Raw genomic sequence first — 140565 nt, 5'->3', positions numbered from 1 at the left:
CCAAACCAAGGGGGATGCAGCCACCCTGTGTCCCTGTGCTCCATCTCCTCACACTGCAAGGAAAAACAGACAAAAAAACCCCACAGGCCAGGAAGGAAGAACAAGAACAAGGAGAGGGAGGGAAGGGATGCTCAGAGGTGCTTCATGGATTGGGCAGGACAGACTCTCCACCCCTGTCCTGTTTCACCCAGACCTGGAGAGGGGTCAAAAGTCCCCAGAAGCATCACACAGATCCCATCCCATGGCTGCAGCCCCACTGAATGGCCCCAAACAGCTTTTTAACCCCAAACCTGCATTTTTGGGATGTACCAGTCTCATCCTTCTGCAAAGGGACGTGGCTCATGTGCACACAGCATTTTGAGCACCTCAGTGGTGACACCCCTGAGGCCACCAACAGCCAGTGCCACCCTCAGATACCACTCCAGGCTGAGCCTTCACCCACTGTAGGGCCACCATCCCACTCCTTCTCCTCACAAACGGGCACCAGCCATCTGCTGGGGCTGGACTCAGGGCTCAAACAACTCTGCAGCTGCTTCTCCAAGCCATTTACTTCCACTATGCTCAGCTGAGGAGGTCTCTTCTTCCTAAATCAGGGCTTAAGGTCTGGGGAGCTCTGGGTATGCTCAGAATTAATTTGCAGGTGAGCTCAGAGACAGATTTAGGGCTGTTTCTTTCCTCACCACATTCAACATCACCACTCTGCAGCCTGACTCCCAGGCAAGGAACCAAGCCTGCCCTTCATCCCCACATCCAGGGCTCCCAAAACTCAGGAGCAAGAGGAAAAGCCAGCCCAGATTCCAGAGAAAGCCCCTGCCTAGCTTTGTGAAGGATGCTTTATTAATTTCTGCTGCAGAGAAGGGGAGAGCTCTTGAACACAAACAAGGAGCACCTGAATTAATGCTGAGCCCAGAATAATATCCAGGAGCTGCAGGATCAGCTCCTCTATCAACCTTTAATAAAAAATAATTCTTGCTGTTATTCAGCAGTAATGAAAGCAGAGCTATTGTGGCTGCAGATAACACCAGGTACAAGGCACTGCAGCTTTATGAGTGCTTGAGTTTCATGACTCAGAACTGTTAATGGTGCACAAATCACCAACCTGAGAGAAAAATAGCCCTGCCTGGTCCAAGCCATACCCTGCTGGAGCAGAGGCACAAGGAGCCAGTGCTGGATCTCTGGCCAGAGCTGTAAAGCCAATTTTAGAGGGCCAGGGAGGAATCCAAGGGCTGCAGCTCCAGGAGAGGTGTCCTGACCCAGCCATGGGTTTAAAGGCCCAGAATTTCCACCCCCTTAAGTGGTTCACTGGTCAGAGGAGGCCTTGGAAAGATCAGTGTAACCCAGCAGGGCTGCTTTGACAGGCAGGACAGCTTTTAATAAGCCTGACATTAAGATCCCTGACCCCAGCAGGGTCTGGGAACCAGGACAGCTCCCTCCCCCTTACCTGCCTTCCAACTCTCTGGGATTTTGAAGTCCCACTCCTTCCTGCAGCCCACAGGAGCTGGGACACAAGCACAGCCTTGGGGTAGCTCAACTCCTCTGTCCTCTCAGAGGGTTTATGCTCCTTCAGAGGCTGTGGCGTGGGGCAAGCACAGACACAAGCACAGGCATTTCTAAGCTGGCCTGGCCCACCCTGGTTAAACCAAGCTGAGGGCTCAGCTCATTCAGCCCCACATCACTGCTGGAGGGTGCCACGGTTCATTTTAGCATTTGGATTCCCACACAAAGCCAGCTCCAGGCAGTGGTGCCAGACACAGCCTCCAGGCATACCCTGAGCAAGGGATCCAACCCCCCCAGGCTGTTCCTGTTCCCTCACCCACATTTGGAGGAGTTGCTGCTCTTTGCAGCCTCAGATTTTGGGACTTGAGCCAGGCAATAGCTCCAGCACTGGGCAACCTCAGGCCTCTCTCCAGAGCTTGGGGTCACATTCAGGCACTTCCTGATCCCACTCTGCTTTCCCAGACCCCAAAATCCCCACTTCCTCAGAGGATCCTTCCCAGCATGCATGTAGAGGGAGAAGGTTCTGTTCACAACTCCCAAGTAAAGCAGACAAAATACAAATTGAAAACCTTAAAGTGTTCATTGAAAAACATGGCCTCTGTGTTCAATTCCTTAGTTTATTCCAAGGGGTTATTCCAGTGGTTTTGGGGAAGCCAGAAGGGAAGGGGAGGCACCAGGCAGCCCAGGGCTATCCAGGGAGCAGCCTGGGTGTCCAAGCTCATGGGCTGCCCATGGAAAGCCCCAGTGCTGCCCAGCCTCACTCTGCACCTTCACTTCTCCCCTTCCAGCATTCCCAGAGCCATCTCCCTCCCAGGCACCCTGAGGAAGCTCTCCCCAGGAGGGATCAGAGGGAAAGGCCACCCTGGCAGCCCCACACCCTGCAATGCCAGCTCCAGGTACTCACAGCCAACAGAGCCCAGTTCATGTGAAAAAATAGGGTGATTTTATTATAAACTTCAGAAAAAGGAAACAAACAACATGAACACAGCATTTAACTGGACATCTTCCTCAGGGACACAGCTGTCCCAGGGAATCAGGCACTTTGCAGCCCCAGAAGGTCCAGCTGCACAAGTCAAGCTTCCTGGTTTTCCTGGAAAACAGATTTTCCCCATAGCACTGCCTGCCCTCACTGACACTGGGGACAAAGCAACCCCTCCCATCTCTCTCCTCACCCTCCACTTCTCAAGGCAGCAGCTTCCTGGGAATTGGGAGGGTACCCAGCAGTGCTTTGGGACCAGAGCAATCAGGGGGCTGTTGCTTGTGGTGAAGAATTCCCACATTCCACAGAATCCTCCCTATTTTCTACTGTAAAATATCAGGGCCAGGGAATCATGAAAGGCTTGTGGCAACCTGCTGGCAGCAGCCCCAGGTCAGAGGTGCCAGAAGCTGGCACCTGGCACTGCTGTCACACGCTGGTGCCTGGGCACACACAGCACCACCCCACCAACACCTGGGACTGAGGCTGTGTCCCTGCACAGGGACTGGAACCCCTCGGCAGCAGAGCTCTGTGACAAAGAGCCTGGGGACATCCAGGGGACTCGTGACTCCTGCCCTGCTCCACACTCAGATTGTCCCAAGGGTCCTTACCCCATCGTGGGACACGCTGGTGTCACAGGCTGTGTCAGCCTCCTGCTCGCTGCCATCCCCGCTGCTCGCATCGGCTCGTGGCTTCTGGGCATCACCACTGGCCACATCTGGAGCATCTTCCCCACTGCTGGCCACAGCTGGATCCTCAGCTCCTGGTGGCAGCACGGAGCCCTGGGGGTTGTATGGCACAGGGACACAGTCAGAGCAGCACAAAATCCATAAGGGATTCACGGAATTCAGATCAGAGCAACCCCAGACTCCCTCCCCCTGCAGCCAGGGGCTGGGGTGGATCCTTCCAGCCCAGGATTGTTGCTGTTCCCAAGAATGGAGCAGGAACACCCACCTGGACAGCTGAGGGCTCCAGCACAGTGACCCCACCCTGCTCCTCCAGCTCCAGGTCAGTGTCATTTTCAGACTGGTACTCATTACTGTCCGACTCCTCCTCAGAGGGCTGGGGGAGAAGAGGCAAAGGGAGGCTCTGAGGAAGGGACAGTGTGGGGAGGGACACCCCAGTCCTGTCCCAACAGCACTGGGAGCCACAGGCAAGGGTGACAGACACTGCCTTGCAGGGACATCGGCCAAAGGGAAAGCTCGGGGATGAGTGGGGCACCCCCAGCTCAGACTGTGCTGGTGATGGTCAGGTGCTCCTCAGACACCCTGTGCCCTCAAAGAGGGGATAGGGAAGGAAACCTCTGCAGGTTCCTTCACAGGGACACTCCTAGAGCATCCCAGGCCCACACAGAGGCCAAACCATCTTGGACTTGCTCAGCAGCCACAATATCTCACCTCATACGTGGGGTCTTCAGAGTCATCCTCTGGCAAATCCCTCTCCAGCACCATAAACCAGGACTCCTGCTCCTCCAGAGCCACATCATCCCGTTTCCTCTTGCTGGCTTTGCTGGCTGGGTTGATCAGAGCCTCCCCAATCTCTGCAGGGATTCACAGGAGGTACAATCACCACACCCATAACAAACACAGTGGTTTTCCCAACTCCCTGCAGGAATTCCAGACTGTGTTCTTTCCAGCTGCAAAGCCTCCAGGTGTTCCAGGAGGCCCCAGCTCTTACCCTTGGACATGTTGGTCTGGCCCCAGTCCACTGGGAGGTAGCCCAGGAAGTTCTGGATCCTGGTGGGAGTCACAGAGAGCAGAAGGCACACGAGCTTCCCCCGGCGCTTCCTGGCGAGGAGCCCAGGCCTGCTGGGGGACTGGGGGCAGAGTTTGCTCCTGAGGGTCCCAACAGGGAACACAAATCCAATCCAGACAGATGCTTTCTGAAGGAGCTTCAGCTGCAAAAAGAGGTCCATCAGCACATGGGAGAACTTCCAGGTGTTCAAAGTCCTCAGGGAAAGCCTTAAACTCTGCTCTATCCCAGTGTGGAGCTGAGATTGGGACCAACTTCAGACAGGACCTGTTGGGCTGTACTTTGTTCCCAAAACCCTCACATTTCTTCTGGCTCAGAGAGGGAGAGAAATTGGAATGCTGCAGCCACCAGCAGCTGAAGGGGCACAAGGCAAGGCCAGGGAGAAAAAGTTGGGAAAGAGAGGAAAGCAGAGGACAAGTACATGCAGAGGAAAAAAATAATAGAATTGTTTGGGTTGAAAGGGACCTTAAGGACCACTTACTCCACCCCCTGCCATGGCCAGGGACACCTCCCACTGTCCCAGGCTGCTCCAAGCCCATCCAGCCTGGCCTTGGATGCTTCCAGGGATCCAGGGCCTGCCCACCCTCACAGGGAGGAATTTCTTCTTAATATCTAATAATGTGAAAAGACTGAAAGAAAATGAACAATCTGGCAGAAAAACCCCAGAAACTGCCAGTGCTGAAGTTTTAGCCACCCCCTCCCCAGCCTCACTCACTGGGTACTTGACTAAGCTGAGCTGAAGGATCTGGCCCAGGAACCTGCTGGAGAAGGAGTCACTGCTGGTGGGTGGCCTCATCTGGAGAGAGAGAAAGGTCAGAGCCTCCAGCCCAGCTCTGAGAGCACTGCCAGCAGAAACCACCTCTTGGGCAGTGCCCAGACCTGCTTTAGGCTGGGCTTTGGGGGCTAATCCATAGACACCAGACTGCCCTGGCTTAGACCCCTGTGTTGCCCTCAGGGTACTTATAGGTCCTGCCCCATCTGCTCCTCTTTACCCTGACGAGCTGCTGGCTCTGCTGGTTGGTGGGGCAGTCCAGGCCCTCAGCTGGGGCTCCCCTGCTATCAGCACTGGGCCTCAATTAAGGGCTCTCACTTAGGGGGTCATTTTCTCTCAGTTTGAGGTTTCCTCCTGGAGCTTTGACTTGAGATCTCTCCTCTTGCTCTGTGCAGGTGCAAAGAGCTGAAGGTGATGAGAAGCCAGAACTGCCCTGCTGAGCGCCCCAGGGATGGGAGAAATGTGATCCCAGGGGAGGGGAGGCCCCTCTGCATCCCCCCTGCTCCGTGCCCGCACAGAGATGGAGCTGCTTTTCCTGTCTGCATCATTTTCCCAGCAAGATCCACCCTAAAGCCAAAGTTATCCCCTGATAGCAGAGGGGCTTCCTTTGCTGTGGGGAGAGTGGTAGGAAAGCACTGCCAGCCGTGCCCCGCTGGGGGAAAGGCAAAGCTGAGAGCTTCATCCTCCTCACCCCTCACCTGCAGGAGGCACAAAGCCTCTTTCCCCTGGCCTGGGCACTGCCTGGGGCTGTTCCCCCTCATTCCCAGCCCAGCGGGATGGGAGCACAGGGATGCTGCGGGAAAGGAGCCAGCACAGAGCCCCGGCCGGGGTGGGAGGAGGGGTTCGGGGCGCGGTGCTTGGAGCTGCCGCTCGCTCTGGGGAATCGCGTCCCGACGGGAGCTTTGCTAGACAGAGCTGAAGTGTTTGTCTGCCGCTCCCGGCTGCCCCTTCCACCTGGTGCCCACGGCTGGTGATTCATCCCGCTCCTGTCGCGGCTGACAGAGCTGCTGGCCGTGTCCTCACCTGTCCCCTCCAGCCCCGTGTCCCGGCGGTGCCGTCACCGCGCGTCACCAGCCGGGGGTGGCCGCGGAGCATAAATGGGCAGCGCTGCCCAGCGAGCCCTCGGGGTCACCATGTCCCTCTGTCCCCCCGCGCTCCAGGGAAGCAGCTCCGGCGACATCTTCTTCCACGTGGTGACCCCCGACCGCATCCCGCAGTTCATTATCCCGTCCCTGGACACCCACAAGAAGCGGAGATGCTCGGGCAAGGCGGCGGGACAGCTGGAGGGGACGGCTTGGAGGAGCAGCTGGGAGCCAGCGGTGCAGGATGAACACGGCTCTAACTCATCCACCTTTAACTCATCCTACTCCAACCCAGATCCCACTGCTTGGGCAGCTCTGTCCCTGCCGCACCTCCCCAAGGTCACCACCCCGTACGGCTTTGTCACCCTGGGGCGGAGCCCGCAGGTCACCAGCGAGGAGGCGTTTTTCCACTCGGGCTCAGGCCAGCCTCGGGCTCCCGCTGCCGGGACACGACCCAGCTGGCAGGAGGAGCCGGGATGCTGCAGACATCCCGGGATTCCTGCTGCTGAGGGAGACTCCGGGATGGGAGGAAGCCAGAGGGACCGCGAGCAGCCGAACCCCCGTGCCAGCGGTCACAGGGACGATGGAAGCTGCCCGGCCCCAGCAGGGCTTCCCCTGCCCAGATGTGCCAGAGACATCCGAATAACAGAAGCTCTGGAAAGCCAAGAGGCAGAGAAAAGGGACAGGAGGCCCCTGGGCATGGGCTGTCCGAGGAGCAGCTCCGGCCTGGAGCTCCCCGCGGCGACAGCCAGGAAGAACTTGTTCCAAAGGATCCTCAGGAGGCACCTTGTCCACCCGCGGCAGCTCAAGCCTGGCCATTTCACTCTCCACTGATCCTGCAAAGCAGCTCCGAGGAACTGAGATTCCCTAAAGACCTGGGGAAGAGACGCTTCTGTCAATGGCTCAGAGCATCAATGCAGAGCAGCCAGGCTCAGCCGGCAGCATCAGGGTGTCACCTTCCCCGAGGGGACCGCCTTGAGGTGACATTGCCGGTGGCAGGGCACAGCTGGGAGGGACACAGCAGTGCTGGGGAGCCGAGGGGCTGTGGGTTTGTGACTGTTCAGAGCCTGAATAAAAGTGCAAACATTTCATCTGAGCTGTTGTCCTCTCCTTTTCTTGTGCCAGCACTCAGGTGTCACCAGGGGGTTTTGATGACCCCAGCACCCTCTCCTGTTGTACCCCCAGGCTCAGCAGCTCCTGAGCTGAGAGCAGGTTCCTGATGGGCTGGCACTGCTGGAATGCAGAGCAGGGGACACAGCCTCGGGAGCTGCAGCAGGCCAGGAGGGAGCAGTGACCACATCCCCTTTCCAGCTTCGTGGCCGTAACCTGGGGTGTTATGAACGTGTCAGGGTCCCCGTCCCAGCCTTGCAGAAGGGACCTCAGCTCCAGGACACTGCAGCTGTCCTGACACAGTGACCCCTCACTTTTCCAGACTGTGCAGTTTCCAACCACTCCTAACCAGCTGTGATAAACAAGTCTCACTTTATTGACTGTTCCCTCATAAACGGCTTTTTTTTTTTTTTTTTTTTTTTTTCTTTTATTGAGCAGCAGAACCTGCAGTGCCAGAATGAAAGAGTTCATGGTCAGCAGTGTTTGGGGGCTGCTGAAGCAGTGTCCGGGGTCAGCAGTGCTGGGCTGCTGCCAGCTCCCCTTCCAGGGGCTGATTCTCCAGGAGATCCCTGAGAGGTGGGACTGGGAGGGCTGGGCCCAGTCCAGGGGGGCTGGGAGTCGCTGAGGCCCCTGCACCAGCGGGGATTTGCATGTGGGTCATTAACCAGGCAGCTCAGTAACCCGCTGTGCCTCCCAGCCCTTCCTGGCTGTGTCACCTGGGCCACCTCCTGCTCCAGTCAGTGACTTTGTTTTCCCCATCCCTCCAGTCTGGCTCGGCTCTCAGCTCTCTGTTGGAACTGCCACTTCCAAGGGAGCTTTTCCTGCAGTGTCTGAGCACCAGTGAGCAACAGAGACGAGCACAGAAGGCCCTGGAGTCCCTGCTCTCCTCCAGATGGGGCTGCATGGAAGCACCAGTACCCAGAGGATCCGTCCCAGTGCTGGTGGAGGGAGTGGGAGCTGGTCAGATGTGTCCCCCTGCACGGTTCCTGTCGGTGACTCCAGCACAGCAGATGTGGCAGCCAGCACTGCTGGAAGGGGAGCTGGGATCAGGGATTGACAGAAAATCCACTCCCAGGTTATTCTGAGGAGCACTGGCACTATGGACTGAGTCAGGGACCGAGGCTCTGGAAATTTAAATTCGTCTCCAGCTCCTGAGAGTATCATCTCTGCTCGGCACTTGGGGCTGGGAGGGCAGATTGGGTTACCAGGGATTAATAAACGAGCTCTTATCAGTTACTGGGGCTGTGAGAGCTGCACATGTGCGTGCTCTGAGCTGACAGGCAACTGGGAATTACGCTCCTGTAAACCTCTCTCCTTTGATGCTCAAGCTGCTGCAGAGCAGTGGCTCTGTCTGACTGGCTCAGCATCTCCTGGGCAAAACATGGCAACAACTCCCCTGGAGCTGACTGAACCTGCTGTATTTACCAGTTAAACCTGGACACGGGGACCCGAGACTGCTGGGGTTTATTCCTTTTTTGGGGACCTTCCTGAGCCCCCAGAAACTTTTTGAAATGTCCTTCACCTTGTCTACAAAATAGAAACAAATCCACTCTGCTTCCCAGGTGGGTTAAAGGGCTGAGTTCATCCTTGTTCCCAGGACATCCCCAGGACCCCTTCAGGAATTGCCAAGGGAAGAAATACTGTGTGTTCCTGCAGGCTGCCATGGTGCAAGACTCATTTCCTCTGGGTGTGCCAGCATGGGGACGATCAGCTGGAGAGGATCACTGGTTATAGGATTGTTTAAAATGGTTGGATTGTTTAAAATGGGAATTGCTGGCAGTGGGAATTGTGTGGCGGGAGTGGAGCTGGGGCTGAATGAAGAGGGAAACAAATTCCCTGCAGCACAGCAAAGGTGCTCTGTGGTGGAATTGTGCCTCTGCCTGCCAGGTTCCAGCTCAAGGCACCTCTCCAGCCTGTGAAGTGAGAAGGACAATATCTCCCAGTGCCTCTGAGATTTACAGGATGCCCTTTTCCCTGCAAGCCAGGCAGGGAGGACATTACAACAGGAGACATCATGATGTGACAAGATAAATTGTCATTACCAGCCACTGATCATCCTGCCTGGGCCTGCTACATTTTCTAAATGTTGTTTTGGTCTGACTCAGAATTTCCTTCCAGCCTCCTGCAGGTAGAGGAAAGCTCAGGGCTAATTATCCCCTCCTCATCCCACGCTCTGAGCAGCACCAAGCACGCCTGGCTGCAAGGAGGGGGAATCAGAGGAGGAAACAATTCCAAGCTCCTGAATTTTTGAAGCTGGGTTTGGGACAGGACTCGAAATCCTCTGCAGCTCCCCAGCCCCTCTGGCAGGACTGTGCTGAGTCCTGTCCCCAGCTGTGAGACTGAGACCCTTCTTCCCTCCCTGTGACCCTTCTGGAATGTTCTGGCACCAGTTTATTTCAATAAAACCAGTTAAACTGGGCAGGTATATGGAGTGTTTCCCAGTGCCTCATTCCTGCAAACTGTATCAGGAAAAATCGACAGCTCTTCTCTTTGGTTTCAGAGGCTCCAGTGTATCCCTCAGGTTCTCTCCTCCCTGCTCTCCAGAATTCCCACTGAAACCTATGGAAATCAGGATCTATTCCTTCTCTTTTCAAGCCAGCCCAGTGACCCCCTAACCAGTTTGCTGCCATCAGGGGTCACACCCTGCTCAAAGGGGGTGACAATTTCTTGCTGTCAACAACCTCCAGTGCCACCAATGTCACCTGCTGGAGGTGGCTCTTGGCCACACTGGGCACGAGGAGGTCTGGTTCTCACAGGCACCCAAGCAACAGCAAAGAAATCCCACGGAGAAATCCCATTTCCCTGTGGTTTTTATGCTGGGGAGCACTCGGCCTTGCTGGGATCGATACGGAGCTGCTGCCTGTGCCAGGAATTTTACAGCCAGTGTCGGTGCCTGGGGCTGAGACAAATCCCTTCCTGGGCTCATTAGCTGCACAGCTCCTCTCCCAGCTAATTGGGGCTCTAAAGGTCAGGCTCTGGCTATGACCCAGCCTGCTGCAGCCTGGAGATCCAGCAGGGAGCACACAGGGATGGATGCTGGGATGTTCTTCATTCCCATGGACCTGGGGATGCAGTTTCCCCCCTGCTTTCCCAATGTGCACTTCCCTGGCCCAGTTTATCCTTTCTTCCACCCCTCTGACCCCCTGACACCCCTTCTCTGCCCTCCAGCACCTCCAGCACCACTCCTTGGCCGCAGCTTCAGCGGTGCCTGGATGCTCCAAGGCCACCAGCTTCTCCAGGGGGTTGGATTTCATCTCCTCAGCTGGCAGGCTGTTTGTGAGCAGGTAGAAGTGCCTGGATTTATCCTCATTTGTTCCCTGAATGGTTTTGTTTGTTTCTTTCCATTACTGCAGACACCTGACAGCCGGGCTGTGCTCGCTGCCCGCGCGTGGCTCTGGAAGAAGCTCAGCGTTCCTGCTGGGCAGAGCCCTGGGAGCCTCTGCCAGGCTCAGGGCAGCAGCTGCTCTCTGCTCAGCCGTGCTCACAGGCACAAACCACTTTTCCAGCCTGCCTGGCGCAGCAGCAGGACCTCTGTCCCCAGCTGGAAGTGCAGCCAGGTCTGTGCTTTTCCCTTCAGATGCTCCAAGAGATCTGACTGTGGCTCTTCTGAGCAGGGAAAATCCTGCCTGTGCTCCCTCTTTGGGGTTTAAACCTCACCATGAGCACCTGATGCTCTTCACAGAATCCCAGATTGGTTTGGGCTGGAAAGGAATTTAATATAACCTCATTCCACCCCCTACCATGGTAGGAACACCTCCCACCATCCCAGGCTGCTCCAAGACTTATCCAGCCTGGCCTTGGACACTTCCAGGGATCCAGGGGCAGCCACAGCTGCTCTGGGCACCCTTCCTTACAAGGAAGAAATTGTTCCTAATTTTCAATCTAATCCTACTCTCTGGCAGTAGAAAGCCATTCCCCCTTGTCCTGTCACTCCAGGCCCTTGGAAATTGTCTCTCTCCATGTTTCTTGCAGGCTCCCATCAGGTCCTGGAAGGCCACAATGAGGTCATCCCTGAGTCTTTTCTTCTCCAGGCTGAACAATCCCAGCTCTCCCAGCCTCTCATCCCAGCAGAGCTGCTCCTTCCCTCTGATAATCCTGGTGCTTCCTCTGGGCTCTCTCCAGCAGCTCCAGCTCCTCCCTGTGCTGGGCCCCAGGGCTGGGGCAGCTCTGCAGGTGGGGTCTCACCATCACCATCCAGTGCAGCCCCTGGCCCTGCCCAGACCCCCCAACAAGCCCACCCTGAGCATCCCTGAGAGCGCTGTCCAAACGCTCCTGGAGCTCTGGCAGCCTTGGGGCCGGGCCCATTCCCTGGGGAGCCTGGGCAGTGCCAGCAGCCTCGGGGGGAAGAACCTTGCCCTGAGATCCATCCCAAGCCCTGGCACAGCTCCAGCCATTCCATAAATCCACCTGGAACAATCCCTTTCCTTTGGCATCTCCAGCTCCGTGCTGAGCCGGAACACGAGAGAAGGCAAGTAATGATTTTATTTCCAGCCAGAATTTATTGATTTGTTGGACACAGGAAAAAGAGGAGTTGACATGGATTAATGCACATCCTCCTCCTTCCCACTGTCCTTGGGCAGCTGCCTATGGGGTTGTGAAGCTGCTCTTGGGAATCATCTCCCACCCTGGGATGCTGAACTGGCACCAGCAGCACCACAGAGCTTCCCAGTGCTCCGTGCTCCTGGAAGAACTCCTGGTTTAACACCAGGAGAGGCTTTTCCAGCATGGCCTGAGCCTGGAAAGGTTTTCAGGCTGTGCAAAAATCAACCCCAAGGCTGGGAAGTGATTTCTTGCAAATGCTGGTTTTCCTGAGGGTGGGCAGAGCTGTGGCCTGTGACTCCCCCATGTCCAGACAAGCTCATGGAAAAGGCATCAGGAGAAAGGAAAACAGCCCCAAATAAACCAGCCAGCTCCTCTGAGGGTCAAATCATGGCAGGTGTCAAGGCAGAGTGTGGAACAAAATTGTTTGTTTTATCCACATGGATAATGAGCAAAAGCAAAGGAAAATTCAGCTCCGTGGCTCTGCCCTGTGCTGAAAACAGGAGCTGCCCCTGCCGATGCTTCCCTGCACTTCCCTGGCTGAGCTGGAGCATCCCCTGGGCTGATTCCAGCCCCCAGCAGTGGGAGCAGCCTTGGAACAGCTCAGAGGAGGTGGAGGAATCCCCTGCCAGCAGGACCCTGCTGTGGCTCCAGGGATGGGTGGGAATTCAGCTCCAGTGAGGGCCCCAGAACCTGAGGGGCAAAGCAGCCAAAAGCAGAGTCTGGAACAAATCCTGCTCCAAGGATCCCAGCTGAGTCCTGCAGAGCCACGCTGTGCCAGGGGCACCTTCCCAATGCCCCCAGAACCCTGGCAGCACCCAAGGCCAGCTTGGACGGGGCTTGGAGCAGCCTGGGACAGAGGAAGGCGTCCCTGCCATGGCAGGGGTGGGATGAGATGGGATTTAAGGTTCCTCCCAACCCAAACCAGTCCAGGATTCCATGAGCTCACACCCTGGGAGGGCCAGGCCCAGGGACAGCTCTGCTCCTACAGAAATGGGATTAATGGTCCCTTTCAAGGTGGTTTTGCTCTGTGTGAACAACTGCCTTAGTTCTAGACAGTTTTAAGTGCTGGACATTCTAAAGTGACTTCCCTTATAAATTTAACCCATCCCTTGCCACCATCAAGGAGAAACTAATATGAATAGATAGAAAAGAAAAATGTCATTTCAATTTCTTTAACCAGCCCATCCTTAGAAGTTGCCGGCCTTTCTCAGAGTTATCCCCAGCCTCTGGACACTCCTGGATCCCTGGCCCTGGGATCTCTCCAAAGATGTTTCCCCCTCCCTGTCTGGGCCAAACCTCTGCCCATCAGCCTTCTCTCCACATCTCTTGGCAGGATTTGCGTGAGAGCAGCCAGGGAGAGAATTGAGAGGCTCAGCAGAGGTGACAACTGCCCATCTTCATCTTCAAGGCTGAACCGTGGTGCCCCAGAGACCACCTGTCCTTCCTCCCCATCTGTGCATGGGCAGCTGCACCTGAAAGTGCTACAAGAACTTCTAACCCAGCAGTGCCTCCCCTCCCAAAGCTGTTTTGGAGTCATTTTTGGAGTAATTTTAAAAGATACACGGTTCACCTTTGTAGCTGCTCCACGTTAATTGCCTTTAAGAAGAAAAAAAAAGAAAAAAAACTAAAAAAAAAAGAGCAGATTCATTAAGTTTCTTTAATTGCCCACAGGGCTGGGTGTGCTGTGAGGGAGAATTTAATTTAGCTTGGAGATGGTTTTCATTAGTGGGTAAAGGAGGACAGAGGAGAGGTGGTGTGGGCTGTTCTGTCCCTGATCAAAACAATGTTTTGTGAAGCTCTGGAGAGCCTGGAGCTGCTGGGGGATGAAATAACCCAAAACTCTCCTCGGTGACACCTCCTGCACTTTGCACCCAGCTGCCCTCTGTATCCCACTGGAGAGAGACCAGGTTCCTCCAGGGGCTTGGAATGCCTGGGATATCAGAGAACAGGAGGGGATGGAGCAGGGGAGCAGCCTTTGGGCTGAGGGGGACAGGGAGGGCTCCACCTGGACTCACCTGAGCTCTGCAGAGACAGCCAGAATTCCGGGGAAACTGAGGCACACAAGGTTTAATTCACCCAGAGATGCCCAGTAGGAAGAGGGTTCTGCATCACCACGAATATCCCACCCAGCCCTGCCCTCTGAAAGCCATTCCCTGTGTCCTGTCCCTCCAGGCCTTGTCCCCAGTCCCTCTCCAGCTCTCCTGGAGCCCCTTTAGGCCCTGCAAGGGTCTCTGAGCTCTCCCTGGAGCCTTCTCTTCTCCAGGTGAGCACCCCCAGCTCTCCCAGCCTGGCTCCAGAGCAGAGGGGCTCCAGCCCTTGGAGCAGCTCCGTGGCCTCCTCTGGACTGGCTCCAGCAGCTCCACGTCCTCCTGATGTTGTTCCTCAGCTCTGCAGGTGGGAGGAGGAGAGAGGAAGGAGAAACAAGGGGATGTTTTATGCCTTCAGTAGCAGGGAATGCTTTCATGGATGGAACTATCAGGGAATTATTTCTCCTCCCTCTCTTTCTCCCTCCCTCTCTTTGCTCTTCCCCCAGGGTTCGGTGGCACTGCAGGTGACCTCTGAGAGCAGCACTTCCCTGTAATTCCAGTGGAATCTCCCAGCCTGACAGCAGGAGAGGAACCTCTGGAGGCAGCTGAAGCCCCAAGCTCCTTTGAGGATTACACTTCTGTGAGGCACAGAGCTCCTCTGGCTCTCCTCCTCTGCAGGAATTTGCAGCTGCCTCCGGGGCTCCTGCCAATAATTGCGATTTGTGGAAAGAAGATGACTTTAGCCAAGTTTGCTTATGCTTTTGGTGTAGATTATGGTTCAGTCAAGGTTTTTATCTCAGAAGGGCTGTGCTGAGCATGCAGAGGTAGGTCCTATATCTACCCAATTAATGAGATTAATCTTAGTGATTTTAATTGGGGCGATTCACTGGCTGGAGACGAAACAGCAGCTGATTTATCTGCTGGATCCAGGCCAGACAACACAGCATCTCAAGGATCTGGCCCTTCAATTTCACAACCTGCTGCAGTCGGAGCAGCAATGCTGTCCATTCAGTGCTGTGAGCCTGGAGTGTGTGGTGGGGGTTTTACTGCTGTTATTTCAGGCAGAGTGCCCAAGAGGGAACAGCGTGATTGATATCCAGGGAACAAATCCAGGGGTAATGGTCCCTGGGAGCCCGGGGCCAGGGGAGCTGACGGCTTGGATCGCTGGGCAGCCAGGTGGAACTGCTGATTCCTGAGCTGCACTTTGGATACACTGCCAGGAACATCCAGGGATGGATTGGTGGGCCTGGGAATAAAAATTGTTTACACACAGAGCTCCTCACTCTGCTGAGAGGGACCATTAATCCTGTCCTATTAGGCCCCTGGGGTCCTGCCTTCCCAGGGTGTGCAGGTGTGAACTCATGGAATCATGGAATGGCTTGGGTGGGAAGGGACTTTAAATCCCATCCCATCCCATCCCATCCCATCCCATCCCATCCCATCCCATCCCATCCCATCCCATCCCATCCCATCCCATCCCATCCCATCCCATCCCATCCAGCCCCACCCCTGCCATGGCAGGGACACCTTCCACCATCCCAGGCTGCTCCAAGCCCCGTCCAGCCTGGCCTTGGGCACTGCCAGGGATCCAGGGGCAGCCACAGCTGCTCTGGGCACCCTGTGCCAGGGCCTGCCCACCCTCCCAGCCAACAATTCCTTCCCAATATCCCATCCAGCCCTGCCCTCTGGCAGTGGGAGCCATTCCCTGTGTCCTGTCCCTCCAGGCCTTGTCCCCAGTCCCTCTCCAGCTCTCCTGGAGCCCCTTTAGGCCCTGCAAGGGGCTCTGAGCTCTCCCTGGAGCCTTCTCTTCTCCAGGTGAGCACCCCCAGCTCTCCCAGCCTGGCTCCAGAGCAGAGGGGCTCCAGCCCTTGGAGCAGCTCCGTGGCCTCCTCTGGACTGGCTCCAGCAGCTCCACGTCCAGGGCTGGGGCAGGTGGGGTCTCACCTGAGAGGGGCAGAGGGGCAGAATCCCCTTTCCCTCGGTGCCCTCCCTGCTCTGTGCCCCAATGTCCGTCCCAGTGCCCTTCTCCAGCCACTGCTGCCCCTTTCCAGCAGTGCCAAGAGAGGAAAGTTGCTGTTTGCCCTACACTTGTGGGTTATCTGTGGGTTTGTCATCTTTGTGACCAGCTCAGAGCCGCTCTCCTGGTTTTATTTCTCTCCTCCAACATTTTATATGTGATTTCTTTCACCATTTCCTTCTTTTTCTTCTTCTCCTTTCCCCTCTGTATCTTAGTTTAACTCCACCCTCCTTTAGCTAAGGCACAGATCAGGGGATTTTTAAGGAAAAACCTTCACACCTCTCCTCCAGGTGCTGCCTGTGAGGCCCCAGTCTCCCTCTCAGCTGCTCCCTCCCAGACATCACCACCTTTGCAGAGAAGCAGGGTGGATCCCAAGCCATTCCAAGGGACTGGATCCATCCTGCCCTGTGCTCAGCCCCAGCCCCGGCCCTGGAGCTGCTCTCAGATCCATCTCTGGCTCCAGAAGGAGTTTGCATTCAGCTCCATCAGCATTTCTGTGCCAGGCAAACAATCAAGAGAAAACTTCTTTGGGGTGGGATGTTCCATCTTCTGAACACGATTGATTTTGTTAGGAAAAGCTTCCCAAGGAACAGGATTTCCTGCTGTTCCTCACCCTTCCCCTGAGGGCTGAGCTCTGCTCCATCTCCAGGAGCCCCTTGCTGCTGCCCAGCACAAGAGGCAGGACCCTGGTTTGGGTGGGACATTGGCAATTCCCAAGGTCTTTGGAACTGAAGAGTCCCTAAATCTGTTTGTAGTTCTCAACACTTTTTGGTTGGTTCCTGTGGGAATGCAGGGAGCCAGAGCAGGCAGCTGCCAAATATAGAATCCTGGAATATGTTGGAAGGGATGATCAGTGCAGCCCCTGGCCCTGCCCAGACCCCCCAACAAGCCCACCCTGAGCATCCCTGAGAGCGCTGTCCAAACGCTCCTGGAGCTCTGGCAGCCTTGGGGCCGGGCCCATTCCCTGGGGAGCCTGGGCAGTGCCAGCAGCCTCGGGGGGAAGAACCTTGCCCTGAGATCCATCCCAAGCCCTGGCACAGCTCCAGCCCTTCCTGGGCTCCTGTCCCTGTCCCAGAGCAGAGATTGGAGCTGCCCCTGAGGACATTTCATGTCCCCAGAGAGGCTGAAACAAAGCCCTGTGACAGCTGAATGACCTGAGGGACTTTGTTTGTCCCCAGCAGTTTTTAATAAATGTTCAGGTGAGACATTTGAGTTCTCTCAAGAGAACAGAATTGCTGGGGCTGAGCAGGAGCTGCTGTGGGAGTGTTGGAGGTTCAGACCCTTCTCGATGCCACTGTGGCAGCAACGCCTGCTCTGCCCTGTTTTGGCTGACCCTGGTCCTCCTGAGACGTGTAAAAACTTCCCAGAGCCATGGAAAAAGGACAGATTCCACTCCAGGCCATGCATCTCCCAGCAGAGTCAGCTCCCACGGGAATACAATCGATCCTTCGTGGACAGGAGTTCAGGAAGTGGGAGCAAAATATTGGAATTTTCGTTGAGGGCCAGAAGACAACGCAGTCTTAAATTATTCATGGGACCCTCCTGGCAGCGCACACCACACAGGAGAGAAGCCTGCTTAAAATTCTGAGCCTGCCTATGCAAGGGGAATAATGATTAGACTCATGTAAATGTTAAAAAAGGAATGTCTTACCACTAATTAAACCTATTTATCTTGCACAGCTCGAGCAGTTAACAGCCCAATAAAAGGTATCACCGTGTAACAGGGTGTTTATCTATCAGATGATTTTCCTGAATGTGAGGGCCTCTCCTTTACAAATCTTTTGATGAAAGAGCAGATGGCACATGAAGATAAAAAAAGCCTGACTGTTGCCCTGGATGTGAGCGCAGAGTGAGGCAGCTCCACTGAACATCATCATTAATATTTAAGGGCAGAGCGAGGCTTCCTCAGGACACGGAGCTGCCTCCTGCACCAGGGGAATGTGAGAATCCCAGGAGGCTTTGGGTGAGAAGGGACCTCAAAGCCCATCCAGTGCCACCCCTGCCATGGCAGGGACACCTTCCACCATCCCAGGCTGCTCCAAGCCCCGTCCAGCCTGGCCTTGGGCACTGCCAGGGATCCAGGGGCAGCCACAGCTGCTCTGGGCACCCTGTGCCAGGGCCTGCCCACCCTCCCAGCCAACAATTCCTTCCCAATATCCCATCCAGCCCTGCCCTCTGGCAGTGGGAGCCATTCCCTGTGTCCTGTCCCTCCAGGCCTTGTCCCCAGTCCCTCTCCAGCTCTCCTGGAGCCCCTTTAGGCCCTGCAAGGGGCTCTGAGCTCTCCCTGGAGCCTTCTCTTCTCCAGGTGAGCACCCCCAGCTCTCCCAGCCTGGCTCCAGAGCAGAGGGGCTCCAGCCCTTGGAGCAGCTCCGTGGCCTCCTCTGGACTGGCTCCAGCAGCTCCATGTCCTTCCTGTGCTGGGGGCCCCAGAGCTGGAGGCAGCAATGGGGGGTCCCTTGGCTCCAGAGCAGAGGGACAGAATCCCTCCCTGGACACTTCTCTGGACTCAGCCCAGCACAGGGGGGGTTCTGGGCTGCCAGGGCACAGCCAGGACCTGTGGAGGTTCTCGTCCCTCCTCACCCCCAGGTCCTGCTCCCCAGGGCTGTGATTTCCCTGTGCCAGAGCCTCCCCCTCCTTGTCCTTGGTGTTGCAGCATCCCACAGTGATCCGGAACCAGCACGAGGAGCTGGAGGGAATTTCCTCCCAACACCCCTCTAACCCTGCCCTTGTGAGGACAGGGCCTGTCCCGTGGGGTGGCTCAGCTGGACAGGCAGCCCCACAGCAGCAGGACAGTCAAGTGATCACCAAAGGTGAAGAGATGCAGGAATCCCCTGTGTGTGTCAGGACACACAGCTGGGTCACCCCACAACTGCTCTGCAGTCCTGGATGAGGTTGTCCCACATGTAGAGATGTCCCAAACTGTGGGACTTGGCATGGCACTGACTGGAACTGCTGCTCCAGGCTGTCCAGGCTGTGCAGGACCCATGGCCTGGCCCACAGGACAGCTGCCAGCAGCCCCTTTGTCTCCTGGCTCCCAATGTCCAGCTCTCCAAGGCCCTGAGCCTTCTTGCAGCTCTCTCCAAGGACGTGGAACAAACACCAGCTGACTTCCAGAGCTGGAGCAGAGGTGACCTCCTCTCTGAAAGTGCTGACTGAGGCAGGACCTGCCTGCCTTGTCACCTTTGTCACGCTGCGTCCCCACCCTGGGGAGGGCCAGGCAAGGGCCAAGTCAGCAAATGGAAAGGGGCTGCTCCATCCCCTCTGTGCCAACACCTCCACTCAGCTGTTTTTTTCCAAGGACACAAGTTCTGGAGAGATGATTCCAACTCCTGGATGTGGCCTGGAGGGCACTGGCTGTTTGCTGCAGTGTTCCTGCTGACGTGGGCAGGGGAGGGGGTCCAGAGGGAACAGGAGGAGATGAAAGGCAGTGCTGAGGAGCAGGAAAGAGCTGCAGTGTCTCTGGGGAAGCAATGAGGAGTGAGAGAGGAGAGAGCCATGTAGGGAGAGCTGGAGTTACAGAAAGAGCTGGAGCTTCGGTGTTGGGGTGTTCAGAAAAACAGGCTTTACATTGGAAAGGCAAACCTTCCAAAGAAGGTTTGGTCTCTGAAACAAAGAGTAAAAGCCAGTCAGGAGGGATCCTGAAGGATCAGAAGGTGTGGGAACACAGGCAGTGATTGATGTTTGTGTAAAAGGAGTCAGGAGAGCTCCTGCTCAGCAGTGGCCTGGGCCCATGTGGCCACACTGACCCCCCACCTCTGACCAGAGACTGCCAGCAGACCAAACCAGAAGAGAAATTGTGTTGCAGGTACAGCTGCAGCCCTTCCTGCTGGAGAATGGAGAGGTTTGGGGGTTCCCTGTGCTGGGAGGGCACACCAGGACCATCCCTTTGGGTATTCCCAGGTGACCTTTCCAATCCCCAAGCCCCTGGACCAGTTTGAGAACACCTGGCTTGGTTTGGAAAGATCCAGTGGCCTCTGCCCACAAGGAAGCAAGTGGCTGTAAATGCAGGAAAATGCTTTGTTCAGAGAACATAAATTTATCTGCTTTTATTTATTCATTTGATGTTCAAACCTCAAGAATCACACTGGCTCCTTCCCATGAAGTTGCTAATCCCTGTGGAGTGCCTGGGAATGACAGGTCTTTTTAGGACTGTGATACCTCAGGAGAATTTCAACCAGAATTTCATGCAAACGTTGTGATTTCTTCTGCACAAGATGATAAGGTTCACCTTTCTTGTCCAGGCTTTTATTTTTATTTTTTTCCCCCTGAAAGAAAAGCCCCCATTTACCTCAGGGTGTCATTCTTCAGGGTTGGGTTTTGTAATTTGTTATGCTGTTGAACTCCACACTGATCCATTGTCAAATTCTTGTCTTGAGATCACAACTGTGACAAACTGCAACAGCCTTCAAGGTTCTTGTCAAAATCCATCTGGACTTTTCATGCTGATATTGAGTGTTCCAAAGACTGACTTTGTTCCTATAAAGAAAAAAACCAGGAAAACTTCTTGGTTCTGCAATGGAGGAACATGTTAGGGAATGGATCCTGTCTTGATTACATTGATCCTGGAAATGAGAGGTTTTATAAATTTCAGCTGGATATCTCTCTCCCAAAGCAGCAGAGCTCTCTGGAGAGGCAGGAGGGGATAATTCCCCATGTTCCCAAGGGATGTGTCAGATGTTTCCATCATCTTCGCAGGCCTGATCCTCGTGCTGGTTCCGGATCACTGTGGGATGCTGCAACACCAAGGACAAGGAGGGGGAGGCTCTGGCACAGGGAAATCACAGCCCTGGGGAGCAGGACCTGGGGGTGAGGAGGGACGAGAACCTCCACAGGTCCTGGCTGTGCCCTGGCAGCCCAGAACCCCCCCTGTGCTGGGCTGAGTCCAGAGAAGTGTCCAGGGAGGGATTCTGTCCCTCTGCTCTGGAGCCAAGGGATCCCCCATTGCTGCCTCCAGCTCTGGGGCCCCCAGCACAGGAAGGACGTGGAGCTGCTGGAGCCAGTCCAGAGGAGGCCACGGAGCTGCTCCAAGGGCTGGAGCCCCTCTGCTCTGGAGCCAGGCTGGGAGAGCTGGGGGTGCTCACCTGGAGAAGAGAAGGCTCCAGGGAGAGCTCAGAGCCCCTTGCAGGGCCTAAAGGGGCTCCAGGAGAGCTGGAGAGGGACTGGGGACAAGGCCTGGAGGGACAGGACACAGGGAATGGCTCCCACTGCCAGAGGGCAGGGCTGGATGGGATATTGGGAAGGAATTGTTGGCTGGGAGGGTGGGCAGGCCCTGGCACAGGGTGCCCAGAGCAGCTGTGGCTGCCCCTGGATCCCTGGCAGTGCCCAAGGCCAGGCTGGATGGGGCTTGGAGCAGCCTGGGATGGTGGGAGGTGTCCCTGCCATGGCAGGGGTGGCACTGGAAGAGCTTTGAGGTCCCTTCCAACCCAAATCATTCCATGATCCTCAGAAACTCCCTGAACGTTTGCTTTGGTTCCAGCAGTGTTTCCATCCTGGCCAGGCAGTGGCTGGGTTTGGTTTCAGCAGACAAAGGTGCAGTGACAGTGACAGTGAGGCTGACACAGGGCTGTGTGTGGCAGTAGTAACTCTGTAGTAATCCTTGGGGAACCTGCATCTACTCTCCCCTCACAGCTGAGGCTTCACATGACTTCCAGCCTCCACCAGCAGAGATCTGGGTGGCCAAAGGGACAGTGTCCATCAGGATGGAAGGTGAAGGAAGTGGAGGAGGAACCTCTGAGCCTCCTCTCACACCCCCGAGGTTCCCATGGCTGTAAATCCCTGTTTTCTGAGCAACTGATGGCACAGAGCTCATCCAAAGGCAAACACAGGGTGGATTTCCAAGCTGACACTCTGGGCTGAGCAAACTTCTCCCCACCACAAAGGTTTCAACACTTTCAGTTCCTCCTGGGGCTGAAGTTCAGGTGGAGGTGCTGGAACTGGCACCTCGCCCTCTCTGTAGACACTTTCCCCAATGGAATAAACTCATTTTTATATCTATCCTGTCTTCTGTTTAGTCCAAGATCAGAAAAGTGAGTGAAAGGAATCTGTTCTTGGAGGGTTGATGTTCAAGCTCACAATGTCCACAGAGTTATGGATTGGTTTGGATTGGTATTGGATTGGGATGGAATCTTTAAAAGATTTTTAATAACCCACCCCTGCCATGGCAGGGACACCTTCCACCATCCCAGGCTGCTCCAAGCCCCGTCCAGCCTGGCCTTGGGCACTGCCAGGGATCCAGGGGCAGCCACAGCTGCTCTGGGCACCCTGTGCCAGGGCCTGCCCACCCTCCTTGTAAAAAAATCTTTATCCTTTTATCTCATTGACCTTCTTTTAGTTACATGAGCTTGGGAACTCAACCCTTGGGATAATGGAAGCCAGCTTGGATCCCATAAAAGCAAAGGCATCTTTCCTCTTCGGCCATTCAGATTGCCCAGGAAACACCCTGATAAATAATATCCAACATCCCAATGAAGTCACAGGGAATCCTACTGGGACAAGGTTCTGAACAGTCAGAAGGGAGTTGAACCTTTGATAATTGGTGTAAGAATTCCTGGCTGAGCCCTTGTCCTGTTTAGATCCATTACAGGAAGGTTGGAACCCTGGCTGTGTCTGCCTGGCTCAGTACAGACATAAAACTCATTAGCTCTACTGAGAAAAGCTTTCAGAAATGCGCATAATTCAATTAGACCATCAAAAGATGATCTGATCATGTCAGCTCAATTATTCAGACTTGGTCAAGCTGAAATCTTTCATGTCACCTAAACTGGGAGCTTTGTGCTGTGCCAGCCCTCCCCTACCAACAGCTCAGCTTGGGAGATTTATCCAGACCTTATTCCTGCTTTTCAGCTGACCTTTTTGGATAAGGAAATTCCCTAAGTTTGATATCAGAGAGACACAGGATCGTTAAGGTTGGAAATCACCTCCAAAATCATCAAGCCCTACCGTCAACCAAATCTAAGCCTGATTTCCAGGGATGAGGACTCCACCACGTCCCTGGTCAGCCTCTCCCACTGCCTGGCCACTTTCAGTGAAGATATTTTTAGGAGATAAAGGAATATTAATCAGAAGGAGCAAAGGTATCCAGGGCACCACAAGGTAGGAACAGATGTGGTGTGGGCTGCAGCTCCTGCAGCTCAGGATTCTCCCAACAGGGATCTGGGCACAGAAGCTCTGCCTGCCTCCCGTTTTGCCTTTGGCAAAATCCCCTTTCTCCACTTCATTTCATGGTGGTGATGCCTCTGTGTTCCCTTTTCCTGCTGTTCCTGCTCATTTCAAACTTCTCTATCCTCAGGGCAATTCTGCTGTTCTTTCCCATGATCCCCACAAACCCAAATGCAAGATGACAGGGTTTCCCACCATTTGCTGGCCTGGCAATCCCAGTGTTTCTAATCCAGGGCTAAGGGAAAGAGGGATATTTAATGCACTGGCAAAGCAGTCACTGCTCCCTCTCCTTTGATTGCACCATAAATAAAGCAGTAAATGTGACTCATCCTGGACTTTCAGTGAGATGTTGAATGTAAGCCCAGCTGTGAAGTTAAAATTTGGGTGGAAGACCCTCAGTTGGTGATAACTGGACATGGGATGAAGGGATTCTGATCCTTAATTGAAGAGGAGACAAAAATCTGCAGCAGTTTTATAGCAACTTCTGGCCAAATGCTGCAACCATTTGTGTTTTGAAGAGTTTTCCTGTGGTTCTTGTCCTGGGATGATTGGCTTGGGCAGAAAAAAGGGATATAAAGGAAAAAGAAGGATAGGAAGATATTGAAATATAAGGTATTCTGGGGGATTTCAATTGGCAGCTACTCTGGGCCAGGAAATCTGCAAAAGGAGAGGCAAAAGATGAGTGTGGGTAATGGAAATTATATGTGACAATTATGGGCTCATGGAATATCCTGAGCTGGACCCCAGGGATGATCAGTGCAGCCCCTGGCCCTGCCCAGACCCCCCAACAAGCCCACCCTGAGCATCCCTGAGAGCGCTGTCCAAACGCTCCTGGAGCTCTGGCAGCCTTGGGGCCGGGCCCATTCCCTGGGGAGCCTGGGCAGTGCCAGCAGCCTCGGGGGGAAGAACCTTGCCCTGAGATCCATCCCAAACCTCCCCTGAGTCATTGCCAATGGGGACACTGGAGTCACTGGGGTCTCAGGATGTGCACATCCTCTTCTCACCCCTCCTGTTCTGGGACAGGAGCTGAGATCTGGCCTTGAGCAAACCCCTCTGTCCCAGCTCTGCTGTGTCATTCCTGACTCCAATCTTTGCCTGGTCTCCATCAACCCCACACTTTGAGGTGAAGGTGCTGTTCTAACACCCAGCTCCCACCAGGTTCTTGATTTTCCCAAAAACCTCTTCTCCTGAGCAAGGTGTTGCCGCTTTTCCCCCCAGAGCTGCCCTGCAGTCAGTCCTGAGAGCCAAACCAGTGAAACCAGTGGGTGGCTGAAGGGTGCACAGCCCAGCCTTTCAACCTGAAACCACCCCAAAGATACAGAGAGCTCAGCCCTGACCAAACAGAGCTCTGAGAACCTCTCATTGTTCTCGGGCACAGCTCTGGGAATGAGGATCTCGGGAGGAGGGAGCATCCCAGAGCTGTTGGAGCCACTGTTTGTGCTCCTGTTTGTTCTCTTCATCTCGGAGATTTCCCAAAGCCTCTCACTCTGGCAAAGCAAATAAATGACAAGTGCTGAAGGAATCCTGAAGAACACAGGCTGTGGCAACCACGAGCCAAATACTCCTCACAGGATGGGAATCTGCTCCATCCACAGCTCCTCATGGGCATTTTTAGATCTTTGTTTTATCCCAGGGACCACTGGTGAGGAGATGGAGGCTCAAAGCTGCTCAGCTGAGAGCAGTGTGCTGCTGTCCCAGTCGTGTGATTGAAGATCTCCACAGTGAAAACTTCTCTCTCTGGTTGGAAATGAGTCATGGAGTCATTGTAGAGTCATGGAATGGTTTGGGGTGGAAGGGACCTGAAGGAGCATCTCATTCCAACATTCCCCTCATTCCAGGGACACCTTCCACCATCCCAGGCTGCTCCAAGCCCCGTCCAGCCTGGCCTTGGGCACTGCCAGGGATCCAGGGGCAGCCACAGCTGCTCTGGGCACCCTGTGCCAGGGCCTGCCCACCCTCCCAGCCAACAATTCCTTCCCAATATCCCATCCAGCCCTGCCCTCTGGCAGTGGGAGCCATTCCCTGTGTCCTGTCCCTCCAGGCCTTGTCCCCAGTCCCTCTCCAGCTCTCCTGGAGCCCCTTTAGGCCCTGCAAGGGGCTCTGAGCTCTCCCTGGAGCCTTCTCTTCTCCAGGTGAGCACCCCCAGCTCTTCCAACCAGGCTTCAAGCGATAAAACCCCAAAATGTAGAATTTAGAGGCAAACTTTCAGTATGGAAAGAGATGAGCAGCTCTAGACCCAGCAATTCTTGCAAGAGGCAGAATTCCTGCACAGATTTAGTGAGGAGTGAATAGGGGATGGCAGCAAATTATGGCTTAGAGAAAATTATTTCGATATGAGAGAGTTTTGAATAGTCCCTGATAGAGAGGATTTGGAGGAACTTTGAAAGGACAGAAAAAAGGCTCAGCTGGGCAATAGGATGGCAGATGAAAGTCAGTGCAATGTGATGCATGTGGGAAGGAAGAGTTTGAAGTGTTCCTGGGTTTCATGCATTGTAAATCGACTCCAAGGCCTCAGTGTCACTGGAAAGAGCTCATTAAGAAGCATCTGCTCAGCAAAGTGTTCTGGCCAGAAGAGCAGGATATTTAAATGTGGGGTTTATGTAATGATGAAAATATTATAGAGCCGTATATTCCATTAGTGGTGAGCCTTCATCATCTGAAACAGGGTTTTCAGTCAGTTCTGTTGGGAAAATGTAAATCAAGTTCAAAGAGTGCAAGAAGAAATGCTAAAGACTTGGAGGATTTCCATATGAAAAGAGCCTTCTTATACTATTGCAACTTCAGATAAGACATTACTCATGGTAAAATCTGAATTTCTTTCATTAATGAATAGGATGGGATGTTTTAAAAATGATCTTCCAAACTACTCTGCCACAAGAATGAAGAGACACTGCCATAAATTCAAATAACCCTTTTATGTCGAGCACCATTAAAACTCAGATGAGGCACTTTTGATCAGCAGACTCATTAGTTCAGCTCAGTAATTCGTGCTCAGGAGCTTTGTTGGATTCCAGGAAGAGTGTCCTCCTCCTGCCACAGACCCTTGCACTCAGATAATGCCAATTCTCACAAGTTCCTGTGGAATTTGCAGTCCTGGATTATTTCTTGAGCCAGAGCTCACACTCCTAATGCCCCTCTGAAACTGGGATTCACTCACCAAGACATTTCCTCCAGGGAACATCCAGAAAAGCTCTGGAACACAAAAAAAATCAGGTCTGCTGCCATCCCCCTGCCAGTTCAGCTCCACACAAACAATTAAGGAGAGGAAAATTCAATTGACATTCACAGCCTTATTCCAAGCAGTCCCAGGTAATTCCCAAAGCTCCAGCGAATCCTTTTACAGCCTGGAAGAATAATCCATGACATTCCACTGCAGACACTCCTGGGCCTGAGGGAAGAGCCAGACATTTGTGGGAACCTTTAAAAGCCCCTTGAGGGAATTCCAGGGGTTCTGCAGGTTTTTTAGGTACACCTTTGCTGCTTTGCGTGTGAAATTCACCCCAAAATCTAAATGCTGAGTTTTAGGATTGAGTTTAAGATTTAGGGCAAATTAGTGAGATCTACCCCAAAAGCACCTTCATTTCAAGGATGCTCCAGCACCTGTGGCACAAGGTGACCATGACAAAGCTGTGGCACCCACAGGGACATGAGTGAGGTCAGATGGCCTCAAGTGCTACCTGGAAATGTTCAGGATCTGCAGCAGGAGGTGGCTGAAGCTAAGCTTTCCTTCCAGAGCCTGGAGCTGAATCCTGGGAGAGCTCTGGAATTTGGGTGTTCACAAAAGCAGGCAGCTCAGGTGGAGCAGAAAGAGCAAGAAAAAGTTCTGGGATTGCTGCAGAGCTCTGAAGGGATGGGAACAGTGGGGATTACACAAGAAAGTCTCAGTGTTACAATTTGTCCCAATCAGCTCTCCAAAGAAACCTCTGCTTTGCAGATTTCCCCCTGTTGTTCCTGCACAATCCTCAGGAATCACCATGAGAGGTTTTATTTCTCACAGAGAAATCCACACCCCCAGGATCACAGAGCTGCCCTGACAACACATTTCAAACTCAATTTCCCTCCCTGCCAATCTGCAGGCTCCAAAAGCCACTCTCCTTCCCAGAGAGTATTCCCAAACCCCTCTGCTCAGGGAGTTTTTGTCTCATTTTGGTTTTGCTGTTGTTCTTTTAATTTTGTTTGGGATTTTTTTTTTTGTTTTTGGTTTGCAGGAATCCCACTTGTTTTCAAGCCACTGAAAAGCTCCCTCAGAAATGCAAGTTCAGTGTTCCTTTTAAAACAAGGAAGATCATCATGGAAAAGCTGCCCTAGGGATGTCCTGAGGGCACAGGGGGTTCTTCCTGTCCATACACCTGCAGTGTGTGGAGGGGAAACCTTGAATATCATCCAGCTTTTAGAGAATCCTGGAATGGTTTGGGTGGGAAGGGACCTTAAATCCCATCCAGTTCCAGCCCTGCCATGGCAGGGACACCTTCCACCATCCCAGGCTGCTCCAAGCCCCCTCCAGCCTGGCCTTGGGCACTGCCAGGGATCCAGGGGCAGCCACAGCTGCTCTGGGCACCCTGTGCCAGGGCCTGCCCACCCTCCCAGCCAACAATTCCTTCCCAATATCCCATCCAGCCCTGCCCTCTGGCAGTGGGAGCCATTCCCTGTGTCCTGTCCCTCCAGGCCTTGTCCCCAGTCCCTCTCCAGCTCTCCTGGAGCCCCTTTAGGCCCTGCAAGGGGCTCTGAGCTCTCCCTGGAGCCTTCTCTTCTCCAGGTGAGCACCCCCAGCTCTCCCAGCCTGGCTCCAGAGCTTTGAGCCCCCAAGAAACTCTTCCTGTCTCTGGTAAAACAAACTTTATTTCAATATTTAGAGACATTTACAGACATTTTACACTGCAATATTTTAAGCTGATCCAATTTCCATGTATTTATACATTCAGGGAAGGAGCCATTTCCTGTTGTTCATATAAAGGGGAATTAACATGAAACAATAAAATGCAAATTAAAAGTTTCCATCTGGGTATTGCTGGAAACCAGCCTTGCACAAGAGCCACTCCCTTTGCCTCCCCAAGGCTGTGGAGTGACGCCTTTAAGAGATGAAGTCATGAATTTAAATATTATCTGAGCTTAAAAACCTCTAAACTTCATTCTCAGTGAAAAACATCAAAAGTTCATTCTCAGTGAAACCAAGCTTCAAGCAGGGGAAGAGGACTCTGTAATCTCAGCTCAGGGCATTGCTGGGGACTTCTGTAAGGACATTTATCCATTAAAAAGTCAATATTGACCTTAAAAAAGCCAAATATTCTTTGGTTTTTAGGGCAGAAAATTTTCAAGGCTATAAAAGGTTTAAAAAAATTCTAACTGATATTTTCTCTGTGATATTTTAGAGCTTTCAGAAATTGTTTTTGAATACCTGGTGCCACCCCATCAAAGTTTGGGGTTTGAAATGTTTGATGCATTAAGGCTACACCTACGTGGGAACTGAAATGTCTCTATTTTTCTGTAATTTCAAACTCTATTTTCATTCCAGTGTGGAGTGAAATGTCATATTGAAAAATTCAGCACAGAATGTGGTGTTTCAAAAGTTTTTCGAAGTTACTCTGCTGTCATTTTGACAGCCCTCCTTGATGTCCTTATTGTACTTTATCACATCAGGCAATAATTTTCATTGCAAAAATTATTTTGAAAGGAGAAGTGGAAATGCAAAGTTCTTGTCATGTGAAAATGGAACATTTCAGCCTTATTTGCATTTGTTTGAGTTTGCATTCAGAATATAAAGGGCAGAACCCAACACAATCCTGCTGAAAGCTTGGATTTCAGTAAAGCAGATTTTGGTTTTTTTTAAAAAAGAGGAAAATGTAGAAAATCCTGGTCAGCTCCACAAGAACTCTGGATTGAGCCATTCCTGGCTGATCCCATTTGGCGATTCCCAAATCTTTGCCTTGGCTTTGCTCTCAGTGAGGGCACAAACACTCCTTGGGGTCAGGTGGAAGATGTTCACCTCAAATATTCCATATATTTAGTAATCCCCAAAGAAGGTTTGACCACATCAGAGGATCTCTGGGGTGGCTGGACCCGGGAATGGCTGGGAATAAAAACCACTTGATAAAATAATCAAAATAATAAAATAATCTTGATAAAATAATTTTTTAATAAAAAATCTCTTGACCAGTCCAAGATGCCCTGGGGAGGGGGTGGAAGATTCCAACCTGCTCACATCAGGCCTGGCTTGCTGGAAAAAAAACCTAAAAAAGGCCACTTTAATATTAAATATTTCCACTACCAACCCTTGCTGTGTTACTGAGGGTGTGACAGAGCTGGTTCTTGTAGTCACAGCTCTCTTTTGAAGAGCACCAGCCCATGCTGCCCTAATTCAACAGGTGGAAAACAGAGGTGCATACCAGGAAATCCTTGGTATCAGTGACATTTTCGTCTCACTTCAGTTCATTAAATGTTCACATTTTTGTGCTTTACAGCCTCCCGGCTCTGAGCTGCCTACTCTGAACTCACCTGTTTTGGAGCACGAGGACAAAACTTCACTCAGCTCATTCCTATCTACACCTGGCACCAGCCACAGCATCCAGGCTCTAAACTGGCAGGGGTTTGTTAAATCCTTGGGAGAACTTAAATCCCATAAATATCCGTCTGCAGGAACCCCAGAGGATGCCCTGGCTGCTGCTGAAGGAGTTGCAGAGAGGGGAAGGACTCCAGTCCTCTCCAGGTGAGGTTTCCCAGCACTGAGGGATCCATCAGCAGCACCAGGATCATCCATGGGCAGCTTCTGGCAGGGAAAAGTGCTGCACATGGAAGAACTCTCTGGAAAACAGTGACAGGGCCCCAGGAAGGGCTGGAGCTGTGCCAGGGCTTGGGATGGATCTCAGGGCAAGGTTCTTCCCCCCGAGGCTGCTGGCACTGCCCAGGCTCCCCAGGGAATGGGCCCGGCCCCAAGGCTGCCAGAGCTCCAGGAGCGTTTGGACAGCGCTCTCAGGGATGCTCAGGGTGGGCTTGTTGGGGGGTCTGGGCAGGGCCAGGGGCTGCACTGATCATCCCTGAGGGTCCCTTCCCATCCCCAGGATATTTTGGGATGCTAAGAAAGGCATGGCTCAGGTGATACATTGAAGTCATCGACTCACCTGAGATCTCTTCAGCCAGGGAAGTAGTGAGCCAGCAGCTCCGTAAGGCTGGGGGTGCCAAAGGTCCCCAGGACATTCCTGCCCTCACTGTCCTCCTGCCAGGCCTAACCTGAAAAAAAGATCCTGTTCCCTCTATAAAGTCATAGAACTGTTTGGATTGGAAGAGACCTTGAAGATCATTCCATCCCACCCCCTCCATGGGCACAGACACCTTCCACCAGACCAGGTTACTCCAAGCTTTGTCCAACCTGGTCTCAGACACTTCCAGGGATGGGACATCTTTTCTCTATTCCTCAACACCTGGAAAGACATGAACTTAACTCCCCCAGGCATCTGTGGTGATTAATCCCTTGAAGGTGGCAAGAGATTTTAGAAAGAATGAACATTATGAACCTTTGGGTCACTAATAAGGATCTGGTTCCTCACAGCCTGCTGGCAGACAGTCTCCTGTGACTCACAGCCTCGTGAACTCTGCTGTTGCTCCTTCTCCAAGGATTTTTGCTGTTATCTCTCATTCCTTTCAAGGTTGGCCTCTGACTCCTCTCACACCAAGAATGATTTGGCATGGGCAGGGGCTCAGTGCTGTGCTGGGATCACTGAATTTGTCCTTCCTCAAACAGCTCAGCACAGGTTTGTGTCACACGGGGGCCAAAATTCTGCGGTTCATGCTCTTTCCTGCTCAGCCAAGGAGAGAATTTGGGTTGAAGATACTTTATATTAACATTACATCACCTGCAGCATCATTTCAGCGAGAATTTTTGGGCTGGAGAGAGAAATGGGCTGCAGGGATCAGACTGCTCAGGGATATCTGCAAGAAGATGCAGGAGCCTAAAAACCAGTCCATAAACCATGGGGGCAATGACACTGCCACAGTTCTGTGCCCTCCCCTGCTCAGAGCCCCTCCGTGAAATCTGGAGCTCCTTCCTGCTGATGGAGAGGAAAAGGGAAGACAGATTTCCCTCTTCCTGCAGGGAATATTCCCTGCTGGAGCAGGTTAGAGCAGGAAGGGAAATCTGCTTTACCTTTAATTTAAGCCGAGGTAGGGCCTTCCTGAGGTGTTATAAACAGAACACCTGCAAATCCTCTGCCTGGGCCTGATAACACACAATTTAGATAACTACGTGCTAATGGCTCCCTGGAGTTCCTTAAAGGAGATTCCACCAAGGGAATCCCTCAGAAGAAAACACCCTGCAGCCTTCCAGAGCAAAGCCCCAATCAGGAGGCGTTAATTACCCCGAGAGAAAAGCCTCTGTGAGGAATGCAATGCCAGCAATGAGGGTGTGCAGGATCCACACACAGAGCTTGACCTTCACTCGGCACTTCTCACCACACCCCAAGGCAGGAGCATCCAGTAGAACTTCATGCCTCAGGGGTTGTTCTTCCCTCTGCTCTCTGAGCTGCAACATCTCCCTGTCTGCTCTTTCCTTCTCTCGCCTTTTGTATTCCCAAACTTTCCCTCGGTTATTCCCCTCTTAACCTTGGATTGCTGAGGAGTGGAGATCACCACTGGCAGAGCAGACCTTGAATTTCAATATTTGTAAAATACAAATTTTTTTAGGGAGGGGTCTTGGACTTTCACAGAATCACTGAGGCTGGAAAAGACCTCCAAGATCATCAAATCCAAATTTTGACCTAATCCCCACCTAATCCCCCTAAACCACATCCCCAAGTACCCAAGTGCCACATCTGCCGGTTTCTTGAGCTCTTCCAGGGATGGTGACTCCACCACTTCCCTGGACAGCCCATTCCAATGCCTGACCACTCTTTCAGTGGAGACATTTTTCCTGATATCCAACCTGAACCCCCCCTGGCACAGCTTTGGGCCTTTTCCAGTTCGATGCAGCAGGGAAAGAGGCGACACCTGAAAAACCAAGAGGCTGAGCAGGGTTCGTGAGTCACAGATTTCAGTGAAACTCAGGTTTTAGGTCAGGATTTGGGTTCAAGACCTCCAGGACAACACAGCACTCGCACATCCACATCTGAGTCCATTGCCTGGGGCAAGACTGGGCCTTTCTACAAAGAGAAAATGCACCTGGAAAAATCTTAATCTCCTCTGTGGGATTGTGATCCCACAGAACTCCAGGCATTTGTACCATTTTCTTTCAGAAAAGCCCTTTGGACTCGTATTCAGGTCTAGGATTCAGCTGTATTATTTCCAGGTGAATGGAGGGAAAGGCTCCAGCCAGCAGGTTCTGGGTGAGACAATGCAGAGCCTCTGCTCCCACTGACCCAGCTGGGCTGGGAACCTCCCGAGCCTCTGCTGCCCCAAATTCCTGGCTTTGAGAGCACATCAAAACCACCAGGGAAATGTTATTTGGGCTGCTGCAAGGTTTACAGCTCATTTCTTGTGAGGGGGAAAGCGCCCTCAGGGGATGGCAACACATCCTTGCTCCTTGCCTTGGAATCAAGTGACTTTTCCAAGAAATCACTGCAGTGAGAAGAGCTGGAGCTGTGTCCGGGAGCGTCACCTGGGTGCTGTGCGTCCCCCCTTGTGTTTCCCATCGTCGGGAAAATCAATCCACAAACACCAGAGATTTATGTCCAAAAAGGAGACAGAGGAGTCCTTTTACTTTATTCGAATAAAGGGAGAGGCCATGGGGCATTCCCCTGGGGTCTCTCAAAATTTTGGAGGGTGCAGACTCCTTTTTATCCTAATTCCCAGCCGCTTGTCCCTTCTCTCCCCACAGGCTGAGGGACTTGAGAGGTACAGACTGCCCGGAATTCCTGATACCTGGGATACCTCCCCCTAACAATGCATAATTCCTTTCTTAATTCTTAACTCTTGTGGAATTCATGGTGCTCTTTCAGTGCCTCTTTCATCTTTCAGTGGAATCCATCCCATTGTTTCTGTTGTCTCTCACTGAGAGCTGCATTTTATCAGCAGACCCACAGCTTGTTTGTAAAGACAAACCCGTCATCCCTCTCACCATGGAGGTGTTCATGTCTATGGAGACACGGAGCAGAGATCAATGGAGAATTAAACATCAATTCTGCATCCTCAAAATCCAGGGCCACAATTCACTGAATGTCTTGAGGAACCTTGGGATGTGAGTGGGAGCTGGGAAGGGTCTGGAGCCCCAGGAGGAGCTGAGGGAGCTGGAAAGGGGCTCAGCCTGGAGAAAAGGAGGCTCAGGGGGCCCTTCTGGCTCTGCACAAGTCCCTGGCAGGAGGGGACAGCCGGGGGGGTCGGGCTGTGCTGCCAGGGAACAGGGACAGGAGGAGAGGGAACGGCCTCAGGCTGGGCCAGGGGAGGCTCAGGGTGGACATCAGCAGGAATTTCCCCATGGAAAGGGAGCTCAGGCCTTGGCAGGGGCTGCCCAGGGAGCTTTGGAGTGCCCATCCCTGGAGGTGCCCAAGGAACACCAGGATGTGGCACTCAAGGCTCTGGGCTGGGGACAAGGTGGGGATGGGGCACGGGATGGGCTCAATGACCTTGGAGGGCTCTTCCAAGCAAAATGATTCTGGAATTCTGTGATTCTCTCCTATTTCCTGGTTCTAGACCCACCCCAGCTTTGCCTTTCCAATCTGCAGTTTGGGAACTCCTGGGATCATTTTTGCTTTACAAATGCAAATCCCAGATCCTTTTGTGTTCTGGGGCAGGTGCTGCTGAACCAGAGACCTGAGGCTTTCGTGTTCTCCCAAGTCCAGCAATAACATCATTCCTGCCCCTGGAATGGCCTGGGGAAAACGGGATCCCAGGAGCCATTTCTGGCTGCTGCTGCTGCTTCCCATCGAGGTTCACACAGCAGGTAACAAAATGGATTTATCTCAATAATTTTCTTTAATTCATTAATTAGTCAGACTGGCAATCAAATATTTTTCAATATTGTACAATCAAATTATCTGTCTTTTCACAAAGCTTTCCTGTATAATAATTTCTCCAGGTTTTTGTCCTCGTGCATTTAAAAAAGCCCAATAAATCAAGAATTTATTTTCTAGATATTTGTTACCTGCAAACAATCCCTATTGAAGGCAACTCTGCACAGTTTCACTGTAGCTGTTTTTCTGATAGAGGAGCTTAAAATAATTCTAAAATTAGCATAGGAACAATTAATCCTCAAAATCCCACTGTCAGTAAGGGGCCAGAAAATAATAATTTACATACAAAGAAGTGGGTGGGAAAAGCTTCAGGGTGTTATGATGGGCTGATCCATGTGTGAATAAATGCTCCCCCCAAAAAAAGAGCATTTCAAGGTTTTAATCAAGAAACAAATTTACCTCTAAAACCATTCAGCCTTGAGCAACATTCCACCTGTAATTCCTTTGAAGTATTTAGTGGTAAACTTGTGAAGGTTTGGTAATAATTGTCATGTTTTCAGAGATCTTGAGAGGGAAGGTTAAAGAAATACTTATCTTTTGGTCAGATATTTATGCTAAAAAGTTGCATGGAAATATCAAGGAGCAGCTTTTTTCCAATCAGTTTGAAGTCAGTGTTGTAAATGGCAATTTTAAGGTTGCCATCAGAGTAGCAGATTATTAAAATCCTTATTGTTGGAATTAGTGTGAAATAAAGGCTGTAAAGACTCTTAGAGAAAAGATATTTATGTGTTGGTACCATCATAATGCATCAACCCTTGGCATTACCACTCTCTTCTGGAAGAGCATTGTTTCACTGTTTTACTGCTTTTCATCTGTAAAAAGAAGCTTCTCAAAGAGAAAATTAGTGCACTTTCTACCTAAAACCTTGAAACTTCAGGCTTGAAACTTCAGTTATTCCTGTGCATCCTCTAAAGACATGGAAAGGTGCTTTTGGGAAGCTTTAGGATAATTTTCAGGGATGTTTGGAAGAGATGAGAATCTCAATAAGGGATTTATTTCATTATTCTCTATGTCAGAGTGACCCTCTGGGACTGAAACAACTCTGACAATAATAATTTTCTGATCAAATAATGTGGGAACGAGAGGCCCTCAGCCCACAGGTCTGAGATACCTCACTGGAAGGGCTTTTCCCCAAATCCCAGAGGAAAAGGCTGGATGTGGATCCAGAGAGGTCCCTGGATCCATGCTGGGAATCCTTGACAGCATTTCTGGGACCTGGAGCAGATCTGGAGGAGCCTTGAAGGTCCATTGCCTTCAGTGACATTCCCAAGGAATTCCCTCAGACACATCCTCCTCCCTCTCACTGCAGGAATGTTTTCTGGGTGGATTTGTGCAGTTTGCCACAGCCACGGTGCACAGGGGGATCTTAAATAGGAATTTGAGGTATTTTCTCCCTGAGGATGCTGGGGGAACCAAGATGTTCCAGCTGGAGATTGTAGGTGAGAAAGGAAACCAAAAGGATGCTCAAGTTCTTTTTAGAATTAATTTATCCTTCCAAGCAAAGGTAGGGATCCACTGACAAAGGGAAAGGACAATTCCCAACCAGCCAAGCCTGCTGACCTCTGGCTTGCTTTTCCCAGAGCTGTTCCATCTGGAATGAGTTCACCTCAGCCCAGAAGCAGAGGTCAGTAAAAAGCAAGGTAACAGAAGATTCCTAATCCTCCTGGAGGCTCCTTTGTCATTAAATCTCTTTATATTTGGCTGTGAATTGGTCACGTAATTCCCCTGACCTCGGGATGGTCAGTGGAGCATTAAGGAAGAAAATTCCTCAGTTTTGGGGCTGTGCCAAATCCTCCTCTGCTGAGAGGCAAAGCCAGTCCCTCTCCTGGGCTGCTCTGCCAACACTCTGGGAGCTCTGGGAGCTGCTTCTGCACAGGATTGAGATCCTGGAATCCCAGCCTTTCGCATGGAGAATCCCATCCTGTTCCATGTGGAGAATCCCATCCTGTTCCATGTGGAGAATACCAGCCTGTTCCATGGGGACAATCCCAGCCCGTCCCAGAGAAGGGATAATCCCTACTCTGCTGCATTTATTCCCCTTCCCTTCACAGACAGCCCAGGGCTCATTTGCCCCAACATTGAGACATGTGGGCTCATCCACTTGTTTGAGGAGAATCCCAGAATAGTTTGGGTTGGAAAGGAACTTGGAGATCATCCAGCCCCACCCCTGCCATTCCAGGGACACCTTCCACTGTCCCAGGCTGCTCCAAGCCCTGTCCAGCCTGGCCTTGGACACTGCCAGGGATCCAGGGGCAGCCACAGCTGGCTGGGAAATCCACTCCAGGCCCTCCCCACCCTCACAGGGAGGAATTCCTTCCCAATATCCCATCTAAGTTCCACTTTTTCAGTGGGAAGCCATTCCCTGTGTCCTGTCCCTCCAGGCCTTGTCCCCAGTCCCTCTCCAGCTCTCCTGGAGCCCCTTTAGGCCCTGCAAGGGGCTCTGAGCTCTCCCTGGAGCCTTCTCTTCTCCAGGCTGGACAATCCCAATTCCCTTGGTGTTTAGCCAGGTTCTCCATCACTCCAATCCTCTCTGCGGCCTCCTCTGGGCTCTCTCCAGCCAGTCCCTGTCCCTGCTCTGTTGGGGAACGCAGACCTGGCCCTGGTGCTCTAAGTGGGGATTCACCAGAGTGGAGCAGAGGGACAGAACCAAAGCTGTTTTGTTCCTCTCTGAAATATCCCAAACTCCACAGGAAAACTTGGATCTTCTCCCAGGAGAGAAGGGCAGCAGGTGCATTCCTTGTATCTGCATCACTGCCATGATTATTCACGTTCGCTCCCTGTGCAATAATTCTATATTTGTGTAGGAATTTCACACTGCAGGGAGGTTTTAAATAATTCTCCTCACTGCAGAGCTGATCCCAGCACGGAATGTACTGGGAAAGGAAAGGAATGAGTACAGTCAGAGGCACAGACCCTGGGAAGCACATCCATGTGTGCACAGCCATGGCCCACAGGAGTTCCAGGAACAGTCTTTGCCTCCAGCTAAATTGGTCCTTACTGGCTCTAAACATGCTGGGGTAAAATATCATCATTTATCTGCATTGCTGAGCTGGTGACATCAACACAACTCGTCATGATTTTGGATTATTTCCCCGCTGACCTCACAGATTTAATTGGTTGGAAAGGGCTGTGGATTTCTTCTGTCCACCTGCATTTCCCAGGACAGCTGGGGGGGTCTCTGCTGAGCTGGCCCTTGACTGAGGCAAGAAAAGCCTCAGATAATTGATTATCAGCAGCATGGAGATGGATTCCTTCTCATTTATTTCAAAATCTGCAGGAGCAGCTCCTTCCCTGGGACCTCGCTATCCCTAAACCTCAGCCAGGACAAAGATGTCATGACAAGATTCACTGGAGGCTTAAAGCAGGACAAATATTTGAGTTTAGAATGTAGCCGTTTCCTGATGGGTCCTTTCTATCCCTGAAGGGTCACACGGGGCCAACACAAACTTTTCCTTGTAGAAATATTTAGTTTTGTTTGCAAAACGGACCAATTGTTTCAGATGGCAGTGAGATTAAGAGCTGTGCAATCCACAGATTTCCTTAAAACTAAGAAAAAAAAAAATATCAGTAAATCCTGTCCTTTGATTCCAGATATAAAAAACACCCACAACTTTCTTGATATGAAAAGTGGATTTAAGTTGAAGAGAATTGCCTTCCTTGCAGGTTTTGGGTTCTACTTTTTCAGTCAGCAGGACAAACACCCAGCATCGTGTTCTGGCCTCATCATGACTAATTTCAAATTAAGTATATATAAGAAGCCAAACTAAAGGGTAATACAGAAATGGGAGGTTTTATCTCCAATTTTTCATCAGTTTTTGCTGTCTGAAACAGAAGAAATGCAGTTGGCAACTCTCGGCGCAGAGATTTGCTTGGACTAATTTCTGTTTGTATGAGCTAAATCTCAGAGTAATGTGATATAAGACAGATTGATGTTCAACCAGAGAGGAACAAACATCCTTTGATAGTGTTTTATCCCCTGAGTAAATAACGCTAAGAAACTGCTGAGAGTCCTTTAAGACATTTCCTTCTTCTTTCTTGGATCTTTCCCACATTAGGGACATTCTGCTCCTTTGAACTCAATTTATGTTTCATTTAGTTAGGCTCAGAAAAATCCTTCCAGTTTGGAAATGTAAAATGGGAGGTGAAACAGGACAAGCAGAATATGGACTGATCTTCTCATACTTTTAAAGCCTGTGATTGCTGGATTATTGTTGTAAGAACTGCAAGAGGCAAGAAATGGAAGTCCATATATTAATTTCAAGGAAGGCTTAGTGAGTTTTTTGTAATACTGTTTGCACTCTTGCATTTGGAGAATTCTTTGCTTTCTATATTTATTTATTCCCAGTTGGAAGGAGTCTGTAAGGACAACACGTGGCCAAGAAGAACCTGAGCATGAGCTAAGACACAAACATAAAACAGGGTCATAAAATCACGGAATTAAGGCTGGAAAAGACCCTTAAGATCATCCAGTCTAACCATTACCCCTGCACTGCCAAGGCCACCATTAAACCACATCCCAAAGTGCCACATCCACACCTTTTTTGAAAAATTTTTGAACAATTCCCACCACTACCCTGGGAAACCTCTTCAGTGCTTGAAACCATGAAAAAATGTATCCTAATATCCAATATCTGAGCCTGCCCTGGTACAGCTTGAAACTATCCAGGGCCTGAAGGAGCCGGCAGGAAAGATGGACAGAGACTATTTCCAAAAGCCTGGAGTGCCAGGACACAGGGAATGGCTTCCACTGCCAGAGGGCAGGGCTGGATGGGATATTGGGAAGGAATTGTTGGCTGGGAGGGTGGGCAGGCCCTGGCACAGGGTGCCCAGAGCAGCTGGGGCTGCCCCTGGATCCCTGGCAGTGCCCAAGGCCAGGCTGGACGGGGCTTGGAGCAGCCTGGGACAGTAGAAAGTGACCACCTGGAACAAGTTCAGTGATCATCACCAGCTCTTCCAGGACCTTTTCCAGCTTTCCAGCCCCTCTTCCCCTGGCCTGGAGCTGCAGGGGAATGGTGTGACCCAAGGCCAGGACCTGGCCCATGGCCTTGTTGAACCTCTCAAAACTGGCCTCATCAGCTGAGGGATCCTGGCCTTCTTTTAAACTGCAGAGCAGAACTGAATTTTCCACAGTGTCTGTGTCAGGTATGGAATAATCCTGGGATCCATCAGCTCCTACAAGCTGGCATTTTGGATTTCATTGGAACAGACTGGAAGGATCCAGCTAATTCAATGATGCCACAAAAGAAAGACTCCCTTTGAACTGTGCTGTTATAACTCATTAGACAAAGTGTCCTTACTTTAATTATTCCAGATGACGCCAAAAAGATTAATTTAATGTTCTACACAAAAGATGTCAAGGTTAATGATTCAATCAGGAACAAAACTGCTGGCAGGGAGAAGCCTCCATATGAGGGATGTTTTGTTACGAAATGAATGAAGAGAATTAAAGATTTAAGAATTTAAGATGGCACAATAACCCAACCTCCTCCACAAATGCTGTATTTTCCATTGAGGTTCTTGAAGTAAACAAACCTTTGCTCTCTCCATTACATTTTTCTCCAAACAAATTCACTCAGACCTTTATTTATTCCACAAAATGCTGGGAAAAAACCCTTCAAACATGGAGCTGGTTGCAGGGGGTGGTGTGAAAATCAGCCTGTTCAACGGCAGCGTGTGTCACCCAATCTGTCCCTTGGCTCTGTGCCTGCAGGGGCTGTGCAGAGCCAGGCTCAGGGTGGTATTTAAAGCTCTAATTCATCCCACAATCTCCGTACTACAGGAGTTGAGTGGAATGAAGAGTTTTTTCCAATCAAATCTGACTGTCTGTTTTCCATGAGTGAAGAAATCACCGGGTTGAATGCACCAAGGGGAACTCCCCCACTGTGGGAATTGTCACTGCTCCCTGAGTTTCTCACTTCTGCTTAATTGGAGCAAATTCAGATGAGGCCACCAGGATGTTCAGAGGGATGGAGCAGCTCTGCTGAGAGGAAAGGCTGGGAGAAATGGAACGTTCAGCCTGGAGAAGAGAAGCTTCAGGGTGACCTCATTGTGGCCTTTGCTTCACGGGCATCTGCAAGAAACATGGAGAGAGACAATTTCCAAGGGCCTGGAGTGACAGGGCAAGGGGGAATGGCTTCAAACTGAGAGAGGACAGGGATAATTGGATATTAGGAAAAAATTCTTGGCTGTGAGGGTGGGCAGGCCCTGGCACAGGGTGCCCAGAGCAGCTGTGGCTGTCCCTGGATCCCTGGCAGTGCCCAAGGCCAGGCTGGATGGGGCTTGGAGCAGCCTGGGATGGTGGGAGGTGTCCCTGCCATGGCAGGGGGTGGAATGTGGTTGTCTTTAAGATCCCTCCCAGCCCAGGCCATTCAATGATCATATGGTCCTAATTAATTATAAAATCACCTATAGGATCCTGATTTTAAAGATATGTTTTCAGTAGAGCACTTCAAAGATGTTTAGATGTTTAATTATGGAGGGATTGAAGCCTCACTGAATTAGAATACTGACATGCTCAAGGCTGGGCTTTGGCCCAGGGATGGTCACCAGGGCCGTGCTTTGCCTTGTCCCCAGCTGACCTGGATCTGCCACTGACCAGCTGGGCTTAAGGGGGAACAAGAACCAAGCTCTGGTTTCACAAGCTGAACATGAGGTTTGCCAGGTCCCTTGAGTTTTTGAAATTGAATCATAGAACCGTGGAATATCCAGAGCTGGATCCCTCAGGGATGATCAGTGCAGCCCCTGGCCCTGCCCAGACCCCCCCAACAAGCCCACCCTGAGCATCCCTGAGAGCGCTGTCCAAACGCTCCTGGAGCTCTGGCAGCCTTGGGGCTGGGCCCATTCCCTGGGGAGCCTGGGCAGTGCCAGCAGCCTCGGGGGGAAGAACCTTGCCCTGAGATCCATCCCAAGCCCTGGCACAGCTCCAGCCCTTCCTGGGCTCCTGTCCCTGTCCCAGAGCAGAGCTCAGCCCCTGCCCCTCCGCCTCCCCTCGGGAGGAGCTGCAGCCCCTGAGGAGCCTCCCCTCAGTCTCCTCTGCTCCAGCTGAACGAGCCAAGTGCCCTCAGCTGCTCCTCAGAGCCTTCCCCAGCTCCGTGTCCCTCCTCTGGACACTCTCCAACAGCTTTGGATCCTCCTGATCTTGTGGTGACCATTTTTAGTTAAGTCTGTAAATTCTGGTTGTAAAATATACCCGAAAACCTCCTTATAAAGTCCAGCACATCTGACTGAGCCTCTTTTCCTGGTTGCTTTTTCCTTCTGGTAAATGTTTGCCCCTTTCATTCTGAATTGCTCCAACAAAGCCCCAACACTTTGTGTTTTCCTGCTGCGTGGTGACAAGGGCCAACCTCTCCCTGCACTCCTCCCACAAAGGCCTTTGTGTTTGCATGTTGCTAAGGAGGGAAGGCCTGGGAGCTCTGCACCTTCTTGGCTTTCCCTTCTCCCTCACACCCCAAAGTGCTCGGTGTGACTTCAGTCTCTGCCCCTCAGCAGCCTCCATGAGAAGGAATGGATTCAGGATGGAATTTAATCTGTAGTTAAACAGCAAGGCAGAAGGGAATGGGCAGAGGGGAAGGTTTCAGTGCTCTGCTGTGAAACTACAACAATTCCCGGTGGAACTGAGGTGCTGCTGAATTATCCCACTAAAGGGAGCCCAGGTAGGGGCAGTGCAGGGCAGGGACACCTTCCACCATCCCAGGCTGCTCCAAGCCCCGTCCAGCCTGGCCTTGGGCACTGCCAGGGATCCAGGGGCAGCCACAGCTGCTCTGGGCACCCTGTGCCAGGGCCTGCCCACCCTCCCAGCCAACAATTCCTTCCCAATATCCCATCCAGCCCTGCCCTCTGGCAGTGGAAGCCATTCCCTGTGTCCTGGCACTCCAGGCCCTTTCAAACAGTCTCTTTCTTGTTCCATATTTCTTGCAGGCTCCCAGGAATGCCACAATGAGTTCACTCCAAAGCTTCTCCTCTCCAGGCTGAACGATCCCAATTCCTTCAGCCTTTCCTTACAGCAGAGCTGCTCCATCAGCAGCAAATCCAGCAGGAAAAACCACACCAAACTCATGAGGGTGCAAGTACAGGACAGCCAATCCTGAAATAAACTGCTGGCTCAGCTTTAAAAATACCTGAGCTTTAATTAATCTTTTGTGATTTATGCTGTCTTTTATTTCCACATGTTTTATTGCTTTGTTTTCTGAGGTTTAGGATGGCCTCTAGTGGCCCACAGGATGTGCAAGGTGAGACCCCGTTTGGTTTGGCTGAGCAGAGCAGGCACGGAGCAGGGACACGGGGACAAAGCCAGGCTTTGCCCAGAGAGCAGCTCCAGACAGCAAATCCTCCCCGTGTCAAATATTAAATAATAGAACAACTTGATGGGAAAAGGGGAATGGATTTAAGGTGAAGAAAGGGATATTTAGATGGGTTATGGGGAATTGTTGGCTGTGAGGTGCTGAAGGATTGGCGCAGGGAGGCTGTGACTGTCCCTGGATCCCTGGCAGTGCCCAAGGCCAGGCTGGACGGGGCTTGGAGCAGCCTGGGTTGGTGGAAGGTGTCCCTGCCATGGCAGGGGTGGCACTGGGTGACTTTAATGTCCCTTCCAACCCAAACCATTCCATGATAACCTACGAGATGCATTTTTCTCTCTGCAAACAAACTCTGAGTGTTTCCCAGCTATAATTTAATTTCTTCTCTCTGAAAAAGCTGCCTTTGCAGAATCTCTGCCTAATTAGGGCAGCAGGGACGTGATCAGGTTTAAGGTTTGTGTTTACTGGCATCACTTGGGTATGCAATGAGATCAGTGAGCTCACTGTGGCCCGAAAGGACACATTTGAACATCTCCAGGCACTGCTGGGACATTCAGGTACCTGAAGATCCCCTGGAGCAGGGCCAGAGGGAGTCACAGCCCAGTGGGTTCATTGCAAAGCTGGAAATCAGGAGGAAAAGCGGCTCCTGTTGTGGAACTCATCCCAATTAATCCCTCTGTGGTCAGAATGGAGCAGGGGAGGAGGTGATGAGCATCCCAATCTCCTCCAGGATCCCTGGCTCAGCACATTTCTGTCCCAAGTCTGTTTGAGTTGGATTTTAATCACAAAATCACTCAGGAATATTTTTTTTCATTGGCAGTTTCCTTTACTTGAGGAAAAAGTGGTACAAGGGATTACTCCTGCAAAGCCAAATCATCTCCACATGCTCTGGGAGAGGTTTTTGGGGAGAGAGACCCCCTGAGTGACCACCTGGCTCTTCTCCCACAGTTATTTTTTGTCACCAACACATTTTCTCATGGTCAGTAATGGTAATGCTGCTGTTGGAGGTCAACTCATTGCCCAAAATTCATCCCATTAACCCCAATATTTATTTACTCATTTAAAATCCAAATGCTTTTCCATTAATGTTGCCACAACTCCATTTTTACACCCGAAATTTCCCCAAACAAAGCCTTACATCCAGGCGATGTGGCTGCTCCTGAGGTTTTGAACTGGATTCCCAACCCAAAGTACATTTTTGTGCCTCTAGTTCAGCCCACTGGGCCCCCAGTTCTGCCCAGATAACAACAACTTCCCAAACTAAGGAGGGTTTAAGGTGTGTCAGCTGCTCAGCCAACCCACCTCAGCTTGCATTACCTGAGTGACTTCCATAACATTTGGAATTTGCTTGCAGAGGGAGCAGAGTTGTGAGGAGCCCGGAACAACTTTTCACTTGGACAAGGAGTCTCAAGGCAAAAACATGACTTGGAAATGTTGCTCTGGGAAATATTTGACACAAAATGTATTCCTAGTCCTGGCATTTTATTTCAGCCTGTGCACAGCAACAGGTAGGATGGACCTTGTGGTAATTTTTTCATGGAATGCTCCAGGGAAACTGAAATTTTAATTGAGGTGTGGGGGGGTGAAAATTTTTTTAAAGGGAATTATGAATGTGCATATATATGTCAAATCAATGTATAAATATTTTTATATTTTATATGTATATTATAGATTTATATTATGGGATTAATATTAGCAGAATGCATTCAAAATGTATTGAAAAATATCTGTACCTGCACGTGCATGCAGTGCAGAGGCAGGAATTCAAGGCAGAAGGTAATTAAACAGTTTCTAATTATTGTGGATTATTTTGGGAATGAAAAAGAGAGAAAAAAAATCCCAAATAGTAAAGACTTGAGCATATTCCCCGTGATGGGAGGTGAGGTTTGCTGTGTGTTTTCAAAGCTGTTAAAGGGGACAGGGGTGGCACAGTCACGCATGCACTGGATCCTTTGGAACTGGAAGTTGTCCTTGCTATTTTTCCCTCTGGGTACCCAAGAGAAGGAGACCTGAATCTTCCAAATCTCTTTCAAACTGAAAAAAGGGAAATTTAGGTGAGATATTAGGAAGGAATTGTTGGCTGGGAGGGTGGGCAGGCCCTGGCACAGGGTGCCCAGAGCAGCTGTGGCTGCCCCTGGATCCCTGGCAGTGCCCAAGGCCAGGCTGGACGGGGCTTGGAGCAGCCTGGGATGGTGGAAGGTGTCCCTGCCATGGCAGGGGTGGAATGAGGTGGGATTTAAGGTCCTTTCCCACCCAAACCATTCCATGATTCCATGAATGTAGCTGCATCAGGCAGCAGTGAGGCCCAAACTTTTTCTAGAAAGAGTTCAGGGAGAGACTTTTTAACAATTGCTGCAATTGTGCCCAAATTCCATTATTTGAATAAGCACAAAACCCAAACCCATTATCTGCAGTGATTTCTTTTCCCCTGACTGCGAATATCTGATATCTGTGAGTTGAGCACAAGAAAAAAAAAATGTTCCTGAAATTTCTTCCTACATAAACTGGTCTTGATGCTCCAGCACTCAGGGGAAAAACTGCAGTTGAGTCTAGCAATACAATAATATAAGAATTATTGTGGTGTAGGAAATAACTCCCAGAAAAAAGGTTTAATTGTATTTTTAAAGCCCTAAACCCCCCAAATTTCTTTCACATAAAGGTTCTACCAATATCTGACATCTTAAAATGCTAGAATTAGGCGACTAAAGCAACAGCTATGAGGTGAATATTCAGAATGGAAAGAAAAAAAAACAAAGCAAAAAGAGAAACTCTTTACATGAGATTATAAAACAAACAAAAAAATAGTTTAAATCCAGACAGGTTGGATGGGGCTTGGAGCAAGCTGGGATAGTGGAAGGTGTCCCTGCTCATGGCAGGGAGTGAGACTGGATGAGCTCTAGAGTCCCTTCCAACTCAGTTCTTTCTATGATTCTATAAATATATAAATTATTGCAGAGAAGCCTCTGTCTTCTGTGGGGCTGAGGAGGAGCTGCTCCCTCTAATGTGGGAGATCCCACTCCTGATACTGAAGGATTCCTTGGGGAAGGGGGATTTGAGTCCCTGGCTGGAACAGTCTTGGCTCTGCTACATCCAATGGCTGTGTTTGGAGCAGATCCATCCCAAAAGAAAAACAGCAAGCTCAAATCTCCCCAAAAACTCCAAAATCACACAAAATCCCAGAATCTCCAGAGCTGGATCCCACAGGAATCATCAGTGCAGCCCCTGGCCCTGCCCAGACCCCCCAACAAGCCCACCCTGAGCATCCCTGAGAGCGCTGTCCAAACGCTCCTGGAGCTCTGGCAGCCTTGGGGCCGGGCCCATTCCCTGGGGAGCCTGGGCAGTGCCAGCACCCTTTGTAATTAATTAAATAAATTAATTAACTGAAAAAATGAAAAAAAAAAAATTACAGAAGGTTTCTCCTCGTATTCTTAACCCTTTAATTTCTGCTGGTTATTGAGCCCTCTCTGTTTCCCAGCAGGTCTCAGGAGGTTGGTGCTCGGCGTGAAGGACCCGGCAGTGATCAGGGAGAAGCTGCCAGAGGCCAAACCCCCCTCGCTGGGATTTGTGGCAGCATCAGAGGAGAACTGCGGGTCTGGAACGGGCACAGGGACAGCCCTGGGTGACAGATTTCAGCCCTGGTCCCCTGCCCTTGGGCAAAGCACCGTGGATGAGTTGGTCCCACAGCCCCTCAACCCCTCACTGGTGCTCGGCCCAAAGCCCCCCATGACACAAAGGGCACAGGCATCGCTGTCCCTCCGGCACCAGGGTGACAGTGGGGACCATCCCCAGCCTCCCCCTGCTGCAGCTCCTGATGCTGAAGGATCTTCTCCCCTTCCAGACCTGCACATCTCCATCAGTGCCAGAGCCCAGGGTCCCCAGCGCAGGAGGAGCAGAACTTGGGACCCTTCTGCAGCCGCCCTGTGGGCACTGACAGGTCTGGTGGCACCTGACACTGGGGACACTGGGAATCCTGGAGGGACCCCCTCATTCCTTGGCCCCAGGGGGCTGCCCAGACCCACTCGGAACACGAGGACTGAGTGCAAGAGGCCACTGAACTCCAGGATCCCCTCTGGGACGGATGTCCTGTCCTGGCTGCACAACATCGTGGCAGGTGAGGGCTTTTATGGATTTATTAAGAATGATCAGCTGATTATTTTATTTTATTTAGTGTTTGAAACAGTTTAGCTGGGGGCAAATCATCATCCTTTTAGTGGAAAGTGTCCCTGCCCATGGCAGCTTGAGGAATGAGATTGTATTTTAGGTTTCTTTCAACCCAGCCCATTCTGGGATCCACTGAACTATGTCCTCAGGAATGTTTTCTCTCCTCTCCCAGTGGCACCTGAAATGTGTTCATACCCCTTAAACCAGGGAGATTTCACACGGTTTTCTGGACACTTTTCCTCTGTGGTGCATTATCTGTGTCTGGTTACTCCCTCAGAAACTCTCCCTGGGCCATGGAATTGCTTCAGTTCTCCATTGCAGGCTCTGGATTCTCCCCATGCACACCAAGGGATGTTGGGGTCACTCAACAGCCAAAGGTTTTTGTTTGAGCACCCACTCACAGGAAACATCATCCAAATTCTCCTTTCAGCTTTCAAGGCTGACATGTTTGAATTTTAGGGAGTCACCTGCGTCACAGGTGGGTTTGGGTGTGGGGCACACCTGGCAGAGGAGCTTCTGAGAGGATTTCTGTTCAGACAGCAGTGACACACTGCAAGCAAGCCCTAAAGCAGAAGTAAATGAGAATAAAATACTCTTCCACAACCTTCCTTCTAAATGAGAATAAAATACTCTTCCACAACCACTTCCTTCCACAGCCCTGTGGTGGCTGGATTTTGGATTTCAAATGCAGTTCTCGGTTAATGCCAGCAGAAGGAAGTATTTGGTTACAAAACCAACTGGTAAAACCTGATAAATCAATCAGAGTTTAGTGAGCATTCATTGACACGGGACAGACAAAGAATGAAAGTTGTTATGAATTCCTTCTCAAGCTACATCATACTGAGCTTTCCTTTGCCCCAGCGGCACAAGTGCAGGAATTATCCCTGTTTCAGACTGAAGTTCTCTTAAGGAAGTTACTTCCTGGTTCAAACAGCGGGTTTGAAAAAGAAATTATAAATTAACCCACAGCTTAAGGTGCTGCATTCCTCCCAAAGCAGTGAGAGCTTTCCCTTCACTTTCATTTACTGGGTGAAGTCAGGAGTGTGTCAGGTGTCCCTCCCAGGGGGGTGCAAACACCCAGTTCTGATAAAGGGAAACGATGCTGGGTTATGTAAATGTGACTGCAGAGACATCATGAAAGAGCAGCTTTTGTTTCAATAGCTCTCATTTCATCCCCATCACCTTTATATCACAAAGGTGTTTGGGATAGAACCTACTGCCATGGGGAGGTTTTGCCTGCCAAAATTAATTGAAATCTTAATTTTTAACAGTATCAGGCCTCCCTCTTGGTGCAGGTGTGTGTGGAGCTCTTCCATCCGGGAGTTTGAGCAGAGTCAACTGGGCTGCTTGTACTTAAAATTCCAAGTGAAAACAGGGGGGTTGTGCCTTTTGGCTTAACCTTGGAGACCCCCAGAATCATCCTCAAAGCTCCTTTGTTTCAATTTTATTCTTTTATTTACGTCTGGTTTATTTACCTCCAAAGCTGGGATGATTTCTCCCCAAAGTTGGGATGATTTTTCCCCTCCCCTCCAATTTTTCAACCTTTTTTTATGCAGGAAGATGAAGCCAAAGACAGATCACGTCAAAGAGGCGACCCAGGCAGAAATGAGTCGTGAATCACAAATTGTTTCTCCCTTAGTAACACTTGAGGAAAGGTCAAGGATGTTCAATTTACCCAGTTCTTGCACAACCAGGCAGGAGCGGGCGCACGTCAGTCCCTCACATTGTGACAGGTGTGCTTGAGGTAATTTCAGCAACTCTGGGAGGAACTTTTAATCTTTCTGTGTTATCCAAGCAATGAAGAGGGTCTTTGTATCATAGAAATTTTACAGAGAAATAACATTTACGTGAATGAATCCAGGCTTCTAAAACCTATTTAGTTCCTCAATTAGGAAAACTGAATTTGTATTAATTTTGTTATTAATGTATATGCCAGTATTTACTGGTTCTTTACCTGTGAAAAAGGTATTTTTAATATAAATTATCTCCATCATTTACAAAAAAACCCTTGGGTATTCAAAACAGAACTGTCCCCTACAAGTTTTACAAGTATAAAATAACTTTTCAATCCAATCAAACTAAACATTTAATTAATAACTCATAAAAACCTCCAGCTGAGTGAATTAGAGTTGATTTCCAGAGAACTTCCAGGTCATCCAGACAAACATTTACTTTTCTTCAGCCATCTTTTTGGAAAACTGTCCCTCTAAACCTGGAACTGAGCTGGTGATGAAGCCTCTCCATCAGGGATGAAAAAAGTTTTTGGCCTTTCCTGAGTGCAGGGTTTAGTGAGAATTTAATAAAAAGTGATGGAAAATGCAAATAGGAATGTTTTTATTTTTCCTGGGTTCACCTTGAACAAGAAATGTTGGGTTTGGAAGAGGTGTGAGGGGAAAGAGGAGCAGGATTCTGGAAAGAGAACAGGAACAAGGGGATGAGGGAACCCAAACCCAAAGACAGTCTGTTCACCTGTTGATCAATCCTGATCAAGAATTAAAAGGATAAAGCATCAAACTCAATATTGGTGATGGCTCAAAATAATTGGAAACCTTTTTAATTCTCAGCTGGATTCAGGGGTGTGGCAGTTCCTCCTTCAACTTTACCCACTACCCCATGGATCTGCAAAAGCCACACATGGATTTGCTGGATTTTGCCACTTTATCCGTGGGTTTACCCCTGGGCATCCCCTCAGAGAAGTTCTCCTAAATCCCTTTGCCCATTCTCCAGTGGAGAAATCCCAGGGGACGGCTGAGACTGTGCCAAGCTGTCAGTTTGCAGTTTTGGCAATGGATGTACCTGAGGAATGAGTGCTGGGAAGGAAGGATGAGCCCAATGGGCTTCTCGTACCAATCACCCTGGGCTCTTGCTGCTCACAGCGACCCACAAAGAGCCTCAGGAAATGTTTGCTCGCCATTCAGACCCGACTTGTGCGAATGTAAACTCAAAACCCAGCCAAACTCCTGTCTCCGTGTCCACCCTGAACTTAAATATCTGCGAGATGAATGTGTGATTGTGGCCTTCAAGGGTGTAGACCTGTCTCCATTCCTGCTCATTTCATGCTCAGATTCACTCCCGCTGACCTTTTCAAGCAGAGAGTTTCTTATTTACCTTCCCTAGAGGGAAAGTACCAGGCTCTAATTTGAAAATCCTCAGGCTGTCAGGTACAGGTGTGGCCCAAACCTCCACCAAGGGTTGGCGTTATGCAAGGGGCTGGAGTTTAAGAGCATTTCCCCCTTGACCATCACACTCACCTTGTCCCCTCCCGTGTGAGGGTCACTCCTGCTCTGCCCAGAGCTGCGGGTCCCGAAGGGAATTTGGGAAAATTTCTAATCTTGCCAGAAAATTCTGATCTTGTAAGAAAAAAAAAAAGGATGGATTGGACGATAAATTTATCCCGATCTAAGATGAAGGTTTTGTGTGTTATCATTGTATTGTGCTGCTCTTTCGGTAAGTAAAATTTGTTTTATTATTTAACTTATTGAATACTTTGTTGAATTACTTAATTGAAAAAAATTATCTAATTTACTTTTTTATTAGAAAAACTCAGTGTATTTTTGTACAGTTGAACAGGTTTTGTAAATGAAATGATGATCACTAAAACTAAAAACAAAACGGGTTTTATTCCCATCTAATCACTTCAAACAACACTGATGATTAATTCTATCCAGAATTTGTGATACAACTGAAAAACCCCAAGTCACTTTGGAGTGATGGGCTGATCTTGCTCATGGTCTTGCAAATTTTTAGCACTACTACTCATCAGTTAAAAGAAAAAAATGAGAGAGAGGACAACATTTATTTTTTAGATTTGTTGAATATAAATACAGAGGAATTGCCCAAGCTGAGCTGATCTAATTTAATGTAGCAAAAGCCGAAATATAAATTGCAACATTTGTTTTAGCACACAAAGTTAATTTTGTTTTCTGAAAAGAGATGAATGAGACGTTAATATTTACTTTACGGACGGCTCATCTACATTCCTCAGTTGAGTTTTGAAATCAAAAAAGGGGGGGGAGGAATCCATATCATAATTGTTAATAGAAAATAATCAAGCTAAAAGTATTTTGAGAATTTTACAATATTCTCCAGTTGTGTATTTTTTGAAAAAGTGGATATAAATGACATTATTAATGGCAATGAAATGACAGAGGGTCTGGAATGCTCCAGTCTCTGAAATTATATTTCTTATGACATGACAATTAGCTTTGGAAATGTCTCTGAGTTTAAAATCTAGAAGGCATTTAATAATCTAAAATGTATTTTTTTTTTTTTTTAATTGAGCTGGAATTACTTGATTTCTATATGGAAAATCAGTTTTGTGGTAGTGGTTACTCAAAGGTTTATAAATTATTTTCTGGAATGAAAAGGACACTTAGGACTTGAAGTGCCAGTGACTTACAGAACTCTCCTAGGGTTAATTAATTAATTAATTCAAATTACTAGAGACATTTTAAGTGCATTGGTACCAACATATAAAATGTCTTTGTTCACACAACCAGCAGCTTAATTGAAATTAGTTTTAAATTAATGGTAATTAAGGCTGTTTTAATTTTCAATTAGAGGGGAAGCACTGGAGCTAAACCTTGTTTTAAATATGGGCTCAAAAACATTTGAGTTTTTATTATTAATAAAATTATATTAAATTCAATTCATTTACCATATCTTGGTAAGATTCAGGCTGCTTTTCTTTGAGCTGGTGAATAGAAATCTGCATGAGAATTCCCACCCAGAGCCAGATTTTAAGTGCAGGTGGACGTGAAAATATTCCACTTTCCCCCCTGCACTGCAAAAGAAAAGCGTCTTTGATGTAGAGCATGGAAATTCCTGTTAGGAATTTCTGACTGGGATCAGGAAATCCCTGCTGCTTTGAAGTGAGGGAACTTTGGTATTTTGGTGAATTATTGGTGTATTTACCAAATGTTCCTTTAGAAAGGCAAGGGTCACTAATTCTAGAGTTTGCAGTTCAATGTGAATAATGTCTGCAAAATTGCTGCTTAAATATGAATATATCCAATTAGTGTTAGAAATGTGTGGTTCCAGGTTGCTTCCCAGAGTTTGGGATAGAGAGAAGTGGGAAACAGACATCCCCAAATCCCTCTGCCAGGGGAGTGTTTGGTGCCCTCTTTCAGTATTCTGAAAAATCCCTCCTAACAAGTCTATTAGGCATGGCCAGGAATGGCTTAAAACCTCCAGGTAATACAGAAAAAAAGGAATTTAATCATTTTCTAGATATTTATATAGCAAATAATGTATATGTTAATATAGAAAATAATATATAAAAATATTAATGTACCAAGGTACAGTAATTCCAGTATTACACATTTTAGGAAAAACTCTATGCATTACTGACATTTATAGATATTTGTGCCCTTTTTAAAATAAGAAATATATATATTTAAATATATACATATATATATTTATTTTTATTTTTATTCTTATGTATTTGCATTTATATTTGCATTTGCATTTACATTTATTTATATTTATATATATATATATTTTATAGAACAGAATGGTTTGTATTAGAAAGGACTTAAACCCATCCCATTCCACCCCCTGCCATGGCAGGGACACCTTCCACTATCCCAGGGTGCTTCAACCTCCATCCAGCCTGGCCTTGGGCACTGCCAGGGATCCAGGGGCAGCCACAGCTGCTCTGGGAATTCCATCCCTCCCCACCCTCCCAGGGAACAATTCCTTCCCAATATCCCATCCAACCCTGCCCTCTGGCAGTGGGAAGTCATTCCCTGTGTCCTGTCTCTCCAGTGCTTTTATGTACATCCTTAATTCTGAAAACTCTTCAATGTTCAATATTGAGACAATTAATGTGAATAAAAAGGACAAGGACAGGTCTGTGAGTAGAAACAAAGCTTGAGGAGCTACTACCAATTTACTCATTGCCACACTGGCTGCCCCTTCCTTTCACTGAGTCTCCTTGGACCTTCCATTCTGTTCTAACATTAATATTACCACACCTGTTATTTATAATATTCTGCTGTTTCCTAAGCATGCACAAAATACCAGATCATCACTTGATTGAGTCTGGAATCCAGAAAGACAACAAGGATTTAGGAAGGGGGAAGAGACAGGGCATTATTTTTGTATGTAACAGGCAGAGCTGGGCCTTGCTCTGGATCACAGGTGACAAGTCCTGCTGAGAGGGACAGCTCAGTGTCCACGTGGCCACACAGCCCCTGACAGTGCAGGTGTCTCCAGGTGGGTGCACAGCAAACTCAGGGACTGCAGGTAGAACAAATACCTGCGAAAACCCCACAGAAATTCTTCCCTTCCATTGTCCAGACGGTGAGTTGTGACAACAAAGATGTTTGGTGTGACTCTGCCTGGCTCAGGTGAGACCCCACCTGCAGAGCTGCCTCCAGCTTGGGGGTCCCAGCACAGGAGAGAGTGCAGAAGGAGGCACCAGGAGGATTAAAGGCATAGGACAGCCCTGCTGGGAGAATTGGGGTTGTTCAGTCTGGAGAAGAGAAGCTTTGGGGTGACCCTTCCAGAACCTGAAGGGAGCCAACAAGAAAGATGGAGAGAGAGAGGGGGGGACTATTTCCAAGGGCCTGGATGAGGGGGAATGTCTTCAAAGTGATAGAGGTGAGATATTAGGGAAAAATCCAGGGGGTGAAAAGGGGGCCCAGAGCAGCTGTGGCTGCCCTATCCTGTGGCCTAGAAGTGTCCAAGGCCAGGCTGGACAGGGTTTGGAGCAACCTGGGATAGTGGAAGGTAGGGATGAAACAAGATGGGCTTTAAGGCAGGGAGGAGCTAAACTATGGCTAAATTGTGATTCCATGGTCCCGTGAAGTTGTTTGTGAGGATTTCGGGACATGATAGTGATTCCTTACATTTGAAAGAGCTTGGTCGGAGTCCCTGTCTCCCTCTCCCCATCCTTCCTCTCCTAACGGCACTACCCGAGGCAGGACGCCAGCCCTGCTCATTTCCTGGTGGGTGCCAAGCCCGAGCATTACTAACAAGCCTGGAATGCTTTACCAGAAGAGAATGTCCTGAAGTGACACAACCAACCTGACAGGGGAAAGATTGGGTGTGATTCCAGTGACAGATTATTAATAGAATGAGCCCCTCCTAAGAACCACACCATAGAGATGGTTTGGAACATTTGTGTGCACCTCACGGGAGCAGAGGAATTTAATTGGGGTGACAAACCCACAGCTATTGTGTTGTCGTCACTGAAAGAGCCATGGATGAATAACAGATTTTTTTAGGTGTTGCCAATCCAGAAAGCTTGAAAAAAACAGAGTATGAATATGTAATGCTTACATAAGAAGCAGCTGGAAAAATGCTGGACTTGTTCAGAGTACTTTGAAAAATGTTGGACTTGTTCAGAGTGTTTTTCTTGACCCCTGTGTTCACCTACTTAGGTATCTACTGCTCCTTTGAAATCTGGAAATTACAGACATGGCTGATATCCCTCAGTGAAATATATATTTAAATCCTGAAACAGCTCAGTGTTCTTCAGAAGCTGTTCCAGAAAACTCTGAACAGTCTTTTCCATGGAACACTGGGGACATGAAAAAGATGGGGCTGGGTAGGAAAGTGATTTCTCATTGGAAATGAAGGAGTTTGGGGAGTTCTCTGCTAACTAGCTTTACTGCAAAAAGCAGAAAAATCTTAAAACTAATTACTAAAAAATAGCAAGACCATATAAAATAAAAAAGTGTTAAGAAGTAAGAAAAGGAACAAATTTGTAGAGCCTGATTTAATTTCCTTTTCAACAAAAAGTTTTAGCCAAATATAAACCCTCAGCTGGACTAAGAATTTAATCAGAGAATAAATTTTAACAGTGATTGACAACACTTCCCTAAAAGAAGAAATAATCGAGGGTAGAGGCAAATCCTCACAGTTGGCTGTTACTGCTCTTTTCTGGGTTTGGATGAAAAAACATGGATTAAAAAAATCCGTAACAAATAACGCCTAGCAGTAAGTGAGATTACATTTTAAATGCCATCAGTTGTCCACCTTAGGAACAGTTTCTCCTAAATGATTTGAAAGATTATCTATGGAACGATAAAAGTTAGGAATCTTGCAAATATTTTGGAAGACAGGATTAGAATTCAAATGGTTCAGAAAAAAAAATGAATGGCTCTTCTGAATAGCAGTGGAGGAAATTGGGATACCTTGCACATGTGAATGCACATGTTCAGCTGCAAAGAACACTCTGGTTTTATTGTTCTCCTGAGATCTCTTCAGAGGACCTCCAGCTGGACATGTCTCTTGATTTGAGCCCATGAAGGAACAGATAAGGTGCAAGAGGTTTTGTGATAGCACCACTGTTGAAGGGGTAAAGGTCCAGTGATCACTCAGCCTGCTGGACTGAGTCCAGAGGAGGCTGCCAAACAGAAGGACAGAGCAGCTCTCATATGGAGCCAGGCTCAGGCAAGTGGGATGGCACCGCCTGTAGAAGAGGAGGCTCGAGGGAGACCTTAGAGATCCTCCCAGGACCTAAAAGGGCTCCAAGACCTGGAGAGGGACTTGGTACAAGGGATGGGGGACAAGACAAGTGGAAATGCCTTCAAGCTTAGAGAGGGTTGATTTATAAGGAATATATATAAGGAAGCAATTGTTCCCTGTAAGGGTGGTGGCACAGGGTGCCCAGAGCAGCTGTGGCTGCCCCTGGATCCCTGGAAGTCTCCAAGGCCAGGCTGGATAGGATTTGGAGCAACCTGGGATAGTGGAAGATGTACCTGCCCATGGAAGGGGGTAGAACAAAAGGATTTTATGGATTCGTTCCAACACAAATCATTCTGTGACTCTACATTAAGATTATATAAGGCAGTTACTGATCCACAAACGATTCTTCAGTCCCTTCATTCAATAATGTTCAATGAAAAGTAAATATAGGGACACATTTCCAAAAAACCTAGATAAAAGAAACTTCCAAAGTGTAACTTAGTAAAAACAGAAAAAATACAGTAAAATATTATTTAAATAAAGAGTAGATGCACAGGAAGTTTTTTGAAAATTATGGCGAATTACGAGAACCAGAATTTAAAAAAAAACACACCTGAAAAATCAATTTCTATTACAGGAAATTCACAGAACCAAGACAGTAATGGGAAAACACAGACGACTAAATATTCCAACAATGCTACACAATGCATATCGAATACTGAGAATACAACCCCAGACTTGGCAGAGAGTACAATGCAAACCAGAACCACTGAGAATTCCAAGTGTGTGCAGGCCTCCTCTAGCCTTCCTCTGAGCTCTACTCCAGAGACCACTTCCCCAACACTCAGCACAACTGTACCCATCACCAGCACCATGTTTGAGTCGACCTCTACTTCTGCAACTCTGCCCACATCCACCGTTGAGTCCACCACCAGCAGGACTGAAGGCAGCACCTCGGCTGTGGAGTCCACATCTGTGCCTGAGTCTGTGACTTCAGCTTCTTCTGTTGTGACAGAGACGTCTCCACTTGTGACAACCTCCACAATGTTGTCGAGCACAGCAGAAAGCTCCAGCCTGAGGACTTCAGCCACCACTCCAATCCAATCCAGCCCTGCTGCAATATCCCCTGTTGACTTAATCCCCATCCCGGTGACAGAGATAAGAGCGGCGACCACCACTGTCCTTGCACAAACATCATCCTCTACTCCTGGGACAAGCCCAAATTCTGCCATGACCTCTTCTCTTTCTCTGAGCTCTACTCCAGAGATCACTTCCCCAACACTCAGCACAACTGCACCCATCACCAGCACCATGTTTGAGTTGACCTCTACTTCTGCAACTCTGGCCACATCCACCGTTGAGTCCACCACTGTGTCCACCACCAGCAGGACTGAAGGCAGCACCTCGGCTCTGGAGTCCACATCTGTGCCTGAGTCTGTGACTTCAGCTTCTTCTGTTGTGACAGAGACGTCTCCACATGTGACAACCTCCACAATGTTATCGAGCACAGCAGAAAGCTCCAGCCTGAGGACTTCAGCCTCCTCTCCCATCCAATCCAGCCCTGCTGCAATATCCCCTGTTGACTTAATCCCCATCCCGGTGACAGAGATAAGAGCGGCGACCACCACTGTCCTTGCACAAACGGCGTCCTCTGCTCCTGGGACAAGCCCAACTTCTGCCATGACCTCTTCTCTTCCTCTGAGCTCTACTCCAGAGATCACTTCCCCAACACTCAGCACAACTGTACCCATCACCAGCACCATGTTTGAGTCGACCTCTACTTCTGCAACTGTGCCCACATCCACCGTTGAGTCCACCACCAGCAGGACTGAAGGCAGCACCTCGGCTGTGGAGTCCACATCTGTGCCTGAGTCTGTGACTTCAGCTTCTTCTGTTGTGACAGAGACGTCTCCACATGTGACAACCTCCACAATGTTGTCGAGCACAGCAGAAAGCTCCAGCCTGAGGACTTCAGCCACCACTCCAATCCAATCCAGCCCTGCTGAAACATCCACTCTTAGCCTGGTGACCACTGAAGCATCAGAAAAAACTGCAACCACCACTGTCCTTGCACAAACATCATCCTCTGTTCCTGGGACAAGCCCAACTTCTGCCATGACCTCTTCTCTTTCTCTGAGCTCTACTCCAGAGATCACTTCCCCAACACTCAGCACAACTGTACCCATCACCAGCACCATGTTTGAGTCGACCTCTACTTCTGCAACTCTGCCCACATCCACCGTTGAGTCCACCACTGTGTCCACCACCAGCAGGACTGAAGGCAGCACCTCGGCTCTGGAGTCCACATCTGTGCCTGAGTCTGTGACTTCAGCTTCTTCTGTTGTGACAGAGACGTCTCCACATGTGACAACCTCCACAATGTTATCGAGCACAGCAGAAAGCTCCAGCCTGAGGACTTCAGCCTCCTCTCCCATCCAATCCAGCCCTGCTGCAATATCCCCTGTTGACTTAATCCCCATCCCGGTGACAGAGATAAGAGCGGCGACCACCACTGTCCTTGCACAAACGGCGTCCTCTGCTCCTGGGACAAGCCCAACTTCTGCCATGACCTCTTCTCTTCCTCTGAGCTCTACTCCAGAGATCACTTCCCCAACACTCAGCACAACTGTACCCATCACCAGCACCATGTTTGAGTCGACCTCTACTTCTGCAACTCTGCCCACATCCACCGTTGAGTCCACCACCAGCAGGACTGAAGGCAGCACCTCGGCTCTGGAGTCCACATCTGTGCCTGAGTCTGTGACTTCAGCTTCTTCTGTTGTGACAGAGACGTCTCCACTTGTGACAACCTCCACAATGTTGTCGAGCACAGCAGAAAGCTCCAGCCTGAGGACTTCAGCCACCACTCCAATCCAATCCAGCCCTGCTGAAACATCCACTCTTAGCCTGGTGACCACTGAAGCATCAGAAAAAACTGCAACCACCACTGTCCTTGCACAAACATCATCCCCTACTCCTGGGACAAGCCCAACTTCTGCCATGACCTCTTCTCTTCCTCTGAGCTCTACTCCAGAGATCACTTCCCCAACACTCAGCACAACTGTACCCATCACCAGCACCATGTTTGAGTCGACCTCTACTTCTGCAACTCTGCCCACATCCACCGTTGAGTCCACCACTGTGTCCACCACCAGCAGGACTGAAGGCAGCACCTCGGCTCTGGAGTCCACATCTGTGCCTGAGTCTGTGACTTCAGCTTCTTCTGTTGTGACAGAGACGTCTCCACATGTGACAACCTCCACAATGTTATCGAGCACAGCAGAAAGCTCCAGCCTGAGGACTTCAGCCTCCTCTCCCATCCAATCCAGCCCTGCTGCAATATCCCCTGTTGACTTAATCCCCATCCCGGTGACAGAGATAAGAGCGGCGACCACCACTGTCCTTGCACAAACGGCGTCCTCTGCTCCTGGGACAAGCCCAACTTCTGCCATGACCTCTTCTCTTCCTCTGAGCTCTACTCCAGAGATCACTTCCCCAACACTCAGCACAACTGTACCCATCACCAGCACCATGTTTGAGTCGACCTCTACTTCTGCAACTCTGCCCACATCCACCGTTGAGTCCACCACCAGCAGGACTGAAGGCAGCACCTCGGCTCTGGAGTCCACATCTGTGCCTGAGTCTGTGACTTCAGCTTCTTCTGTTGTGACAGAGACGTCTCCACATGTGACAACCTCCACAATGTTGTCGAGCACAGCAGAAAGCTCCAGCCTGAGGACTTCAGCCACCACTCCAATCCAATCCAGCCCTGCTGAAACATCCACTCTTAGACTGGTGACCACAGAAGCATCAGAAAAAACTGCAACCACCACTGTCCTTGCACAAACATCATCCTCTACTCCTGGGACAAGCCCAACTTCTGCCATGACCTCTTCTCTTTCTCTGAGCTCTACTCCAGAGATCACTTCCCCAACACTCAGCACAACTGTACCCATCACCAGCACCATGTTTGAGTCGACCTCTACTTCTGCAACTCTGCCCACATCCACCGTTGAGTCCACCACTGTGTCCACCACCAGCAGGACTGAAGGCAGCACCTCGGCTCTGGAGTCCACATCTGTGCCTGAGTCTGTGACTTCAGCTTCTTCTGTTGTGACAGAGACGTCTCCACATGTGACAACCTCCACAATGTTATCGAGCACAGCAGAAAGCTCCAGCCTGAGGACTTCAGCCTCCTCTCCCATCCAATCCAGCCCTGCTGCAATATCCCCTGTTGACTTAATCCCCATCCCGGTGACAGAGATAAGAGCGGCGACCACCACTGTCCTTGCACAAACGGCGTCCTCTGCTCCTGGGACAAGCCCAACTTCTGCCATGACCTCTTCTCTTCCTCTGAGCTCTACTCCAGAGATCACTTCCCCAACACTCAGCACAACTGTACCCATCACCAGCACCATGTTTGAGTCGACCTCTACTTCTGCAACTCTGCCCACATCCACCGTTGAGTCCACCACCACCAGGACTGAAGGCAGCACCTCGGCTGTGGAGTCCACATCTGTGCCTGAGTCTGTGACTTCAGCTTCTTCTGTTGTGACAGAGACGTCTCCACATGTGACAACCTCCACAATGTTGTCGAGCACAGCAGAAAGCTCCAGCCTGAGGACTTCAGCCACCACTCCAATCCAATCCAGCCCTGCTGAAACATCCACTCTTAGCCTGGTGACCACAGAAGCATCAGAAAAAACTGCAACCACCACTGTCCTTGCACAAACATCATCCTCTGTTCCTGGGACAAGCCCAACTTCTGCCATGACCTCTTCTCTTCCTCTGAGCTCTACTCCAGAGATCACTTCCCCAACACTCAGCACAACTGTACCCATCACCAGCACCATGTTTGAGTCGACCTCTACTTCTGCAACTCTGCCCACATCCACCGTTGAGTCCACCACTGTGTCCACCACCAGCAGGACTGAAGGCAGCACCTCGGCTCTGGAGTCCACATCTGTGCCTGAGTCTGTGACTTCAGCTTCTTCTGTTGTGACAGAGACGTCTCCACATGTGACAACCTCCACAATGTTATCGAGCACAGCAGAAAGCTCCAGCCTGAGGACTTCAGCCTCCTCTCCCATCCAATCCAGCCCTGCTGCAATATCCCCTGTTGACTTAATCCCCATCCCGGTGGCAGAGATAAGAGCGGCGACCACCACTGTCCTTGCACAAACGGCGTCCTCTGCTCCTGGGACAAGCCCAACTTCTGCCATGACCTCTTCTCTTCCTCTGAGCTCTACTCCAGAGATCACTTCCCCAACACTCAGCACAACTGTACCCATCACCAGCACCATGTTTGAGTCGACCTCTACTTCTGCAACTCTGCCCACATCCACCGTTGAGTCCACCACCAGCAGGACTGAAGGCAGCACCTCGGCTCTGGAGTCCACATCTGTGCCTGAGTCTGTGACTTCAGCTTCTTCTGTTGTGACAGAGACGTCTCCACTTGTGACAACCTCCACAATGTTGTCGAGCACAGCAGAAAGCTCCAGCCTGAGGACTTCAGCCACCACTCCAATCCAATCCAGCCCTGCTGAAACATCCACTCTTAGCCTGGTGACCACTGAAGCATCAGAAAAAACTGCAACCACCACTGTCCTTGCACAAACATCATCCTCTGTTCCTGGGACAAGCCCAACTTCTGCCATGACCTCTTCTCTTCCTCTGAGCTCTACTCCAGAGATCACTTCCCCAACACTCAGCACAACTGTACCCATCACCAGCACCATGTTTGAGTCGACCTCTACTTCTGCAACTCTGCCCACATCCACCGTTGAGTCCACCACTGTGTCCACCACCAGCAGGACTGAAGGCAGCACCTCGGCTCTGGAGTCCACATCTGTGCCTGAGTCTGTGACTTCAGCTTCTTCTGTTGTGACAGAGACGTCTCCACATGTGACAACCTCCACAATGTTATCGAGCACAGCAGAAAGCTCCAGCCTGAGGACTTCAGCCTCCTCTCCCATCCAATCCAGCCCTGCTGCAATATCCCCTGTTGACTTAATCCCCATCCCGGTGACAGAGATAAGAGCGGCGACCACCACTGTCCTTGCACAAACGGCGTCCTCTGCTCCTGGGACAAGCCCAACTTCTGCCATGACCTCTTCTCTTCCTCTGAGCTCTACTCCAGAGATCACTTCCCCAACACTCAGCACAACTGTACCCATCACCAGCACCATGTTTGAGTCGACCTCTACTTCTGCAACTCTGCCCACATCCACCGTTGAGTCCACCACTGTGTCCACCACCAGCAGGACTGAAGGCAGCACCTCGGCTCTGGAGTCCACATCTGTGCCTGAGTCTGTGACTTCAGCTTCTTCTGTTGTGACAGAGACGTCTCCACATGTGACAACCTCCACAATGTTGTCGAGCACAGCAGAAAGCTCCAGCCTGAGGACTTCAGCCACCACTCCAATCCAATCCAGCCCTGCTGAAACATCCACTCTTAGCCTGGTGACCACAGAAGCATCAGAAAAAACTGCAACCCCCACTGTCCTTGCACAAACATCATCCTCTGTTCCTGGGACAAGCCCAACTTCTGCCATGACCTCTTCTCTTTCTCTGAGCTCTACTCCAGAGATCACTTCCCCAACACTCAGCACAACTGTACCCATCACCAGCACCATGTTTGAGTCGACCTCTACTTCTGCAACTCTGCCCACATCCACCGTTGAGTCCACCACTGTGTCCACCACCAGCAGGACTGAAGGCAGCACCTCGGCTCTGGAGTCCACATCTGTGCCTGAGTCTGTGACTTCAGCTTCTTCTGTTGTGACAGAGACGTCTCCACATGTGACAACCTCCACAATGTTATCGAGCACAGCAGAAAGCTCCAGCCTGAGGACTTCAGCCTCCTCTCCCATCCAATCCAGCCCTGCTGCAATATCCCCTGTTGACTTAATCCCCATCCCGGTGACAGAGATAAGAGCGGCGACCACCACTGTCCTTGCACAAACGGCGTCCTCTGCTCCTGGGACAAGCCCAACTTCTGCCATGACCTCTTCTCTTCCTCTGAGCTCTACTCCAGAGATCACTTCCCCAACACTCAGCACAACTGTACCCATCACCAGCACCATGTTTGAGTCGACCTCTACTTCTGCAACTCTGCCCACATCCACCGTTGAGTCCACCACTGTGTCCACCACCAGCAGGACTGAAGGCAGCACCTCGGCTCTGGAGTCCACATCTGTGCCTGAGTCTGTGACTTCAGCTTCTTCTGTTGTGACAGAGACGTCTCCACATGTGACAACCTCCACAATGTTGTCGAGCACAGCAGAAAGCTCCAGCCTGAGGACTTCAGCCACCACTCCAATCCAATCCAGCCCTGCTGAAACATCCACTCTTAGCCTGGTGACCACAGAAGCATCAGAAAAAACTGCAACCACCACTGTCCTTGCACAAACATCATCCTCTGTTCCTGGGACAAGCCCAACTTCTGCCATGACCTCTTCTCTTCCTCTGAGCTCTACTCCAGAGATCACTTCCCCAACACTCAGCACAACTGTACCCATCACCAGCACCATGTTTGAGTCGACCTCTACTTCTGCAACTCTGCCCACATCCACCGTTGAGTCCACCACTGTGTCCACCACCAGCAGGACTGAAGGCAGCACCTCGGCTCTGGAGTCCACATCTGTGCCTGAGTCTGTGACTTCAGCTTCTTCTGTTGTGACAGAGACGTCTCCACATGTGACAACCTCCACAATGTTATCGAGCACAGCAGAAAGCTCCAGCCTGAGGACTTCAGCCTCCTCTCCCATCCAATCCAGCCCTGCTGCAATATCCCCTGTTGACTTAATCCCCATCCCGGTGACAGAGATAAGAGCGGCGACCACCACTGTCCTTGCACAAACGGCGTCCTCTGCTCCTGGGACAAGCCCAACTTCTGCCATGACCTCTTCTCTTCCTCTGAGCTCTACTCCAGAGATCACTTCCCCAACACTCAGCACAACTGTACCCATCACCAGCACCATGTTTGAGTCGACCTCTACTTCTGCAACTCTGCCCACATCCACCGTTGAGTCCACCACCAGCAGGACTGAAGGCAGCACCTCGGCTCTGGAGTCCACATCTGTGCCTGAGTCTGTGACTTCAGCTTCTTCTGTTGTGACAGAGACGTCTCCACATGTGACAACCTCCACAATGTTGTCGAGCACAGCAGAAAGCTCCAGCCTGAGGACTTCAGCCACCACTCCAATCCAATCCAGCCCTGCTGAAACATCCACTCTTAGCCTGGTGACCACAGAAGCATCAGAAAAAACTGCAACCCCCACTGTCCTTGCACAAACATCATCCTCTGTTCCTGGGACAAGCCCAACTTCTGCCATGACCTCTTCTCTTCCTCTGAGCTCTACTCCAGAGATCACTTCCCCAACACTCAGCACAACTGTACCCATCACCAGCACCATGTTTGAGTCGACCTCTACTTCTGCAACTCTGCCCACATCCACCGTTGAGTCCACCACTGTGTCCACCACCAGCAGGACTGAAGGCAGCACCTCGGCTCTGGAGTCCACATCTGTGCCTGAGTCTGTGACTTCAGCTTCTTCTGTTGTGACAGAGACGTCTCCACATGTGACAACCTCCACAATGTTATCGAGCACAGCAGAAAGCTCCAGCCTGAGGACTTCAGCCTCCTCTCCCATCCAATCCAGCCCTGCTGCAATATCCCCTGTTGACTTAATCCCCATCCCGGTGACAGAGATAAGAGCGGCGACCACCACTGTCCTTGCACAAACGGCGTCCTCTGCTCCTGGGACAAGCCCAACTTCTGCCATGACCTCTTCTCTTCCTCTGAGCTCTACTCCAGAGATCACTTCCCCAACACTCAGCACAACTGTACCCATCACCAGCACCATGTTTGAGTCGACCTCTACTTCTGCAACTCTGCCCACATCCACCGTTGAGTCCACCACTGTGTCCACCACCAGCAGGACTGAAGGCAGCACCTCGGCTCTGGAGTCCACATCTGTGCCTGAGTCTGTGACTTCAGCTTCTTCTGTTGTGACAGAGACGTCTCCACATGTGACAACCTCCACAATGTTGTCGAGCACAGCAGAAAGCTCCAGCCTGAGGACTTCAGCCACCACTCCAATCCAATCCAGCCCTGCTGAAACATCCACTCTTAGCCTGGTGACCACTGAAGCATCAGAAAAAACTGCAACCACCACTGTCCTTGCACAAACATCATCCTCTGTTCCTGGGACAAGCCCAACTTCTGCCATGACCTCTTCTCTTCCTCTGAGCTCTACTCCAGAGATCACTTCCCCAACACTCAGCACAACTGTACCCATCACCAGCACCATGTTTGAGTCGACCTCTACTTCTGCAACTCTGCCCACATCCACCGTTGAGTCCACCACTGTGTCCACCACCAGCAGGACTGAAGGCAGCACCTCGGCTCTGGAGTCCACATCTGTGCCTGAGTCTGTGACTTCAGCTTCTTCTGTTGTGACAGAGACGTCTCCACATGTGACAACCTCCACAATGTTATCGAGCACAGCAGAAAGCTCCAGCCTGAGGACTTCAGCCTCCTCTCCCATCCAATCCAGCCCTGCTGCAATATCCCCTGTTGACTTAATCCCCATCCCGGTGACAGAGATAAGAGCGGCGACCACCACTGTCCTTGCACAAACGGCGTCCTCTGCTCCTGGGACAAGCCCAACTTCTGCCATGACCTCTTCTCTTCCTCTGAGCTCTACTCCAGAGATCACTTCCCCAACACTCAGCACAACTGTACCCATCACCAGCACCATGTTTGAGTCGACCTCTACTTCTGCAACTCTGCCCACATCCACCGTTGAGTCCACCACTGTGTCCACCACCAGCAGGACTGAAGGCAGCACCTCGGCTCTGGAGTCCACATCTGTGCCTGAGTCTGTGACTTCAGCTTCTTCTGTTGTGACAGAGACGTCTCCACATGTGACAACCTCCACAATGTTGTCGAGCACAGCAGAAAGCTCCAGCCTGAGGACTTCAGCCACCACTCCAATCCAATCCAGCCCTGCTGAAACATCCACTCTTAGCCTGGTGACCACAGAAGCATCCGAAAAAACTGCAACCACCACTGTCCTTGCACAAACATCATCCTCTGTTCCTGGGACAAGCCCAACTTCTGCCATGACCTCTTCTCTTCCTCTGAGCTCTACTCCAGAGATCACTTCCCCAACACTCAGCACAACTGTACCCATCACCAGCACCATGTTTGAGTCGACCTCTACTTCTGCAACTCTGCCCACATCCACCGTTGAGTCCACCACTGTGTCCACCACCAGCAGGACTGAAGGCAGCACCTCGGCTCTGGAGTCCACATCTGTGCCTGAGTCTGTGACTTCAGCTTCTTCTGTTGTGACAGAGACGTCTCCACATGTGACAACCTCCACAATGTTATCGAGCACAGCAGAAAGCTCCAGCCTGAGGACTTCAGCCACCACTCCAATCCAATCCAGCCCTGCTGCAATATCCCCTGTTGACTTAATCCCCATCCCGGTGACAGAGATAAGAGCGGCGACCACCACTGTCCTTGCACAAACGGCGTCCTCTGCTCCTGGGACAAGCCCAACTTCTGCCATGACCTCTTCTCTTCCTCTGAGCTCTACTCCAGAGATCACTTCCCCAACACTCAGCACAACTGTACCCATCACCAGCACCATGTTTGAGTCGACCTCTACTTCTGCAACTCTGCCCACATCCACCGTTGAGTCCACCACTGTGTCCACCACCAGCAGGACTGAAGGCAGCACCTCGGCTCTGGAGTCCACATCTGTGCCTGAGTCTGTGACTTCAGCTTCTTCTGTTGTGACAGAGACGTCTCCACATGTGACAACCTCCACAATGTTATCGAGCACAGCAGAAAGCTCCAGCCTGAGGACTTCAGCCTCCTCTCCCATCCAATCCAGCCCTGCTGCAATATCCCCTGTTGACTTAATCCCCATCCCGGTGACAGAGATAAGAGCGGCGACCACCACTGTCCTTGCACAAACGGCGTCCTCTGCTCCTGGGACAAGCCCAACTTCTGCCATGACCTCTTCTCTTCCTCTGAGCTCTACTCCAGAGATCACTTCCCCAACACTCAGCACAACTGTACCCATCACCAGCACCATGTTTGAGTCGACCTCTACTTCTGCAACTCTGCCCACATCCACCGTTGAGTCCACCACTGTGTCCACCACCAGCAGGACTGAAGGCAGCACCTCGGCTCTGGAGTCCACATCTGTGCCTGAGTCTGTGACTTCAGCTTCTTCTGTTGTGACAGAGACGTCTCCACTTGTGACAACCTCCACAATGTTGTCAAGCACAGCAGAAAGCTCCAGCCTGAGGACTTCAGCCACCACTCCAATCCAATCCAGCCCTGCTGAAACATCCACTCTTAGCCTGGTGACCACAGAAGCATCCGAAAAAACTGCAACCACCACTGTCCTTGCACAAACATCATCCTCTGTTCCTGGGACAAGCCCAACTTCTGCCATGACCTCTTCTCTTCCTCTGAGCTCTACTCCAGAGATCACTTCCCCAACACTCAGCACAACTGTACCCATCACCAGCACCATGTTTGAGTCGACCTCTACTTCTGCAACTCTGCCCACATCCACCGTTGAGTCCACCACTGTGTCCACCACCAGCAGGACTGAAGGCAGCACCTCGGCTCTGGAGTCCACATCTGTGCCTGAGTCTGTGACTTCAGCTTCTTCTGTTGTGACAGAGACGTCTCCACATGTGACAACCTCCACAATGTTGTCGAGCACAGCAGAAAGCTCCAGCCTGAGGACTTCAGCCACCACTCCAATCCAATCCAGCCCTGCTGCAACATCCACTGTTGACTTAATCCACATCGAAGCATCAGAGATAAGAGCGGCAACCACCACTGTCCTTGCACAAACGGCGTCCTCTGCTCCTGGGACAAGCCCAACTTCTGCCATGACCTCTTCTCTTCCTCTGAGCTCTACTCCAGAGATCACTTCCCCAACACTCAGCACAACTGTACCCATCACCAGCACCATGTTTGAGTCGACCTCTACTTCTGCAACTCTGCCCACATCCACCGTTGAGTCCACCACTGTGTCCACCACCAGCAGGACTGAAGGCAGCACCTCGGCTCTGGAGTCCACATCTGTGCCTGAGTCTGTGACTTCAGCTTCTTCTGTTGTGACAGAGACGTCTCCACATGTGACAACCTCCACAATGTTGTCGAGCACAGCAGAAAGCTCCAGCCTGAGGACTTCAGCCTCCTCTCCCATCCAATCCAGCCCTGCTGCAATATCCCCTGTTGACTTAATCCCCATCCCGGTGACAGAGATAAGAGCGGCAACCACCACTGTCCTTGCACAAACGGCGTCCTCTGCTCCTGGGACAAGCCCAACTTCTGCCATGACCTCTTCTCTTCCTCTGAGCTCTACTCCAGAGATCACTTCCCCAACACTCAGCACAACTGTACCCATCACCAGCACCATGTTTGAGTCGACCTCTACTTCTGCAACTCTGCCCACATCCACCGTTGAGTCCACCACTGTGTCCACCACCAGCAGGACTGAAGGCAGCACCTCGGCTCTGGAGTCCACATCTGTGCCTGAGTCTGTGACTTCAGCTTCTTCTGTTGTGACAGAGACGTCTCCACTTGTGACAACCTCCACAATGTTGTCGAGCACAGCAGAAAGCTCCAGCCTGAGGACTTCAGCCACCACTCCAATCCAATCCAGCCCTGCTGAAACATCCACTCTTAGCCAGGTGACCACAGAAGCATCAGAAACAACCGCAACCCCCACTCTCCTTGCACAAACATCATCCTCTGTTCCTGGGACAAGCCCAACTTCTGCCATGACCTCTTCTCTTCCTCTGAGCTCTACTCCAGAGATCACTTCCCCAACACTCAGCACAACTGTACCCATCACCAGCACCATGTTTGAGTCGACCTCTACTTCTGCAACTCTGCCCACATCCACCGTTGAGTCCACCACTGTGTCCACCACCAGCAGGACTGAAGGCAGCACCTCGGCTCTGGAGTCCACATCTGTGCCTGAGTCTGTGACTTCAGCTTCTTCTGTTGTGACAGAGACGTCTCCACATGTGACAACCTCCACAATGTTATCGAGCACAGCAGAAAGCTCCAGCCTGAGGACTTCAGCCTCCTCTCCCATCCAATCCAGCCCTGCTGCAATATCCCCTGTTGACTTAATCCCCATCCCGGTGACAGAGATAAGAGCGGCGACCACCACTGTCCTTGCACAAACGGCGTCCTCTGCTCCTGGGACAAGCCCAACTTCTGCCATGACCTCTTCTCTTCCTCTGAGCTCTACTCCAGAGATCACTTCCCCAACACTCAGCACAACTGTACCCATCACCAGCACCATGTTTGAGTCGACCTCTACTTCTGCAACTCTGCCCACATCCACCGTTGAGTCCACCACCAGCAGGACTGAAGGCAGCACCTCGGCTCTGGAGTCCACATCTGTGCCTGAGTCTGTGACTTCAGCTTCTTCTGTTGTGACAGAGACGTCTCCACATGTGACAACCTCCACAATGTTGTCGAGCACAGCAGAAAGCTCCAGCCTGAGGACTTCAGCCACCACTCCCAATCCAATCCAGCCCTGCTGAAACATCCACTGTTAGCCTGGTGACCACAGAAGCATCAGAAAAGAGCGGCGACCACCACTGTCCTTGCACAAACATCATCCTCTGTTCCTGGGACAAGCCCAACTTCTGCCATGACCTCTTCTCTTCCTCTGAGCTCTACTCCAGAGATCACTTCCCCAACACTCAGCACAACTGTACCCATCACCAGCACCATGTTTGAGTCGACCTCTACTTCTGCAACTCTGCCCACATCCACCGTTGAGTCCACCACTGTGTCCACCACCAGCAGGACTGAAGGCAGCACCTCGGCTCTGGAGTCCACATCTGTGCCTGAGTCTGTGACTTCAGCTTCTTCTGTTGTGACAGAGACGTCTCCACTTGTGACAACCTCCACAATGTTGTCGAGCACAGCAGAAAGCTCCAGCCTGAGGACTTCAGCCACCACTCCAATCCAATCCAGCCCTGCTGAAACATCCACTCTTAGCCAGGTGACCACTGAAGCATCAGAAACAACCGCAACCACCACTGTCCTTGCACAAACATCATCCTCTGTTCCTGGGACAAGCCCAACTTCTGCCATGACCTCTTCTCTTCCTCTGAGCTCTACTCCAGAGATCACTTCCCCAACACTCAGCACAACTGTACCCATCACCAGCACCATGTTTGAGTCGACCTCTACTTCTGCAACTCTGCCCACATCCACCGTTGAGTCCACCACTGTGTCCACCACCAGCAGGACTGAAGGCAGCACCTCGGCTCTGGAGTCCACATCTGTGCCTGAGTCTGTGACTTCAGCTTCTTCTGTTGTGACAGAGACGTCTCCACATGTGACAACCTCCACAATGTTGTCGAGCACAGCAGAAAGCTCCAGCCTGAGGACTTCAGCCTCCTCTCCCATCCAATCCAGCCCTGCTGCAATATCCCCTGTTGACTTAATCCCCATCCCGGTGACAGAGATAAGAGCGGCGACCACCACTGTCCTTGCACAAACGGCGTCCTCTGCTCCTGGGACAAGCCCAACTTCTGCCATGACCTCTTCTCTTCCTCTGAGCTCTACTCCAGAGATCACTTCCCCAACACTCAGCACAACTGTACCCATCACCAGCACCATGTTTGAGTCGACCTCTACTTCTGCAACTCTGCCCACATCCACCGTTGAGTCCACCACTGTGTCCACCACCAGCAGGACTGAAGGCAGCACCTCGGCTCTGGAGTCCACATCTGTGCCTGAGTCTGTGACTTCAGCTTCTTCTGTTGTGACAGAGACGTCTCCACTTGTGACAACCTCCACAATGTTATCAAGCACAGCAGAAAGCTCCAGCCTGAGGACTTCAGCCACCACTCCAATCCAATCCAGCCCTGCTGAAACATCCACTCTTAGCCTGGTGACCACAGAAGCATCAGAAACAACCGCAACCACCACTGTCCTTGCACAAACATCATCCTCTGTTCCTGGGACAAGCCCAACTTCTGCCATGACCTCTTCTCTTCCTCTGAGCTCTACTCCAGAGATCACTTCCCCAACACTCAGCACAACTGTACCCATCACCAGCACCATGTTTGAGTCGACCTCTACTTCTGCAACTCTGCCCACATCCACCGTTGAGTCCACCACTGTGTCCACCACCAGCAGGACTGAAGGCAGCACCTCGGCTCTGGAGTCCACATCTGTGCCTGAGTCTGTGACTTCAGCTTCTTCTGTTGTGACAGAGACGTCTCCACATGTGACAACCTCCACAATGTTATCGAGCACAGCAGAAAGCTCCAGCCTGAGGACTTCAGCCTCCACTCCCATCCAATCCAGCCCTGCTGCAATATCCCCTGTTGACTTAATCCCCATCCCGGTGACAGAGATAAGAGCGGCGACCACCACTGTCCTTGCACAAACGGCGTCCTCTGCTCCTGGGACAAGCCCAACTTCTGCCATGACCTCTTCTCTTCCTCTGAGCTCTACTCCAGAGATCACTTCCCCAACACTCAGCACAACTGTACCCATCACCAGCACCATGTTTGAGTCGACCTCTACTTCTGCAACTCTGCCCACATCCACCGTTGAGTCCACCACTGTGTCCACCACCAGCAGGACTGAAGGCAGCACCTCGGCTCTGGAGTCCACATCTGTGCCTGAGTCTGTGACTTCAGCTTCTTCTGTTGTGACAGAGACGTCTCCACTTGTGACAACCTCCACAATGTTGTCGAGCACAGCAGAAAGCTCCAGCCTGAGGACTTCAGCCACCACTCCAATCCAATCCAGCCCTGCTGAAACATCCACTCTTAGCCTGGTGACCACAGAAGCATCAGAAACAACCGCAACCACCACTGTCCTTGCACAAACATCATCCTCTGTTCCTGGGACAAGCCCAACTTCTGCCATGACCTCTTCTCTTCCTCTGAGCTCTACTCCAGAGATCACTTCCCCAACACTCAGCACAACTGTACCCATCACCAGCACCATGTTTGAGTCGACCTCTACTTCTGCAACTCTGCCCACATCCACCGTTGAGTCCACCACTGTGTCCACCACCAGCAGGACTGAAGGCAGCACCTCGGCTCTGGAGTCCACATCTGTGCCTGAGTCTGTGACTTCAGCTTCTTCTGTTGTGACAGAGACGTCTCCACTTGTGACAACCTCCACAATGTTGTCGAGCACAGCAGAAAGCTCCAGCCTGAGGACTTCAGCCACCACTCCAATCCAATCCAGCCCTGCTGCAATATCCCCTGTTGACTTAATCCCCATCCCGGTGACAGAGATAAGAGCGGCGACCACCACTGTTCTTGCACAAACGGCGTCCTCTGCTCCTGGGACAAGCCCAACTTCTGCCATGACCTCTTCTCTTCCTCTGAGCTCTACTCCAGAGATCACTTCCCCAACACTCAGCACAACTGTACCCATCACCAGCACCATGTTTGAGTCGACCTCTACTTCTGCAACTCTGCCCACATCCACCGTTGAGTCCACCACTGTGTCCACCACCAGCAGGACTGAAGGCAGCACCTCGGCTCTGGAGTCCACATCTGTGCCTGAGTCTGTGACTTCAGCTTCTTCTGTTGTGACAGAGACGTCTCCACTTGTGACAACCTCCACAATGTTATCGAGCACAGCAGAAAGCTCCAGCCTGAGGACTTCAGCCACCACTCCAATCCAATCCAGCCCTGCTGAAACATCCACTCTTAGCCAGGTGACCACAGAAGCATCAGAAACAACCACAACCACCACTGTCCTTGCACAAACATCATCCTCTGTTCCTGGGACAAGCCCAACTTCTGCCATGACCTCTTCTCTTCCTCTGAGCTCTACTCCAGAGATCACTTCCCCAACACTCAGCACAACTGTACCCATCACCAGCACCATGTTTGAGTCGACCTCTACTTCTGCAACTCTGCCCACATCCACCGTTGAGTCCACCACTGTGTCCACCACCAGCAGGACTGAAGGCAGCACCTCGGCTCTGGAGTCCACATCTGTGCCTGAGTCTGTGACTTCAGCTTCTTCTGTTGTGACAGAGACGTCTCCACATGTGACAACCTCCACAATGTTATCGAGCACAGCAGAAAGCTCCAGCCTGAGGACTTCAGCCTCCTCTCCCATCCAATCCAGCCCTGCTGCAATATCCCCTGTTGACTTAATCCCCATCCCGGTGACAGAGATAAGAGCGGCGACCACCACTGTTCTTGCACAAACGGCGTCCTCTGCTCCTGGGACAAGCCCAACTTCTGCCATGACCTCTTCTCTTCCTCTGAGCTCTACTCCAGAGATCACTTCCCCAACACTCAGCACAACTGTACCCATCACCAGCACCATGTTTGAGTCGACCTCTACTTCTGCAACTCTGCCCACATCCACCGTTGAGTCCACCACTGTGTCCACCACCAGCAGGACTGAAGGCAGCACCTCGGCTCTGGAGTCCACATCTGTGCCTGAGTCTGTGACTTCAGCTTCTTCTGTTGTGACAGAGACGTCTCCACTTGTGACAACCTCCACAATGTTGTCGAGCACAGCAGAAAGCTCCAGCCTGAGGACTTCAGCCACCACTCCAATCCAATCCAGCCCTGCTGAAACATCCACTCTTAGCCTGGTGACCACAGAAGCATCAGAAACAACCGCAACCACCACTGTTCTTGCACAAACGGCGTCCTCTGCTCCTGGGACAAGCCCAACTTCTGCCATGACCTCTTCTCTTCCTCTGAGCTCTACTCCAGAGATCACTTCCCCAACACTCAGCACAACTGTACCCATCACCAGCACCATGTTTGAGTCGACCTCTACTTCTGCAACTCTGCCCACATCCACCGTTGAGTCCACCACTGTGTCCACCACCAGCAGGACTGAAGGCAGCACCTCGGCTGTGGAGTCCACATCTGTGCCTGAGTCTGTGACTTCAGCTTCTTCTGTTGTGACAGAGACGTCTCCACATGTGACAACCTCCACAATGTTATCGAGCACAGCAGAAAGCTCCAGCCTGAGGACTTCAGCCACCACTCCAATCCAATCCATCCTGCTGCAATATCCCCTGTTGACTTAATCCCCATCCCGGTGACAGAGATAAGAGCGGCGACCACCACTGTTCTTGCACAAACGGCGTCCTCTGCTCCTGGGACAAGCCCAACTTCTGCCATGACCTCTTTTCTTCCTCTGAGCTCTACTCCAGAGATCACTTCCCCAACACTCAGCACAACTGTACCCATCACCAGCACCATGTTTGAGTCGACCTCTACTTCTGCAACTCTGCCCACATCCACCGTTGAGTCCACCACTGTGTCCACCACCAGCAGGACTGAAGGCAGCACCTCGGCTCTGGAGTCCACATCTGTGCCTGAGTCTGTGACTTCAGCTTCTTCTGTTGTGACAGAGACGTCTCCACTTGTGACAACCTCCACAATGTTATCAAGCACAGCAGAAAGCTCCAGCCTGAGGACTTCAGCCACCACTCCAATCCAATCCAGCCCTGCTGAAACATCCACTCTTAGCCAGGTGACCACTGAAGCATCAGAAACAACCGCAACCACCACTGTCCTTGCACAAACATCATCCTCTGTTCCTGGGACAAGCCCAACTTCTGCCATGACCTCTTCTCTTTCTCTGAGCTCTACTCCAGAGATCACTTCCCCAACACTCAGCAGAACTGCACCCATCACCAGCACCATGTTTGAGTCGACCTCTACTTCTGCAACTCTGCCCACATCCACCGTTGAGTCCACCACTGTGTCCACCACCACCAGGACTGAAGGCAGCACCTCAGCTGTGGAGTCCACATCTGTGCCTGAGTCTGTGACTTCAGCTTCTTCTGTTGTGACAGAGACGTCTCCACATGTGACAACCTCCACAATGTTATCGAGCACAGCAGAAAGCTCCAGCCTGAGGACTTCAGCCTCCACTCCCATCCAATCCAGCCCTGCTGCAATATCCCCTGTTGACTTAATCCCCATCCCGGTGACAGAGATAAGAGCGGCGACCACCACTGTTCTTGCACAAACGGCGTCCTTCCCTGCTCCTGGGACAAGCCCAACTTCTTTGCCCATGACCTCTTCTCTTTCCTCTGAGCTCTACTCCAGGGATCACTTCCCCAACACTCAGCACAACCTGTACCCATCACCAGCACCATGTTTGAGTCGACCTCTACTTCTGCAACTCTGCCCCACATTCCACCATTGAGTCCCCACCACCAGCAGGACTGAAGGCAGCACCTCGGCTCTGGAGTCCACATCTGTGCCTGAGTACCCCCCCCCCTGTGACTTCAGCTTCTTCTGTTGTGACAGAGACGTCTCCACATGTGACAACCTCCACAATGTTGTCGAGCACAGCAGAAAGCTCCAGCCTGAGGACTTCAGCCACCACTCCAATCCAATCCAGCCCTGCTGAAACATCCACTCTTAGCCTGGTGACCACAGAAGCATCAGAAACAACCGCAACCACCACTGTTCTTGCACAAACGGCGTCCTCTGCTCCTGGGACAAGCCCAACTTCTGCCATGACCTCTTCTCTTCCTCTGAGCTCTACTCCAGAGATCACTTCCCCAACACTCAGCACAACTGTACCCATCACCAGCACCATGTTTTTGAGTCGACCTCTACTTCTGCAACTCTGAGGCCACATCCACGCACCGTTGAGTCCACCACCACCAGGACTGAAGGCAGCACCTCGGCTGTGGAGTCCACATCTGTGCCTGAGTCTGTGACTTCAGCTTCTTCTGTTGTGACAGAGACGTCTCCACTTGTGACAACCTCCACAATGTTGTCGAGCACAGCAGAAAGCTCCAGCCTGAGGACTTCAGCCACCACTCCAATCCAATCCAGCCCTGCTGAAACATCCACTCTTAGCCTGGTGACCACTGAAGCATCAGAAAAAACCGCAACCACCACTGTTCTTGCACAAACGGCCTCCTCTGCTCCTGGGAGAAGCCCAACTTCTGCCATGACCTCTTCTCTTCCTCTGAGCTCTACTCCAGAGATCACTTCCCCAACACTCAGCACAACTGCACCCATCACCAGCACCATGTTTGAGATAGCCTCTACTGCTGCTGCTCAGGTCACATACACTGTTGAGTCCACCACTGTGTCCACCACCATCATGTCTGACGTCACCACTTCTGCATTCCAGTCTACCGTACAACGTGAGTCTTTAGCTTCAGCCTCTTCGCTTTGGCCAGAGACCTCTCCACTTGCGACAGGCTCTACAGTTTTTTCCAGATCAGAATATTCGAGCACATCTCCTGTAATGACGTCTTCCCAGCTTCTTTTCTCTAACTTTCGTCCAGTTCCTGCAAAGACATCTTGCACATCTTTTCTTGGTCTCAATAGCACAGCACATTTCCAAACATCAATATTACCTCATAGTACTCTTGGTGTCAAACCCAGTAATTTCTAATACTCATGAAAATTGAATAAGTTTGTTCAATTTTTTTCTCTTGAATAGTAGATTTAGTACACCTTTGTTTGTTTTTTTTTAAATCCCATGATGTCTAAAGACTGCCTTTCTAAATATATTTTTTCAATTGTTCCTTTATTTTGTTATTTTTTTTGCAATGATCATTACCGTATCATCTGAAATGTGACTGCATCATATGACTGCTTTTTATTTTTTTTAAATTAGGTAACCATTCAGGTATTTTTGTAATGTGGTCTATTGTTTGCCTACATTGACATTGTCAATTAAAGGGCATAAAATGCCCAAGTGGTTTATTTTTCTCCAATGCAAATTCGTAGTTATCAGTGCTGGAATACAAAGTATTCCACTGGAAAATTATACTAGTATAATATTGAGATAATCGTTTAACAGGTATATAATTATCTATATATCCATATATTGATACCTAATATCTGGAAAAATTAAAATAAAAAAAATCTTAATATATGCGTTTTAACAGGAGAAGTAAACAATCATAATTCAGATGAGGAATAAAAAACCCACAACATTGAATAAAGAACAAGGAAAAAAGTGGCATGGATGGGGAACCCCATGACAGCCAGGAGTGAACTCTGAACTCTATGATTAATTATCCAGAGCCTTGACACAACTGTATCTCTTTCTCTACCTCCCTTGTGGAAAAAAATTGAAATAAACCCCCTCCCTCCAAAAAAATTTTTTTTTTTTTTCCCAATTGCAATTCCCCCCAAAAAAAACAAAAAATAAACCCCACCCTTTTTTTTTTTTGCATATAAAGATCTATTTCTATAATGACAGTTTTATTAATGTATATCATAATCTGAGCCTCTTGCCCATTGTCATTCCCCCTTTGTGCTTCTTCCAGCTCCCACCCAGCCACCAACAACGACAGCTGCTGCCATTGAGCGTTTCACCGTCAACTTCACCATCACCAACCTTCCCTACACTTCCGACCTGGAGAATCCTGACTCAGCCCCCCCCCCCCAGCCACCAAGTTCCCCCCCCCCCAAAGAAAAAAAGCTTGTATTTTAATTAATAAAACCTCAAAGGGTTTTGAACACATTGTAAGTGGGCCTGCACTGGGAAATTGTCTTGTCCTCCCTGGGGTTCCCCCCCACACTTAGAAGAACAGTGTGATTGCCATGCCTTAACTGTGACAACCATTTCCCTTGGCAGCTGGACCGCCCTGCTGAAGGAAAGCAGCATTGGCCCTGTTTTCCAAGGATGTGAGACAACAGACTTCAGGTATGAGTGTCCCTCCAGTGTGCCTCTCTGTGCCCTTGCTTATGTATGTGGCCAGTCATGGTCTTGTTCTCGCCACCTTTATGGAGCAAGGACATTCTCCATCCATCCCAGGATCTTCTTCCGAATGCACCTCATGCTTAGATGTCCCGGTCCCCCTCATTTCCTGCATTCCCCACTTCAAGCAGGGAAGGCCCAAAAGTTCTTGTTCAGCCCTCTGCTTCCTAAATATGCCAAGGCTGTTATTGAAGGTGCAGATCAGGCGTACAGCTACACCAAACACATACTCCAATTTTGGAAAGACAAATGTTAAATCACCACTCTGAAATGACCACGGCAGTTCCATGATGCAAGATTGAGAAGAAAAAAGGCAGAGGAGGGTGCTGAGGGAGGTCCCTGTGTTTTGCAGGCCAGGCAGCCACAGGGACGCGACCCGGGTGGACGCCGTGTGCACCTACAGCAAGGAGGCCTCGGCTGCGCCTTTGGACAGGGTGGGGCTGTACCACCAAGTGAGCAACAAGACCACAGAGGCAACACCCAGCTGGGCCCCTACAGCCTGGACAAGGACAGCCTCTACGTCAACGGTGACTGAGGCTCCTCCCTCGGCCTCCTCTGCTCTGCCAAGGCAGCCCTCGCCCAGTGCTGCCCCTGGCCCACATCCAGCTCCTGACCCTCTGTCTCTCTCTTTTCCCAGGATACAACGAGCAGCCAGTGCTGACCAGTGAGTACCTTGCAGGAGTGGGATGGGATGTGAAGGCAGCAAAGGGCTCACTGATGAGCCTTTCCTCAAGCAGAGGAGGCTGAGGGCTTGTGCTTGGGCTTCCTGGATAGGGGCAGGAATTCTTCCAGCCTTTCCCATGGAGAGCAGGGATGGCTGTATGACCTCTATGGTTTTCCAAGCACAGCCTTGACATCTTGGGTTTTGCCTCTTTTCCTTCCCCCTTTGTGCTTCTTCCAGCTCCCACCCAGCCACCAACAACGACAGCTGCTGCCCTTGAGTGTTTCACCATCAACTTCACCATCACCAACCTTCCCTACACTTCCAACCTGGAGAATCCTGACTCAGCCAAGTTCAAAGCTACTCAAAGGGTTATGAACACCTTGGTAAGTGGGCCTGCACTGGGAAATTGTCTTGTCCTCCCCTAGCTCTCCCTCCACTTAGAGAAAATCAGTGTGATTGCCATGCCTTAACTGTGACACCATTTCCCTTTCCCTTGGCAGCTGGACCGCCTGCCTGAAGGAAAGCAGCATTGGCCCTGTTTTCCAAGGATGTGAGACAACAGACTTCAGGTATGAGTGTCCCTCCAGTGTGCCTCTCTGTGCCCTTGCTTATGTATGTGGGCCAGTCATGGTCTTGTTCTCCACCTTTATGGAGCAAGGACATTCTCCATCCATCCCAGGATCTTCTTCCTAATGCACCTCATGCTTAGATGTCCCTCTCATTTCCTGCATTCCCCACTTCAAGCAGGGAAGGCCCAAAAGTTCATGCAGGCCCTCTGCTTCCTAAATATGCCAAGGCTGTTATTGAAGGTGCAGATCAGTGTACGGCTACAAAACACATACTCCAATTTTGGAAAGACGAATGTTAAATCACCACTCTGAGATGACCACGGCAGTTCCATGATGCAAGATTGAGAAGAAAAAAGGCAGAGGAGGGTGCTGAGGGAGGTCCCTGTGTTTTGCAGGCCAGGCAGCCACAGGGACGAGACCCGGGTGGACGCCGTGTGCACCTACAGCAAGGAGGCCCTCGGCTGCGCCTTTGGACGAGGGTGGGGGCTGTACCACCAAGTGAGCAACAAGACCAGAGGCATCACCCAGCTGGGCCCCTACAGCCTGGACAAGGACAGCCTCTAACGTCAACGGTGACTGAGGCTCCTCTCCTCGGCCTCCTCTGCTCTGCCAAGGCAGCCCTCGCCCAGTGCTGCCCCTGGCCCCACATCCAGCTCCTGACCCTCTGTCTCTCTCTTTTCCCAGGATACAACGAGCAGCCAGTGCTGACCAGTGAGTAACCTTGCAGGAGTGGGATGGGGTGTGAAGGCAGCAAAGGGCTCACTGAGGCTTTCCTCAAGCAGAGGAGGCTGAGGGCTTGTGCTTTGGGCTTCCTGGATAGGGGCAGGGAATTCTTCCAGCCTTTCCCATGGAGAGCAGGGATGGCTGGATGACCTCTATGGTTTTTTCCAAGCACAGCCTTGACATCTTGGGTTTTGCCTCTTTTCCTTCCCCCTTTGTGCTTCTTCCAGCTCCCACCCAGCCACCAACAACGACAGCTGCTGCCCTTGGGCGTTTCACCGTCAACTTCCCCATCACCAACCTTCCCTACCCTTCCCACCTGGAGGATCCTGACTCAGCCAAAGTTCAAAGCTACTCAAGGGGTTATGAACCCCTGGGTAAGGGGGCCTGCACTGGAAAATTGTCTTGTCCTCCCTGGGTTCCCCACACTTAGAAGAACAGTGTGATTGCCATGCCTTAACTGTGACACCATTTCCCTTGGCAGCTGGACCGCCTGCTGAAGGAAAGCAGCATTGGCCCTGTTTTCCAAGGATGTGAGACAACAGACTTCAGGTATGAGTGTCCCTCCAGTGTGCCTCTCTGTGCCCTTGCTTATGTATGTGGGCCAGTCATGGTCTTGTTCTCCACCTTTATGGAGCAAGGACATTCTCCGTCCATCCCAGGATCTTCTTCCTAATGCACCTCGTGCTTAGATGTCCCTCTAATTTCCTGCATTCCCCACTTCAAGCAGGGAAGGCCCAAAAGTTCTTGCAGGCCCTCTGCTTCCTAAATATGCCAAGGCTGTTACTGAAGGTGCAGATCAGTGTACGGCTACAAAACACATACTCCAATTTTGGAAAGACGAATGTTAAATCACCACTCTGAGATGACCACGGCAGTTCCATGATGCAAGATTGAGAAGAAAAAAGGCAGAGGAGGGTGCTGAGGGAGGTCCCTGTGTTTTGCAGGCCAGGCAGCCACAGGGACGAGACCCGGGTGGACGCCGTGTGCACCTACAGCAAGGAGGCCTCGGCTGCGCCTTTGGACAGGGTGGGGCTGTACCACCAAGTGAGCAACAAGACCAGAGGCATCACCCAGCTGGGCCCCTACAGCCTGGACAAGGACAGCCTCTACGTCAACGGTGACTGAGGCTCCTCCCTCGGCCTCCTCTGCTCTGCCAAGGCAGCCCTCGCCCAGTGCTGCCCCTGGCCCACATCCAGCTCCTGACCCTCTGTCTCTCTCTTTTCCCAGGATACAACGAGCAGCCAGTGCTGACCAGTGAGTACCTTGCAGGAGTGGGATGGGATGTGAAGGCAGCAAAGGGCTCACTGAGGCTTTCCTCAAGCAGAGGAGGCTGAGGGCTTGTGCTTGGGCTTCCTGGATAGGGGCAGGAATTCTTCCAGCCTTTCCCATGGAGAGCAGGGATGGCTGGATGACCTCTATGGTTTTCCAAGCACAGCCTTGACATCTTGGGTTTTGCCTCTTTTCCTTCCCCCTTTGTGCTTCTTCCAGCTCCCACCCAGCCACCAACAACGACAGCTGCTGCCCTTGAGCGTTTCACCATCAACTTCACCATCACCAACCTTCCCTACACTTCCGACCTGGAGAATCCTGACTCAGCCAAGTTCAAAGCTACTCAAAGGGTTATGAACACCTTGGTAAGTGGGCCTGCACTGGGAAATTGTCTTGTCTTCCCTAGGCTCCCTCCACTTAGAGGAAAATCAGTGTGATTGCCATGCCTTAACTGTGACACCATTTCCCTTGGCAGCTGGACCGCCTGCTGAAGGAAAGCAGCATTGGCCCTGTTTTCCAAGGATGTGAGACAACAGACTTCAGGTATGAGTGTCCCTCCAGTGTGCCTCTCTGTGCCCTTGCTTATGTATGTGGGCCAGTCATGGTCTTGTTCTCCACCTTTATGGAGCAAGGACATTCTCCATCCATCCCAGGATCTTCTTCCGAATGCACCTCATGCTTAGATGTCCCCCTCATTTCCTGCATTCCCCACTTCAAGCAGGGAAGGCCCAAAAGTTCTTGCAGGCCCTCTGCTTCCTAAATATGCCAAGGCTGTTATTGAAGGTGCAGATCAGTGTACGGCTACAAAACACATACTCCAATTTTGGAAAGACGAATGTTAAATCACCACTCTGAGATGACCACGGCAGTTCCATGACCCATGGTCAAGAGGAAAAAAGGCAGAGGAGGGTGCTGAGGGAGGTCCCTGTGTTTTGCAGGCCAGGCAGCCACAGGGACGAGACCCGGGTGGACGCCGTGTGCACCTACAGCAAGGAGGCCTCGGCTGCGCCTTTGGACAGGGTGGGGCTGTACCACCAAGTGAGCAACAAGACCAGAGGCATCACCCAGCTGGGCCCCTACAGCCTGGACAAGGACAGCCTCTACGTCAACGGTGACTGAGGCTCCTCCCTCGGCCTCCTCTGCTCTGCCAAGGCAGCCCTCGCCCAGTGCTGCCCCTGGCCCACATCCAGCTCCTGACCCTCTGTCTCTCTCTTTTCCCAGGATACAACGAGCAGCCAGTGCTGACCAGTGAGTACCTTGCAGGAGTGGGATGGGATGTGAAGGCAGCAAAGGGCTCACTGAGGCTTTCCTCAAGCAGAGGAGGCTGAGGGCTTGTGCTTGGGCTTCCTGGATAGGGGCAGGAATTCTTCCAGCCTTTCCCATGGAGAGCAGGGATGGCTGGATGACCTCTATGGTTTTCCAAGCACAGCCTTGACATCTTGGGTTTTGCCTCTTTTCCTTCCCCCTTTGTGCTTCTTCCAGCTCCCACCCAGCCACCAACAACGACAGCTGCTGCCATTGAGCGTTTCACCGTCAACTTCACCATCACCAACCTTCCCTACACTTCCAACCTGGAGAATCCTGACTCAGCCAAATTCAAAGCTACTCAAAGGGTTATGAACACCTTGGTAAGTGGGCCTGCACTGGGAAATTGTCTTGTCCTCCCTGGGTTCCCTCCACTTAGAGGAAAATCAGTGTGATTGCCATGCCTTAACTGTGACACCATTTCCCTTGGCAGCTGGACCGCCTGCTGAAGGAAAGCAGCATTGGCCCTGTTTTCCAAGGATGTGAGACAACAGACTTCAGGTATGAGTGTCCCTCCAGTGTGCCTCTCTGTGCCCTTGCTTATGTATGTGGGCCAGTCATGGTCTTGTTCTCCACCTTTATGGAGCAAGGACATTCTCCGTCCATCCCAGGATCTTCTTCCGAATGCACCTCATGCTTAGATGTCCCCCTCATTTCCTGCATTCCCCACTTCAAGCAGGGAAGGCCCAAAAGTTCATGCAGGCCCTCTGCTTCCTAAATATGGCAAGGCTGTTATTGAAGGTGCAGATCAGTGTACGGCTACAAAACACATACTCCAATTTTGGAAAGACGAATGTTAAATCACCACTCTGAAATGACCACGGCAGTTCCATGATGCAAGATTGAGAAGAAAAAAGGCAGAGGAGGGTGCTGAGGGAGGTCCCTGTGTTTTGCAGGCCAGGCAGCCACAGGGACGAGACCCGGGTGGACGCCGTGTGCACCTACAGCAAGGAGGCCTCGGCTGCGCCTTTGGACAGGGTGGGGCTGTACCACCAAGTGAGCAACAAGACCAGAGGCATCACCCAGCTGGGCCCCTACAGCCTGGACAAGGACAGCCTCTACGTCAACGGTGACTGAGGCTCCTCCCTCGGCCTCCTCTGCTCTGCCAAGGCAGCCCTCGCCCAGTGCTGCCCCTGGCCCACATCCAGCTCCTGACCCTCTGTCTCTCTCTTTTCCCAGGATACAACGAGCAGCCAGTGCTGACCAGTGAGTACCTTGCAGGAGTGGGATGGGGTGTGAAGGCAGCAAAGGGCTCACTGAGGCTTTCCTCAAGCAGAGGAGGCTGAGGGCTTGTGCTTGGGCTTCCTGGATAGGGGCAGGAATTCTTCCAGCCTTTCCCATGGAGAGCAGGGATGGCTGGATGACCTCTATGGTTTTCCAAGCACAGCCTTGACATCTTGGGTTTTGCCTCTTTTCCTTCCCCCTTTGTGCTTCTTCCAGCTCCCACCCAGCCACCAACAACGACAGCTGCTGCCATTGAGCGTTTCACCGTCAACTTCACCATCACCAACCTTCCCTACACTTCCGACCTGGAGAATCCTGACTCAGCCAAATTCAAAGCTACTCAAAGGGTTATGAACACCTTGGTAAGTGGGCCTGCACTGGGAAATTGTCTTGTCCTCCCTGGGTTCCCCACACTTAGAAGAACAGTGTGATTGCCATGCCTTAACTGTGACACCATTTCCCTTGGCAGCTGGACCGCCTGCTGAAGGAAAGCAGCATTGGCCCTGTTTTCCAAGGATGTGAGACAACAGACTTCAGGTATGAGTGTCCCTCCAGTGTGCCTCTCTGTGCCCTTGCTTATGTATGTGGGCCAGTCATGGTCTTGTTCTCCACCTTTATGGAGCAAGGACATTCTCCATCCATCCCAGGATCTTCTTCCGAATGCACCTCATGCTTAGATGTCCCCCTCATTTCCTGCATTCCCCACTTCAAGCAGGGAAGGCCCAAAAGTTCTTGCAGGCCCTCTGCTTCCTAAATATGCCAAGGCTGTTATTGAAGGTGCAGATCAGTGTACAGCTACAAAACACATACTCCAATTTTGGAAAGACAAATGTTAAATCACCACTCTGAAATGACCACGGCAGTTCCATGATGCAAGATTGAGAAGAAAAAAGGCAGAGGAGGGTGCTGAGGGAGGTCCCTGTGTTTTGCAGGCCAGGCAGCCACAGGGACGAGACCCGGGTGGACGCCGTGTGCACCTACAGCAAGGAGGCCTCGGCTGCGCCTTTGGACAGGGTGGGGCTGTACCACCAAGTGAGCAACAAGACCAGAGGCATCACCCAGCTGGGCCCCTACAGCCTGGACAAGGACAGCCTCTACGTCAACGGTGACTGAGGCTCCTCTCTCGGCCTCCTCTGCTCTGCCAAGGCAGCCCTCGCCCAGTGCTGCCCCTGGCCCACATCCAGCTCCTGACCCTCTGTCTCTCTCTTTTCCCAGGATACAACGAGCAGCCAGTGCTGACCAGTGAGTACCTTGCAGGAGTGGGATGGGATGTGAAGGCAGCAAAGGGCTCACTGAGGCTTTCCTCAAGCAGAGGAGGCTGAGGGCTTGTGCTTGGGCTTCCTGGATAGGGGCAGGAATTCTTCCAGCCTTTCCCATGGAGAGCAGGGATGGCTGGATGACCTCTATGGTTTTCCAAGCACAGCCTTGACATCTTGGGTTTTGCCTCTTTTCCTTCCCCCTTTGTGCTTCTTCCAGCTCCCACCCAGCCACCAACAACGACAGCTGCTGCCATTGAGCGTTTCACCGTCAACTTCACCATCACCAACCTTCCCTACACTTCCAACCTGGAGAATCCTGACTCAGCCAAATTCAAAGCTACTCAAAGGGTTATGAACACCTTGGTAAGTGGGCCTGCACTGGGAAATTGTCTTGTCCTCCCTGGGTTCCCCACACTTAGAAGAACAGTGTGATTGCCATGCCTTAACTGTGACACCATTTCCCTTGGCAGCTGGACCGCCTGCTGAAGGAAAGCAGCATTGGCCCTGTTTTCCAAGGATGTGAGACAACAGACTTCAGGTATGAGTGTCCCTCCAGTGTGCCTCTCTGTGCCCTTGCTTATGTATGTGGGCCAGTCATGGTCTTGTTCTCCACCTTTATGGAGCAAGGACATTCTCCATCCATCCCAGGATCTTCTTCCGAATGCACCTCATGCTTAGATGTCCCCCTCATTTCCTGCATTCCCCACTTCAAGCAGGGAAGGCCCAAAAGTTCTTGCAGGCCCTCTGCTTCCTAAATATGCCAAGGCTGTTATTGAAGGTGCAGATCAGTGTACAGCTACAAAACACATACTCCAATTTTGGAAAGACAAATGTTAAATCACCACTCTGAAATGACCACGGCAGTTCCATGATGCAAGATTGAGAAGAAAAAAGGCAGAGGAGGGTGCTGAGGGAGGTCCCTGTGTTTTGCAGGCCAGGCAGCCACAGGGACGAGACCCGGGTGGACGCCGTGTGCACCTACAGCAAGGAGGCCTCGGCTGCGCCTTTGGACAGGGTGGGGCTGTACCACCAAGTGAGCAACAAGACCAGAGGCATCACCCAGCTGGGCCCCTACAGCCTGGACAAGGACAGCCTCTACGTCAACGGTGACTGAGGCTCCTCCCTCGGCCTCCTCTGCTCTGCCAAGGCAGCCCTCGCCCAGTGCTGCCCCTGGCCCACATCCAGCTCCTGACCCTCTGTCTCTCTCTTTTCCCAGGATACAACGAGCAGCCAGTGCTGACCAGTGAGTACCTTGCAGGAGTGGGATGGGATCTGAAGGCAGCAAAGGGCTCACTGAGGCTTTCCTCAAGCAGAGGAGGCTGAGGGCTTGTGCTTGGGCTTCCTGGATAGGGGCATCGGAATTCTTCCAGCCTTTCCCATGGAGAGCAGGGATGGCTGGATGACCTCTATGGTTTTCCAAGCACAGCCTTGACCATCTTGGGTTTTGCCTCTTTTCCTTCCCCCTTTGTGCTTCTTCCAGCTCCCACCCAGCCACCAACAACGACAGCTGCTGCCATTGAGCGTTTCACCGTCAACTTCACCATCACCAACCTTCCCTACACTTCCAACCTGGAGAATCCTGACTCAGCCAAGTTCAAAGCTACTCAAAGGGTTATGAACACCTTGGTAAGTGGGCCTGCACTGGGAAATTGTCTTGTCCTCCCTGGGTTCCCCACACTTAGAAGAACAGTGTGATTGCCATGCCTTAACTGTGACACCATTTCCCTTGGCAGCTGGACCGCCTGCTGAAGCTGAAGGAAAGCAGCATTGGCCCTGTTTTCCAAGGATGTGAGACAACAGACTTCAGGTATGAGTGTCCCTCCAGTGTGCCTCTCTGTGCCCTTGCTTATGTATGTGGGCCAGTCATGGTCTTGTTCTCCACCTTTATGGAGCAAGGACATTCTCCATCCATCTCCAGGATCTTCTTCCGAATGCCACCTCATGCTTAGATGTCCCTCCCTAAACCCGCACTCACATCCTTGCAGGGAATAGGCCAAGATTATTTGGTGAATTCAAGAGTATTTTCAACGCCGTTCCAGGCTCTCTCCTTAATCAAGTTTCCCAGAGCATTAGTGAGGATGAGGAGCAGTATGTGGCCACCAAACACATACTCCAATTTTGGAAAGACAAATGTTAAATCACCACTCTGAAATGACCACGGCAGTTCCATGATGCAAGATTGAGAAGAAAAAAGGCAGAGGAGGGTGCTGAGGGAGGTCCCTGTGTTTTGCAGGCCAGGCAGCCACAGGGACGAGACCCGGGTGGACGCCGTGTGCACCTACAGCAAGGAGGCCTCGGCTGCGCCTTTGGACAGGGTGGGGCTGTACCACCAAGTGAGCAACAAGACCAGAGGCATCACCCAGCTGGGCCCCTACAGCCTGGACAAGGACAGCCTCTACGTCAACGGTGACTGAGGCTCCTCCCTCGGCCTCCTCTGCTCTGCCAAGGCAGCCCTCGCCCAGTGCTGCCCCTGGCCCACATCCAGCTCCTGACCCTCTGTCTCTCTCTTTTCCCAGGATACAACGAGCAGCCAGTGCTGACCAGTGAGTACCTTGCAGGAGTGGGATGGGGTGTGAAGGCAGCAAAGGGCTCATACTGAGGCTTTCCTCAAGCAGTGGAGGCTGAGGGCTTGTGCTTGGGCTTCCTGGATAGGGGCATCGGAATTCTTCCAGCCTTTCCCATGGAGAGCTGGGATGGCTGGATGCCCTCTATGGTTTTCCAAGCACAGCCTTGACATCTTGGGTTTTGCCTCTTTGTCCTTCCCCCTTTGTGCTTCTTTCAGCTCCCACCCAGCCACCAACAACGACAGCTGCTCTCCTTGAGCGTTTCACCGTCAACTTCACCATCACCAACCTTCCCTACACTTCCAACCTGGAGAATCCTGACTCAGCCAAGTTCAAAGCTACTCGAAGGGTTATGAACATGATGGTAGGTGGGCCAGCACTGAGCCATATCCTTGTCCTCCCTGGGTTCCCCACACTTTGGTAGCAGTGCAGAGGAGCTGGCCAAGGCTTAACTGTGAAACTTCTTCCCTTGGCAGCTGGACCGCCTGCTGAAGACCAGCACCATTGGCCCTGCTTTTCAAGGATGTGAGACAACAGACTTCAGGTATGCTCTGCACCCCAGTGTCCCTTTGCAAGCCTCATGCTCACATGAGAGGTCAAGGGCTGGTTCGGAGAACACTCATGTTCTCCACTTTTATGGAGGGGGCCCCTTCTCGTTGATGCCGTCCTGCTCCAGGATGTTCTCCCTGATGCCACTTCCTCTTGGAGGTCCCTCCCTAAACCCGCACTCTCATCCTTGCATGGAATAGGCCAAGATTATTTGGTGAATTCAAGAGTATTTTCAACGCCGTTCCAGGCTCTCTCCTTAATCCAGTTTCCCAGAGCATTAGTGAGGATGAGGAGCAGTATGTGGCCACCAAACACACAGACATTTTGGAAAGACAAATGATTAAATCACCACTTACAAATGGCAGTTCCATGATGCAAGGCTTAAAAGAAAAATGTACAGAGGAGGGTGCTGAGGGAGGTCCCTGTGTTTTGCAGGCCAGGCAGCCACAGGGACGAGACCCGGGTGGACGCCGTGTGCACCTACAGCAAGGAGGCCTCGGCTGCGCCTTTGGACAGGGTGGGGCTGTACCACCAAGTGAGCAACAAGACCAGAGGCATCACCCAGCTGGGCCCCTACAGCCTGGACAAGGACAGCCTCTACGTCAACGGTGACTGAGGCTCCTCCCTCGGCCTCCTCTGCTCTGCCAAGGCAGCCCTCGCCCAGTGCTGCCCCTGGCCCACATCCAGCTCCTGACCCTCTGTCTCTCTCTTTTCCCAGGATACAACGAGCAGCCAGTGCTGACCAGTGAGTACCTTGCAGGAGTGGGATGGGGTGTGAAGGCAGCAAAGGGCTCACTGAGGCTTTCCTCAAGCAGAGGAGGCTGAGGGCTTGTGCTTGGGCTTCCTGGATAGGGGCAGGAATTCTTCCAGCCTTTCCCATGGAGAGCAGGGATGGCTGGATGACCTCTATGGTTTTCCAAGCACAGCCTTGACATCTTGGGTTTTGCCTCTTTTCCTTCCCCCTTTGTGCTTCTTCCAGCTCCCACCCAGCCACCAACAACGACAGCTGCTGCCATTGAGCGTTTCACCGTCAACTTCACCATCACCAACCTTCCCTACACTTCCAACCTGGAGAATCCTGACTCAGCCAAATTCAAAGCTACTCAAAGGGTTATGAACACCTTGGTAAGTGGGCCTGCACTGGGAAATTGTCTTGTCCTCCCTGGGTTCCCCACACTTAGAAGAACAGTGTGATTGCCATGCCTTAACTGTGACACCATTTCCCTTGGCAGCTGGACCGCCTGCTGAAGGAAAGCAGCATTGGCCCTGTTTTCCAAGGATGTGAGACAACAGACTTCAGGTATGAGTGTCCCTCCAGTGTGCCTCTCTGTGCCCTTGCTTATGTATGTGGGCCAGTCATGGTCTTGTTCTCCACCTTTATGGAGCAAGGACATTCTCCATCCATCCCAGGATCTTCTTCCGAATGCACCTCATGCTTAGATGTCCCCCTCATTTCCTGCATTCCCCACTTCAAGCAGGGAAGGCCCAAAAGTTCTTGCAGGCCCTCTGCTTCCTAAATATGCCAAGGCTGTTATTGAAGGTGCAGATCAGTGTACGGCTACAAAACACATACTCCAATTTTGGAAAGACAAATGTTAAATCACCACTCTGAAATGACCACGGCAGTTCCATGATGCAAGATTGAGAAGAAAAAAGGCAGAGGAGGGTGCTGAGGGAGGTCCCTGTGTTTTGCAGGCCAGGCAGCCACAGGGACGAGACCCGGGTGGACGCCGTGTGCACCTACAGCAAGGAGGCCTCGGCTGCGCCTTTGGACAGGGTGGGGCTGTACCACCAAGTGAGCAACAAGACCAGAGGCATCACCCAGCTGGGCCCCTACAGCCTGGACAAGGACAGCCTCTACGTCAACGGTGACTGAGGCTCCTCCCTCGGCCTCCTCTGCTCTGCCAAGGCAGCCCTCGCCCAGTGCTGCCCCTGGCCCACATCCAGCTCCTGACCCTCTGTCTCTCTCTTTTCCCAGGATACAACGAGCAGCCAGTGCTGACCAGTGAGTACCTTGCAGGAGTGGGATGGGATCTGAAGGCATCAAGGGCCTCATACTGGTCTTCTTTAGGGCAGTGGACTCTGCGGGCTGGGGCTTGAGATCCTTGGGGTCATCGGGAGTCTTCTTGCCTTGGCCATGGAGAGCTGGGCTGGCAGGAGACCTCTGCATTCATGCAGCCAGCTAACCATCACAGTTTTCCAATTTGTAATTCCCTATCTGTTCTTCTTTCAGCTCCAACCCATCCAACAACGACAGCTGCTCTCCTTGAGCGTTTCACCGTCAACTTCACCATCACCAACCTTCCCTACACTTCTGACCTGGAGAATCCTGACTCGGCCAAGTTCAGAGCCACTCGAAGGGTTATGAACATGATGGTAGGTGGACCAGCACTGAGCCATATCCTTGGCCTCCCTGATCTCATCAGTTTGGTAGCAGTGCAGAGGAGCTGGCCAAGGCTTAATTGTGAAACTTCTTCCATTGGCAGCTGGACCGCCTGCTGAAGACCAGCACCATTGGTCCTGCTTTTCAGGGATGTGAAACAGACTTCAGGTATGCTCTGCACCCCAGTGTCCCTTTGCAAGCCTCATGCTCACATGAGAGGTCAAGGGCTGGTTCGGAGAACACTCATGTTGTCCACTTTTATGGAGGGAGCCCCTTCTCGTTGATGCCGTCCTGCTCCAGGATGTTCTCCCTGATGCCACTTCCTCTTGGAGGTCCCTCCCTAAACCCGCACTCTCATCCTTGCATGGAATAGGCCAAGATTATTTGGTGAATTCAAGAGTATTTTCAACGCCGTTCCAGGCTCTCTCCTTAATCAAGTTTCCCAGAGCATTAGTGAGGATGAGGAGCAGTATGTGGCCACCAAACACACAGACATTTAGGGAAGGCAGACCAAGGATTTCAACTTACAAATGGCTATGAAAGGCTTAAAAGGAGAATGTACAGATGAGAGTGCTGAGGGAGGTCCCTGTGTTTTGCAGGCCAGGCAGCCACAGGGACGAGACCCGGGTGGACGCCGTGTGCACCTACAGCAAGGAGGCCTCGGCTGCGCCTTTGGACAGGGTGGGGCTGTACCACCAAGTGAGCAACAAGACCAGAGGCATCACCCAGCTGGGCCCCTACAGCCTGGACAAGGACAGCCTCTACGTCAACGGTGACTGAGGCTCCTCTCTCGGCCTCCTCTGCTCTGCCAAGGCAGCCCTCGCCCAGTGCTGCCCCTGGCCCACATCCAGCTCCTGACCCTCTGTCTCTCTCTTTTCCCAGGATACAACGAGCAGCCAGTGCTGACCAGTGAGTACCTTGCAGGAGTGGGATGGGGTGTGAAGGCAGCAAAGGGCTCACTGAGGCTTTCCTCAAGCAGAGGAGGCTGAGGGCTTGTGCTTGGGCTTCCTGGATAGGGGCAGGAATTCTTCCAGCCTTTCCCATGGAGAGCAGGGATGGCTGGATGCCCTCTATGGTTTTCCAAGCACAGCCTTGACATCTTGGGTTTTGCCTCTTTTCCTTCCCCCTTTGTGCTTCTTCCAGCTCCCACCCAGCCACCAACAACGACAGCTGCTGCCATTGAGCGTTTCACCGTCAACTTCACCATCACCAACCTTCCCTACACTTCCAACCTGGAGAATCCTGACTCAGCCAAATTCAAAGCTACTCAAAGGGTTATGAACACCTTGGTAAGTGGGCCTGCACTGGGAAATTGTCTTGTCCTCCCTGGGTTCCCCACACTTAGAAGAACAGTGTGATTGCCATGCCTTAACTGTGACACCATTTCCCTTGGCAGCTGGACCGCCTGCTGAAGGAAAGCAGCATTGGCCCTGTTTTCCAAGGATGTGAGACAACAGACTTCAGGTATGAGTGTCCCTCCAGTGTGCCTCTCTGTGCCCTTGCTTATGTATGTGGGCCAGTCATGGTCTTGTTCTCCACCTTTATGGAGCAAGGACATTCTCCATCCATCCCAGGATCTTCTTCCGAATGCACCTCATGCTTAGATGTCCCCCTCATTTCCTGCATTCCCCACTTCAAGCAGGGAAGGCCCAAAAGTTCTTGCAGGCCCTCTGCTTCCTAAATATGCCAAGGCTGTTATTGAAGGTGCAGATCAGTGTACAGCTACAAAAACACATACTCCAATTTTGGAAAGACAAATGTTAAATCACCACTCTGAAATGACCACGGCAGTTCCATGATGCAAGATTGAGAAGAAAAAAGGCAGAGGAGGGTGCTGAGGGAGGTCCCTGTGTTTTGCAGGCCAGGCAGCCACAGGGACGAGACCCGGGTGGACGCCGTGTGCACCTACAGCAAGGAGGCCTCGGCTGCGCCTTTGGACAGGGTGGGGCTGTACCACCAAGTGAGCAACAAGACCAGAGGCATCACCCAGCTGGGCCCCTACAGCCTGGACAAGGACAGCCTCTACGTCAACGGTGACTGAGGCTCCTCCCTCGGCCTCCTCTGCTCTGCCAAGGCAGCCCTCGCCCAGTGCTGCCCCTGGCCCACATCCAGCTCCTGACCCTCTGTCTCTCTCTTTTCCCAGGATACAACGAGCAGCCAGTGCTGACCAGTGAGTACCTTGCAGGAGTGGGATGGGATCTGAAGGCATCAAGGGCCTCATACTGGTCTTCTTTAGGGCAGTGGACTCTGCGGGCTGGGGCTTGAGATCCTTGGGGTCATCGGGAGTCTTCTTGCCTTGGCCATGGAGAGCTGGGCTGGCAGGAGACCTCTGCATTCATGCAGCCAGAGCTGTAACCATCACAGTTTTCCAATTTGTAATTCCCTATCTGTTCTTCTTTCAGCTCCAACCCATCCAACAACGACAGCTGCTCTCCTTGAGCGTTTCACCGTCAACTTCACCATCACCAACCTTCCCTACACTTCCGACCTGGAGAATCCTGACTCGGCCAAGTTCAGAGCCACTCGAAGGGTTATGAACATGATGGTAGGTGGACCAGCACTGAGCCATATCCTTGGCCTCCCTGATCTCATCAGTTTGGTAGCAGTGCAGAGGAGCTGGCCAAGGCTTAATTGTGAAACTTCTTCCATTGGCAGCTGGACCGCCTGCTGAAGACCAGCACCATTGGTCCTGCTTTTCAGGGATGTGAAACAGACTTCAGGTATGCTCTGCACCCCAGTGTCCCTTTGCAAGCCTCATGCTCACATGAGAGGTCAAGGGCTGGTTCGGAGAACACTCATGTTGTCCACTTTTATGGAGGGAGCCCCTTCTCGTTGATGCTGTCCTGCTCCAGGATGTTCTCCCTGATGCCACTTCCTCTTGGAGGTCCCTCCCTAAACCCGCACTCTCATCCTTGCATGGAATAGGCCAAGATTATTTGGTGAATTCAAGAGTATTTTCAACGCCGTTCCAGGCTCTCTCCTTAATCAAGTTTCCCAGAGCATTAGTGAGGATGAGGAGCAGTATGTGGCCACCAAACACACAGACATTTAGGGAAGGCAGACCAAGGATTTCAACTTACAAATGGCTATGAAAGGCTTAAAAGGAGAATGTACAGATGAGAGTGCTCATGGAGGTCCCTGTGTTTTGCAGGCCAGGCAGCCACAGGGACGAGACCCGGGTGGACGCCGTGTGCACCTACAGCAAGGAGGCCTCGGCTGCGCCTTTGGACAGGGTGGGGCTGTACCACCAAGTGAGCAACAAGACCAGAGGCATCACCCAGTTGGGCCCCTACAGCCTGGACAAGGACAGCCTCTACGTCAACGGTGACTGAGGCTCCTCTCTCGGCCTCCTCTGCTCTGCCAAGGCAGCCCTCGCCCAGTGCTGCCCCTGGCCCACATCCAGCTCCTGACCCTCTGTCTCTCTCTTTTCCCAGGATACAACGAGCAGCCAGTGCTGACCAGTGAGTACCTTGCAGGAGTGGGATGGGATCTGAAGGCATCAAGGGCCTCATACTGGTCTTCTTTAGGGCAGTGGACTCTGCGGGCTGGGGCTTGAGATCCTTGGGGTCATCGGGAGTCTTCTTGCCTTGGCCATGGAGAGCTGGGCTGGCAGGAGACCTCTGCATTCATGCAGCCAGAGCTGTAACCATCACAGTTTTCCAATTTGTAATTCCCTATCTGTTCTTCTTTCAGCTCCAACCCATCCAACAACGACAGCTGCTCTCCTTGAGCGTTTCACCGTCAACTTCACCATCACCAACCTTCCCTACACTTCCGACCTGGAGAATCCTGACTCGGCCAAGTTCAGAGCCACTCGAAGGGTTATGAACATGATGGTAGGTGGACCAGCACTGAGCCATATCCTTGGCCTCCCTGATCTCATCAGTTTGGTAGCAGTGCAGAGGAGCTGGCCAAGGCTTAATTGTGAAACTTCTTCCATTGGCAGCTGGACCGCCTGCTGAAGACCAGCACCATTGGTCCTGCTTTTCAGGGATGTGAAACAGACTTCAGGTATGCTCTGCACCCCAGTGTCCCTTTGCAAGCCTCATGCTCACATGAGAGGTCAAGGGCTGGTTCGGAGAACACTCATGTTGTCCACTTTTATGGAGGGAGCCCCTTCTCGTTGATGCCGTCCTGCTCCAGGATGTTCTCCCTGATGCCACTTCCTCTTGGAGGTCCCTCCCTAAACCCGCACTCTCATCCTTGCATGGAATAGGCCAAGATTATTTGGTGAATTCAAGAGTATTTTCAACGCCGTTCCAGGCTCTCTCCTTAATCAAGTTTCCCAGAGCATTAGTGAGGATGAGGAGCAGTATGTGGCCACCAAACACACAGACATTTAGGGAAGGCAGACCAAGGATTTCAACTTACAAATGGCTATGAAAGGCTTAAAAGAAGAATGTACAGATGAGAGTGCTCATGGAGGTCCCTGTGTTTTGCAGGCCAGGCAGCCACAGGGACGAGACCCGGGTGGACGCCGTGTGCACCTACAGCAAGGAGGCCTCGGCTGCGCCTTTGGACAGGGTGGGGCTGTACCACCAAGTGAGCAACAAGACCAGAGGCATCACCCAGCTGGGCCCCTACAGCCTGGACAAGGACAGCCTCTACGTCAACGGTGATTTTTTTTTTTTCATTTATTTAATTTTCCTATATTTCATTTTCTATGCTTTCGTGATTTCATATCTCGTCCATTTCTTTAGCGAAATCATTCCTCTTTTTGTAGTATTTTTTCTTCTTTCACTCATTTTTATCTCATGCTTTTTACTGCGGACTTCTCTAACACTCTACATTTAATATATTAAAATTAATCTTTTTCACGTGTATTTTCTCATTTACACTATGTTAAAGTATTCTATTTACGAATATCTCAGAAAATATAGGGACTGACCTCTCAACGTCAGTCAAGCACTAGCACTTACCACTGCTTTACACAATCATGCATAAATTTTCCATGTAGAAATTAAATGATTTTTTGGCCATGGCAGTGTTGTTGGAACTTGATGATCTTTAACTTCCTTTCCACCCCAAACCAGTCTGTGATTCTAAACTGGATTTCGGGAATTGGTAAATTTCCTCTAAATATCCCTAAGAAATGGAGAATTCTGTGCATTGCTAAGAAAAGCAGCACCTTGCCAACACAGTAATATACATATATGCCTGGACAGTCACCAAATCAATCTTTCCTAGGAAATGTTTACTCAGGAGCTCTCAGACATGTTCTGTATTCTAGTGTGTGCCAAACCTTTCCAACTCTAAGGCACTTCCTCAAGTCCTGTTCCTTTTCTTCCCCCCACAGGTCATCATGAAGTGCAGCCTGAACTATGTAAGTCCCACTAAAGAGAAATTGAGGGGCGGGAAGATTTTGCTAATTAGCAACAGCCAAAACAGGAAGTTGGATTAATCAAGCAAGAGCACTGCTGTTTATAACGTAGTGTTAAGAGAATTTGTGAGCCTGTTTGGGAACCATAGCTTATATGGACTTGAAGCCTCCTAGAATATCTGGGAATTTTACCTAGAGTGCTTCCTCTTGGGATGTTGAACATTAATGGTACTTTCAAGCAATAATTTTCCTTTTTCATTACAGCTGCTGATCAAACTATCCAACCTCTAGCACCAGCAGTGAAGAACTTCACCCTGAACTTCACAATAACCAACCTCCAGTTCACAGCAGATCTGCAGAAACCCAATTCCAGGAGATTCAAGTCAACAGAAAAAGTCATGTACCACTATGTAAGTCTCGCAAACAATTCTCTGCTGGGGCAGAGTTCTCTCAGTATCTCTCATCTCTTACCTTCACTGGGACAACTTACTTCCATGTTGTTATTCCATTTCCAGCTTGATCTTTTACTCCAAAGGAGCAGCATTGGCCCAGCTTACATCGGCTGCAAAGTAATGGCATTCAGGTAAGAGCCATGTCTGGGAAAAGTCCCCATTCCCTGCTTCTTAAAATTTCCATTTCTCAGCATTTAACTCATCTTTGGGTATTTTCTTATGTGGTAGCCATGTCTGAGGGGTTTTTCTGATCCCTCTCTTTGTATGCTAGAAGTTAAGATAGATTTCTCATTAATGACTAAACCAATGCCTCGTTTCCTAGGTCCACGGAGAACAGGGATGACACAGTAGTAGATGCCATGTGCAGCTGTAGGGATGAGCCTTCAGATCCCAAGTTCAACAGAGCAACCATTTACCATGAGCTGAGCAAAATGACCAATGGCATCACCAAGCTGGGACACTACAGCCTCAACAGCCAGAGCCTCTATGTCAATGGTAATGAGACCTTCTCAAGGCATTTTTCCAAATGAAATTGTGGATTCCCTGTCTCTGGAGCTGTTTAAGGCCATGTGGGATGGAGCTCTGAGCGTCCTGGTCTAGTTAAATGTGTCCCTGTCCAGGGCAGAGAGGTGCACCTGGATGGTCTTGAAGGTCCTTTCTATCTCAAACCATTCTGGGATTCTATGTTGGAATCATGGAACCATTATAGTTGGAGAAGACCTCTGATCAAGTCCAGCCTTCAGTGTTGACACAGACTAATTTGAAATTAGAATGAAGAAGGTTTAATTCACCTCTTAAAACAGAGAACAAAAATTAGAGGGCAAAACCCTTCAGTCACCAAGTTAAAAGTCTTGAATTCAGCAACCACAATCTTGTAATAAAATCCCGTCTTTAGTCCTGATGAGTCTCTCTTGGAATATTTTCCTAATAATTTTCCATTTGTTTTTCAGGTTACAATGAACCTCACAGTCTATCCTGTAAGTATATTTAAAAGCAAATACAGGTTAAGACTACTTAAAGGCATAAATTGCTTTTCTCTTCTGCTGATTTGGCAGTGTTCTTAACACTGCAAAAGGTCTGAAGGGTGGGATCATGTGCACATGGGTTTTTTCCCTAAGAAACCCAATAACAGCAATGGAGATCCTGTTCTTATTTACTCATTGTCGTTTTTGTTCCCTCTTGCAGCAGTAAAATCAACCACACAAAGCCCAGGAGCAATCACGGAGAACTTCACCTTGAACTTCACCATAACCAACCTCATGTTCACCACAGACCTGGAGACACCAAATTCCCGTAAATTCCAATCTGCTGAGAAAATAATGAAACACTACGTAAGCCCAAATGCTGTTGTTTTTCACTGAAATCACCCAGGATTTTGGGGTTCCTGTATTCACAGAGACTTTTCCTTGCTAGATTGACTCCCTGCTTCAGAAGAGCAGCATTGGCCCCAATTTCACTGGCTGCAAAGTGACGGGATTCAGGTGAGCAATAACCACAGAGATTCACTTGGAACTGCAGCAAATGGATTTCCTTACATTTGTCTGACACTTTAATAATTGTCCTCCTTTCTCTATAATGAAAGTAGTTGCTTTCATTATAATAAAGCTTTTACACCATTTTGTGTGGTCTTTACCTTACAAAGCCCCTTTCTTTGTAAGGCCATATCTTGGTGGTTTCTGCACCTCGTCTGTGAATTTCGGGCAGATTTATTTGAAGGGTTTTTTAATCACATCAAAACAAAAAAAAACAAACAAACCCTCCCCCCCAAAATATTTTTAATAACTAACAGAAGCTCCATGATATTAAATTCCTCAGGCCTGGGAAGAACAGGGATAGCACAGGAGTGGACACCATCTGTGGCTACAGAAATGGCTCCCAGGTGCCCAAATTTCACCCAGCTGAGGTTTACCAAGAGCTGAGGAGAATGACAAATGGCATCACCAAGTTGGGAATCTATGACCTGGACAACAAGAGCCTCTATGTCAATGGTGAGTGTTTGATTTTCCCACTCCTCCAGGCACTGGAGCATTTTGGGACCACCTCAGCTGTCAGGGATCACCTCAATATTAAAAAAGTCACCTTAAGGAGGAGGTCTAGGGTTTTCTACCTAATTTATCTGTGTAAGATGAAGTATAAAATTTAAAATCTTTCCATGTTGACATTTTTGAAGCTTTTTATTTCTGTATTACATTGAAAAGTGAACTTAATTTTAGTCTTGACCTCAATCATTCACCTGCCTGTGAACATTTCACCTGATTTCAGTCCCACAGTGTATAATTAAACATTGGCCCACACATTTTCTCATTGTAGCCCTGCTCTTCCAAAGCACCTTGTTCTGCCTAAGTTTGCTTTGTTTAATACATTCACACCCTTGGGGCCAGGTTCTGATGATTCATTCTCAAGTCATCCTTTTATCACCCCCTCTACACTTCCATTCTCCACAGTGGATGCTCTCTTACATAACTCTTTCTCTTGCATTTCCTTTCCAGGTTACAACGAACCCCTTGAGAGATCCCGTAAGTATTTTGCCAAATTCATTTTGCCACGCACATTTTGCCAAATTCATTTCAGGGGAAGCTCTCAAAGGAGCAATGCCCTGAGAAAATCAGAGGGGGAGAGATTATTTGGAGTAGCTTTGAGGTGTGCTGGGATTAGGAATGTTTTGAAAGTGAAAACAGCTTTTTCTGTAGGAAATTCCTAATCCTTCTCCCCTTTGATTACAGCCAGGAGCACCACAGCTGCACCAAAACCAATATCCAGGAATTTCACACTTAACTTCACCTTGACCAACCTCCGCTACACTGCAGATCTGGATGACCCAAATTCCCGCAGATTCCTTTCCACAGTGAAAGTTATGAACCACTATGTGAGTCTGGCTCTGCTTGTGCCCCTTTTGGGTCTTGGTAGTGACCTAAATCCACCTGCTTTAAACTCAGAATATGATTCCAAATTCTCAATTGTCCTTTTTTTTGACAGCTTGACCCTCTTTTCAAGAGGAGCAGCATAAACTCTGCCTACACAGGATGTAAAGCCATGAGATTTAGGTAAGATTTGGAATTCCAGAATCACAGGATGGGTCAGATTTGAAGGGACCTCCATGGGTCACCTGGTCCCACCTCCCTCTCCAGCAGGGTCATCCCAGAGAGCACATGGATTGTGTCCAGATGGCTCGGGAATATCTCCAGTGAGGAGATGCCACAACTTTTCTGGACAATCTGTTCCAGTGCCTGGTCACTGCACAAGGAAGTTGTTCTTCCTCATGTTCATGAATTTCGTGGGCATCAGTTCCTGCCTTGTTCCTCTTGTCCTATTCCTCAGCCCCAAAGAGCAGAGCCTGGTCTCTGCTCTGAGCCCTCCCTGCAGACACTAAAAATATCTGAAAGAATGCTAGAAGTGTCTGAAACACTAAAATACCTAAATATAAAACACCTAAAATACTCCTGAAATTGCAATGAACCATTTCTTTCTCCACTCTCACACACCTTCAATTCATGGCTGTGCTGAGGCCAGAAAAGAGCAGCTGGTGACACTTCCCTGTCCAGCCAGGATTTTTTTAGCTGGTAAAATAATTTTGGTATCTAAATGTCATCACCCCAATTCTGGAAAGCCTGGTGAAGGATGCAAGAGCCCATTGGCACTGAGGGTTTGGTGTGTGTCCTAAAAACCCCACAGGAAGTTCTGCCAGCAGAGCAGTGTTCCAAAGAACGTGTCTGATGTTTTTCCCCAGGTCTGGGAGGCGCAGGGATGACACAAAAGTGGATGCTGTGTGCAGCTACAAGGACAATGCCAGCCTGGCCAGGTTTGACAGAGAAAAGCTTTACCAGGAGCTGAGCACCATGACAAACAACGTCACCAATCTGGGCCACTACAGCCTGGACAGGAGCAGCCTGTATGTTGATGGTAAGCATCCATGGGGATAACAGGATTTTGGGATCTCCTGGAGATCATTCCTCATCCCTGGGGCCTGAGCAATGATGAACCCTTTGGTCTGTTGGTTTTTTTTGTTTGACACAATGATAAAACCAATCCTATAGGATATTGCCATGCTGGCAGCATTTCCATTCCTAAATCAGACAAGTTCCTGGTGAATTTCACTGGTACAGTGTATGACCTAAGCAGGGATGAATCTATATTGCTTTTATGATATGAACAGATGTAAAAATAAATTCACTTTACCCTTTTTATTTAGGTTTCACCCTCACAGACACGGCTGCAACCAAAAAGCCTCTCTGGACTGCAGTCAAACTGGGCTACAGACTGAGCTTTAGAATAATCAATGAAAACCTCACCAACCCTGATTCCCAGTCTCCAGAATACAGAGCAGCAGTAGAAAGCATCACCAACAAGGTAAGGAGGTGTTTGAGAATATGTCTGACTGGTCAGTGCTTGAAGCAACTACCAAAGATTAATGTCTGAATTAAAAAAAAAATTTTAAAAATCAACGTTTGGGAACAAAAATTTATACAATCTGAAAGATAAGTTTGGCCTTTGATTCAGTTTTGGTTTTAAGTTGTACCTGGTGGGTGTCATCCCTGCCCATGGCAGGGGACTGGGGCTGGAGGATCTTTAAGGTCTTTTCCAACCCAAACCATTTGATGATTCCATGTGGTCTCATGAAATTCTCTCCAGTCAAAGACATGGACTGCAAAATGCCAGAGCTGATCTGTTAAATGAACATTAACAGATGTTCATTCAGCATTTCACTCACACCTCCAGAACTGCATCCAAGGCCAATCCCTGCTGGCAAATCCCTGGTCTGCACATGCATGATTCACCCCTAGAATCCAACGTTTTCTCTTCAGCACCAATCCAATTTATCAAACTGATGAGGCCATGGTTGGGTGGGTTTTGCTCTCTTTGAGCTGTGGGTCTGTGAGGTTGGGATGTGACTCAGGACACTGCTCCCCCACACTGCCATCCTGCTCGGATAAGGCAGGAATGCTTGCCAGGCTGGAAGTCAGACCCCATCACCAGAAAATGCCTATTCCAAAGTAAAACCCAACCCCCATGAAATCCAACCAGCAAAAAATAACCCTGGCATTTCTCCAGAGCTCAAGTCCCTCCTGCTGGCCTAAAGCCTCCAGCACAGTGCCCAAACTCATTAATATTTAATGGGACATTTTGATTTCAGATGAATCACCTGTACCATCAGAGCGACCTGCGGGACCAGTTCCTGACCTGCAGGATCACCGGGCTGAGGTCTGGGATAAAATCTGATTTTGTTTAAAGATTGCTACACCCTGGCACTGCTCCCCCATGGCCAAGAGCCACTGGCCCCTATGGATTTCCTCCCTTCCATTCTCCTGTGGGAAACTGATACCCTAAGGAGGCATTTCCAGGCTTCACAGAAGTTGTCAGTTTGAATTTATTTTGGGGTTTCTCAGTCAGGGTTTCTGTAAGGCACTCTCAAGTCTCTGAGTATCCCAGGAATTACAGATTCCATCCTTTTACTGGGAACTGGTGATCCTGTGGCCTCTGCACTCCTCTCAACCTGAGCTCCACTAGATTTTAAAAGTGAGCTGTGATGTCCTGCTCAGGCCTGAGTGAGGCTTGGACAAAGGACCCTCCCACAACACCAAAGATTTTAAAAAACTAAAAGTGCTGCTTTTTCCTTGCATTCATGCAATACAACCTAAATCTGTCCAGAGAAGAGGTAAAATTTTAACTCCTGCCCCTGTCCAGAGGAAAAGCCCCAAGCAGCCCATTCCACACCATTATTCCACCACATCACTTTAAACCACTCAACCTTCAGGACAACAGGAACCCTTCAGGAAACTCCTTCCCACACGGAGCTTCCTGCCCATCCTACTTATCCCCAAACCTCTGTCCCTCTGCCCACAGGCCTGGATCCATAGTGGTTGACTGCCAGTGCTTCTTCCAGCCCGACCCCAGCATCAACAGGGCTGTGGTTGAAAGGACTTTCCAGGACAGGACCTCCAACACCACCGGGCTGTGGCTGGGGAGCAGCTACAGACTGCAGGAATTCTCAGTGGACAGTACGTGGATCAAATCCCTTCCCAGTGTCCACGTGGATAACTCACTTTGCCATGGCACACTCAGAATCTCCCAAATTTGCTCTGTCAGAGCACAAAGAAATCTATTATTAAGTTGAATCACTGGACTCTGAGTTAGGCCGTTCAGACATTCAGTCCTCTAGTCACTGATGGCTTAAGGGGTTGTTCAATATTAAGATGTTCTCCAGTATTAAATTTAATAAAAATATTAAATTTAATTTAAAAATTAAATTGTTATTCAAAATAAGGTGTTTTCAGTATTAAAAAAAAATCAGAAATTGCAGTGTGAACTGCTTACCACAGCTAGAGATAAACAGACTTTCAGCTTTTTTTCCCAATGTGCAGCATCCCAAAGAAATAAATGCCCTGGTATATTTGGAGTTTCCTGTCAGACCTCAGTGCAACTCAAGTTCTGCCAATCTAATACTTCCAGCTAAAAGACTGCTGCTCAGTGCTGCTTGCTAGGAAAGCCTCAGTTTCTCTCTGCTAGAATTTAATTTTCCTCTCCATCTCCAGCCTTGGAACTCTCAGTTGAGGCAGCAACCCACAAGACACCCCTCGAGTCTCGCAAAGAAAACTTTGGATTAAATTTCCAAATCTCCAACCTTCCCTACTCGCCAGAACTGCAGGACTCCAGCTCCCAGATGTACCAAGAGAACAAAGAGAAGATTGAGAAAGAGGTGAAATGAACAGCAATAGCTTGAGCTCCTTGTCCAAAGGATGTGTTAAATTAACTCCACCTTCCTCAACTCTTTTGTTTCTCCCCATCAGCTCGAGGTATTCAGGAGCAGCCACCTGAAGGAACAATTTGTTGGCTGCACTGTGGAGAGCTTTGGGTATGTCCAGTGCTGTTTTCAAGTCCCAAAGGAGCGGTTCAGGAGGTCATTTAGGGTGTCCACCCCTCCCTGCCAACCTCTGTGCCCCCAGTGACACACGGGAGTCACCTCACTCTCCCTCAGTCACTTTTGCCTTTACCACAAAAGGTTTCTGTCCAAACAGAGCTGGTTTTGTTTCGGTGCTTGCAGAGCTGTTTTCATGCATGAACAATCCCAGGGTAAAGCAAACATGTTCATTCTCTCATTTAACGTGCTCAAATAGGCTCAAATTCCACTGGCACACTGAAGGAAACCCAACTGACCAGCCTGAGGACAAAATCTGCCTGTGGAGGGTCCTCCAACTACTCTTTGGAGGAACAAAGTGGCAGAGTAGATTTAACTTTTAGAAATAAAGCTGATTTAACTCATAGAGCAGATTTTCCTTGTAGAAATAGAGCTGATTTACCTCTTAGAAAGAGCTGATTTACCTCTTAGAAATGCCTTGCTGGGGATTAAATCAGAGGATGGAATTCTCAAGGTGCCAGGAGTTCCTGTCTCACCCAGAACAAGCCACTAAAAGTGATCCCATCCCAATGAAACGTCACTGGGACATCTGCAAACCTGAGACCCCAAATCCCTCTCCCTGCTCTACTCAGCTTCATTTTCTCTCCTCTCTGCCACCCTCCAGGCCTGTCCATGGCAAAGGACACACAGAGGTTTCCTCCATCTGCAAGTTCACCCTGGATCCCCTCTCGGGGACTTTACCAGAGCAGGAGGTGTTTGAGGAGCTGAAAATCCTGACCCAGGGCTTCACCAGGCTGGGCCCCAGCTATGAGCTGGAGGAGCAGAGTCTGATGGTGGAAGGTGAGAGGTCCTGGAGGGACATTTTGGGGAATTCTTCTTAATTTTGTCTAAATCAGCTCCATCATCTGTCCCACTCCTCATTTCCAGGTTACTCGCCACTCAAAACAGACGAGCCAGAGTCTAAAAGATCAGGTAGGTGCTTTTTTTGGCAAGGATTGACCCAACAGCCACTGAATGCTTGAGCTCTAATAAATAATTGAACCCTGATAAATACTTGAGCTGCAATAAATTAGCATCAGATCTCTTGGAATGGGACTAAACCCATGGAAAAGACAAAAAATCCAGGGCTCTTGGTAGCAAACAGCAGGTGCCACCAGCCTGAGGGAAATGGAATTGAAGGACAGGCAAAAGCAGTTTGGGAACTGTTTGAAAACTCTGGCACCAATAAATTTTGATAACTGCAGTATTTCTAAAAAAAACCAAAAAACTGACCAGATATGGTTTAGTTTATCTAGAACCCCAGGAATAACAGCAAACACAGAGAGAGAAAAAAATACCCTGAGCTGTCACTTTCCTAAACACTCTGGTAAAATAACCACAGCCTTTGCTGACACCCTGAGCCCTGTCCCTGTCCCCAGAAGTGTCCAGGAGCTGTTAGGACAGAACTTTGTCACTCTGAACACCCCTGGATCCAGCTGGGGGCTCTGCTGCTCCCTTCAGTGGCATTTAAGGTTGTGGATCCCTGAACCTTCACTCCATTTTCCCAAATTTCTCTAATTTTCCCTGACCTACAGAGCGTTCAGCACTTCAGAACTTTGCCAGGGTGAGATCTCCCTCTCAGACCCCACATGGAGGAGTCTCTAAACCTGATGTTCCCTTTTTTTTCCTTTTTCAGAGCTTCAGTTCTGGGCCATCATCCTCATCTGCCTTTTCACCCTGCTGGGTTTCATCCTCCTCCTCTTGTTGTGCTTCCTGGTGAGTGTCCCCTTTGCTGTCCCACTGTCCCTTGGCTCTGCAGAGCCACAGGAGGGACATTCAGACCCATTCCCAAGGATCCCAGTGGGAGCAGTGCCTGCAAACAGCAAAAACCACCCCAAATCCTTCAGTCCCTGCCAGCTCTTCCAAGCACTGGGGATGGGGAAGGGAATTTAGAGTCAGCTGAGCAGATTTTTAGGAAAGGAAGCAGAATTTTCCTTCTGGAAAAGCAGCAGGATCGTGGCTGGCACTGGGTTTTTGCAGAGGGAAAAACACAAATCCAAAGGCGAGGCCAGCACCAAGATGAGGAGCAGGAATTGGGGAATCCACAGGTGGAAACAGGGAATCCTCTGCAGCATTTCCTAAACCTCTTCCCTGTCCAAATACCTGCAGGATGAGCAGGTTTGGGATGACAAATGCCAAAACCAACATTTTTAACAGCCTGTGAGAAGCACACTGAGAGTTTTGTATCCAGTGCTCTCTAACCTGGCAGGGCCATGCTCCAGCTGCAAATCCTTGGAAAAGGCAGAGGAGATCAGATCCTCTTCCCATCTCTGCTTTGATGGGGAAAAGCACTGCTTGAAAACATTGCTTTGCACCAGCTGAGGAGAAGAGCTAAATCTACAGAGAGCAGAGAGGTTCAGGAGACAAAATTACAGCCAGCAGGATTTGGGAGAGGAAACCCCTCTGCTGCAGAGCTGCCTCACAGCTTTAGGCATTTGGGGATTTTTATTCCCAAAATCCCTCCCTTCCCACCTGGCAACGTGATTTGGGGACACCTAATGGTGGGCAGAGCATGGATTCAATATTTTTTTACCGTTAATTTTGGTCATTTTGCCATTAATTTCATTCTTTTCCCATTAACTTTGTTCTTTTTCCCATTAATTTTTTGTTCTTTTCCCACCAGGTCCTCTCCTGCCTGAGGAGAAAGTCCCACCTGTACCAGATGCAGCAGGGCCTGTATGGGTTGTACTTCCCCCACCTGAGCACTGGGAAGGTTCACTGACACCTCAGCTTGGTCTTCCCAGACCTGTTCGTCCACAGATGAAGGAAAAATAGCTATAAAAAAACCTAGAAAATATTTCTGTTATAAATTATTTCAGCGTTTTTTCTCTCCTTGAGACAAACCTTTGCACTATTGCCATGATTCTTTTCATACTCCAGGAAACTGCCAACAGCGCAGGTGCTGAGGAAAATATTATATTTTTGTTTTAAGCACTGCAGTGTTTTATATAAATATACATTTTATATAAATATTACACAACCAAAGGAAAATAAAAACTACCAGGAGCTGCAGTTTGCAAAGCCCTTCAGTGTTAATGTCAGTTTTCTGAAAAAGGCTTAAAATTATACTAATTTAGAGATTTTTGGGGACTGACTGTTGTAGATTTAGAAATCCCACCTAGATTTTAGCTTTTCCACCACTGAGCTTTAAAAATGTAAATATCTTAAATTAATTCAAATATTTCCTCTATTTATAATTATGACATTATGATGTAAAGAGACCTTGTTAAATCTGAGTGTGACACAGCCAGGCTGTGTTTTTTTGAGATTGCTGCTGATTTCAGTTCAATAAATGCCACCTTTTACTGCCATGGAGTTGTGTTTCTTCTTTATCAGCATTTTTATCATCCCAAATCAGAAACTCTGCAGAAATCCTGGAGGTTTTGCTCCTCAGCTCCCATCCCACAGCACAGGATCTGTTTTTAGAGTTCAGCACCTTTTCCTGCCCTTCTCACCTGGCCAGAATTGCCCCAAAACTCCCATTTCATGCCCCAATTTCCTGCCCAGCCCAAGACTCAGGGCTGTTTCTCTGCAATTATTTGATCCTATTGTTAAATGAATTCTCTGAAAGTGAAAACATTCAATTAGAATTAAGGAACCCACGATTAGTCATTAATCCTTCCACTGCAGGCAATGTTTCCACGAAACCAAAGTCGGTTTTGCCTCCGAAGCCCAGCTCCTCCAGGGCAGGTCCAACCAGTTCCCCCAGCTCAGGGTTTCCTGCAGAGGATTAGGATCAGTTTGCTCGCTCAAACAAAGGGCTTGAAGCACCAATTATGTCAGCAAACATCGATTAAAAGCTCTCGGAGCTCTTGCAAAACCCCTCTGCAGAGTCCTGAGCTGCCACCCTGCGCCAGGATCGGTCGGGGTGGGAAGGAATTCCCAGCTCTAATTCCCAGTCTGGCCAAGGAAAGCTGAGTCCAGCCATGAGAATTGTAAAATCCTGAGCTGGATCCCTCAGGGATGATCAGTGCAGCCCCTGGCCCTGCCCAGACCCCCCAACAAGCCCACCCTGAGCATCCCTGAGAGCGCTGTCCAAACGCTCCTGGAGCTCTGGCAGCCTTGGGGCCGGGCCCATTCCCTGGGGAGCCTGGGCAGTGCCAGCAGCCTCGGGGGGAAGAACCTTGCCCTGAGATCCATCCCAAGCCCTGGCACAGCTTTGTGCCATCAGAGCAGCAACTCCTGCCTCGGCAGCCCTGAGTCCTCAGCTGCCTGTTCCTGCTGTGCCTCAGTTTCCTTCTCGCTGGTTCCCCTCTCCCCGGGGAGCCTCTCACTCCCCAAAAGCCACGAGTGAAGCCAGCAGCAGAGATGAGGAGCTGGCTTGCACTGGGAGAGGAAGGTGCCGGTTTTCGGAGCTGTTTCCCGGATATTCTGAATTTTCCTATTCCCACTCCAGCCCCAGGGGAAGAGCTGCCTCTCCCAGCAGGAGCCGCATCCCCCGTGCCCAGGGTTTGGAGAGGGGAGGATCAGCATTCCCTGCCGGGCAGGGCTGGCACGGCTGTCCCGTCCAGCCCGGGGACAAAAGGGAATGCAGAAAATCCAGCAGTTTCCCAGGGAAGCTCCAGGAGCGCTCCAGGACCAGAACTAACCGGGAGCACAGGCACGTTTCTCACAGAAAGGCACAAGAAGCTGATCTAATGCAGAAAACCCTCGATGCAGACCTGTTTGTGGGGATCCAAAACGCCAAGGAAACCTTCCCAGCACCACTTGAGACCCCACTTCCCAAAGGAATTGTTCCTTTCTGCAGGAACAGCTGCAGAGCACAGCCCAGGACGTGCCAGGTACCACCAAGCCCACCCACCTCTGCCATCCTGGGCAGGGGGCAAACCCCAGCCCTGCCAGAACCAGAACCAGAGCCACAATTAAAGCTGGAAATCAATGGGAAAGGAGCACCAAGACAACTGTGAGGGGAGGGAGCAGCGGCTGGCTTGAGAAAGGGCTCAAGGGTGCTCTGGGGGTGGCCACGAGCCTCAATCCAGAGCTGCTTTCCAAGGAATAGGAGGCCTCACTTTCCATGGATGCTCCTGAGCATCCCCTGGGCTGTCTCAGAATGAGCCTGGCAGGGCTGGGCCAGCTCAGCAGCACCAGGGGCTCTGCCCTGGACCTGGATCGGGCTGGGCAAGGCAGAGCAAGGGGATGGAGAAAGCCGGGAATGTGCTCCCAGCTCCTGCTGCAGCCCCTCCCTTCACCCCCTGCTTTGTCTCCCTCTGCCTCTCCTCTCCCCTTCCCCTGCAGCTGCACCAGGGAGGCTCCTCAGCGTTCTGTCCTTGTGTCTGTCCTTGTGTCTGTCCTTGTGTCTGTCCTTGTGTCTGTCCTTGTGTCTGTCCTTGTGTCTGTCCTTGTGTCTGTCCCTGGAGGGTGAACTGGCTGCTGGCAGCCCCGATCCCACCCTGCCCTGCCCAGCCTGGCACTGCCTGGGAATCACTGCAGGAGAACACCAGGAGCCATCCTGGGCTGCACAGGTAAGATCAGCTGCTCCTCATCCTCTCCCCAGCAAATCCTATTCCATTGGGCTCTTACAGATGGAAAAATGTTCCATCTGCCTTGGAAGCAGCTGTCAGAATTCTCTTTGTGCAGCGAGGCTCCAGTTCAGGGAGTCACACACTCAGACCCCTCTGCACCGCTCTCAGCATCAACCCAGCCCCACTTCCCAGGGCCAGAATTCCCTCCTGTCCCACCTTTCATGGAGAGAACAGGGGGGACCCGAGCTGCCCAGCCCCAGCTGGGATTTACAGCTCCATAGGCAAGAGCTCATCCTTCTTACTCACCCCCCTCAGTCCTTCCTCTAATTAGTTAATTAATATAATTAGATGTCTTCAGCATTTCTCCACTGGGAACCTCATCCTGGGACAGCCAGGAGATCTCCACCATGCCCAGCAAGAGATTTAGTTTGGGTTAAAACTGGTTGTTTTAGCAGCAAATGCATCATTTTGTCAGTGGCAATCGCTGAATTTACTGGCAAGGTTTGGTGTCACCTACAGGGTTTGGTGTCACCTACAGGGTGTGGTGTCACCTGCAGGGTTCGGTGTCACCTACAGGGTGTGGTGTCACCTGCAGGGTTCGGTGTCACCTGCAGGGTTTGGTGTCACCTGCAGGGTTTGGTGTCACCCTCACGATGCCAAAAAGCCCCAGGGACACCCACCTGTGCTCAGGCAGGCAGCTCAGCCATGCCAGTCCCCCAGCCAGGTGACACCTGTGGCCCAGGGCAGGGACACTGGGTGGCAGCTGGCAGTCAGAGCAGTGTCCAGCAGGATGTGATGGGAAGTGCTGCTCCCTGCAGGGAGTGAATCCCCTCTGGGGCAGGGCACAGGGGGCTGCAGGGACCCCCCAACACGGCGTTGCAGGGCCCGGGGTTCCAGTGACCCCAGGCAGCCCCCGGTGATGTCACAGAGCCCTCGGGCGCTCCAACATTCCGTTCCCAGAGCTGCCCCAGGAGCTGGGAAAGGCCCTGCCAGGAGCAGGGAATGTGGCAGGACCGTGGGATGGGGCAGGGGAGCAGAGGGGAGGCTGCAGGAATGCCGGAGGGGTGCAGGGAGGAGGTGCCAGGGGTGCTGGAAGGATGCTGCAGGACAATTTCTCCCGGCTCTCTGACCAGCAAAGAACTTGAGTCTCAAATGGACCCCAAGTGGTCACTTCAACACCCCTGAAACTTTCCAGAGAAACCCAGCCCCAAATCGGGGCTGCCTGCAGGGAGGAGCAGCCCCTGGGATCCCCCAGAGCCACAGGGCTGTCCCTGTGCTGAGCTGTGCCCCTGGGTGTCAGCTCTGCTGTGGTGACATTGCTGAGCCCCAGCATTGCAAGAACCAAAATGATTCAAAATCGAAATAACTTCAGTCTTACATTGCCTGATTTCATAGCCCCAGGGAGGGCAGAGCATCAATATTTGCACTCCAAATCCAGCTCAGCTCCTTTGGCTTTGGCAGCAAAGGCTGAACAGCAGCGCCCTGAGAGGGGAACCGGGCTTGGATTGAGATTCAGAAATTAAATAATAATAAATAATAAATTATGATAAATAAAAACAAGCCCCAGAGTGTTTACAGGAGGTGACTCCCCATCTCCCAGGTGACATCCAAGCTGTGAGGATGTGGTCAGACAGGTCCCAGCTCAGCCCATCCCCAGGGCAGCCACACTCAACATCCTCAACATCTCCTTCATCCTCTGAGCACCACCAGCACCCTCTGACCACCGTGCCTGAGCGGTGCCACTGGCCCCCCCGGGTGTCACCTCTGCTCAAGGTGGCATCACTGAGCCCCAGCATTGCAAGAAACAACACCAAAAAAAATCCCCAAATCAGACCAAGGAACCCCTCAGGACCTTCGAGCACCATTTCCCACCAAATTCCTGCCCAAAGCAGAGGATCCCATGGAGCAGCCTGGGGGTGCTAAACCTGCACGGGACACAGAGCTGGGAAATCCCATCCCTGGGGCTGGAGGTGCCTTCCCCTGTCCCTGTCCCTGTCCGTGTTCCCATCCCTGTCCCTGTCCCTGTCCCTGTCCCTGTCCCTGTCCCTGTCCCTGTCCCTGTTCCCATCCGTGTCCCTGTCCCTGTCCCGGTCCCTGTCCCTGTCCCTGTCCCTGTTCCCATCCCTGTCCCTGTCCCTGTCCCTGTCCCTGTCCCTGTCCCTGTCCCTGTCCCTGTCCCTGTCCCTGTCCCTGTTCCTGTTCCCATCCCTGTCCCTGTCCCTGTCCCTGTTCCCATCCGTGTCCCTGTCCCACCCTCCCCAGCCCCTCTCACCTTGCACAGCCTCACTGCAGGTCAGGTTCTCGCTGTCCCCCTGCTCTCCATCCCTGCAGCCCATCCTGGGCTCCCACAGCCCCAGAGGTGGCACTGCCAAGGCCATGCTGGTGCTGGGGACACCCCACTGCTGCCTGTGCCAGGGCTGGGCTGAGCAGCTGCTGTGTCACCTCAGTGCTGGCCCTGGGGACAGGGGCTGTGCCCAGGGGGGACACGGAGCTCTCCTGCCCCTGCCAGGCCCAGCTGGGTCCCCTTTGGGGCAGGGCAGAGGTGCCCAAAGGGACCCCCCAACACCGGGGTTGCCAGGGCAGGGCTCCCACTGCCCCCACCCTGACCCAGGTGATGTCACAGCGCCCTTGGGGACATCCCCCCAGTCCCACTGGATTCCATGGGCAATTCCAACCCCGTGGGATGTGCTCCCTGCCCCAGGGGATCGTGCTGCCCCCCAGCCCTGCGGGATGGGGCTCCCCAGTCTCGGGCTCAGCCCCAGCCTGGAGTGGGGACTCCCCCCCGGTCCCTGCCCTGCTCCAGTGGCCCCAGGACCACGCAGGCTCTGGGATCATCCTGGCAGCACCACAGCAGCAGGACACCTCTCCCAGAGCATGGGAAGCATTCCCAGAGCTGCCCCAGGAGCCGGGAAAGGCCCTGCCAGGAGCTGGGCACTGCAGGGAATGAGGCAGGGTGGGGCAGGACTGTCCCAGGGACAGGGCAGGGGAAGAGGAGAGGCCGCAGGAATGCGGGAGGGATGAGGGAGGGATGCAGGGAGGAGGTGTCAGGGATGCTGGAGACATCTGGCAGTTCACTCTCCCAGGGATTTCTGACTAGCAAAGAGTGTTTTGTTCTCAAATAGACTCCAAGTGGTCGCTTCATTTCCCCTGAAACTTCCAGAGAAAGCCAGTTCATCTCTCCTTACAAAGCCAGCCCCAGTCTGAGCTCTCCAGAGGAAGGAGCAGCTCCTGGGATCCCCCAGCCCCTGGTGCTGCCTGCTCAGGGCTGTCCCCGTGTCACACAAACCACAGCTCCCTGTCCTGTGGCGCAAAGAGCTGCAATTTATTTCCTGTGAGCTGCAAGGGGGGGACCAGGCACGCCTGGGGTGTTACTGAGCATCCCCGGTATCAGCTGAGGAATCACACCTTTGTTTTTCAGGCTGTTCCTTTTTCTGGTAAAGGTTTACCATGGTCAGGGCTCTCCTTGTGCCCCTGGTCATCCCTGCAGTGACCACAGCCCTGAGTGGGCACAGCTGTATTTACACCACAGCTGGCACAGCTGCAAATCCCCTTTTCCTTCTGCTGCTGCTGCAGCTCCTTTCCCTGCAGAATCACCCCCAGCACCCCCTGGGGATGGAGGCAGGAGCAGGGAGCTCATCTCTGCTTTCTGCTCTCCATCCCCACCAGCTGGGAGTGCCCTTGGAGCAGCTCTCTCCGCTCTGTCACATCCCCTGGGCACTGCCACCACTGCAGGTGATCAAACACATCCAGCGCCCTTTATCTTCTCTTTCCCATGGTGGAGGATGGCTCCTTTGTTTGGGAAGAGGTTTCACTGATTGCCATGGGGCTTTTGGGGTCAGCTCCTGTGTTAAAACCTGCACGGAAACACCCTCCTGCTGCTCTGTGTCCCTGCACATCCACGGGTGACATTGTGCAGATGGGGATTTGGGGACAAGCAGGATGCCAGGGGCTGGTGCTCAGGTTCCAATCAGGCACCTTTGTGCCCAAGGGATTGGTCTGGCTCTGACTGATGGCAGCTCCCAGCTTACCCCGAGCCCTTTTTGGTGGTAAAAAGCAAACACAGCCTAAACAGGTGCCCCTGCAGCAGCTCCTGCCTCAGAGCCTGCAGGGCCCAGGGCACTCTCTGTGCTCAGAGCCCTTCAATCCTCACCCACAGCAGCTCCAGGGGAGTTTCCAGTGGGATGCAGAACCCCCGATCCTACAGGGATGGGAAGAAAGGCGTGGTGCTGTTCCTGAGGTTACTCAAAGCATTGAGGTAATTCAGCGGAAAGTCTTTTTCTGCTGTAATCTCACTCTCCATGCCAGGCTGTTGCTGCTGTATTAGAGAAAGGCAGCGCGTGTGGGAGGTGTGAATTAATGTTACCGCACTGGGAAGGTGGTGACGAGCGGGGACCTCACAGTGATGCACATCAGGCTCCCTCCTCAGCAGGGCTGCGAGTGAGTGCAGTGGAAAATAAAGGACATAATTGGTTTTTTAAGAAAAAGCCCAAACCAAAGAGCTGTGAGACACCGGCGTCAGCAGATGCTATTTCAAAGCACAGACACTCACCTCCTCTCTCCTGGGACAAGTGTTAACCTTTAAATGCAGCTTTCCACTCTCTTCCCTTTCACTCACGTATTTTTTTCCTCCCCCTGCTCCCCACTTGCAAAAATCCCTCGAGTTTCCCCATCGAGAGCCTGTGGCTGTTGTGTGCTGGGAGCTGCTCCATCCACACCCCCACACCCCATCCCTGTGCTGCCACACTTTTCCAGCAGCAAAATCTCCCCGTGGCACTCAGGACTGGGACATCGGCCTCATTTCTTGTCCTTCCTGGGCCAGTTCTCCCAGAGATGTGGCTGGAGCTGAAGCTCCCCAGCTCTGGTGCCAAGGGGAGCGGGCCAGGAGCAGCTCTGATCCCTGTGGTGAGCAGGGACAGGAGCCCAGGAAGGGCTGGAGCTGTGCCAGGGCTTGGGATGGATCTCAGGGCAAGGTTCTTCCCCCCGAGGCTGCTGGCACTGCCCAGGCTCCCCAGGGAATGGGCCCGGCCCCAAGGCTGCCAGAGCTCCAGGAGCGTTTGGACAGCGCTCTCAGGGATGCTCAGGGTGGGCTTGTTGGGGGGTCTGGGCAGGGCCAGGGGCTGCACTGATCATCCCTGAGGGATCCAGCTCAGGAGATTCTGGGATTCTGTGGATTATTGTAACTCTCTTGGCGTCCCCTCTTCCCCAGTGTTTCCAGTTCAGTGCTGAGCACTGGCTGGAAGCAGCTCTGTGACCCACAGCCTGTCACAGCTTCTCCCAGTCAGGTCCAGCACCAGCTGGGGATGGCTACTGGGAGCCCCTGCCCAGATTTTCCACACCCTGGTCAGGGGAAACGAAAGTTCCTCTGCACACCCTGTACCCACCCTGCAGCAGTTCAGGAGAATTGGGATGAGGCTGCGCCTCCTCCTGCACCCAGCAGCTCCCAGGGCCGGGCAGGAGCGAGGGGCCGAGCCCGGGGCAGGAAAACAGGAGCTTTGGGAAGGTGGAGAAAACCGGGAGGATCCCAGGGATACCGAAGGGAATTGTTCAACTCCTCTTATCCCAGCTCTGCTTCCCGAGGGAGGAGCAGGGATGGAGGGGGATGTGCAAACCCCCCTGGGCCGGGAGGAATCTCTGTGCTGCTCCTCATCCTCCACCCTCTGGGCATCCAGCTCCCCGATTATTCGGAATAAGAGGATTTAGTGGTCAAATTGCCTTTTAATGCTGAAGTTGCAGCCTCTGCTTCAAAGGCATTAAGAACAAAAGTAGGTTTTTTTTCTGGTGAAAGTGCCTGACTCACTGAGAGTTCTCAACTGCTGCTTTAGGGCCTCAGAAAATGAGAGGAAGCTGCTGTGAGAGGCTCAGCTCTCAGCACTTGTCACCAAATGTCCCCAAAGACTCCCCTGTCCCACCCCATGGCCAATCCCCAGCTCTTTAGGATTTGGGTCAAAAAAGATTATTAGAAATTAAATAATTTATATCTTACAATGTTTGATTTCACAGCCCCAAGAGGGCAGAGCATCAATATTCACCCCCTAAATCCAGCTCAGCTTCTGAACTTTGGCAGCAAAGGCTGAACAGCAGAGCCCTACCAGGGGCACCTGGGCTTGGATTGAGATTCAGAAATTAAATAATAATAAAGAATGAATTGCACTAAATGAAACCCAACCCCAGAGTGTTTACAGGAGGCGAATCCCATCTCCCAGGTGACGTCCCAGCTGTGGGGATGTGGTCAGAGAGGTGCTGTGACAGGTCCCACCCCAGGATGGCCACACTCAACATCCTCTGCATCCTCTGAGCACCACCAGCATCCTCCAGCTGCTCAGAAAACAACACATTTTAACTGAAATCTCCCAAATTCCACCCAGTCCAGCAGGGACAGTCCCCGTTCCCAGAGTGAGGGGCTCAGGAATTTCAACCCTGTGGTTGTGCTGCTCCCACACTGAATCACTGAGTGACAGACATGTGGCCACCAGGACTCTGGGGCTCTTTTTCTGTTCCTGTCAAGTTGTGCAGAATTTCAGGGCTCAAACACAAGCCCCTCACTTCTCTTCCACGCTGAAATTTTAGATTTCACAGTGGTGCTCACCAAAAAAGGATTATTTTGCCCCTGTTTCTTCAAGGCATGGCATAAATAATGCAAGAGCATTTCCATTCCCTTATGGATTTTGTGTTTTGCTCTTCTTTTTTCTCCTCGTTTTCAGGCTTTTTTTTTACCTCAAACACTCTCAAACTCTGAGGAATTCAGGAAGGTTGTTTATGCCACAGGAAAATGCAGAAAAAAGTAGGAAAATTGCCTGGGTTTTATTAAAATTTTCTCATTTTGTCTAATTTGTGGGACCAGGTCAGATTGGGGATGGGTCCTGGTGCCCCTCAGCTGTGTCTCCTATGGATGAAATTCCATTTGCTCCAAGGAGACAGCAGGAATTAGGGAATTAAAAAAATCATGCCAGCCAGCTCCAAATATTTCCTGGAAAGGTTATCTTATCCTGAAAAAACAAACAAAAAACAATTTTTTCAAGTAAATTCCAATACAGAGCTTCCTCTCCTTTCATTTTGGTCACAGAAATAAGAACCAAAAGTGCAATTTAAAATCTAAACCTTTGGCATTCAGTGAGGTGGAGGGAGGGAAATGCTGGCAATAAGAAAAGTGGGATCAGATCAGGCCCCTTTCACCTGCCAGGGAGGAAAAAGGAATTCCCTGAGCAGCTGTAATTGCTGAGGAGCAGGAAAAGTGCCCGGGAAGGATTTTCCTGCCCTTCAGCTGGGGAGCAAAGAGAGCAGAGGCAGCACATCTGGAGCTGGGGGTGACCAGGAGGCCACATCTGGATGGCTGCACTGACATCCTGTGGCTGCATTCCAGAGGAAATCTGAGGGGATCAATAAAAGCTTTAATTTTTTTCCTCTGATCTCTTCCAGAAGAGGAACCTCCTGCAGCTGGAGCAGCGTCTTTGTGCCACCAGCAAATATTCACAATTTCTGAGGTGGGAGCCAAACAGACATGGCAGAGCAAAGGGAGGCTCAGGGCACCCCAGGAAGGGAAGGGACAATCCTGGAGCTCAAATTCCTGACCAGCAGAGCCTCCTCTGCAAGGTTTGGTGGCTGTGGGGAAAATGGAGGGGTCTCTCCTGCTCAGAGACACAACAAACTCCTCACACCTCTTGCCACTGCTTCATCTGCAAGGAAAAAATCTTCCCCTCTGCCTGGGCAGCACTTCCCTCTCTCCGGGGGTGCAGAGAATCCAGCTCGACTTCCCAAAACTGGGCTTTGTTGGGCCAAAGCAGCACTTGCACAAAGAAAAGTTGGAAGAGACCTTAAAGATCGTCCAGATCCAGCCCTCAGGCATCCAATGTTGTCCCCCACACCTCTGTGACCCTTCCAGCTGTGCGCCAGATGTGTGGTGGGTGTTGATCTCTGCAGGCATCAGGGCTGGGACAGCCCCAGAGCTCTGGGTCTGTGCAAAGGGAGGGATAAACCAGCAGGAAGAGCAGACAATTCCCAGGTTTAAACACAGCAAACCAAGAATTCTGGGGAGATTGGGGGGATTTTACCCAGAAAAGCGATATTTGGGGGTTGTAGGTAGACTTGGTTCACATGTCAGGCCAAGCCATCAATAAGTGAGGGAGTTTGGGCAGAAAAAAAAAGCAGAAATAAAGAGCACACAACCCTGAGTGAGGTCTGGGGGGTTCAGCACAGCTCTGCCACAGCCTCCTGCAAGTCAGAGAGGGGGGAAGTCAGGAAAAATCCACTCCTGAGCAGGGCACTGGGGCTGTGTCCGCTCCAGAGAGCCAGGGCTGCATCAGACCTGAGGAGAAATTGGGATGGAGACACTTGGGCCACTTTGTGAGAGGTTTGGGGACCGAGGTTGAGCTGGGAACACTTTTCAGTTGTTCCTTTGCCCCACCCAGCCCAAACACCTCCCAGCTGTGAAGATTTTTCCTGAAAAGAACAAAAATCAGAACCAGGCCAGCTCACTTCACCCCAGAGTGCTGCTGCTCTCTGAGCAGTTTTGAGGTCAGGGAGTTGCCAAAACTGCTCTGCTCCCTCTGATGTTTTAACACTTGCCAGGTCTGAGTAAAGCTGTGAGAAATGAGAGCTTGTGGTCTTCAGGAGAACTGAGACCACAAACCTGGCCTGGGATGAACAACTTGGTCACACCTCTGCAGCTGCATTTTGTCAGGTTCCTGGAAAAATCTCTCAGTTTCTCTTTGTTTTCTGCAACAGGGACAGGAATTTATAAGATGTGATAAGAGAAAGATCAAAGCTGGAAGTCAGCTCTATAAATCTGAGTGTCCCATGCCCAAAATATCCCAAATAATCCCTTCATCCCATAATTCACCTTGCTGTGAATTACTGCACATGGACAAGGATTTTGGGGGGAATAAGGAATTTAGACAGCAACTCCCAGCTTTTTGCATCCCAAATTGCAAAATCTGCTTTGTCCTTTTGCAAGCCAAAGGATGGAGCTGCAGCTGAGGGGACACAGGAGGCTGAGGTCACCTGGGGATGGTCAGGGGGTGTCTCCAGACCATTTCCCCAGCTCACTCCCAGCCTGACCCTGCTGTGGAAGGATGGATGGACCTCACTGACATTTTGAGGCTTATCATCCTGAAGTCCCCATTGGTTGAACCAGGCCAGGAGTTCCATGGTCATGCACATCTCCAGCCCTGGAAATCCAACAGGCACCAAAATATTGTCCTGTGCAATTTCCTCTGCACCCAGAGCTCCTGAGGTGCTGATCCTCAGGTTCTGTCCCTTCCAACAACAGGGATGTGGGTGGGCCTGAAAATCCCAAGTGTTTCATAAAAAATCTCTGCTACCCTTAAAACCCCCTCCAAATACCCTTAAAATACCCTCCAAAACCCAGCTTTTCCAAACCCTTTTCCAAGTTTTCCCATACAGTGCCTGAACAGCCCCAGGGTGACTGAGCCAGGTGGGGAACTGGGACCAGTTTGCACAAGATGTGCAAAGGAGGGGATTTACAAACGGGGGGGTGTGAAGGAGGCACCTTGATCTAAAGATAAGGACGAGGCTCAGCAGGAAAGGGACAGGTCCAGCAGAGCAGGGTCTGGTGCAGCTGATAAGGCCAGCAGGAGATAGGGGCAGAAGAGCTGCCCGTGGTCAGTGCCCAGCCAAACCCCAGATCTCTGTGTAGGGAACAGCAAAGCCCAGCCTAAACCCCGCTCCAGAGGCTGTGACTCAGCCCAGGGTCAGAGCATCACCAAGAACTCAGAGATGTGATGCTGAATTTCCTCCCCAGTCCTGCCCAACCTGCCCCTTCCTGCTGCAAACCCCCCAGGCTGGGATTTGGGAAGAACCCCAACCCTCCCTGAGCTGCAGGGCAGCCCTGACCCTGCTGAGCTCCCCTGGGGTTTGATGGTGCAAACACCAACCCAGGACATGAGGATTATTTTCTTTTCCACAAAAAGACCAACCCACTTCTTTAGAAATCCTTCTAGGAGTGATGAAACATTAAATGGAAAGAATTCTCTGGGATGGGAATGGAGAAATTCAGTTTGATCTGAGTCTGAGCTGCCTGGGCAGTGTCTGCTCTCCTGGGTGAGAGGGGCCAGGATGAAATGCTCATTTTCAGATGGTTGATGTTGCTCGTGCTGTATGGTTTGGAATTTTCCCTTCTGATTATTTTATAATGCTAGAAATACAACCAAAATTAGATTTAAAATTGATTTTTGAATCAGCATTGTCCTCCCAGGGGCTCCCCAGTGTGTGAGCAGGGCACTGTGAAGGCAGCACCTCTTTTCAGAAGTCACTGCTGACTTTTCATGCCGCAGCAATGATTCAGTTTGGAGCCTAAGCCAAAGGTCAGCATTAACTCATACTCTGAAGGGAGGGCTCTGTACTCATCTCCCTGCCCAGTTCTGCAGTGTGTGACACCCAGTGCATGAAATGGCTGGGATTTGTTGGGTTTTTTTGGAGTTCACTGTGTCTAGGGACAGAGAAATTCCCCTTTCTGAGGCACAGGCATGGAGGAGCATTTGGGTGAGGTTTTGGCTCCACCCAGGCTTGTTCCCAAAGCTGAGCAAACCCCAGGGAGAGCAGCAACAGCATCTCCCACCCCCAGCTCAGTCTCCAATTCCTCCTGGCAGATTCATCCTTCCTGAAATCCTCTCCTTGTTTTTTGACCCCTGTGGTCCCTTCCTGCAGGGTTTAGTCATGAGCTGCACAAAAAAATAAATCCATCCTGCAGCTTTTGCTAAGCCTCTTCCCGCTTTCCCTGGGTGCCAGATCATTCTGAGGAGTGGAAATCACTGAGCAATTTCCCCTGCTCAAGTTCTCCAGGGCTCCCTTGGTGTAGATTTAGGTGCCTGCAGTGTCTCTCTCAGGTACCTCCCACCACATCAAAGGCAAAAACCTCCCTGTCCTGGCAGACAGATAAAAAATACTGGAATAGTTTTCCAAAGAGGTACAAGCAGGAAATATCTCCCTTGTCTCCCCCTCTTAGGAAATAGAGAGGATTTTTTATTCTCTAATGTGCAGCCCAGTAATTAATCAGCTTGAAAACTGCCTGAAGTCACTTGGGAACAAAGACTAATTAAAGAATTAACTAAGCCTAAGCAGAGGCAGGAACAGCTCAACTCAATTCCAGCCCAGCCTCACAACTGGTTCAACAATGGCTCTTTCTGAGGATGTTACTGAATGTGGAACTTGGGATAAAGGATAGGGATGGATGGATGATGGATGGATGATGGATGATGGATGGATGGATGATGGATGATGGATGATGGATGGATGGAAGATGGGTGGATGATGGATGGATGGATGATGGATGATGGATGATGGATGATGGATGATGGATGGATGATGGATGATGGATGATGGATGATGGATGATGGATGGATGATGGATGGATGATGGATGGATGGATGATGGATGGATGGATGGATGATGGATGGATGATGGATGGATGATGGATGGATGATGGATGGATGATGGATGGATGATGGATGGATGGATGATGGATGGATGATGGATGGATGGATGATGGATGGATGATGGATGGATGGATGGATGGATGGATGGATGGATGATGGATGGACGGATGATGGATGGATGATGGATGGACGGATGATGGATGGACGGATGATGGATGGATGATGGATGGATGGATGGATGGATGGATGGATGGATGGATGGAAGGATATTCCCCACACAGGAAATTTTCTAGGACAAAGCAGCAAAGGAGGAGTGCAGGTGTGGAAGGAGGGGAAGAACCATATCCACCTCCATCTCCTCCAGCTGAGTGACCCTGGAGGGGAGGAAAGGAAAGCCAGGAGCAGGAGAAAGGGGGGCAGGGGTGGGAGCAGGTGTGAGGTGAGGCAGGTGTGGGACCAGGGCTGGCTCACTGCACACCCTGTCCCCATCTCCTGCTGCTTTTCCTGCTGCTGTCCCACCCTTGCATTCCCTCCACAGGCACCCAACAGCTCCCTGTGCCACCAGCCCCGGCTCCAAATCGGGTCTGGCCCCTGGTTTGTGCGAGAGCAAACAGGAAATGTTACTTGTTTCTTCAGAGTTCTCAACACCCCACAAAAAATCACCTTTGGGCACCTGCAGGGATGAACCTCTGGGGGCTGAATCACTGGGCCACAGGCAGGAGGGGTGGGAGGGACAGCAGGGTTAGGAGGGACAGCAGGGTTAGGAGGGACAGCAGGGTTAGGAGGGACAGCAGGTCCTGGAGGCAACCCGTGAACCACAAATCCATCCTGCAGGTTAAACTGAGCTCCCTTCCACCCCATCTCTGCATCCCGAATTCTTTGCAAGCACAGGGAGCCAGCCCAGCCCTGCCCAGCAGGATAAAAAGGGGATCCCACAGCTGATTCCCACAGGAATAGGAGGGAGGCAATTTCTTACAGTAAAATCGTTTCTGTGCTGCCTCCTTGGCGTGGGCTGTCCCTGCCACTTGTGAGGGGAAGAGGGGACAGCAGGAATGGGACAGGAAATGGAACCATGAGCGGTTTCATCTGCAGAGCATCACTGCCTCGTGTTTCACACCTGAGCAGGGCTGCAGCTCTGGTTTCCCCTCAGTCAAGGGTACAGGAGAGCCCCCCTTGTGCTGTGGCAGCTGTACCAGTAAGCTCTGCCCATTTCTCTGCACTGATCCTGGCCCAGAACTGTGGGACAGGGCTGCTCGGGGCTGAGCCTTGTGGGGTGTCCCCAGAAACAGTGGGGAAGGGTCTGTGCTGGGAGCTGGGGTCCTGCTGTGGGAACAGAGGCACAGACAGAGGGAGAACACCTTTATGGACAGAGCAATGGGGAAGGTGGGTGCCCACAGCTCCCTGCTTGCTCCCACTTGTTCTCACAGGATGGATTTATCATGATGGCTGTTCCTGAGGGGGAAAGATGCAGATCTGGTCCCAACAGTCAACCCAAGACACCTTTTGCAGCTCCTGCTAACAGAATTTTATTGGGCACATGTTAGTCCCTCGCCAGTTCAGATCCCTTGTACAGCTCCCACTCAGGGCCCCCTTTTCCAAATTAGTTTGAGGGGTTGTTCCATCCTCTGTCAGGCAGTGTGGGCTGTCCTTTTGCACAGTTCTATTATTGCTGCATTCCTTTATTGACTGTGAAATGATTCCTAGAAAAACACTCTTGACAATTGTCCTTATTCTCCAGAGCCTGACGTTTTCATGGATCATGGGATGGTTTGGGTGGGAAGGGACCTTAAAGCTCATCCAGTTCCACCCCTGCCATGGCAGGGACACCTCCCACCATCCCAGGCTGCTCCAAGCCCCGTCCAGCCTGGCCTTGGGCACTGCCAGGGATCCAGGGGCAGCCACAGCTGCTCTGGGCACCCTGTGCCAGGGCCTGCCCACCCTCCCAGCCAACAATTCCTTCCCAATATCCCATCCAGCCCTGCCCTCTGGCAGTGGGAGCCATTCCCACTTGTCCTTTTGAATCGTCTCTTTCCATGTTGGCTCCTTCAGGCACTGGAAGGCCAGAGTTTCCTCTTCTCCAGGTGAACACCCCCAGCTCTCCCAGCCTCTCATCCCAGCAGAGCTGCTCCTTCCCTCTGCTCATCCCGGTGCCTCCTCTGGGCTCTGTCCAGCAGCTCCAGCTCCTCCCTGTGCTGGCCCCAGGGCTGGGGCAGCTCTGCAGGTGGGGTCTCACCTGAGGGGACAGAGGGACAGACACACAAAGGAACCGGAGAATCCCTTGAGCTGGAACTGATGAGGTGGAGACTCCCAGGGATCTGAGCTGGGATGTTGAGCTCCACTGTCAGCTCCAGTTCCCAGCAGGGCTGGGCAGGTCTTTTGGGACTGAAAATGTGTGGTTGGGGCAGAGGTGTGGTTTGGGACTGAAAATGCGTGGTTGAGAGCAGCTTGAAGTTACTTCTTCACTTCGAGATCTTCTTCTGCCAGACTGGGGCCGATGGAATCATCAGGTTGGGCTGGTCTTGTCCAACATGTCAAAAAATGTTTGGGGCTGACAGACACAGCAACATCAGAACTGCAGGATCATCGTTGTCTTGGGAAAAGAGAAAAAGCAAGAAAGATCTGAGGAGAGGAAGTTACAGCTGTTCCTGAGAATTCTCTTTGGCTTGAAAACTGAGGAACAGCTCCAAGCAGGCTCCAGAGCCCTGCAGGAGGCTGCTCTCCCTGAGGCTTTACCAAAGGAAATGCAGGCAGAAGGCAGGATGGACAAGGACTGGGTCCCAGCAGATCCAGGAATACAAGCACCATGTGCAGCTTGTGCCTGTTTAATAAAGAGCTCCCAAATACACAAAGATCGGGTTTGAAAATGCCTTTTTTAAAAGAAAGAAGCAAAACTAAAATATTTTTTGCATTTCAATAATAAAAATAAAAAAATAATATTTAGTCTTCCGTAATAACAGTTGCAAAGATAAATGAAATTATCTTCTGGACTGCAGCATGTCTGGTCACAGAGAAAGAGTTCATTCTCTCTTGGGGTAAATTACCTTGGGGTAAACTGGAATAAAGTGCAGGAGGTCCTGCTTTCATTTCATGCCAGTGTAAATCCACACTCCCAGAGTCACAACCCCTTTTTATTTTCTCCAGACAGCTGAGAGGTCTGAAACCAGTTCCATCAACAGTTTCCTGTGTCAGGGAATTCTGACTTCAGGCACGTTGGTGAGGATGAAGGCAGTGATGAAGCAAATGTCACTCCAGTGGTTGATAACACTGTCAGCTGTGGTGGTGTCACAGTGTGTGGGGACCATCCCCACTGGCTTGGCCTCTTCCTGCCCCTTCACACCTCCAGTCTGAGCTTGCTGTGATAGCAGAGCCACCAGTGAGACCGAGGGGTGACCGCAGTGTCCTGGCCAGCTGCAGTTGTGCTGTAGTGATGCAGCCCCAGAAACTCCCTCAGCATCTACACTGAGCAAGGAAAATTACATCCATCTTTGGAGAAAAAGACATTTCCCTCTCACCTCATCCTTCCAAACCCTTTGTGTCCTTGGAATGTCTCACTCTGGTCCCGCAGCAGCCGTTCCTGTGCTGCCTCAGTGTGAGTCCAGCCCAGCCTCCTCCAGACTGCCCAGGGCTTTGCTCTTAATCCGGAGCTTGTGTGGGAGGGCAGCGAAGCTCCGGCCCTTCAGCTGCTCTTCTGAGGGGCAGGGCAGGCTGCAGGAGAGCACGGGAGAAGTTTTGGGCACTTGTTGCTCGTCATCTTCATCCGACACCGCGGTGCTGCTCTCCTTCCTGGCCTCGGCGGTGCCCGGAGATGGGCACAAGAAGCAGGCGCTGCCCAGCCAGGGGCAGGGGAAGGGGTGTTTGTCTGGGCAGGGGTAGCTGAGGAATGGAGAGAAAACTGTGGGGCTGAAGGGTGCATCAAACCTTTTGGGGCTGAAAGATTCGTCAAACCTTTTTGGTTGCTGGAGGCCAGGTGTGTCCATGGCAATGGGTTTGGAGACACAGCTGAGGATGTTTGTGGAGGGCTTGAAGGTTTTGCAAGGAAACTCAGCCGGTTCCAGCACCTTGGGCACAAAACTCATCTGGGCAGAGCAGCAGGAGTCACCAGCAAAAGGCTCCAAGCCCAGCAGGGGTGAGGCCGCCCGGTGCCCCCTGAGGTAGAGCCCGAGAGGGTGACCCTGGTAGGGGCTGGGCTCGGGGCTGAGGAGCCCAAAGCGCAGCTTGAGGGAGAGCAGCTCGGTCCTGAGCACGGCGTTCTCGCGGCTCAGCGCTGCCAGCTGGCTCTCCATGGCCACGTCGTTGAGGCGCCGCTTCTCCCGCGAGCGCTTGGCGGCCTCGTTGTTCTTGCGCCTCTTCTCCCAGTACATGGTGTCCTTCTTGTCGTCCGGCATGAATTCCCTCTTCCGCCGGGAGTGTCCGCCTGCCTTCCCCAGGAGCAGCTGGGCCTGGCCCTGCTGCAGCACCAGCTCGCTCCGAGGGGCCAGAAAGCTCTCCATGGTGGTAGAGATGGCAGCTGGGGTTCTGTTGGGATGAGAACGCTCATTAGTTACCTCTAAAGGTGCTGTTAATTAGTGCCATTGGGTAAATTAATATCGGAATGGGGTTGTTTTTTCTCTCTGTTACACACACGTGTAAAATGAGGACAGCTTCTCCCGCTCATTCCCAACATTTTGCAGGCACCTTTTCAAAATATTCAGATTCTGTAAGTTTTCAAAATATGCAGGTTCTGATGTGTCAGCACATCAATTAAACAATCAATCAATCAATCAATCAATCACATCTCACCAACATCTGCACAGTCCACCCCAGGATATCCAAAAACCATGCATGACTGAGCAGAGTTCCACCCCACACATTTCGCCGACTCAGTGAACAGTCACACTTTATCTCAGTAACTACAATCAAGATGATAAAAATTAGTTGTGATCTCCGACTCATCTCAAGCTGCCTTACAAAGGAAATAAGAGTCACTAGCCCTGTTTGGGAGATAAGGAAGGCACAGGGAGAGGAACTGATTTACCTCAGTCACGGGCTTTGGGTAGGAGCTGAAGCAGGGTTATGAAACAGCTTTGCAGTCATGGAGTGCGATTTGGAGGGAAGGGACCTCAAGCTCATCCAGTGCCACCCCTGCCGTGGCAGGGACACCTTCCACCATCCCAGGCTGCTCCAAGCCCCGTCCAGCCTGGCCTTGGGCACTGCCAGGGATCCAGGGGCAGCCACAGCTGCTCTGGGCACCCTGTGCCAGGGCCTGCCCACCCTCCCAGCCAACAATTCCTTCCCAATATCCCATCTAAACCAAGCCAGTGTCCATTTAAAGGTATTTCAGAAAATCAGATCTCTTTTTAAGATATCCCAAGCACCCAACAAATAAAGCAGGAAAGATCTCTGGAGGATTTTGAGGATCAAATAATGTGAGAATGGATTAAATGAGCTCCATCATACAGAGTTACACAAATATTGTACAGCAGAAAGGTGAGCACTGAGCTTAAAATGCTGTTCAAGGCCTTTGATTCAGTGCTCTACTGCTTGTAGATGAAATCTTTATTTATGCAGATTTAGAAACCTTCAGTTCTGACTGGCTGTCATCACCAGTGACCTCTGCACAACTCAGACCTGCAACTCAGACCAATCCACTTCTATTCCCTCTCACAGTTTTCCCAGTGTGACCAGAGTTCTGTTCTGGTTTAAACAAGACAAGTCCCACCAAAGTACTCTCTGCACAAATCAGTGGGATTTTGTAATTAAATACATTTGGAATACATTTATTTTAATTTATTTCTAAGCCCTGGAGATCTCAAAGAGTACGCAAAAATTCTGAGGGTAACTACAAACCAAAACAAAAAAATGTCCTTTAGCATGAATAAGTTTGCAGTAATTCCTCCAGCTTTCGATCAAAATTACTGCTGACCTGAAAGCATCAAAAGGAGAATTTCAGCAAGTGGATTTCTGGTTTCTCACGGTGTCAGGAGGCAGAAATGCAGTTTTTTCAGGGCTTAATCACTTAGCAGGAATGTTTCAGGTTTGGAGGTGACGTGAGTTGTTTGTTGAATGAGTCAAAGATCTACAGGTGGCTTTTTCACTGAGTAAACTCCTCATGCACAGTGGGCAGAGCAGGTTTTTCTCACCCTGTCCTTCCCCTGCTCCCGGTGCCCATTGCATCCTGTGGGAAATTTTCGAATTACTGTTCCCAGTATTCCCTGTTCAGTCAGCCTGGGAAGCACGGGGGCAAAAAAGGGACCCAAAGTAAGCATTTGTGAGTCTGAGCCTGAGCAATGAACCTCCCTGAAAACCAATTTTATTGAACTTTTCCCATATTAATCCACCCCCTCATGCTCCAAGTGATGGTGCCAAGGTGGGAATTTCCTTCAGAACTCAACACCTGATGCACATGGAAGTGAAATAGCGAGAAGTGAGGGTTGAACCCAGGGGAAAAGGGAGGAATCAAACATTTCCACTTCCTTAGAGGTGGGGAAGTGTCGCCCTGAAAACTCAGCTTCTGAGCTTGCTGACATGGTTCTCTAAGGACTTTTCCAGGACAGTAACTGTAAACATAGATATGTGCACATTCTTTCTGTTCCACGCCTTGTGATGGGCATCTCTGATGGCCAGTGCAGTGAGAAAGTGTTATCCTGACCATCCAATCCCTGGCCGTGGTCAGAAGCCTATAAATCCTGGGGGGAAAAATAAACTCTCTCTTCTTTTCACCACACCTTGACCTGTGTCCATGTGATCTATTAATCTTCAGAGGCAACAGGGAAGGCCTGGAAGGAGGCTGAGTGTGAAGTGGGAGGCAGGGGAGGAAGCTCTTATCAGAGGCAGGATTTGGCCTTTTAAGGTCAAGGAATGAAGCCTGAGCTGGGCCAGTGTGTGAAAACATCAAGGGTTAGGCCACAGAGTCTCACCTCTACCTGTTATTTTTGGCTGCAGCCCACAAGGTCACACCTGTGCCCACACGAGTGTCTCGGGGCTCTTGGCGAGCGCGGCCTCCAGCAGGGGAGAGCGCAAAGTGACAGCGATCCCGTCCCCACAGGGCCCCGTGGAAACATTAATATTAGCAGTGGCATTAAAACACTTTGGTCAGGTGAATTATGCAACCAAGAGTTTCTAAGGTGCTTTGGTGTCTGTTGTTTCTGCAGCTGGAAGTATAAAAGGCATTTATTTACCAGTGTCTCGTCTGATGATAGGCCGAGCTCTGTGTTATCTGCATCCCGAACAGAAAGCATCAAAACATTTGTAAAATGATGATGTTTCCTTGGTTTTCACCTCTTTTTTTGCACTAAATCTGCTGGTTCTGTTCAAACAGAGCATCTCTCAGAAGCTCTGCTTCTCTAGAGAGCAGCCTTTGAGCTTTACCCCTGAGCAGGCTGAAAGCAGGGCACGGTTTTTGTATGAAGATCGTTAAATACATGAAGATAAACATTAAAACCCATCCTAATCACTTCTACAATGCCTCTGATGAGCTGGGAAAGGCTAAATGTGCAGTGCCCTGGGTTAATGTGCACCTCTGTGAGGGTGAGGACGTGCTGTACTCAGGGCTTTGCATTTGCTCAGAAGATCCTCATTTTGGGTAAAAACCTTTCACTAAAAGAAGGGCTCCGTTTCAGAGATCTGGTTCAGCCCTATCTCCCCTCCTTTCCCTTATCTCCCCCCTGAGCCACAGATCAGAGGGGACTCTCATGAGTTGGACTTTCCAGCAGAGTGTGCAAAACCCTCCAGGAAAAACTCGATATCTCAGCGGAACTGATTCAGTCTGAGCCCTGAGCTGATACACAATAAAACCAGCCCGAAATCAGCTGCTGAATCTCCTTTGCTCCAAGCCCAAGGCAAGCCCTCGACCCTCAGATTATTCTTTTTGTTTCAAGGATGCAGTAAAATTAAAATAAATCCTGCAAAGGGCAACCAGAATAGTTTCTCCAAAGAGAAATTTTAATTATTTCTGAGGAGTAAAGAAAATTAACTGGGATTATCACTGAGTGGATTTCAAAGAAACAAAGGGAATCTTCATACAGCACTACTAAAATTTGGAGTTCTTTGCCTCAGGATAATGAAGCCATCAAAAAAGGGACAATGACCAGGCTTTGTTCAGCAGTAAGTGGTTATTGATATACAACTGAACTGCAGTCATGGTCTTACCTTGGGATTAGAAAGGATGACATGGATTAATTACAAAATTCAACCCCTGTAGTATCATATCTGTATTTTATTATCCTCAGTTTCATCAATTTTTAATGTGTGATTCTAAATTTTACTGCATCTCTCGATGGCTTCTCTAACTTGCAAAATTTTTCTTAAGTCTTCGCACCTATTTATCCTTATATGTAAAAAATATATCAGCAATAATCAATAAAAATGTGGTGCTTGAAGTCTCATTTAAAAGCACAGCCAAGAGGAGCATTCATTACTAACATGAAAATCCAAGCATAAGTCTAAATATATTTTAATTAAATAAGACAATCAATGTAATATCAAAGGGCACAGAGTGACTTGGCAGAACTTCCCTGTGTTGGAGATTTCTGTTCTTAGCTCTGAAGTGAAAATGGTCAATTTTAAACAAGAAAAAGGAAGGAAACTTCCAGTTGTTTTCCATATAAAACCCAATTCCATTATGAAATTCACTGCCCCACAGATAATCTTTGGATCAAATTTTCATTCCCAGTTTCCTGATCCCACTGGCTTCATCACCCAGATATATAAGTGCTCCATAGGAACATCACTGGAATTTACCTTCATTAAACTGGGGTCAGAATCTGGAATTTGGAGTTTAAATCACACAGTTTGAGCCAAGTTGCCCTTGCTTCACATCAATAGAAAGGCTCCTGAGAGCTGCCTATTTTTTGTCTTTTAAATTATCTCATCCTAAACTAAATCAAAATTCAGCTCTTAATCTCAAGCCCCTCCAGCACATCAATCTCAAACCCACAGGACTTATTGAGAATTTGCTCTGATAAAATGAGATAACTCTGATATTTTTCACTGATATGAGAACTTACAGTGATAAAATGAGGCCCAGGTGCTGATTTTCATCAGAAACCTCTGAAAACTTCTCGCAGGGACACTGTGCAGTACGAACACTGCAAGCAGCAAACAACTTTGATCCCTGCTGCTGCTGCTTCTTCACTTGAGTAGTAAGAAAAAAATGAACCCTGTGGTTTGGTGGTATCTCAGGGTGCTCTCTAAACCTCCCAGCCTGTTTGAGATAAAAGAGCTCCACTCTAATTACTCATATTCCTGAGTATTTGACATTCGCACTGCACAGTGGTTAACAGGAGCTGTTGAGGAACAGCTATTACTCACTTCTTATGTCTCAGTGGGAAATAACGTGGTCTGGTGATGAAAGGAGGCACAAAAGGAGCAAACAGCAGAACCCAATGACCTGTGGCAGCCTCTGCCAGAGGACTGAAAGCTTTAAACTCAAACTCAAACCAAAAGTGACGCAGAAACAACCCCAGTGTGCCAAAGCTCCAATTTGCTGCGTGTCTATTCTGAAAACACCAAATGATTGTTGGCTGCGAGTGTCAAATATTGCTGCAGGTCTGGCAGTGGACTGCAGGGACTTTAATTTCCAAAATTAGGCATTTTCACCTTCAGCTTTTCTAAAATCACTCAAGCTTTTCATTCCTTTCTTGGAAATTCAGGTTTCAAGATCCCAGAAGGATTCTCTGGAGCAGATTACAATTACTATTCATTACTATTGTTGTTACTATTACAACCATGGATGCTCAACTCCCCAAAATCACCTTTTCCTCTACAGATTCCAGGTTAGAAGGACACAATGAACTTCCTGGTGTGCTAAAATTTTAAGGTCTAAGCTATTAAATTACTGTCTCCACAGCCTAATCACAACAGGTGGTTTATTGGAAGCTCGATAGAATTAATTTTGTCTGTTTGGTCTTGAGGTAGGAGAGTTCAAAGCCCTGGGATCCCCCCTGAGTTACCAAACAGCTGCTTCCTTTATACCCCAGGCCCTGTGGCCTCTGAGGCTGCTCTGCTCGGGGTAAGAAGCCTCAAAAGCAGCTCAGGTATTGCTCAGGTTGGAACAACCTGACCTCTAAATTTGACTGTGGGTCTGTGACAGACCATAAGGCTGAAAATGTGCTGCAAAACCCTGAAAAGCCCCGAGGTGCTGCTGAACCTTTACATGGGGCCGAGTTTTGCATTTCTTTGCCTGCAAATGCCTCAGTGAGAGCTGCTGAATAATCACAGAATCAGAAAATAATGAAGTTTTCTCAGTGTTTGGTCTATTTCAGTTGTTTCTGTGCCCAAGAAATCTCACCTGTCCCACCCTCATTCAATGCAAGATATTCATAAATGCAGGGAGGTTTTTTTCCTCCTGGAAAAAGCTTTCAAGAAATCCTCTTTCTTCCCCTGTTTTTTTTCACAGTTTGGATGGATAGTATTGACTCTGGGACAGTTTAGGAATAGTGGAATCAGAGATTCAAGTATTTCAGCCAAAAACTGAAATCAGCTCTGGAATCCTCAGGTGGAGATGGATGTGGAGAGAGTCCAGAGGAGGCACCAGGGTGATCAGAGGGGTGGAGCAGCTCTGGAAGGAAAGGCTGAGAGAACTGGGAATGCTCAGCCTGGAGAAGAGAAGGTAAACTAATTGTGGCCTTCCAGGACCTGAAGGAGCTCCAAGAAAGATGCAGAGATAATATTTCCAAGGGATGGAGTGTCAGGACACAGGGAATGGCTCCCACTGCCAGAGGGCAGGGCTGGATGGGATATTGGGAAGGAATTGTTGGCTGGGAGGGTGGGCAGGCCCTGGCACAGGGTGCCCAGAGCAGCTGTGGCTGCCCCTGGATCCCTGGCAGTGTCCAAGGCCAGGCTGGACGGGGCTTGGAGCAGCCTGGGATGGTGGAAGGTGTCCCTGCCATGGCAGGGGTGGCACTGGATGGAATTTAAGGTCCCTCCCAACCCAAACCATTCCATTATTCTGTGATTCTACGAAAACCCAAAACAATTCAAATCTCAGTACATTCATATAATTTCTGCTTATTTTTTTAAACAACTAAAACTCTCCTTGGAAGCCAATTATGTCACAAAAACAACCTGGACACTACAGAGCATTTTACAAACATTTTCAGTTGTTCCTTCAGTTTCAGCACCCATTTGTTGGACTCTGCCCCAGGAACACAGAACATGAATAACGGGATTATTCTTTTTCCCCATTTCTTAAATGATACCTGAGCCCTTTCATTCAGATCAAACGCTGAGAGAGGCTGGAATTCCCCTGGGCTGATTAATCCCAACAAAGCCAACCTGGCCAAGAGCTCCTGACGCTGCCCCTCACCGAGATCACACTCCAGCACAACCACAGGGCCCAGATTGCAGGAGCAGCCCCTCCAGATCACACCTGTCTCATTTAAAATATCATCTAGAATATCATCTGTGATATCATTTATAAGGAAGGAAAGAACACACAAAGCCTCTGTGGCCCTCAGCAGCCCAGGGATGAACCCAGCAATTCCTGGGATATTTCCAGCAGCCGCTCTGGGGCTGCAGACAGGAACCTGCAGGGTGTGGCTGCATTTACCTCAGTGGCACTGCAGGAAAGCTTTTCCAGGCACTGGATCTTCACTCTCACGACGGGAGAAGAGAAGGAGCCCAGGATCTGAAGGATCTCCTTGGAGGAGCAGGTGGATGCCCACGAGTGACGTGCAGCAAGTGCAGCCCGGCTTCCGCCCTCCTCCCCTCTCTGCCTACCCAGAGGGATGGAAAATTCCATCTGCTTCATACTGAATGTGACCAAAACTGCTGTCACAATAGGGTTTTTTTCAAAAGTGAAGATCAATGGGCAGAGATAAAGCTCATTATTATCTGAAGGTTACCCCACAGGTTACGGTGGTGCCTCGGCAGGAGGAAGAAGTGAGAGGCGGCCGCGAGCCCAAGGTAAGTCCCTTCCTCTTCACAGAACATCACTGCAGACCTTGAAATCCACAAGGCCTAAACTGAAATCTAAAATTAAGCACAGCCTAAGAGCTTTTCCTGAGACAAGGCCAGAAATTCTGGCTCAAGCAAGAACTGCCATCAGCCTTAACAAGTCAGGGGTTTCTGTCTTGGAATCCCCAAGAATTCCAATTCAGAAGTCAAGGCACACCAGGAAAGAACTGACCACATTTCTGCTCTTTTGGAGGTGTGACCATCCCTGGCCAGCAAGTCTTGAGGGCACATGAAATCCCAATTTTAAAAGCAGAGTGGATCTCTGTTATTTTGGTTATTTTTTATCATTTTCAAATGACAAAATCTCACTGCTCTGCAGGAGCTGAAAAGGTGCCGCTGTCACCAAGTCCGTGACAACACTTCCAGAGGAAAAACAGAACAAATCCTTATAAAAACAAGGACTTCCCTCATTTTCCAAATCCATCCTCCATCAAACACCAGTCAGGAAAGAGCCTTCTCCTGTATTTGATATTCCCAGTTCCTTCCTTCATCTTTCCACAAATCTGGTACAAAATGCCCAACCCAAAATATTTCATACGGCCCACAACACTTCCAGGATCCCCATCCTCCTGCTCCTTGTGTGGTTCCCCACAGCAGCAGCTGCAAATTATTCCTGATTTACCAAACTGAACCAGGCCCTGGCCTTACCCCTGAGCCCCAGAGACACAGACAGTGCATCCCGTGGGATTTTGCAAAACCAGGCAGATTCCAACCTTAAGAAATTATTTAGCTTTAAGCAGACAAACTGAAACCGAGTTCAGCTCTCCATCTCTTTCTCCTTGTCTTTTCCTGTGCCTAAACCAGCACAAGCACTTCCAGAACTCAGGGCTAGAGGGTCCCATTTACAAGAGTTTCTGCAGGACCTCATTAAAACTCCCTTAATTGCCCTCCTCCCGTTCCAGACCATCCCCACTGAGCTGTGCAGAATATTCAGCAGATTGGGACTGGAGCATCTCAAGCACAGAGAATTTCTGCACGTGGCACCTTTGTCATTGTCTCCTTTTGCTGGAAACTGTGGCTGCCCCTGGATCCCTGGCAGTGCCCAAGGCCAGGCTGGACGGGGCTTGGAGCAGCCTGGGATGGTTTGAGGTGTCCCATGGCAGGGGTGGCACTGGATGGGCTTTGGGGTCCCTTCCAACCCAAACCAGTCTGAGATTCTGTGATTTTATGATAATTTCCCAGCAGGAACGCTCCCATCCTTGAGTTCTTTAGCAGAAATCCTGTCACAGCACCTGAAATCCCCTAAAAACTTTTTTTTTTCCTTTTGAAGGAAACAAATCATCCCCAGCAGGCTGGCCTGGAGGCTGCCAAGCCTCCTCCACTCCTGCACGTGCCACAGGCACTCTCAGCCCAGCCTGATCACATCTCTCAGTCATTAATTGCTAATATCAAGATTTTCTCTCAGAGGTTTCCCTTTCACTCTGCCATCACAGGAAATAAATGAAACTTCTGAAGATTTTTCAGGCACAGTCAGTGCTGCTGAGTTTCCGTAACACACAGAGCTGCTGGCAGCCCACGAAAGCTGAAACCGCTTATTTCAACCCCAAATCTTGGTTCCTCTGTGCCCAAGGCAGCGAGGTCCTTATCAGGGCTTTATCAGCATCAAAATGCTGGGTAAATAAAGTCAAGGCTCTAAATTAGGATTTGGGTTTTGTCTGAAACTGCACTCGAGCCAAATCTGGAGTGTTTCCATTAAAGCTACTCAACTCCTTCCAGCTTTGTGCCCAAAGAGCAGAAATAAACAGCCAGACCATGACAGAAAAAAAGCAAAAACCAATGAACTCTCTCTTCCATCCCCTGCTTATTCCAGTCTTTGCAATATTCCAATTATTTCAATATTAAGAATCACAGTAAACACGCACCAGGCGGACGCAGCAGGATTTTCTTTACTCCACAAGGAAATAAAGGTACTTTTCCTTTTCAAGACACAAAGGCAAAATCTGCTCTTAACTCCACCTTACCTGACTTTCTGCTATTAATTACATTTTACCTGATTTTCTGTTATTAATTACACTTTACCTGACTCATTTTAATTACCTGAATTATTGCACTGCTTTGGAAAAGGAGGGAGCTGTGGCCTGGCACCATTTCCATCAGACTCAGGGCAGGTTATTCACCAAAAGGTTTTCACCCACCCCATCTTTTAGGTCTGAAGGGCCCCCAGGAGATGGGATGAGTCCCCAGCTCCCCAAAATCCAAATTTTAGGGGACACTTCACCGCATTTGCTGAGGCCACACTGATGTGGCAGCACAGTAAGAGCCCCCCTCAAACCAATCCTGCCCAGTGAAAATATCCCTGCAGCCAGGGCAAGCTGGAAGATCCATTGTTAATTAATTAATTAGAGTGAGAAACAGAAACAGTTTGTGAACAGCAGAAATTGGGCTGTGTTCGAGAGGTTTCCACCTCAGGAAAAACCAGGGCAGGGATGCCAAGGGCAAGCCTGGGGCTTGGTGTCGTTGCTTCCAAGATGTTTTACAGCTGCTCAGGAAAAAAAAAATCCTGGAGTTTACAAGATTTTCCCAATATCTGTTGTTTTTCTGGAAGCCTCTGTGTGCTAAAGGTGCCTTAAAAAAGTATATAAAAGTATAGAAGCTTCACCTTTTCTTTACAGAAAAATGTGGGGCCTCAAAAACCAGACGGGCAGAAAACAACAGCAAAAACCCGACCCCACAAACAAAACAAAACCAAAAGTTCTTCACATTTTGATTTCCTGACCCAGTACCATTTGAATTTAACTTTTAAGGGCACATTGTAAATACATTCAAATTGGATTGGAATATTTTCTGGATACAGTTGATGGTTTAGATTCTTTATAAGAGAACTGAAGCTCTGAGGCACCTTAAAGATGCCTGAATTTTGAGAGTGGTGTTTTTGAAGTGAAACCTGCTGCATTTGTCAACCAGAAATGCCAGAAATTGGAGGAATTAATAATTTCTGCCTCATATCTGCTGGTTCTTCTACTTTGCTGGCCTGGAAGTCACCCTCTAATTAATTATTGCAATAATTATTATGAGCAGGGTTCTAATATGGGATAACTGGCACGTAGGAACTGTATTTCCCTTATCCCAACAAATCCTTGGCTGCCCCCAAGAAATCCAGCCAGTGAGAAGCCAGAGCACAATAAAATTCAATTTTAGAATGGCCAGAAATTTAGAATATTAAATATTTTTTTAAATTTATGTCTTTTTTTCTCTCTGCTACAACCAAGGTGTTTTGTCACCTGTGGAACTGGAGGTTCCAACCTTTAGGTGGGTGCCCAGTTAAAACTTTTTTTAGTCTGGGAAGACCCAAGAAATGTAATTTTTGCAGGTTTTTTTATCAACAGAACAATTATTTATTCTCCAGCTTCCTTGAAATCCAAAACAATTCTCAAATAATGCTCAAATAAGCACCGTGGAAAGAAGAGGCAGCAAAAGTATTCAAATTTGACAGTGAGGGAAATAAAGTGGAATAATACAACAAATTCTACAAATATCAGTACTTCCATCTGAGGATGGGGGAAGGAATTAGGGATATTGGACAGGGCAGTACAGTGAATATTTGTGCATACAGGTGTCAGTGGGAAGGGAAGGTGCTGGGTGCCAGTTTAGAGACAGAAATTCAGGGACAGGTGGGGGAAAGCAGAGAATGCAACGAGAAAATAAAAAGAAGTCATGGAGAGAGAAAAGGAGGATGGAAAAGGTAGAAAGAAAAAGAGAAAGGGAAAAAAAAAAGAAGAAAATGAAGAAGAGAGAAAGAAGAAAAGATGAAAAAATGAGATTAGAAAAAGACTGCAAAGTATGGAAAGGAAAAAATGTGGGGAAAATATAAAAAGATTGAAAAAGAAAGAAAAAATAGGAAAAATAGGAAAAAATAATTTTAAAAATTAAAGAAAGCAGCGATTTTCCTGCCACGAGCCAGCCCCATCCCAGAAGAGCCCAGGGCTCTGGGGACAAGCCCAGCAATGGTTTCCTCCTTCGCCTCCTTTGCTTCCCAACACCTGGAAAAGCCCCAATTCCTTGGATTCTCCAGCAGCACCTGGACAGGACTTACCTGGATGGTGGCACCCGAGCCCTGCGATCCTCCGGGCCCTGCAGGAGCCACCTGGGCAGGGTGAGAGGGTGACGTGTCCCCAGTGTCCCCAGTGTCCCAAATGTCCCCAGAGTCCCTGGTGTCCCCAGTATCCTCAGTGTCCCCAGTATCCCCAGTGTCCCCAGTGTCCCCAGTATCTCCAGTGTCCCCAGTGTCCCCAGTGTCCCCAGTGTCCCCAGTGTCCCCAGTGTCCCCAGTCCCCCCAGTGTCCCCAGTGTCCCCAGTGTCCCCAGTGTCCCCAGTCCCCCCAATGTCCCCAATGTCCCCAATGTCCCCAGTCCCCCCAGTGTCCCCAGTGTCCCCAGTGTCCCCAGTGTCCCCAGTATCTCCAGTGTCCCCAGTGTCCCCAGTATCTCCAGTGTCCCCAGTGTCCCCAATGTCCCCAGTATCTCCAGTGTCCCCAATGTCCCCAGTGTCCCCAGTATCCTCAGTGTCCCCAGTGTCCCCAGTGTCCCCAGTCCCCCCAATGTCCACAATGTCCCCAATGTCCCCAGTATCCCCAGTGTTCCCCCAGTGTCCCCAGTGTCCCCAGTGTCCCCAGTGTTCCCCCAGTGTCCCCAGTGTCCCCAGTGTCCCCAATGTCCCCAGTCCCCCCAGTGTCCCCAGTCCCCCCAGTGTCCCCAGTGTCCCCAGTCCCCCCAGTGTCCCCAGTGTCCCCAGAGTCCCCGGTGTCCCCAATGTCCCTGGTGTCCCCAGTGTCCCCGGTGTCCCCCCACTATCCCCGGTGTCTCCAGTCCCCCTAGTGTCCCCAATGTCCCCAATGTCCCCCATGTCCCCAGTATCCCCGGTGTCCCTGGTGTCCCCAGTGTCCCTCACCTCCCGGTCCTGTGGCAGCCCCGCACCCCCTGACATGGCCCTGGAGGGGAGGTTTGGTTTTGGTTTTCTTCACTTTTTTTTGGGTTTTTTTTTGAGGGGGGAGGTGTTTTTTGGGGTTTTTTTGGTTTTTCTCGTGAGCAGCCCCGGGGAAGCTGCAGCGATGTCGCGATTACGTAAGAGGCGGTGACACTCGGGGACAGGGGGGGCCGGTGGCTCCTGCAGCCCTTGAGCTCCCTGCAGCACCCGCAGGCAGCGAGGGCAGCACATCCTGCTGAAATCGAGCCCCAAAGAGCTGAGGAAGCTGTGGGGTGACCCAGCAGAGAGCCAGGAGAGGTGACAGCAGCACCCCGAGGGTGACACGGGACCCCCGGGAGGGGGGACACGGAGAGGAGGAGGAGGAAGATGAGAAGGGCTGGATGGTGCGGCAAGAAAAACAAAATAAATCTCAATTTAAATCTCAGTTTAATTAATTAAATTTCATTAATTAATTTAATTCATTAATTACATTTTTAATTTAATTAAATCTCAGTGTAAATAAGATTGGCAACACGGAGTAGCACAAACAAACAGGGGCAGTCAGGGATGGGGTTTTGAGATGTTTCATTATTGACAAATCAGCCCTTGGCACACAGCAAAATTTGTGCTGAAGACAGCCCCACTTAATGAATTGATTAATTGTTTGGAATTAATTGATCCTCTTTGGATCTAATTGATAGGATTAATTGATCTCTCTGAATTCCTCAGCTCAGAGGGTCACAGCACCTCCCCCTGAGCTTCCTGTGCAGTTTGAGGCTGGTGCTGGATCTGCTCCTGGTCCAGAGCAGCTGTGGCTGCCCCTGGGTCCCTGGCAGTGCCCAAGGCCAGGCTGGACGGGGCTTGGAGCAGCCTGGGATGGTGGAAGGTGTCCCTGCCATGGCAGGGGTGGGGCTGGATGATCCTTAAATTCCCTCCCACCCAAGCCATTCCATGATTCTGTGAATAAAAACTTCCTCTGCAACTGGGATCATTCAAACCCAAGTATGAAATATTCCACTTTTTCTTCCAGCCCACTCAGGGGGCAGCCCAGGTCCTGTTTGGTGTCCAGCAGGGGTCAGAGGGTCCTGGCAGGGGCAGGAGGAGCCCAGGGAAGAGGGAAAGGGGCAGCAAAGCCCAGAGGGGATTTCTCCTCTGCATTGCACCCAGTCCTCAGCAGAGCCAGTTCCTTGTCCTCAGGTGTGCACAGGTTTTACAGCACTGGCAGCTCTTCCATCCCTGAATCCCTGCAGGATGGAAAAGCACTGGGAAGATCCTGGTGCTGCCAAGGCAGGAGCAGCAAGGAAAAATCTGCCACGTAGTATTGCTCAGCCTCACTGGATTGATCACAGAATCTGGGAATGGTTTGGGTTGGAGGGACCTCAGATCCCATCCCATCCCACCCCTGCCATGGCAGGGACACCTTCCACCATCCCAGGCTGCTCCAAGCCCCATCCAGCCTGGCCTTGGGCACTGCCAGGGATCCAGGGGCAGCCACAGCTGCTCTGGGCACCCTGTGCCAGGGCCTGCCCACCCTCCCAGCCAACAATTCCTTCCCAATATCCCATCCAAATCTCAGCAGAGGTTCCAGTTTCATTCACAGCAGTGAGTGTCAGCTGATTTTTTGTTATTTTACTTTATTCTATTTTATTTTACTCTGGTTCTGACAGGATGAGTGAGAGCAAGGGAGAGAGAGAATCTTCCCAGGAAATCAGGGCTGGGCTGTAGAGGTAACTCTTCTCTCTTTCTGCTCCCAAAAGTGGGAATTGGGTTCCCTGGTTGCACTGAATTTTAGATCTCTGCTCTGGAAGGGTTTCTCCATATGGAAAGATCCTGTAAAATTGCCCTTCTAGTGAATGGAGAGAATCAGACTTTGTAAGGTTCTGACCTATTTTAGGTTATCTTGAGAAGAAGAAACACATCCTCTCATCTTTTTATTGGTAACATAATACAACACATATATATATATTATATATATTATATACATATAATACAATATAATGTAATGCTATAAGGGTGTGGTTTTGTTGGGTTTTTTTTATCTGACAATATAGAAATTTTCCTTCAGAATATGCCAGTTTTGCAGGAAATGGTTTTTATCTGTGAAGGGATGAGATTGTGACATAAAGATCCTCGCTAGCTCCAAAAACTGGAGTTGAGATTCAAGATTTAAAATGGGTTGTTGTGAAAAGAGGAACTAAAAGTATTTTTAAGGAAATAAAGTGATTTTAAGGAAGTGCAGGGAACAGGGATGAGCCCATCACATTCATCTGTAAAAGGAGATTTCCTGCTTTTCAGATTTTCAGGGATCAGGTAACTTCATCCCTGGGCAGTCTGTCATGAAGAACGCCCTGTGAAATATTTTGTTCAAAACGGGTTTCCCACATAAATGTGAATTAAGGAGAATTTTCCACAGCAATCCTCAATTTTCAATTCAAACTGGATTTCCTAACAGCAGTTGGGGAACCACCCTCAGTTGTTCTCCTTTTCCCCAGCGGTTTCCATCTTGGACAATCAAAATATTGCAGCCAAAAAACCCCCAAAATACTCTTTACTTTCCAGATGTATTGTTTGAAGAAACCCTCCAAAGATTGCAAAGAAAAATTCTCCAGACCCAAAACCATTTTTCTGTTCTCTGTTGACAAAATCATTGCTAGGAGCTGAGAATTTCAAAGCAGCTCCACAAATTTGTGGCACCACCAGACTTTTCTCTGCAGAAACATCTCCCACATCCCCCAGGGGATTTTTGTGGTTCACATCGTGTGGTCCTGCTCTGTTTCCCCTCCTAACTCAAGGGCTGAGCCCCCTCAGAGCTGCTCCTTTTCAAGGCCAGGTCTTGTTGCTGCTGAAGATGAATAGATCACATGGACACAGGTCAAGGTGTGGTGAAAAGAGGAGAAAGTTTATTTTTCCTCCCAGGATTTATAGGTTCTGACCACGGCCAGGGATTGGATGGTCAGGATAACACTTTCTCACTGCACTGGCCATCAGAGATGCCCATCACAAGGCGTGGAACAGAAAGAATGTGCACATATCTATGTTTACAGTTACTGTCCTGGGAAAGTCTTTAGAAAACCATGTCAGCAAGCTCAGAAGCTGAGTTTTCAGGGTGACCAGGTCTCACCTTTCCTGCTGAGATGTTGCAGGTGAACTTCATCTCCAAAGCCTCAGCTCCCCCAGTGCCCCAGGAGCCACCACAGCTCCTCCCCTGCCCTCAGCACCAGGGGCTTTCCTCCCTCTGTGCTTCTTCACCCTCTTGCCTTGAACCCCAAAAACCAAATCACTGCTCTGCCACCACCCTGAGTCCAGCTCAGCTGGGGTTTATAATTTTTTACCTTTATTCTGACACTGCACTGAGTTAAGAAGACATTATTTGTGTGTTGGGGGGGAGTAGGAAGTGCCACGACAGCATTTTCAGGGCAGAGCTGGCCCCAGAGCTCAGCCACCCCAGCTGCCCAGAAGAATAGAGCCTGTCTGCAGCTCCTCAGCCCATCCTGCCAATTCCTGCAGGCCTTTAATAACATTTTATCCTAAATGAAGCAAAACCCATCCTGTAGGAAAAAGCTCTGGAAGTTGCTGCCATAGGAGAAAAGGAAGCTCGGCCAGGACTGGTGAGGGACCTTCAACATTCAGCTGGGGAAGGTGATTTGGGCTGCAGGGATGGTCCAACACTGAGCTGGTTCCCAGTCCTGTGCTCTTGGAGGGGTTTGGAATTGGGGTGGATTTGTGGTGCAGCCAGTTCAGGGTTTTGGCAGGACTCATCCCTGGGGAATTGCTGGCCTGAGGGGCTGGAAAGCTCCCTGGTCCCTTCTGTCACGCCTGAGCCATTGTTTGAGGGTTGGCAGCAGCTCCTGGGATTAAACCACTGTGACATCTGCTGTGTCACCCCGGGGCCGTGCCAGCACTTTACTCTTTGGTTACTCACTGGAGGATGATTCCCTTCCAGCCCTGGGCAGGGAATGGGGCGGCACAAGAGCCCTGTGGCTCCCTGACTGCAGCAGCTCTGGGAGCAGAGGGGTTTTCACTGGGTTATTCCCACCCACAGGATCCCCAGAGATTCCCCTTGGCCATGCCCAGCAGAAGGGATGGTGTGGATTTGGGGGGACAGGAATGAAGGTGCTGCAGGAAGGGACACAGATGATGTGAGGATGGCACAGGGTGCCCAGAGCAGCTGTGGCTGCCCCTGGATCCCTGGCAGTGCCCAAGGCCAGGCTGGACGGGGCTTGGAGCAGCCTGGGATGGTGGAAGGTGTCCCTGCCCAGGCAGGGGTGGGGCTGGATGGGATTTAAGGTCCCTCCTAACCCAAACCATTCCAGGATTCCACAATAACTGCTGCAGGCCCAGTGCCAGCAGAGGCCCAGCCCTGTCCCTGTGTGCACAACACAGCCCTGGGTGACTTTACACACACAAAACCTTTCCTACACACACCAGGACACACCTGACAATTCCCAGGTGCCCTTGGGATGTCATTCCCCACTCTGAAGGCTCCAACCCAAAAATACCAGAAGGGAAAATGAGGATTAAATCCGCCCTAAGTCCCACAGTCCTCTGGAAGCTGCTCAGAGGGAGCTCTGACATCCTCCTTCCATTGACTTGCTGGGAAAAATGACCTCCAGAAATTCCCATCACTTCATCCCCACTTCAGTTAACTCTGCCTATGAATCTGATTTTCCCTTACATTGGTTTTCCTGAGCCTGGGGCTGTGTTGAGGCATCTTAATCCATCTTGGTCCCAGGGACAAAGGGACAACTGTGGAAGGAAGGAGCGTCCTTCTCCAGCAGTGTGAGCTCCCATTTCCATCCTGTCCAGCAGGATTTCTCCATCCTCTCATGGGCTCTGATCCCTGAGGACAAAACAGGATGGATGTGGAGGCAAATGTGACCCATTTCAGGTCTTTGCATGTTCTACTGCCAGAGAAAAAGGTCAAAAATCCCTAAATCCTAATGAAGAGAGTGGGAATTCTTGATTAGGGACCACAATCAAGCCCTTGATTTAGAAAAGCAAATTAGGAAAACCTAGAGGAGAGATCTCTTTTGGTCCATTTCTTAAGTTAAAATAACAAAGATAAACCAGATGATTTGACATGAAATCAGAATTAAACACGACATAGTAAAATTCAATACCCCCTTTAAAACCTGGTTCCTGTAGTTTATACTTGGAGTATCCTCTGAAATATTCCCTGTGCCGAGGCTCTATTACTCTTTGCTCA

General features: G+C 50.5%; 3 protein-coding genes across 4 annotated transcripts; 1 reads left to right on the top strand and 2 right to left on the bottom strand.

Moving 5' to 3' along the window:
• Positions 1–2417: 2417 nt before the first annotated feature.
• Positions 2418–5169, bottom strand: LOC148182513 (uncharacterized). Of its 2 annotated transcripts, XM_088067763.1 has the most exons (7): positions 5105–5169; positions 4941–5021; positions 4151–4370; positions 3871–4013; positions 3428–3535; positions 3085–3255; positions 2418–2587 (listed from the first exon to the last, which is right to left on the bottom strand). In XM_088067763.1, the coding sequence occupies exons 2-7, from the start codon at positions 5019–5021 to the stop codon at positions 2570–2572; spliced, it is 741 nt and encodes a 246-aa protein (XP_087923889.1). In that variant the 5' UTR covers positions 5105–5169; the 3' UTR covers positions 2418–2569. The 2 variants fall into 2 exon arrangements, with proteins under 2 accessions (XP_087923889.1, XP_087923888.1); XM_088067762.1 differs by having other exon boundaries at positions 4941–5145.
• A 50441-nt stretch (positions 5170–55610) lies between these two features.
• MUC16 (mucin 16, cell surface associated) lies at positions 55611–104799 on the top strand. Its single transcript, XM_088067603.1, has 78 exons — positions 55611–56170; positions 60722–61492; positions 62660–63274; positions 65789–66865; positions 68470–68649; positions 69367–71833; positions 74191–74926; positions 76064–76170; positions 76850–77024; positions 77135–77161; positions 77399–77544; positions 78935–79002; positions 79398–79570; positions 79681–79707; positions 79942–80087; positions 80198–80265; positions 80661–80833; positions 80944–80970; positions 81205–81350; positions 81461–81528; positions 81924–82096; positions 82207–82233; positions 82468–82613; positions 82721–82788; positions 83184–83356; positions 83467–83493; positions 83728–83873; positions 83981–84048; positions 84444–84616; positions 84727–84753; positions 84991–85136; positions 85244–85317; positions 85744–85916; positions 86027–86053; positions 86293–86438; positions 86551–86618; positions 87059–87231; positions 87342–87368; positions 87603–87748; positions 87856–87923; positions 88319–88491; positions 88602–88628; positions 88857–88999; positions 89110–89174; positions 89606–89778; positions 89889–89915; positions 90150–90295; positions 90403–90470; positions 90867–91039; positions 91150–91176; positions 91409–91551; positions 91662–91726; positions 92158–92330; positions 92441–92467; positions 92700–92842; positions 92953–93017; positions 93449–93621; positions 94303–94329; positions 94591–94736; positions 94842–94909; positions 95101–95273; positions 95729–95755; positions 95964–96109; positions 96192–96259; positions 96594–96766; positions 97268–97294; positions 97502–97644; positions 97755–97822; positions 98506–98678; positions 98968–99125; positions 99910–99977; positions 100620–100774; positions 101309–101472; positions 101564–101628; positions 102296–102471; positions 102559–102603; positions 103307–103386; positions 104294–104799. Exons 1-78 carry the CDS (start codon positions 55611–55613, stop codon positions 104390–104392), a joined length of 13893 nt encoding a protein of 4630 aa, XP_087923729.1. The 3' UTR covers positions 104393–104799.
• A 451-nt stretch (positions 104800–105250) lies between these two features.
• NFILZ (NFIL3 like basic leucine zipper) lies at positions 105251–123012 on the bottom strand. Its single transcript, XM_014259911.2, has 3 exons — positions 122139–123012; positions 120440–120478; positions 105251–105390 (listed from the first exon to the last, which is right to left on the bottom strand). Exons 1-3 carry the CDS (start codon positions 123010–123012, stop codon positions 105251–105253), a joined length of 1053 nt encoding a protein of 350 aa, XP_014115386.2.
• Between the last annotated feature and the right edge of the window lie 17553 nt (positions 123013–140565).

This window comes from Pseudopodoces humilis, chromosome 28 (assembly GCF_049639895.1).
Source record: "Pseudopodoces humilis isolate 2021_Gansu_Grassland_sample_001 chromosome 28, ASM4963989v1, whole genome shotgun sequence".
Classification (NCBI taxonomy): Eukaryota; Metazoa; Chordata; class Aves; order Passeriformes; family Paridae; genus Pseudopodoces; species Pseudopodoces humilis.
This window is presented reverse-complemented; position numbering and strand designations above follow the sequence as displayed.

What these genes read in the sequence shown, in the direction of transcription:
- MUC16 (XM_088067603.1), top strand. Translation starts at nt 55,611, where the DNA reads ATGTTTGAGTCGACCTCTACTTCTGCAACTCTGCCCACATCCACCGTT. An exon ending in GGACAGCCTCTACGTCAACG is followed by an intron (nt 79,571 to 79,680) that starts GTGACTGAGGCT and finishes CTCTTTTCCCAG; the next exon opens with GATACAACGAGCAGCCAGTG. An exon ending in GAAGGGTTATGAACATGATG is followed by an intron (nt 92,843 to 92,952) that starts GTAGGTGGACCA and finishes TTCCATTGGCAG; the next exon opens with CTGGACCGCCTGCTGAAGAC.
- LOC148182513 (XM_088067763.1), bottom strand. Translation starts at nt 5,021, where the DNA reads ATGAGGCCACCCACCAGCAGTGACTCCTTCTCCAGCAGGTTCCTGGGC. An exon ending in TCAGCTTAGTCAAGTACCCA is followed by an intron (nt 4,371 to 4,940) that starts GTGAGTGAGGCT and finishes CTCTTTTTGCAG; the next exon opens with CTGAAGCTCCTTCAGAAAGC. An exon ending in TGGAGCCCTCAGCTGTCCAG is followed by an intron (nt 3,256 to 3,427) that starts GTGGGTGTTCCT and finishes TACAACCCCCAG; the next exon opens with GGCTCCGTGCTGCCACCAGG.
- NFILZ (XM_014259911.2), bottom strand. Translation starts at nt 123,012, where the DNA reads ATGGAGAGCTTTCTGGCCCCTCGGAGCGAGCTGGTGCTGCAGCAGGGC. An exon ending in TAAGAGCAAAGCCCTGGGCA is followed by an intron (nt 120,479 to 122,138) that starts GTCTGGAGGAGG and finishes GATATTGGGAAG; the next exon opens with GAATTGTTGGCTGGGAGGGT. An exon ending in TGGGCAGGCCCTGGCACAGG is followed by an intron (nt 105,391 to 120,439) that starts GTGCCCAGAGCA and finishes AATCCTCTGCAG; the next exon opens with GAAACCCTGAGCTGGGGGAA.